Genomic DNA, 129,720 nt, shown 5'->3' with positions numbered 1-129,720 from the left:
TTTTCAGCGACGTGCATGGGTTTGTCAGTACTGCATGTATTTGCAGAGGAATGTATAGACTCTTTACAGCACCATATCGTGGGGGCTGCCATCTTTGATCACATGATCACGCTGCCATTGCGCACCTCATGGCGAAGGCTGCTGCGTCTGAAGTTTCGGTTCCAACAGGCAGTGTTTCTGCTGATATGGTTGCAAAGGAGTGGGAGGACGACACTGTAATTAGTCCAAAGCTTAGAAGGTCATTTGAAAACCCTCATTTGATCACTTTAGGCGTGAAAACATTATCGGGATTCATGTCGCGGAGAGCCGCTGAGCTCTCCGCCTGTTCGAGGCAATGGGTGGATCACCTGAATGCTTGTCTTTGCATCCACTGAAGGCTTTTCTTAATGTTTTTTATTGTTATTATCTAAAACGGCGAGGTTTAATGCTCCTGCAGCAGCACAGGGCATTGTACTAGTATTGTGTACATGCATGCAGACACTGGTCTAAAACGCTCACATGCACATCGTACACATTTGTTTACAACCTGTTAAAGGTGCTTAGGAAACCCAAAATATTTTCGACTAGTTTGGTAAACACAGGAAGGTGAAAAGTAGACACACAAATGTTACCTAATCGTGTAAGCAGTACCATGCATGAAGCAGCCTTCACAAGCTGGCATGCAATTGTTTCCAAGGATTCCACGATATAATTGTTATAACGCACGCATGGCAACACGTTCATGCTACACGAAGTATCCAGTTATGTCAGATTCACATATAAAATTGTGGTATGCTCCATGCTTGATATGTGCTCATGAAAATGCTCGTGGTCTCGTTGATTGTAAGTAATGAACCGGAGTCACTTTTAATGACTGTCTTACACGGATCGCGAGGAAGTGACAACCACTGAGCATAGCAGCCATGACCCAAATGCTTTATTCCGATTCTGGCCCAAGAAAACCGTGCTACTTGGAGCGAAGTACAGCAGGAGCACCAAGACGGCGTGTAATACACGGACTGACGGTAAGCGTTGTCCGCTCGCACGGCTATGCACTGCACAATATGCAGTAGAGGTAAGTAGGAGCATAAGTCGTCCTTTTTTTTTTCATTCCTAATTCGGCCTTGGGCGCTCCTTTTATGAATGGCCGCACACCTTAACCTTTGAGCAGTAGGGTCTCAGCACACTGCATAGCAAATGAAAGCACGAAGTGACGGTTTCAGTGGCAAAACAGCTTGTTCATGCTGTTATATGTTGTCCACTGGCAAATTTTCCAAGATCGAAGCCTTTCTTTTTATATTGGCTACCTAGCACTGGCGAACATGTTTGTTGCGTTCGCCCGTTCTGAAGGGATGGATGGCAAACGGGCACGAGCAGGGGCAGTACGGCCTTGTGCAGTTCGGTTCCGTGAAGCTCGCAAACAATCGCATCCCGCACCTTTAACTCTCTGTCGCAATTCTTGCAATCCACAAACATATTTTCGCTGCCTTTTAACATCTTCATAGGATGAACACATTCGGCAGCCACCCACGACATTTCCACTGCTGCGTCAAGACATACACGCCGGCGACTTCCGAGGCCCGTAATGGCGCCATGTTTTGAGCGCACCTGTGGCGCCATCTGGTCTCAAACCGAAGAACTGCGTGCTCTAAACAGTCTATACTTTCCAGATTTTGTGGCATTCAGTATGTTGTTTGCTATTTTTCAACATGACTATAGCATTGTTTGGTAATTTCTAGAATAAGTTTCTGCAAAAGGTTAAATGTTGCATTGGTAGAATAGAAGATCTGTAAAACCTGGTAGCCATGACAGTTTTTGTCTTGGCTCTTTCTTATTAGAGTAGCATGTGTTTTGTTAGGGTCCAACAAAAGCAGCAAGCACATATTGTGTCCTGTGTGCTATAATATACAAACAAACAAATTGGCCTCAGGGGTTGTCTTTTTAATGAGCTGATATGTAACTTGTCAATCTCAAGATGTATGTGCATGTTAGTGACATGCTGTTTTTACTTTTGTATGGAGACAGGCTCTCATCGCTTATTCTCTTGCGCAGATATGTACATGGGCGTCCGGAGGGGGGGGCAAGGGGGGGCGGCTGCACCCCCCTGGAAAATCACTCACTCGAACCGTGAGTGATGGCCGCACGCCAGGGGCGGTGGTGCGCTCAGCCAAAAGGGTAAAAGCAGCCCCGCTTCGACGCTTGGTCACATCTGCGAAATGCCGCGTCCGGGCGCGCGTCGTTCCGCCGTTTTCAAACCACGCCACCGCCAGCTCTGCTGAAGGACGACCTGTTGCAGACATGCAGCGGCACCGGCGAGCATGTGCTTCGAGCCGTCTTGAGATGGGTGTCTGTTTCTTTGATCTCTAGAGAGATAGCGACACGGAGGCAGACAGTGCACAGGGCACAGGTCGCTCGCTATAATCATGATACGTTCGTACGCCGGCCACCGACGAATTCTTGAGGGAGGAAGGACAAATCAGCCGTGTCCACCCCCGCTTTGTCGGGCTGCTCAGGGGCAAGCGGGCGACGAGTTGGCGCCGCCGCCGCGCGCTGTCTCCTCCGATCCACGGGAGAGCTCGGTGCGGTAGAAGCGCCGCTTTCAGAACCTTCGGCAAAGGGGATTAGCTGCTTTTGTTCACGGCGACGCAGTCTCCAGAGGCGCCCCCACACCAGCGTTCCTTGCGTCTTCTCCGAAAACCAGCGCCTTTGGTCAACGCAGCCCGATGGCGCCTGCCTGGCTCGCCTGTCACCTCTGGCTGGGCCTCAAATCACAACAGCGCCCATGTACTGTGCGTGTCAGTGCATGGTAAAGAGACCCAGGTGGTCGACATTATCCGAAACTCTGTACTACTCCGTCCCTCATAGCCTGAGTCGTTTTGGGGCTCTGAACCCCATAAAAGCACAAAAACAAATTTTCCGGCCGAATTAGTTGCGGGTGTCCCTTCCCCTCGGAAGTCGCGCGGCGTTCCTTACACCCCAAAAGTGCGCATTCGTGGATATTGTGGCAAGTAAGCCCTTGCACGTGTGCGCGCCTCTGTGTTTGTGCTTCGGTGTTTTTAGTGGCGGGTTGTCAACGAAGGTGAGAACAACCAAGACAGCGGACGAGAAAACGACGAGCGGCGAGCAGTGTGTGTGCGGTTGCTCGACTGTGCGGATGCGCGAGCAAGATGGAGCGAGGTGTATGAAGCTGCGAGCGTGCATTTATCTTGTAAATAAGTTTTCGTTGTATATATAGTCATCTTTTGTTTTCAACGTACTCGTTCAACCATTTTTCCAATCAATATATATGATGACTGTGCACTGAGAGCGTGTAATGAAGCACAGAAATGAATTTATCACCCGTGTAACTACGCAATTCGCCCAGAAAAATCCGAGGCGCCTACAGTTGCTGTTCAAGGAAGACTGACTGAGTGACTGTAGTTGCGTGTTTGTGAACATATTGCGCTGTGTGCTGGTCATCAATTCGGGTGAGTCGAGAACCCGTATGCAGTAAGACTGAGCACTTCGAGTATTGATAGTATCTTTTTGCATTTTTATTAATTTTAATTGTTTCTTTGTTGATAAACTCCAATGTATCTCTACAATCCGCGCTTTAATTTGCTGCTTGTAATTTTCTTTCATGTGTGTATTTTACTTATTTTTTATTTATATATAAATAAATAAATTTACTCCGCAAATAGTGCCTTTTCGCTACGAATATACCCCCCCCCCCCTCCGGCGCCAACAACCAATGGGCCCCCCCCTGCAAAAAATTCTGCGGACGCTCTTGGATATGTAGTAACGCACTGCACGGGCTTGGGCCAGGCCGGAAAATATGCTGTTTCACCTAGTCGGGGCCCGGCCCAGGCTTGAATTTGTAAGCTTGGCACGGCCTGGGCCGGGCTCAGGTCCATACATAGAGGGGCTGTATACAACTTTAGATTCATTATGTATTGCAGGGGTAATTTTAGCAGTGACACGGCTGAAATAGGGCCACGTTGTCAGCAGAGAAAAAAATTACTCTGCGCTCATTTACTTATTTTTGGTGTCTGCTATAGCTGCATTTTCCTAACGTGAGAAAAATTACAAACAATATTGTTTTTCTTTTTTAGGATGTTGCGCGGAATGTCATGGAGATAAAGGAATCTTGGTACAAAGCTCTTTCCAGTGGTTGATTAATACTACTTTTTTAGTGCGGAACTTCAAACACTCACGTCTGGCCGCATTGAACGACACAAGAGAAGCATTCAGCTAGTACATGTCGGATCTACCAGAAGACACATTGCATCTGCTCAGTTTTGTGTTGCCACTCATGGCTGGACACCTGGAGTCTTAAGAACCGCTGAAGAAAGACCTTTTTCCAAGATAGTCTCCCAAAAACTCATTGCTACGTACGCTACTAGAAATGCCATTGGAGAAGGGCATTTTGGTTTAGGACACTTAGGGTTTTCAATCATATACCAAACAGTAGAACCTGGAAAGCGCATAAAAACAACGGACAACAGAAAGAGACAGACACACGAGCGCTTACTTCCAACTGATTTTTATTTTCATGCGAGAGCAGAATATATGTACACTTCAGATCACCTGCGCATGCGAAGAAAACTCAAACAAGATAAAATATTATCTGGCTGCACATGCGAAAGAAGAAAGATATGCAATCTCTTTCTCAGACAGAAAATAAAAATCAGTTGGAAGTAAGCGCTCGTGTGTCTGTCTCTTTCTGTTGTCCGTTGTTTTTATGCGCTTTCCAGGTTTAACATGTCTAACCAACTCGCCCAAACGCAGCCATTATTACCAAACAGTAAACAGGTGCTTTTGCTTTTTTTCTCCATAGAAGCATGCCATAAATTCCACCTGTGAAATCATGCTCATAAAAAAAAAAATATTGCTGATAAGGCTTCGAGTTGAATATTTAGACATACCAGGCTGTAAGAAATGATTTATTGAAGACCTAGATGTAATGCATAGTTCATTGCGTGTGTATGCAACCCTTTTCATTTGGCTCTTGGAACTTCGGGGCTCATCTTTTCTTTTTGTATTTACGAAACCAATTTTTAAAAATGTTACTGAGCACTAATGCCGGTCCCCTCTTTACTTTAGCAAGAGATCACTTGCACACAGTAAGCAACTTGCCTCTTGAGCTGCAGCGGGAATGGGCCTGGGCCAGGCCTTGCATCAAGCTTGGCAGGCCATGCCCAGGCTCAGGAGAATGATAATGTAGCAGGCCTGGGCATGGGCCGGGCCTTGAGTTACGGGCTCAGGCCTCGGACTGTAGCCCGTGCATGCAGTGGTACCTACACTACACTGGTAACAGTTAAATTTCGTTATTTTGGCATGTGTCTGTTCGGAAGTCTATCTAATTCGGACTGCTGATGCGATCCCGGCTAAGGTCCATGCAAGTCTGTTGCTCTGTGACGCACTTGCACTCACGACCGGAGGTCGTGTCACTGTATGAGCAGCACACCATCCAATCATCCAAACATCCCACTTCAGGTTAAATATACCACTTCAGAGAGGTTCCTGTGCATCTCTGAGGCGTGGAGCGGCAGGGGTGACGACGTTCTGAGGGCAGTCACGAAAAAAAAATAAAAACGTTATTAGACATAAGCTTACAGGCTTAGCACATTAATCAGCGAAAGCTGAATGGCGTCAGCAGCCGATAGGTCTGGAGGGCAGACCCATTTTGAAGTTTCACAGGTGACTGCCCGATTGGGCGTCTCACAGGCCCATTTTGGCATCTGTACCCTGTATACTCATGTGCGTACTGGAATATTTCCACTTGTGGTCTTCAGTTTGATCGCTCTAGGGCCCGCTTGCACGATGCATACATGGACTCCAGGGGCCCCTTTGCACGAAGGAAATAGTTAAGTTCCTAGTGTTGTCTTATTCGCATTCTAAACCCTCATTTGGTCTTGAGGAAAGAGAAGGCGCATAAAGTATAGCTCCTTGAGTCAGTGGGAAAATTGGTTTACCTGTAAGGGAAGAGAGGAAGGTGGGAGTGAAAAAAGACAGAGGCGCTGAGTCAGTGGGAAAATTGGTTTTTGAAGAAAGGAAATGGTGCAATGCCTGCATCTCAGCGGACACGCCCTGTAAGGGAAGGGAGGAAGGTGGGAGTGAAAAAAGATAGAGGTGCTGTAGTGGAATAGTGGAAGGCTCTGAACAGTTTCGACCAACTGGGGATCTTTAATGTGCACTAGCATCGCACAGCACACAGGCGCCTTTTGCGTTCCGCCTCCATCCGGGTTCGAACCCGGGAACTCATTTGCGCTTTGAAGTATACGTTGCAGTGGTGTCCACATAACATGTTATTCGGCTACCATTGTACCCCCTAAACTGCTTCTACTAAATGGCTTGTATAAAGTTATTACATCTTTCGGTGTAAAACCACATGGGGATGGAAGCGAGGAATGCGTTGAAGCAGAGTCGCTGGTATGGCAAGACACCTCTGGTGACAAAATGACACCAGCGGCGCTCCAGTCAACAATGTACTCAGCTGGCTGGATGGCCGATGCTCGGCCGCGCCGCCATCACCGTGGTGAAACTCATAAAACGGAAACCGAAACTATGCAGCCCCACAACCGCCATGTGCCTCAAAGTGTGATTAAGCTATCACTGACCTAGTGAGCCAGTTATGCACCTTTCCTTTCCTCAAAACCCACAGAGTCTATACACTCTGATGGTTTTGGGAAAGGCAAAGGCACATAACTGCCTCAATTTGTATGTAGACGTCACCATCACCTCGCAGCACGATTGAGGTATCCACTGACCCAGTGAGCCAGTTATGAGCCTTTCATTTCCTCAAAACTAATAGAGTCTAAACCCTCTGGTGGTTTTAAGAAAGGGAAAAGCGCATAACTGCCTCAATTTGTAAGTGGACGTCACTGCCAGTCACCGCCACCTCAAAGCGAGATTGAGGTATCCACTGACCCAGTGAGCCAGTTATGTGTCTTTCCTTTCCTCAAAACCAGCGGAGTATTTAGACTGCGAATAAGACAACACTGGGAAATACACTGCTTGGCTTCGCGCAAGCGGGCACTGGAATCTGTGAGGTGTGCCAGGAACGCGATCAAACCGAAGATCAAAAGCGGCCGGATGAAGGCCGAGCATGGTGGTGGTAGTGGTAAACATTAAACATTTGACTATGTACAAGGAGGTATTTGGGCCCAGGCCCTATTGGTCCTCACAAATCGAGGTGAAGCTCCTATTCCGGCTGGCTGCCTGTTCAGCTTACTCATTGTCCTGGAGTACATGGTGGCCGGGAGCCCGGATGAGGTTGCAATCTGGAGGGTCGCTGGACCAACAGAAATTTTGTAGGATGCGCCAGGCGAGAGAAGGTATCCAACCCATCTTATAATTCCGACAGGCCCCCTTCAATCTAGACGGCAATAATGTGTTTCACTTGTGTGCGTGTGTGTGTGTGGGGGGGGGGGGGTTCCCGATCACGTGAACGCAAAGACGCCAAAGCGGCAGAAGTCTTACTTGCCGTCGCCTGTAAAATGTCAAAATGGGCCTGCCATTGCATACCACTCGGTCGCTATAATGCCAATCACCTTTCACTGATTAATGTGCTAATCCAGTAATTATAAGCTTAGATCTACTAATTTTTCCATTGTTTTGCGTGCACTGCAACTGCGCGCTCACCACGCGCTGTTCGTAGTTTGCGAGGTGGTTCACCGCGTTGCACCGTGATGGCTTTTGACATTTTGGAGCAGTTCTGCGTTACCATTCCCGACCGCATTAGAGCATCTGACAGAACAGAAAAATCGTCGTTGTCGCACACCTTCCATTTTAAAAACAGACAACCACCACCCAGGTTTTCACTAAGTAAATTTCCTGCGATGAAAACGGTTCCTGGCAGTATTTCGGGGCCATTCTTTAATTCAGACTACTGAATAACTTGCATATATTTCCCAGTCTTTTGAAATCCAAATAAAGAGGTTTTCCTGTATCGTGTCTTTCAAAGTATGTGTAGTACAAGAGTTGCGAGAGTCTACGCTATAAATAGTAACCATTGCTGACGCCTTGTCTCTATGTGATTGGTGTAGATGGCAGATGGACAGTGTACATTTAAAGCAGTTTTATTATGCACAAAATGGCTAGAGATGACTCAACTGTCATATGCTTTTATCTTCAGGCTTGGCAGTGGGCAATATGACTGCTTAATGTTTGCTCATCACCTCTAAACTAACAATGGGTAGCCAAATGGCATCAGGTATTCGTTTTTTCGAGTATTCGTTTTCCTCACTGTGCAGGTACACTTTAAACAATGTGTTACAACACTATGTTTTACAAGAGGCACACTAGTCGGAAAAACTGGTGTAATGCCCACTACGCATAGTGAGTGGTTATGTTGTGAGCAGTATGCACGCTGTATGAGGTTTTACATACAACATGGTGGCACCGTAACAATTGTTGTTGCTTATTTATTATGTGTTTGTAATTTCCATCGACAGGAAACTAATGGAAAATGGTTTTGTACATTGACAGCACTTCATTTGGAAGAAAAGAACATGGCATACTGACATTACAGATCAGAAATATAGCAAGAGCAAATTGAGTGTTCCCTTATATTACCTCTCATATCTGCGCCGCAAGCAAACGAAAATTACTGCATTTTGTCGGCAGCTGCGGTATTTTATGTTTGACACAAGGCTGTAGGTTCAGTTAAAGGCTGTGGCAGCTGCATCATAATTAAGGCGAAATATGGAAATTACCAAAGTTAGAGTGGAAATTTATTCCCATTTTCATGCATTTTAAAGAATTCTTAAGAGGTCAAAACAGATTGGTGATCATCTAAGGCATGAACTGCAGCCCAGCTGTAGGTTTGGCATGTAAGAGTCTGTAATTGCCTTCACACTACAGAGTTTCACAAGTGAAACATTAAAGAGAATTTTAGTAGATTTGGATCTTTGAAATAGCACACTGTGTAGAGTGGTCGTGACCACACAGGCCAGATTTACTAGGCAGCGCACCATGTGGTACCCATAAATTCAATGTAGCAGTTGAGTGCGAACCATGCTATAGTGGTAATATTTTTCTAATACAGCACCTGCAAGACCAACAGCTGCAGTGCTTTGATATCATCAGGGCCAGTGCACCGCATTGGTCTCAGGGAACGATGGGAGCTGAAGGTACCGGGAGGAAGACAGCACGCAAAAACACATGGCAACTGCAATATGCAGACAGATGTCGTCGTGTGGCAGAGAGATACGAAAAAGACGGGTTACTATAAGACAAGACTGTTCACTTGCATAGAAATTTGCACAGTGGAACTGTGATTTCAGCATGCTCATATAGTGTGGCAGACTCGTGAAGGAGGCTCGCAATGCTACTCATTTTGCATAGGTCATTTACTTCATGCTTGACAGTGTGCTCACAATGGTACATGTACTATATGGTCCAGTGACTATGCGCATCCAGCTAAAGTTGGCTACAATGGTAGCGCGACCTTACAATTCGACCCTCCCCAATTTCCTCCCTTTTGCTTCCCGCTTAACTGTACAGAAATAACACAACTATCGTTTTAAGACTGCAAGATGCAATGAAGCATGGCCTCCGAGCTCCGCAACGGAAAATCTCGGAGGCCACAAAAGGCGCAAAAAATAATAAACGGCCGCTCGGTCCGTAATCGCCAGTCCAGCCATTCAAGCCGGCTCTCGCTCATGCCGGCAACTGAGCGCAAATAAATCAGAAACGAGCACGGCTTATGTTGCTGGTTTATTTTCCTAACAGGCAAATCGGTTTTTAGAGGCAAGATTCAATGTCACCCAGAAGGCACGCTAGAGAGCACGCGGTACTAGTGAGCTGCAATGTCTTTTCTTGCCTCATGAACACATTTTGTGAATGCCTCAACGAGTTGCGAACAATTTAATGGTGCGCGCTGGTTCTTCTCGTAGCATGCCATTACTTTCTGCTGATGCTCCTCGCACACAGGTACACATTTGTGTTGGGCGTACTTTTCCTCTACCTGCGTGACAGCACCGGCGAACTTGTCGGTTGCGAGCTTGTAGAGCTCTTGGTTCTGCCGCTCCACCTCCTTCAGCCGTTCTCGCCAGACATCTTCCACTTTCTTCAGCTCATCGCGGTGAAGTTTCCGGCTCTGGAGGCTGTCTCCTGTGGCCCGCTGTTCGTACGGTGCACTGGCAGCGGTCTGCCGGGCCACTGCTGCCGCCGATATCGACTCGGTTTCTCCCTTTAACCTCTTCACTACGGAATCGGATATCTTTATGACGTCCGGGGAGTTTTCATTCACAATGGTTACTCTTCGGGTGCTTCCAGACGAGCCCATAGCTGAAATAGAAACCAGAGATTAGAAACGGTCCGTTCGCGGGACGGAAGACCACAGGTCAAGTGACCACGACTCGAACGCGGTCAAGGTGTTGGATTATGCAGAGTCAGCTAACAGACGTACCTCTCTTTAAGTCACTCGAGTTAATATATTGGAGTGAAACACATCATACATTAACGATACCTGCTGGTTCGGCTCTGCCGTGCTTGGCCCCCCTCACCGCACCTCGAGCAGAAAATAAAACGTTGCGCTGCCAGCGCTTGCACTGGAGACATCCGTAACTACGCTAAAGATCGCTAAATAACAAAAAAGAAACCAAAGTAGTTTCATCAATGTCAATTTTTTTGCACCTTTTTCGATATTTCACACCTCTTGCACTTGTGTCATGCTGTAAAAATACTCATTTAAACTTTTGTTTACTAACATTGACTGCAGGTCCCCACAAGGGAGCGCTCAGCGCGCTAGTGGTAGTTTGCGGGCTCAAGATGGCGAGCCGGGTTGTGTCGATGGACGTTTGTAAAAGTTGGGAAAGATCGGGAAAACTTGAGTTGTAAGTGTTTAAGGAACACTGCATGAGTCTCACCAATCTGTTAAGCACTGCGCATGCTGGAATTTTGATGCTGTATCTTGTAATAATTGACGTGTTGCATTTTGTTAGGCCTACCATGCATGAACGCGAGTCTAACTCGGTATAAAACGACTGATAAAAAATGTAGAGGTAACTGTTGACTGTACAGAATGCGCGCCCCTTTTTGTTTTCTTCGAGCTCGTGTGTAAGTGTTCTGAATTGTATGTTTTGAGCTTATGCGTGGCGTAGTAACAAATGCTTTGCTGCATTACGCCATCGTCTCAACTTGATTGACCGTGAGCGTGCTGATAAATTAGCGGTTGTGACTGTTTTTCTCACCAGGTACTGTCGCCGTGCGTAAGTCGCCTGACGCTTTTCATTCTCTCATTGGGTCAGCAGCTGTGGGAAATATTTGTTTCGCGTCCAGCAGCGCTGACAGTAACCATTGATTGGTTTAGTTAGCGACCATTGCCGTAGCAGCACTTGTGACCGTGCTTCGTTTTTTTTTTTTTTTTTTTTCCCCGCGTTTCCGTCATCTAGCATCAAGCAATGCCGTTCAGCAGCTGCCGGTATGCAGACGTCAAGGCTGCCTTCGGACCGAGGAGGGAAGGGTAAGTGCGCAGCTGTGACGCATTACAATATTGTATTAATGAAATTAGCGGACGGAGCTTCCTTGTGCAGTTAGTGCCGGAAATTAAAAGTACCGTACGACGTTTAGCATGACATTAAATGCAGAGAAGCTGCCCTCGTTGTGTTGCTGATATATTCTGTACATTTTGCTGTGTTTTGCCCTCTGGTAACTACAAAAAAGGCTAAGTGGCAAATACCTGTTTTGCATATGTATGCAAAACATGTATTCGCCTACATGCAAAACGTGTTGGCGAACAAAATGCTGTGAGCTCTTTCAGCAAGACCTGTCATGTGCAAGTTCGTTTTCGGAGCAAATGGCGTGAAAGCAAAAAAGGAGAAAATTTACTGAATCGTTTAAATGGACTCTCTGTACAGAGACCTACCTTTGCATCAGAACAGGACATTGTTTCCTGCTGTGTTCAGAACCAACCGTGTTCTTTTAAAATTTTCAGCGCTTATTTGCACTGGTTAAAAGCATGTGACATGCTGTGGGCAGATGTGAGTAGGCTTGTCTTGAGTGCTTGAGGATGCTAGTGATGCTCTGCGGATCAAAGAAGCCAAATTTTTATTGCAGGTATTAGGTCTCGCAAGCAAAGCTGGTGGCAGAGTGCTGCTGCAAAATTCCTAGCATTGTGTTTTTAAAGGGCAACTCGGGGGGGGCTTTTTTTGAATATTTTGAATTGATCATCACATTCCTTGGAGTCCTGTCTCTCCGCTACAAAATGTGCTACAAAATGCCGAGTAGAATTATTTTAAAACAGCAGAAACCAGGAAACCGAAACCGTGTTTCAACAGAGTTAGACGCCACGGCAGACGAACTAATGAAGTCACGGATACTGTCCCAAAACTTATCGTGCGCTTGTTGATTGGCTAAATTTGCAACTATAAGTGACAGCTTGGGTCATTATCTGAAGTGACCAAAAACAAGCACAAAATGTAGTCCTTCATCAAACGCAGAGCGAAAAGCAGCGAGCATGGAAACAGTGACATCACACTTGCAAGGTTGCCCGTGGAAATCGCGCGAACTAAGGCCACGAAATGTAAAATTTTAAGTCATTTGTGCTGTAACAAGACGCAGCCTAAGTGCGAAATTTTTCACAAAAGACCAGGAAGGTGTGAAAATTGTACTGTGAAAGTTTTGGCAAAATTAATGGAGGTTGAAAAAAGGTCAGAGTTGCCCTTTAAGAAAGTAACTGCATATGATTCCATGTTCAAAGTCGAAGCAATCTTTAATTTTGAACATACAAGTTAGTGCATAATAGGTATTGGGACTGATAGCCGCATAGCTAGTAAAACAGTCCAGTGCAAAATAAAATACACCAAGCAGCCATAATGAGCAAGAAAATAAGATAAAAACGGAACAGAACAACACTCCAGTGCTCTAAACAGTCCTGCTCATGTCTGTACATTTCTATTTATTTCCACAACTGGGAGCAAACTGAAGTATGAATAAATTTAAAAACCTGATTTGTGAATTTCTTGATTTGAAAAAGGAAATTTTTAGTTCCCCGAATACAAACAGTCGAGCATGATTTTAAAAATAAACATTTTTGGTAAGTGTAATTTATGACGGATTGAAATAAAATAGTCAACTATGAAGAAGAAAAATTTTCTTAGTGCCCGGTGCTAAAAGAAAATTGGATTTCTGAATGGTTTGACGGGCAAGGAATCCTCACCATAGTACAGTGGCAGGCAAAAGAGATTTGCACAAATGACCAAAGGCCAGCACTGCAGGAAATAAAGTAGAATAATAATAATGCTACCACGGTGGCTCAGTGGTTATGGTGCTCGGCTGCTAATCCGAAAAACGTGGGTTCGATTCCAGCCGCAGTGGTTGCATTTCGATGGAGGCGAAATGGTAGAGGCCCGTATACTGTGCGATGACAGTGCACGTTACAGAACCCCAAGTGGCCGAAATTATCCGGAGCCTTCCACCATGGTGTGCCTCATTAGCGTGAGTCGCTTTGGGACATTAAACCCCAGATAATAAATAGAACGAATATGTAAGTGTAATACCTCTGCCCCTAGTTCAAGGTAAAGGGACCCTGAAATGATTTCGACTGGCATATTGTTGTGTAACATACCTGTAGAGGTGGTCTTTATGGGTACTCGAGTTGAATTTAAAAGGTCTGTTTAGAAATAATTTAGAAACAATTTTAAAAATTGTTGTCGTAGTAGCTCGCAACCTGTTAGAGCGACACATCTCACTGTGAGTCCCCTACCCCGATGACGTCAGTGGGCAGACGGGGCGAGCTTGAAGGCTGAAGGATTAAAACATGAATGTGCGTTGATACACGCTACAATACTGATATACATAATATGCTCAAACGCCTTGCTCGCAAATGAAGTTAGTGATACTGACCTATAATTTGACTCAATATGATGACCAGATTTGGAATTGGCACAGTGCTTGCCATTCTCCAGTCATCTGGAAGGCAGGATTCATGACTTTGCACAGAGTCAACAGAATCTGTTCGTCAAGTCATCAGGACACTCAGCCTTGACAACATTCAGAACCTACAGTAAAGATCGTATGGCACTGGTGATAATGACACCATTCATAACATTCACTCTGCCTGGAAATCTAAACAGTTCGTGTCATCCCATGCCATTCCGGAGTTGAAAATAAGGCTAAAATATTCGTTAAATAATTCTGCTTTTTTGGCATCATTATCACCAAAGCTATTGCCAGACACAAGAGGTGGAGCCTTTTCCATTACGCTTTACATGCTTCCTGAATTCCTCTGAATTATCTTTCAAAACCTTGACTTCATTAGAACGTTGTATGATTGTTTCACTGCTGTCACTGCCACTTTCATTTCATCTGTTTTCTTAAAGCCTCAGACAATTTTTGCATGTCAGTTTTTGTTTAAATGTGCTATAAATTTGGCTGCTTTTGCTCGTAAAACTACATAGCTCCCAAGTAAATGAAGATTTACTTTTGCTTCTTTTCCTTAATATCCATGGTAGAACAAAGCACTGCTGCAGTTCGAACACCTTTTCCTTGAATATTGGCCATAGTTCGATCTCTGCAGTGCTCTTGGCATATGTTTCAAACTCTGTTAGATGATCGTTCCACTCCTTATTTATCTCGCTTGCATGCGATTTCTCGTAGGTATATACTCCTCTGTTTACAGTTACATATTCGTCTGATTATGGTTCCAATGCCTCTCAAATGCTCACTGCATTTCACAAAGCACATAACTATGATCACTTATTCCATGTAGCTCATGAGTAGAGCAGACAAATCCGGGTTGACTTGCAAAAAAAAAAATCTGCGAAATAGTATCATAAAATACTATTCCGACGTGCAGGCTTCAAAGCAGTTTGACGTAATGCAAGAAATTCAGCCATGTTGATCAGTTCTTGGCCGGACTGGCCCATAGCAGAAAGAAAACAAGGTTGATGACTCCAGTCAATATTAGGCGGTTTGAAATCTCTCTGCCAATCACAGTGAAGTCTGCATCGAGCTAACTGTCACTGTCAACTGCATCAGCACATCGACAGATGGATTGGGCAGGCACTAGAAAGAACATATGGCTGGAACTTTGTTATTTATTAAATGTCAGTCTGCACTGTACAGCTTGACACTGGCCGGCGTCAACATTTATTTGGTAAGAAGCAATCCGAGGATGCACAAGAATGAGTACACCTCCTCTATGCAAGTCTCTGTCCTCCCAGTAATATTTAAAGCAGCCTGAGAATACTTCACCATCAGAAACTTCATTAGCTGTCATTCGGTATCGCGAATGACTGACTGTTTAACCATGTTAGTTGGTGTTCCAAATTCATCAGCTGTGTTTTTGATGCTGCGGGAGTTAATTACAAGAAAGGAAATTACCGCTGCATTAGGCTGACTCCGTTACACGACTGGTACTAACTCATTTATATTATTATCATACACACGTTTTTTGCCGTTCATCAAGAGAGCATTACACCTGAGGTTGACCTTGTCACTGCTCTGTTTTCGCAGTTTCGTGAAATTTCGTAGGTGCTTTCTTTTTTTAGGTACCCCATCAGAAAATTCCTCCGAGATACTAAATTTTCTTCCTTTTAGTTTATTAGCACATCGAGGGCAACTCTCTGGGCTTTTTCGAAGTTGGCTGATTATAATGAAGCTAACTAGGTTTATGGCTCTATCCTGATCATTTTGACCAAGTTTGGCAGCCGTGCAAGATTTCAGTCCTGCCCACAGCAGTTTTGAAGTTTGCTGTTTTGCGCAGTATCAATTCATACGATTACTTGGGCAACACTGCGTTTGTGACATCGCAAACATTACTCGTTCGTTAATGTGCGCTCTACATTTGCTGAAACAAACTTCGACTTTTGTGTTAGGTTGTCCAAGGCATTTATCAACAGAACCATAACTTTTAGTCGGTATTTTAGCCATTGAATGTGAGTACAAGTGTTCTTTCCAGTAATGTTAGTCACATCATCACTGCATCAAGCACATCGTCCTGAGCTACAAACAGAGTTTGTTTGCTGTTTTTACTGTTTCAAAATAGTTCCATATTTTTAAAAACAGTTTGTTGGGCCGCATAGAGGGTACTCTGGTGAATGTGGTGTGTTCATCAACTGAAATTATTCTAAAAAACCTCTGGAGCTGCCCTTTAAAAACCTTCTGCATTTCAATGGAGGGAGTTAAATTTACTATCGAAGGACAGTATCTGTCGGATCTGGATTTGCCCAACTTGTGTACACTTTCTTAGGTAAGCTCTAGCTACACCCCTTCAGTACACATTCTTCCAAATGATTTATCTTATGTGGTTTTGTGCCTGTCACATTAAAAAAGAAGACCGAATTGTAACGCCACCTGTGGTTGTCCTGATGGCTGACCTTCGCCAGTATTGAACCCAGCATGCGCTGCTGCTCTTTGTATCAGTTCATACATTCTTCAGCTGCGCACTTCATTTGGTCAAGACTCTATATTCTTGATTTTAGTGGCGTAATACGACTGCGTAGATAATTTGAGGAACATTTGCTTTCAACTTGAGTCAGTTCCATTATGAATTTAGGTTGGCCTTAATCATACTGTGTCCATCTAGGAGCTTGTGCAGAGTTTCTGCATTTGACAGCACAAGGTTTAGCTCGATGTCACCACATGCAATAAGCAAAAGCAACAACGCAGTCAATCTTAGTTGTGATTGAGTTTTGAGACAGGCAAATAACACTTTGGGTGGAACCGGCCAAACAGAATCAAAGCAAGAATGATGCAAGCTTTAGTTACTGACCTGCAAAAGCAACAAGAACAATGTGAAGGGCACCACTTCTGCCATGCCGGTTCTGCACCCCTCTGGGTCACTGAGAGATCCCTGTATTTGCAGGCTGTTAAGATTATCACTGTACCAGTGATCATACACTGGCACTGAACATCTCTCAAAATCGCCCATGATGCTTGATGACAAATCATATTAATCAGTAGCTGATGTAATTGCATTCCTCATTCTGTCGACATATGGCCCAGGCCAAACGGGTGAACTCTTAGACGGTGCGCTTGTAACAGTGGCACCGAAACCCCACCCCAAGGCAGAGACACCATTTACACCAGCGTGTTCGCTACACTACCTATGCTGCCAAAAGACGAAGGAATAAAGGCGATGAGATCTTTATGTAGCTGAGGATGGCGCTTTACCAGCTTCAGCTATGGCTGTGCATCGTTTGTGTTCTGCTGTCGATTAGTAGTGGTCATAGGGGCAGATGGCAGCAATGATCTGGGTAAAGCCACATTCCATGTCCTTCGACATCAAAGGCATGACCCGTGAAGCAATCTTATACCTGTGCCATACAGGTGTTTCAAATACCGTCGAACCATGGAATGCTCAGTGTTGTGAATTTGCACATCGTGTTCTCATTACTACATGAAGCTTACATGCAAAGTTTGTTGTCAGCATGTTCTGAGTGGCCTCCGCTTTCTGGTAAAAATTAATTTTCGGTGTCACTGTTTTTAAGGTGTGCGAAGAAAAAGGGAGTATGTATGTATGACTTCCGTCTAGCATCCAGCAATTCATCTCTCACTTTCTGACAGGTGTTGCTGAAAAATAGAAAAACATTTGTTGGATTAAAAAAAAAAATTGTTTACTGGTTCAAGGCCTTCGATTTGGTTTTTCATGCAACTAGCTGATCAGAAGGCACCTATTTGCTAATTGTTGCTTAATGGTGATGTACCGATTTCTCAAATTTTAGCAGTAGGAAGAAATTTTGATATTGATTTTTGGTTGTGGGTACATTAGTTAACCTAATGTGGAGGTAATGATTTCTCTCTGATTGTTTCATAGTTTGGGTATAAACGGGTTAGAGGGACGCTGAGGACAAGTTTACGTTGGCCTGTATCGATAGATTACGGCAGTCTGATCGCAAGTGTGCTACTCCCACCTGAAACGGAGCTTATAAGCTAAAAAAAATAGCAGTACAGGTGTTGGCGCCACTGGCATTTTTTGCAAGCAAACTGCGGTGCGGTAAGACATTTTTAAAAGCAGATTCCAGAGGGTAGGCTGCACTGCCATTCACTTCCGCACAAATCAGATTCCTTTCCAGTCGTGATGTCACGAGTAGGAATTTTTTTATCCAATTTTCTCGCAATAGATATATATCTTTTGCTGACCGATGGAGCTCAGGATTGCCAAAATGAGCCACGGAATCAGCTTTTACTGATAACTAATGCTGGGTGGAGGATGTCCTCCGAGTGTCCACAGGTCCTGAACTGCGCTTTACATATGCTGGCCTTTTATATTGTCTGCTGACCCGCTTCCTTCTTTTTTACTTTGTAGACCTGCAGTTGCTGTTACATGACCTATGCTGGCACGTGCTGGACGACAGACTCAAGGTGGACCAGGGCCTGGCGGCTCTGGCCGAGATTATCGTAAGTGGCGTTTGTGGGGTGGGCGGCTGACAAGAGCCGGACAGGTTTGCTCACGCCCGCTCCTGTGCACCGGGGCTTTTGTTTGCCACAGACGCTGCACCCAGAGATCCCCTCCATGCTGGCGGACCTGGTCTTCCTGCTGGGTATGTGTCGGCCTGCCTGGCTGCTCCTTGCCTTGCTCTGCGTCACGGGTCGTCTTCTACACAGAGCAAGAGTATACACGAGAGGAAACGTCCCGTGACTGCAAAGGTATACAGACTGCCAGGTAACGTTGCGTAAGAAGTGGGGTGTCGAAGTGCAAGTACCAATACTGGCGAACTGTATGGTATCCCTACGCAGCTGTGCCGAATGGTAAAGCAAACAACTTGGTGTACGTTAAGGTGTCCATGCATGGTTGACAACACTTGCTGAGCGCCTCGCTATCAAAACTGGCACCGAAGGACTCGGCAGTTGCCTTTTCTGGCCAACTGGACACCGTCTAGCTTTGAACGGCTCGAAGCATTCGTGACAGCATCGCACCTTGCAGAGGGCGGAGTTTCCCCTCCTATATATTCTTGCTCCGTGGTCGTCTGCCTGGGCACCGTTGACACCTGTCACCTCTCCAGACTTGGAGACGCTGTCGACGGACAACCGGGACCAGAGGGACCGCTTCCACTGGCTGCTGGCTGGCTGTGCCAAGGTGAGCTGTCATGCGCCATCTCAACTGTTGCATCTGCAGTGAAACCTCGATAAATCGAAATCCCATGCAATTTCTAATGTAAATTTTGCTCGATAATTAAAACGGCCGGCCTGCACCAGCCCGGTTAATCATGAGATCTGGGGTGCTATTTGGGATGTTTGATATACGAGTGCCCAAGCCCCACTGCTTCCAACACAAAACGCAGTTCATTGTATAGGTCACGGAATGCCAAATCTCGCGCCTACGGAGAAGACGTGCATTACTGCAGCGCAGCAGAGGATGGGCGTTTCAGTTTCATATGTTCCCGGTGGTGCTTCGTAAAGGTAGCGTCCAGCGGAGGCACTGGCGACTGAGCACCTTCCACCCCTAGCAGCATCAGCGACGTCCTCGCACGTGACCATTCATGCTCCATGCCCGTGACTGGTTAACCATTTCTTGTGAGGTGCGCTGTGTTGGAGGGTTAAGTTACCAGCATCCCTGATTACTTAATTGCATAGTTCGGTGGCACATTTCTGCGACATAGTTTTTGCCTGGGTCCCCCTTTCTTTTTTCATTGTGCATGGTCAGTTAGAAAACCCGCTTAATTTGAATATTTTTGCTGTCCAGTGACTTCGAGTTAACGAGGTTTTACTGCATGATGTGGTTGACATGCATGTATAAGGCTTCTTAATAAATGCAATCCGGCTGCAAGTGCTTTTTTATTTGTCGATTTCTGCCATGCTTTTCACTCTCTACAAAAGAGTTCCTCTGCCCTGTGAACATGACTCCAACCAATAAACAGTGCATTTTTAAGCTCAGCTTGCTGTCATTAACTTGGTGCAGTAAAATATGTGTCCTCCATATATCTCTCACTTAGGCGTAACATGAATCTAGGTAGAGTCGCATCATTCAGCATATAATTCAGTTGGCATTTTGAAAACTGAACAGAAATATGGCAAATGTTTGCCAGACATTTGAAAGCAAATGCTATGGTTTATGAGTGAACTGTGCCCTTATAATATTATAACAGATTATTATCAAAGGGCATGTAGGACGTAAGTTTCGATGTTATTTTGGTAGGTTACACGGTTAAACTATTTATGCACAGTGTTGCTTGTAATTTGAGCTAGGGGCCAGATATGCCGCTTCTGTCAGAAGCATGTGGTTGGCTTCTTCAAGGGAGGGCAGATTTTTGTTTGTCTAAGGTATTATTAGCCCACCACTTATTAATTCTGAATTTAAGTGAAAAACTTAGTCTGGTGGGAGGGGTGCTATTTCTGGTTTTAGCAGGGATACCTTGTTTCACATGTTCTAGCCCTTTAGTTAGAGGGAAGTTGTACTTCATAGGCGTGCCGGCAGTTTTTGACATCACGATTGCTTCTTCATGTTTGTGCAGATTGTTCCAGACTCCCTGCTGAAAGAAAGAGTGGACATTGAATCGTTGGGGGATGCCGGGATTGTCAAGAGCAGTAAAACGATGCTTACCAAGTTTGTCAAGATCAAGACACGACTCTTGTAATTAACTTTTTTTCTTCTTTACACAACAGTCCGTACTGTTTCGAGCTTTCAGTGGCATCCCTGTTCACTAAAATTTTTTTCACATCTCAGAAGTTCTCTTGCAACTTAAGCGATGTTTTCTTACTGGAGAGCAGCTCTTAAGACATTGTCACAGTCTTTCACGGCAGCATGCTTTTATACCACAATGTCATCATTCTGCGGGAAGTACGTTGCCATGGCCAGACTGATTTTTTATTAAAACGCCTTTACTAAGTCTGTGCTCGTAGTACAGAAAAGAGTTGGGCACGAAGCTCCCCCACGTTCCCGGCACAGCCCAGAAAACCCGTTTTGCCGGTGGTCCTGAAAAGGTCTATATAAACAAAAAAAATTATCATTCATATATGAAAGGCGGAATGGGACTGCAGTTTACTTTTAGTATATGTGAGTTTTCACTAGTAAAAGCTCGTTAATCCAAACTTTATGGGGATGCTGACACAGTTCGAAGTAACAACTTAAAACTAACGAAAGTGAGCAGGATATGCGGTACATTGCAATCAATATGCAGTTGGGCAGTGAGATAACATAATTTTATTGTTCTAAAATATTCTGCCATCACCTTTTCATTTTTATCCCAGAAGGCAGTGGCCAACACCTGTTTTAAGTTAAAGCCAAACATTTTTTTTTTTGTGTGGAGATTATGTGCGGACACAAATTACGGGAGTAAATATACACACACATACATGCTGGATGAGCATCATATTAGTACAGCGTACTTACTGTCAGCATTAAGACACTGCAGTTCCGCCATGCTTTCTCTGATCTAGACAACTGCTAGTGCCACTGGCAAAAGAGACTTTGAAATGCTTTTTTTTTGCTCTGTTGTGCAGTTACAAACAGAACAAGTACAACCTGTTTCGAGAGGAGAGTGAAGGCTACGCAAAATTGGCTACAGAGCTGAGCCAGGAGATAACTGGCAAGATAAGTCCAGACTACATGATTGAGGTGATGCGGTCTCTGATAGGTGAGTACAGTTGCACTGTGAAACGTCCCTTTCTATGCAGAGAATAATTGTGGTACTGTTGAAGGGCTTATTTTTTATAGGGTAACCTCACAGAAAGTGCCGCTGAAGAACACAGAGCCATGCTGAATGCTCTGAAAGAGATTGGGAATACATTCAGGCTTGCATGAAATGTTTTAAAGTGTAGCTACTGACTGTGGCATACTCCTTGTATTATCATGTCGTATTATGATGTCACAAGCAGGGTGTGATCTGCCGCGGTGGCTCAGTGGTTATGGCACTCGGCTGCTAATCCGAAAGACACGGGTTTGATCCCAGCCGCGGCAGTCGAATTTCGATGGAGGTGAAATTCTAGAGGCCGATCTATTATGTGATGTCGGTGCACGTTAAAGAACCCCAGATGGTCGAAATTTCCGGAGCCCTTCACTACGGCGCCTCTCATAGCCTCAGTCGCTTTGGGACTGCAAACCCCTGTAAACCATAAGCAAGCAGGGCATGAACTGCTATCAGTTGGTAACCTGCTCTTATTCACCACGCACAAAAGTTCTTCTAGCATTTATGTCTGCCTATTGCTTTCTTGTGTTGGCTTTCTGAAATTCAGCTGTTCACTAGTCATACCGGCATTCGGCATGCCTACTGCCTGCCATACCTGTAATTTGCCAAAATAGCAGCTTGGACGTGTTGGTTGTTCATTTGGAAGTGAAGAGCGCAGAACGAAGGGAGATAGACAACAGACGAGTGCTGTCTCCTATCTAAAAAAACAACAGCAGAAAACTGTAGTTATTGGTGCACATTATATCTCCTGTGTCCTACTTTGTTTGGCACAGGCTGCTTCAACTTGGACCCTAACCGAGTGTTGGACGTTGTCCTGGAGGCATTCGAGTGCCGAGTTCACTTGGAGGATTTTTTCGTGCCTCTGCTCACGAAATTCCTGCAAAACCCAGCTACCATCAGCCAAGTCCTGGGATTCAAATTCACCTTCTACCAGGTGGGGTTCTTCCACTGTGTGCGACCTGCCACCCATTTTAGTGTCTCCCGGTTGGGGCGCTAACACGCCTGGTTTTTTTTATGCAGGGAGAAGCTGGGGAACCAACGCCATCATCTCTTTACCGTCTGGCTGCCGTCCTCATTCATAATGAAGTCATAGCTCTGGATGACCTCTATTCCCTTGTGAGTGCTGTGGTGATTGAGTGCCTTGCAGTTCTGCTGGTGTTTCCTTCCACCATCAAGCAGTTCAGCTGCTTTGCTAGCCTTGCATCAGTTGGAATTTCTTTTTGCAGTGCACCTGTCTTCTGTGCACCTGTCTTGTGAATGTGCAGTGAACTACCGTATTTACTCGAATCTAGGCCGGCCACGATTCTAAGCCGAGATCCGAAAGTTGAAGGCCACAGAAAAAAAAAAAAAACTTACCTCGATTGTAGGCCGGCCGAAAAAACAACTGCGAACAAGAGGTACAGCACGCAAACGACATTTATTGCCAGGAACCCGCTCAGGCTGATCCCGGGCTGGCGTTTGGGCGAGGAGACATATGCAACGCCAGCCCGGGATCAGCCGCCGAAGTCCCGCCCGGCTTGAAGATTTGACGACTGCTGTGCAGCGAGTATAACTTTCCGCTTGAAGGCGGCACTATAATGGCACCGCCTGTTTGGTGCCATGGTGTTGGTGATAAAAACCACGCACGAAAACTTCACTGCTGCGAATGTGCTCACGCCACCGCACGAGAACAGAACAAGGCCAAAATGGCAGCCAGTGCTCATGTGTGCTTTGATCAGTATCGGCTACGGATAGCAACGGCTACAGTGCTGTCTTTCGTTGGCGTTTTGTGGGGGCGCCACCTGCGTGCTACATTTATTCATATTTTACGAATACGAAACCTCCAAACGAAATCCTCGAATCTAAGCCGACATAAGAGTTCTACATCTCGTTTTTTTTTTTTAAAAAAAACTATCGGCCTAGATTCGAATAAATACGGTATGCTGATCTTTGTGGTACGTGCTGTTGGCATAAATTAGTGAAAAGGCGTGCCGCATAAAAGGCAGATTGATGGTAGAGTGGATCTAGTTGTGGTTATCATTTCAGCATGTACCAGTTGACTGAAAATTTGCATAACTATCAGTGCATGACAGCATAGTGCCAGCAGTACTGTCTTGTTCGGCAGCCTTTTTCGTATTATTTCTGTAGGCAACACATTTTTAACTGTCTTTCAGACTGGTTTGACCTGGTGTAAGAATGATTTCAGTCTGCAAAAATCTTGACGGAGTATGTAATGAGAGTGGCTGAGTTCATTAAATTCGATTGGGAACATGGCAGAAATGGCCTCAAGATCAATGTTAATAAGCAATTTTCATCTGATTATTACACTGTTCTAGCTGGTTTCTGAGTATTCCTTGGGTAGAGTGAAAATCCTTTACAGTAAAGTCACTCGAATTCGGACCAGCAGAAATCTTTACTATATCGGGTTTTTTTTTTCGTTTTTTTTTTTTTTTTACTGTATCAGTTGCTGGCGATGGCAGTAAGCCGCTCGGTACAAAATTGAGCCCATCAAAACCATTTATGATGTGCCACTGCGCCTCCACGTCTTGCTGTTCTTGCCTCAGGCCTCGCACTGCCTTGTGTTGCGAGAGTTCTTCCTTTTTTACGCTTCCCTACTCCTCAATGCTCGTTTGCCTTCCCTTTCTCAGTGGCTAACGCCCAGAACTGTTCTGCTTATTTGCAATCCTAATGAAACTACTCTATCACCTTACTCAGTTTTTTAAGCTGATTTCTAATCTGAAATTGTCCACCTGAAATCTGAAAAGCTCCCAAGGCAACTTCAGTGACTACTTTTAAGCAGTCACTGAATAGTACTTTAGTGCAAAAAGAATGGCTTAATAAAAAATAAACTTTAATCCATGGCTGCATTGACTAATGAGTTAAGAGTGCAATAATCAAAGCCCTTTTTTTTTTTTCATTTTACGCTTATCAGTAATTTTCGAGAATTTGGAATAGCAACATTCAAGGTGGTGATATCGTGCATCAATAGATTTTGTAAAATCATAAATTTTTAAAGCGCAATTGAAGAATTATACTTTGATTAACGCAAGCACTGTGCTTTCAGCTTTTCTGGGCAAATAAAATAACATCCCTGTTCATCCTAGATGCCGAGATACCAACATACTAATACAGCCAAGTGTCCAAAATTTTCATGCCATTCAATTTTCTTCTACTGCAGTTTCAGCCCACATAATGATCTAAATTTAATATTGTGGTCAAAATACTGATATCCGGAAGAAAAAAGGATTGGTTGAGTTGGAGAATATAGGTGTAGATGCCAAAAATGTTTTTAGAAAGCCTGTTTCTGAGGCATTTTTTTTTTGTCCCTAAGACCAGTGCCCCCCCCCCCCCCCCCCCCCCCCCCCCCCCCTAAGAAACCTTTCGTGATCGAAATTAGCCCTGAGCCCTCCACTCTGGCATCCGTCAAATACCATATAAACGCGTGTAAGGGCCGCACTTTTTTTTCCAGATTCGGGGGCCAATTTTCGGGGTGCAGCCCATGCACGCGACGTACGAAAAAAAAAAAATTTTTTTTAAGCAAAAGCACACCAATCAGGGAATGAGCGGCATTTATTCTACGTTCAGTTGTCACTCACGGAGTATTTCGACTCTGAGCTGGTGCTGTGCTCTGGTGCACGCTCATCCCAAAGAAGCCTCGCAGCATGTCCGCTGTCAACGTGTAGCCATTGTTCCGCATTTCCATCACATAGCAGAGCAGCTCTTCTTCCAGTTCAGGAAACTCGCACGGCTCACCTCGGAAAGCGCGCTTTTTGCAGCTTGTTTTTCTCAATGCACCCTTTTGATTGCACGATCATCGGACGCACTTCTCGGCCACGTCGAATTCCCTGTCCGCCGCACGCTTGCTGCATTCGTGAGCTAACTCCCAGCCGTGTAACTGATAAGGTGCTTGCCTATCGTGCTAAAACTGCATTACCCAGCGGCAGCACGCGAAAGCCGCAACTACGGTGAACGTGCTAACACGCCATAAAAGGCTGGAGCTGGCGATACTGATGCCGATGTAGACAACGCATGGAGGAGGGAAAGAAAGATGCCGATGTAGATAACGCATGGAAGAAGGAAAGATAACGGGAAGTCGCGGGGGAGAAAAAATTGCCGATGATGATGGCTGCGGCCTCGGGCGCCACCCATGGACGGTTTTTGGAAGCTCTTGTGCGCGTGCTTGGCCTCCGCGATCAGGCGCTCCGCGATCGAGCGCACCGTTGTCCACAACCGGAGCCGATCGCGGAGGCCACGGTGCATGTATTTAGAAGGCTATTCCCGCCTGGGTCATGGAAAGTTCGGGTGCGGCCCTTACACGGATTTATTTTTTTTTTTTTTTAAGATTTCCTTGGGGAAAACGGGGTGCGGCCCTTACACGCGTTTATACGGTAATGCACGAGCAGCTTCTGGGTGGGGATCCACACGCTAAGACTTTTTGTTTGCGATTCTCCGTGCTGACTCTTCACACCGTGCTTTGTTTGCAGCTCCTCCCAGATGATGCAGCTTTGGCCAAGCAGCACAAGAAGGAAGAGAATGCTGCACTGCAGTACGCTCGACGCACAGCCATGGTGATTATGTCCTCTGATAAAAAGGACGAGGAGAAGAAAGACGAGGACAAGGATGACGACCTCACCCTGGCAAGTCTTTTTACTTGTTGCATCCTGGTGTTTTCACTCGGCAGTTATTGCATGGTAGCTGCAGCTGGCACAGCAGTACTGTTAATCGAGGAAAATGTCTATTGCAAAAGCACAGCAGTGGTGGCTTAGTGGTCTGAGCATCCGGTGTGTCGTTCGATCCCCAGTGCTGTCCGGTACCCACTAGTGATACAAAGGGCACAAGCTTTCCCCTTAGTCTGGTGCTCGGCTTCTTTAGGGTAAAATGCTTGGGAAATGGGACTTGACCCCACCTTAACCTGAGTAGAAGAAAACACCTTGTGCCATGGCGCTGTTGGGCCACAGATGCCCTTGCATCATAAAATTCATCATCATCGTCATCATCCATTCCGAAAGCGCTTTTTCATTGTCCATGCAGCTAGAGTACATTTTGCATGGTCATATCTTTTTTTCTGGTTGTCATTGCTACATGTAGTTTTTTGAAGGTATTCTTTTTGAAACGGCCCAACTCAAACTTGAATTCCATGCTGCAGAGTCGCTTGCGTACCTCTGATGTGTGCGCAACAGTGCGACGACGGACGGAAGGCCCCGTCTCCCAAGAAAAGTCGCACCGCATAGTTTCGGTTTTGCTTTTCTGAGCTTCGTGCCAGCTCATATCAACCAGCCGACCTTGCCCAGCTGGGCGCCGTTTCGGGTGCTGATTGGCCCATCTCGCTAGTCTTTTCTACCCATTTTTCTTTTTGTCAAGCATTTTCATTCGCGTGGTTCTTGCAGTGCACCAAAAGTGCACACTTATCACATGCTGTTTGCAGTTTGTGCGGTGGAGCCACTTCACATGCGATGCTGCCGCTTCTTAAGTGTGTAACACAGTAGCGGTTGAGCTCCATAGCTAAAAATAGTCATTGTCGTTTCATTCGCATTCCAAAAGCAAGCAGTCGTTGCCTAGTCTTTCACCAAATAAATTACTACGGTGCAAGCAGTTCTTGTTAGTTTTTTCGGGATCATTCGATAATTCAAACAATTTTTCCTGTTGCTTGAAGTATGAATAACGAGTCTTTACTGTACAGAGGAAAAAATGTTCAGTTACAAATTATTTATTATATGCTGACAAATTTGGCATGGTGATCATGTACTTTTACTAGTGTTGTACCCGTCACTCCATAGCAAACTTACACTCCAGAAAATTTGGTTTCTTCGCTCCTTTAAGTCAAACCTCTGGCTTGTCCGAAATTAAGTTTCGTTCCATCAGTATTTGCTGCATTATACGGCCTCCTGTTAACTCAAACTCTGCATAATTGGTACAGGTTCTTGATCCCATCTGAGTTCAGATTATTGAGAGTAGAATGTGTCTTAGTTTGGCTGGGATCCTTCGCAGTGTACACACCCTGTTGTAAGTGCCTTGCGTCTGTGTGCTGCAGGAGGAGAACCAGAAGCTGGGCCTGTGTGAGGCCCTCCTGGAGGTGGGCGACTGGCCAAATGCCCAGAAGCTGATGCAGCTGCTCCCAGAGCACTACGCTGTGTCCCACCCACACATTGCCCGCCGGCTGTGCCTGTTGGTGCACGCCCTGGTGGAGCCGCTGTACTCAAAGTGAGCATCCCCGGCTGGTCAAATCAGTCTCTAATCCTCCTCCACAGCATGCGCTTAGCTCAGTGTAGCTTTGACATTTATAGTCTTTACTAGCATATTGAATGCACCCTAAGCTAGGTAGTTACTAGATAGTTAAGCTGGATAGGTGCTGCGTTACAGGGGCCCTCCTCATGGCGTCCCCGTAGCCCATGTGTTGCTTTGGGACATAAACCCCACATACCATAACGACCTTTCATCCCTTCCCTTGAAGTGTGGTTTAGGTGTCCACCAAGAGCAATATAGTTACTATGCTTTTCTTTTCTCCATAACCAGTTATATATTTGTTTAATGTGCCCTCAAACTTTTGCATGTTGTGTTAAGGAAAAAAAGAGTGCATACATTATGCGAGCGATTACGGTGTGCGTGCGAGAGTGTGTGTGAGAGAGAGAGAGAGCTGTTTACTAGAAGTTCTTAAGGTGTTGGGGAATTGTTGGAAGGATACGAAGGATCGCTAGGTTGCACAGGCTACGCACCAACAGCCTGCAGAGCAGTTGGTGAAGCGGTTACATGTTGTGTGACATTGTGTGACATCCCGTGTTTGTGTGAATAGGCACAGCGGCCTACCCGAGGGCTTCCGTCGGTCTTATGGTCCCCCGCCGGGAGGCCTGCGGCCGCTGCCCGTGGTGGAGACCTTTGGCGAATTCCGGACCCTCGTGCTGCCCATGCTCATGGCTCTGGGTCCCCTGATGCACATAGACCCTGTGCTCATTGTGAAGGTGGTCCGTCTGGGCCGGGCCTTCCTGCACCAGAAGGGCTCGGCCGCAGCTGACCTGCGCTTTGACCTGCTCAACTTGCTGGGCGAGACGCTGCTCCCTTCGCTGTCTCTGCTGGACTGCAACTGCTGTGTGGCTGATGAGATCTGGTCTCTGGTGAAGCTCTACCCGTACCAGCAGAGGTCAGTAGTTGTGTGCTTTGTTGCTGCGTGCACACTTCTGCGTTGCTAGATTGGATGGCTCTTCCTTCTTCACCGGATATTCCTAGCGTGCAACACTCGATGGGCAAAATGGCAAGGAAAGAGCCAAACACTACGTGAAATGAAAAGTTGCATTTTTATTGACATGTAGCCTTTGTACTTAACGGGAGCTCTTAAAACGAGAGAGATGGAAAGTAAGGTTGCTTCTTGCTGCTGTTTTCTTCTGCAAAGTGGTGTTGATTTGCATAACACATGTTGCAACTGATTCGGTAATACTTAACTCTCAATCGGTAGGCTGTCCTGCTTCCTTCTTCCTTGCTTTTTGTGTTTTCTGCCTCTTCGTGTGCACTTGCGAGGTGCAGAAAAATGAAAATGTAACCTCCGAATGCCTGTCTTCACATTATTCTTGTTTTCCTGCGTTATTTCTGTTTTCTTGTATTTTCTGTGTGTGAAATAACCGAGGCTTTCATTAATCCTTTGTTTTCCATACAAGATGGAAACGTGTGGAATTTCTTCATATTTACTGTGTAGTCAGTGCAATGCAAGTCTGTTTGTTAGGATTTGCTTTAGTGGGCCCTTTGTTAGCTTTTTGAATAAATCGGCAGGTCCCCTATTTCTTAAATGCCAAGTGAAACTTGGCATGCCTTTGCTTTTGTGCGCACAAAATTTCATTACTTTAGAGTGTCTTGAATAAAGGGTCTCACTTTTCCATAAGGTTAGTAGATGTGTGTGTTGAAATGTGTGCTGTAGCGAAGAAGCTGTTTTGCTGTTTGTCTCCGGCCCCGCTTTGTTGAGTTCAGACAATGGGAATTGTTTCAGGTACCTTCTGTATCATCATTGGAAGAATTCTGCCTACAAGAGCCATCCTCTTCTCATCAGGGTTAAGGCAGACTCACTCAAGAAGATCAAGTACATAATGAAGTATGTTTTGCTTCTTTATTTCATCTGAAATTTTAGATGTGCCCAATATCCTGTCTAGGCTATTCACTTCAGCAGTATGTAACTCTCTCCATCTTCAACATTTCTTTTTTTATACCAGAAGCAGCATGACGCGAAGGCAGGATTTCCATATTATTTGAAGCTGCCTCGGTCCTTGGCTTGAATTTCTGTGTATAGTTTACTTTTGTGAAGAAAAAAAATAATGCGATTAAAGTAATTTTATACAGCTGTTGTTCCATATTGTTAAGCAAAAGGTACTAGTTGCTGAGGTTTGCTGAGGGAACTTTGTGCCTTTCAAGGATGCCCACATTTCTGGTTTTTCTTTGGCATAAATAGCAGTTAGGATTGAATGTAGTACAATTAAACGCATTATTATGTGCTAGAACAATTTGGTAGGATTTGGGAGGGCTGGATAACATCACTGTCATTGATGATGGTTGTTCTTGAAGAAGCGTGTTTGCACACCATGTCAGCCTTGAAGTGCAAATGGTCCTGTCTTGGAAGATGAATGATTAACGAGTGGAAAGTGGAAAAGCGGAAAATTTTGCTCAGGCGGCTTCTACCTTGCTGGGCTTTGCCAGCGAAAGCCGCATTTGGTCTGTCTTCTGGTGCTCCGCAGTGCATGCTCGAAGTTGGTTGCGGTCCACACGAGACATACTGAAGTTGCTCTTTGTTCAGAGCGCCAGCAGGATGAATGCTGTCGGCTTACATCGTCCCAACAACGGGCATTTCGAGTTCGTTCCGGTCAATTCCTGGAGAGTTGCTACCGCATCGTCAAGGAGAATCTGGAGGTGGCGGGGCTCGACGGCTGGAGCCCTTTGCCACAGCCTTTCCCGTGACGTGTCTGCGCGACTTCCACCGCCAGGAATCATCGCGTCGCGGCTTCTGCACCGGGAACGACCTGCATCATCATTTGCTTCATCATCTGCGCCAGGAAGCGCCGCCAGTCACCTGAATGATTACCGTCACCTGAGCTTATAAGCCATTGTCGTCATCATTAAGGCCTGGCCTCTCTGAATGTGCTTGATGCCTGCAGTCCCTGCAATATATGCCTGCATTTTTATCAAGTGTGGCAGCAAAATCGAAAAATCGAGCTGCTTCAGATGGAAAGTCAAGTTGGTTGAAGAGTAATGCCAGCCCCTCCAGAGATTCCCTCGGTCTTCAGTCTGAAGTGGTGAAGACATCGCCTCTCATTATTGCTGCAATATTGTGCCTCAGCTCGGGAAGATTTGCCTGTTACATCAACATCAACCTGTTTCATCAACCGTGGTGTTTCCACTGTGTCTTCACTCCTTTGGGCACTTTGAGAAGCAATCGTGGCACTCGTATGTTGTACGAAGAGTCTTTTCAGGGTCTAATAGGCCGAATACCTATTCAAGTGAAAAAAGGCAGAAGAAAAAGAAAAAATACGATTTCACAACAGCTGTTCGTGCTATGTCAAGCAAGCATTCAAGGTGCTAACGAATTTGCAAGATGCAAGCAGCAGCAAGCCTTCAGCTCATTGACATAATTTTGGCTGCATGGAAGTTTTTGCAACGGGGCTGCAGTGAAGTTTGAAAACATGCTGGTGCTGGAAGAACGGAAGAATTTGACTGGAGGGCAGCTACTGCCAAAGACAAGAATAGTCTCATAGTCAACATTATGTCAGCACAACCTCTTGAAGTACAAGTTGAGTTCTCCAATCAAGCTTTGCGGTTTCTAAAGCAGTCTGCTGGTCACATTTAACCGGATGTTGAGCAGCAAGCATCTTTTGGCATCGTTGTCATTGTCATGTACATGTCCATGGAAATGCGACTGCCTTCACCTTTCATGCTTTACGTCGAGCCAAGCCCACAGTGGGGTCCGCAGAAGCAGTGGTGTTGGAAGATGGCAGGATGACAGTAGCTCACGAGAGCAAGAGGCCAATTAGGAAGATCCATGGCAGCATAGCGGCACTCTCAATCCATCACCTGTGTTCAAGCCTGATTCCTTCGCTGATGTTCCATGAGCTACGGCAGCGTCAAGAGGAAAAGCCAAGACTTCCTGGAGCTGCCCTTCACTGAAGATCAAGTGCGTCCATTGTGAATCTGTGGTGTACTGTAGTGGACAGTGCTTGTGTGGTCCCCAAGACAGTTGTGTCAGTGGTGGTGGTGTTTCCGTCATGTGCAAGAGGTGCGAGAAGAAAGTGGTGTGCTATTTCAAGACGTGAATATAGTATGAAGAAGATGATATCTGATACTAAATAATCATCTTATTTTTCTGATAAGGGGGAATGATGCAAAGTGGTACGTGGTTTTTCTGAAAAACCGGAATTTGCAATTCCTCTAAAATGGTCAATTAATCACCGCAGCTATATCTGCTGTGATGATTTTTTAGTAGCCATTTGCTTTGCAGTCTCAGCCTAGGTTAAATTCCATTTGGTATGTTTATTTGTGCATTTTTTTTCTTCAAATTTTGCAAAGGCAGTCAGTCAGTTATGTACATTGTCTCCTCGAAAAGCTGAATCTGTTAACTAAGCATTCTTCCAAGTTCAGAAGAAAGCAGGCACAGATCTGTTCAAATGAGTCGCAAGGCTAGTTTTTGTCTTTTTATTCATATTCATGAAACAAGATGGTAGAAATAATGGCTAGGACTACGAAGTGCAGAGGCCCTCAAATTTGTCCTGTGACTTGTATTCACAGTCTTGTTAGTGTGAAGGAAATGGCTGAATGTTCAGTGTGTTTACCCACATAGTGCGCTTCATGAGGCTTGCACAGTGCATCTTGTCACTGTGCCGGGGAAGGAAAAAAGAAACTTAAAAGTATATAGGAAAAGTAACAACCCTGTAACCTTCTTTAATAGGGAAAGAAGCATTATTTTTTGTACAAACAAGAATTGACGCTTTTCTTATTTAATGATTCTGACTTACGGCATTCCTTTTCAGGTTGTGTGTTGCTACCTTCGAAATTTTTTTAACTGATGGCTCTGTGGGCATTCTAATATAGAGAAATTTTTGCCAAAGGCACACTTGAGCTTTTGGTGTATGGTGGGGCAAAGTAAAGCTGATAGGGAATTTCTTTGCAGCAAGCAATGACAACTTTTTGAGGGCGTATTCTTATTTTAGCTTAGTACTAATAATGAGCAGAACCCATCAAAGGTTATGCTCTGTTAACGCAGCGGCAGTTATTTTTTGGCATATGTTTTTCAACTGTGCTGTTATCCTGGGGCTGATAAGAATACTGGTGTGGAAAGAATATGCCGGAGATAGGGAGGCGTTTCTAAGTAAGGTTCATTATTGCATGCACTTGACGTAGACCTGGGAGCCGAGTGCCACTTGAATTTTTTATTCGTGGTTTGCCTGGCTTTGTGGACATTGGCATGTGTTCCAAATGCCCATGAATTTAGTATCTTGGACACATTAGAAGAATGGCTGTGGCTTTCAGAAACCCTGTTGGTTTGCATTGTCAAACTGCTTGAGGAATTATGTCCATCTGCTTTTTTGCAGTTCGGTTGCAGTCAGTTAAAGAGCTTCTCGTATGTTTTAATGGCTTGCTGTGTGCTCTCCAAGCCTCATATAAAATCGTATATACTCTTATAATGGACGCACTCTGATGATAAAAAAGTACTGTTTTTTAAATATCCCGCCTAATGAACATGTAATGAGACTTTTTAAAAAACATTGTGCCTCCATTATGCAAGTAAATACGCTACGCATTATGGCTAGTTGCTAGAATTGAACTGTACACAATTGGAGCAGATAGTTGTCATTTGGAAAGAGTGTCATTTAGCTAGCAATTGGTTGTCCTGGCATTCTTAGCCTTTAGTGCTTGAGGCAAAGTATCTGGTGCTTTAGTCAAGTTACTGAGTTGTTTTTATACCCCTTAAAATAAGGTTTTTTTTGCTTTGTAGCCGTAATATAAATGCCTTGCCAGAGAGGGGCAGTATCTATGTGCCTTGGATAGGCAGTGGTTGGCAGCAATGAGGTTGAGGTCCTTGCAGTACACCAAATGTTGTCTGGTTGCATACTTCCATGGAGTGTTTTGCTTTCCAGCAATGCAAGCTGTATGCTCCAGTGTGTGATCAGTAACGAAGAGGCATAACCTAGGGATGATTGTTGAATTTCGTTTCTAATGTAAGGTTGCACTTAAGATAGCGAAGCTTCAATTGCTGTGGACAATGTACAGTCCCAGTCATAAGACTGCGGAGCACGCTTCAACAATCAAGCTCATCTCATGCCTAACCTAGTAAAAATTGGGTAGCACTTTATACATATGTTAGCACATGCCGCTGGCGCCCTCATGTATGTACCCTATATAGAAGCCATCGTAGCTTCACTACGCAATATGTGCAAACAATTAAAATGCTGAAGCATGTTCCATAATATTTTGGCCGCACCTTATAATTTTTAAAGCTGGTTTGCAGACTGCCATGCACTTTGCCAACTACTTAGCTTTTCATCAAATAGAATGTACCCATAGCATCTGTTCCTCTATGTCTTTAAGTGGTCCCTATCTAAGTGGTTCCACTCACGACAGTTATGCATTTGGCTTATTATCTTGGAAAGCAGCAAATTAACTGCATGTGGCAAGCCAGCTGATAAAGGCCTAATCTTGCCATTGAAAGGAGCTGCAAAGAGCGGGTCTGTACAACTTTTCCCACTCCCATGCCCCCTTTCCTCCGCTGTTCAAGTTGCTCCAGATTAAAGTGAGTCTTGGTGGATTTTGTTGGGTGTTTTGTTGAAATGACCTCACTCTGCTGTTGTTTTGTTCCTCAGGCGTCTAAGTAAAGAGAATGTGAAGCCCTCAGGTCGTCAGATAGGGAAGCTGAGCCACAGTAATCCCTGTTTCCTCTTTGACTATGTGAGTATTGGGCCATCTTCTTGGCCACAGTCCGGGATAAGGCTTGACCGGACTGTATTTTGCTTGTCAAGCCTGATTGTGAGTTTGGCCAAATCTCTCGGTGTGAGTTGCAAGCACGCTTCACTTCGCCTGGAATGCAGATCCTGTCTCAGATCCAGACGTGGGACAACCTAATTGTGCCAGTGGTGGACTCTCTCAAGTACCTCACCATGCTGTCTTACGACGTTCTTGCCTGTATCCTTGATGGCTGCCCTCAGCACTTTCTTTTACTGCTCAGCCTCTTTTGGCGTCACTGGTTGGACTCCTGTCACCTGTATAGTTTTCGCTTTCATTGAAGAGGAAACGTAAAAGTACCCTATTTACTCGATTCTAAGCACCCCCTTTTTTTCGCGATCGCGATGCCCAAAGTGAGAGGGGGTGCTTAGATTCGAAAAATCTAAACTGACCCCCCGCCCCCCCGTCCCCCCGGGCCCCTCTTTTCACGGCGAAATCTCGATGAAACGGGCGCGAGAAAAAACATTTTATTTAGGAAACATTCAAAAGAAAAATAGCTGCAGACAGTTCTGTGCTGCCATCTGTCTTGTAGTGTCGGAACGCAGCAACACAAAAAGCGCCGTGGACGCCGCTGTCCTCGCTTCAGCGGACACATTTGTTGCTGCAACGCGCGTCTTATCTTTTCTCTCTATCTTTCCTCTGATCTCTTAACTCTCCTCTATCTGCACGTGGCAGCGGTGGTGGCTTGGCTCGAGCCAGTAGGCAGGCCCGTGCACTTTCCTTTTCATCCTTCTCTCAGTCACAACAACAACAACGCGCAGGCCGCGCCTCCTCGGGACTCCGACTGCACAGGCTCAACGAAAAAGAGAGCAAGTGCACTTGGCGGCCTCAGCAACGCTCTCTTCTGTGCAAAAAAAGGGGGTGCTTAGATTCGCATGCAAAGTTTTTTTTTTCAGAAATTTTTTTCCGAAAATAGGGGGGGTGCTTAGAATTGCAAAAATACGGTATTGGCGTGACAATTTTCTTTGTTCTCTAAAAGGCAATGTGCAGCATTAGTATACTAACCCTTGGAAGAACTTCAACAGGAAAGTTTCCTGTATGCAGTCAAGCCCACTTGTAACGAAGCTGATGGCTGCATGGATTAAGTTGGTGGCTGACTGTCGGGTCAGGTTGTCAGCACCTCCTCGTTCACTCTCCGAAAGGTGGGGCAACAGTTGTCTGTTGTGTCTGGGGCGCAGTGCATTTACCCTGATACATTTTTTTTTATAGAAACATTGCCCTCATTCGTACTAGCCGAGGAGTTGTTATAACTGCGCCCATTATAAGTGGGCTCGAATGTACCATCATGCTTGGTACACATCCTGCAGTGCAAGTTTTTTCAATTTTTCAACTAAAATGCCTGGTGTGCAATCTGTTATACTAAAACTTTTGTGGCAAGTGATTGATCATACAGATAGCTTAGCCACCAAGCAGTCTCATTTTCAGATGACACATGTCGGGTTTGTATTGCCTCAGCATGCTGTATCAAGCAGATAGTAACAAGCATTTCAAAAATGAAACTTGAAACAGAGTTGTATAAGAGCTCGAAGGAAATCCAAAGCAGTATTGCTGACTGTTCCATTTCCACTGGTCAGTTTTGTCTCTCTGTGTTCTGCCCCCTTAATATTAGCTGGACATAATACTTTGCTAACGTAACTAACTACACAGTTCCAGCGGTTGTGTCAGCTGGGTTTTGTTTCATAAAATTGTGGACTCCATTTAAGACAGCTGGTTTAGCTTGTGCGTGCATTTTGAGCACATTTGATTGCAAGGAAATGACTATAGTATTTCTCTCATTTTATGCTCTTTCATTGGCTTATTTTGTTATTTTCTTTGTCTTATTTTATAGTCACTTTGTTCATTTTCTTCTGTGCTGTTCTAGCTTCAATGCAGTGTTTGGTCCCTGTAAAAATAGCACTGCGATTAACTTCAGTGTGTCATTTAGGCTCATTGCTAAGCATTATTGCTGTAAATGTCATTGCTTTCCCTGACAGTGCTTATCACAGATTGTGTTGTTGAGGCTCTTTGTTCGCCCGAAAAGGATCGGATGAAGCATGATGGAACCAGCATCTCGTTATGGCTGCAAAGTAAGTCTGCCAGGAGTGCCTACAGCTCCTACTTCATAGTAGCAGTTCTAGCCTCGTGACGAATAGGTGGCATGGTGACGAGGATCAAACTGGACCACTTCTGGGCCTCGTGTGTTGTTAAGGGGGGACATGGGTCTTAGAGCATTTTTTTTTATATGCAGACCAAATGCAATGAAACTACACATACTTATTCAGTTTGTTCTGCTGATTTCAAATATGAAATTTGTTTATTTCTAGGCCAATTAGTTCCTGAGATATTAATAATATCATGCCATTGTCTGCTCAAACAATAGAAAAAAAATGGGCCACCAGAAATTTAATTTTAATACGTGGGTAGATACTACAATGTGTGAGGAATGCAATGCTGGGAGCAGTTTTCAGTTTTTTGTCCGTGTGGACAAATGGGCGTAATAGTTAAGTTTTCAAGTGAGTTAACCGGACATACAGTGCCAGAAAACACGACACACATGAAACTAACTATTAAGCCCATTTGTCCACATGGACAAAAAACTGAAAACTGCTTCCAGCGTTGCATTCCTCACACATTGTAGTATCTACCCACATATTAAAATTAAATTTCTGGTGGCCCATTTGTTTTCTATTGTTTGAGCAGACAATGGCATGATATATATTAATATCTCAGGAACTAATTGGCCTAGAAATAAACAAATTTCATATTTGAAATCAGCAGAAAAAACTGAATAAGTATGTGTAGTTTCATTGCATTTGGTCTGCATATAAAAAAAAATGCTCTAAGACCCATGTCCCCCCTTAAGCTCCAGGCTTATTGTAAGCATGCTTTACCACTAGTTTTGAGAAACTGTTGTAGCAAATCACTTTTCGCTCTCCCAACAGCGTTCAGTTTTTCAATGTATTGTGGTTGCTATGCAAACCAACATATTAAGCATTCTTGTCACTGCAGGCTGCCTCACCTTGACCCCACTATAGCTGTGGTTGGCTGTCATATCGGTGTTAAAATATGTCGTGACAGATATTGGCGTTGCATGATAAATAAGCTTGTAGTGTTTCACAGACAAGTTCATGTTTGAGGCCCCTGTGCCAGATTTCACTCATTCGCTGACTTCTGTCTTTGCTCATTGGATTAACTGGCCCTAAAGTGAAAGTCTGATACAGTAAAACCTCGTTAATACAGTGCCCTTCAGTTCAAATAATTTGGACTTCCACCAGAGTCCCGCCAAGCACCCACGCAAGTCTATGGTGTCAGATGCTCATTTATTTGGACACCTTGGGGCTCAAATTGTTAAATTCGGACGGGCCCCTGAGGGGGTTTTGTCAAGATATGTTCTCGACAGGCAATTGTCCAGGTCTTTGTCCACAGGCTTGAACTGCATATCACATTGTATCCCGTGCCACTCTGATGTTGCGCAAAGGCGGGCGTGTTGACAGTCGGCAGGCTCCCGTCGACAGGCCGAGAGAGAGTCCTACCGTCTGGCCACATAGTTTTGTTTTCGAAACCTCACCACTAACCCACGGTGACCGTTTGCTGCGCATATCAGTGAGCCAGCCAAGTCTCACTCTGTTTGGTACGATGATTGCCTTGTTGCTGATCTTTTTTTTTGCTTGTTGTTTGAAGGCATCTTGCCGCTCCGGCGCTGATGCTTGCTTCCCTTGCTCCCGTCCACGTCGTATTTCCGTTCTTCCAGCGTGCAGCTCGTCATGTGCTGTTCGCTGTTTGTGTAGTGAAGCCTCCTCACATGCGACACACGCGGAGAAGCGCCAGCGCAACTGTTTCAGACACTGAAAGTAACTGTGGAGACCCTTACCACTGAGAAGCAGTTCTGCTTCTGCCACACCCGATAACGTGCATGAATTAAAACATTTGACGGAACTTCGAGAAACCGCTGCTGTCAAGCAGTTTTCATCTTTAAAGTAAGGAACAGTTGCCCAGGTCCCATCAAATAAATTTCGCTTGCACGCGAAAGAAAGGCTTTTGGCGGTTTTGAGGGGCCATTAGATCATTCGACGTTCTGATAATTCGGACGTTTTTCCCGAGTCCCTCGAAGTCCAAATTGACGAGGTTTCACTGTACCTCAAAAAAGCTAGAACACAGTATTTGTGGGAAAGAGCTTTGATGGCAGAGAACAGGCTTGTAGTCGTGCCAGCATTTGCTTTGTTTAGGGTGTGCAGCACATAGGTCAAATTTCTGAGAAAGTGATGCAAACCTATTTTTAACATTTGTCTCAATCAGGCCTTGCCAGCTTTTGTGGTGCAGTCTTCAAGAAGTACTCCATTGACCTGACAGGCCTGCTTCAGCTCGTTGCAAACCAGCTGAAGGCTGAAAGAAGGTGAGTCTGTTCATTCAGAGCGTTCCTTGATGTGCCATGGCATGCTCTTTAGGTGCAACCTGTACCGATTCTTTTCCCTCTTTGTCCTGAATAGCCTGGATTTACTGGTACTCAAGGAAATTGTACAGAAGATGACTGGCATTGAATCCACTGAGCAAGCCACTCAGGACCAGCTGGAAGCCATGTGTGGAGGAGAACTGCTGAAGGCTGAGGTGCCATTCTTTGATTACATCTTCAAAAAGCTGGGTGCAATTGCATGTTGAAATTACATGCTCTTAGAGTACTTAGGGACTTGTTATGGCATACATTTCAAGTAGGCCAAGATGGTGGTTTTGGGCTCGAAGGGAATAGTAGTTTTCTTCTGGTAATTTCGAAGTGAAGAGGTTGAATACCTAGGTATTTTTGAAATCACGCTGGACATACCCCGCAGCGTCAATGCATGTTCTGCGACTTGGCGATTGTTGGTGCATGCCCGTGATGGGTAGACTGCGTCAGGGGGTAAGGTTACCAGCATCTTTATTTCAAGTGGTTGAAAAATTGGTCCAACAAAGGCAGGGTATTCTTGCAACGAAACTTATTGCGTTGGTCTCATTAACTCGCTTAGTTTGAATATTTTTCACGATCTCAGTGACTTCAAATTAACGAGGTTTTACGGTAAGGGCTCTTTTTCCGTCTTACATGAGGGGCATTTGTTGTGGGATAAGCTGCCTGTTGGTGTTCCTACAGTTTTTCACAGATACCCACTTTTGCATTGATTACTGCAGCTTTGCTGTAAAATATGTTGGTCCCACATACGGACGTGTGGACCCTAGATGGGTGGATAGGATAGGATGAACTTTATTTGCTCTATTTTGCAAGTTATTACGGTCGACAGAGGTCGGCGCCCCTGGAACATTGCCAGAGTGCAGTGTAGGCATTGCAACTTTAGGTGAAAGCTGCAAATGCACTTGGAACATCTGTGTAAGTCTGCGCACTCAGATTAACTGAGTGGTTCTGTGTCATGAAAACCAACTAGTAAAATTATACTGAAAAAGATTCCCCATTCTCTGTTGCACATTTCCTAGGACCAAGGTATTATTGTTTATTTCCTTTACACTTTTTCTATTTTATAGAAAGAGTGTACCTCAGCACATCTGCCTTCCGCTTTTCAGGCTTCAGTGGTGGTTGTTGAGCCATTACACTTTGGTTTAAGGTGATAGTGCATGGGAAATACAAAGCCTTCAGACATTTTATGTGTCATTCGAAGCAAGTTACTGTTGCTTTTCAATCTTACTGGGCCTGATCAGATTTGAGACCCCCCCACTTAGGTTTTAGGTGATACAGTCAAGCCCACTTATAACAATATTCAAGTGCCATGGAAATACCATTGTTATAACCAATAATTGTTATAACAGGGTTGTGCCGAAAAAAAGAAAAGACGACAAACTTCAGAGCATTTATTGACAGTAAATAACCGGAGGGGTTTGATTGTTCTAATGCCTGTAAAAGCTCGTTAATTCAAACTTAAGGGAACCGGAACAATGTTCACCAATGACCAAAGCACCGCCATTACTGCGCCACCGGGAGCTTCACGCGCCTCCATGTCACAGGAATCAAGCCGGCTTTCCGGAAGTGATTCTTATGGGAAATTCAAGAAGCATGCAGAACTAAGGGTGCAGTGACTGCTGACGAGAAAAACCGCGCTGGCTGCATGCACACACGCTGCACCGACTGATTGGGGATACGCATGGCGTGCGTAGCCAATGAAGCAGCTCTCCTGACGCAATGACGCCTGCCTCTTTTGCTTTCGTGGCGTTGCTGCGCCAGCTTAGTCCATTGGTCGGCCCCACATGTGCGCACTTTTGTGTTGTAAGCATGGTTTTGCTGGTGTGGTTGTAGCATTTCCTTCTTTCTTTTTCTATAATAGTTGACACTCAATTACCAGATTTAATTGTTATAACCTATAATCTGCCTTGACAGCATTGCTATAAGCAGTTTATTTTACCATAGAACACATGGCAAAGCTGATGGTGCCATGACTGACCATTGTTATATCCGATATATTGTTATAACCAGTATTGTTATAAGTGGGCTTGACTGTACATGGGAAATGCAAAGCCTTCAGACATTTTATTTATATCAATGCTATGCAAGTTACTGTTGCTCTTCAGTCTTATTGGGCCTGATCCGATTTGAGACCTACCCCCCCCCACCTAATCTGTTGTAATCTTTATCATCAGATTAAGCGGGCACTGGATGAGTGATGTTTGCCGTGCATGCAGGGAGGCTATTTCCACCAGCTGCGGAACACCAAGAAATCATCGCAGCGGCTGAAGGATGCTCTCTTAGAGCAGGACTTGGCATTGCCCCTGTGCCTCCTCATGGCCCAGCAGAAGAACTGCATCCTCTACCGGGAGCAGGAGGCCTCACACCTCAAGCTGGTTGGCAAGCTCTATGACCAGGTAACAAAACATTCTCTTTAGCTGTGTGAAACTTTAGAAATCATTTTACTACACTACTATCGCACTGGTACTTCCAGTCCTGAAAGGAACAAACCTAATGCAAATCTGGCATTGCTGCAAAAGTACTTGTTGTTGGACTAGTTGGTTCATCATAAATTTTTGAATGGTGCGAAGGAACAAACACAGGAAGACATGGGGACAAAAAGAGTGCCTTTGCAAAAGCGGGCATTGCTATCCGGCCAGTTTTAGTTGTGGTCGTCATTTGGTTCTTGATGCTAAGTAGTCAAAATTATTGATCCTGAACAAGAAGCTGCTACTGATAACCCTTGTGCTGAAGAATAATTAAAGTGGAACTAATAACTGTTTGCTTGTGCATAATGTGAAAGCTGCCTCGAGGTATTCTGGTCAAAAGTACTTTTGTTCACTTTCACTGATTACAAACTCGTTTCTTAGCTATGGCGTAGTACTTGGTGCATGCAGTACCACCGGGTAAGCAGTGGGCAACTCAGTGATCATGTGGAAGTGTGTTGGAACGTTGCATGTTGAGCACGTACTAAACTGTCCTTGAATCGGACCGAGTCAGGATTGAAAGTGCTCATTTGAGAGTGGTACTATTACATTTTCGAATTGCTAAAGCCAAGAGTGTGCGTTCTGAATTTAGTGGAAGGTGACTGTCATGGCTAGGGCCGGCAGAGTGTGTTGCATCTGGCTGTTGTCTCTCCTTTTGCAGTGCCAGGACACACTGGTGCAGTTTTGCAGCTTCCTGTCGAGCAGCCTTAGCACAGAAGAGTATGCGGGGAGGCTACCTCCCGTGGACCAGCTCCTGTCAAGATTCCACGTCCAGGCGGATGTTGCTTTCTTCCTAGCCAGGCCCATGTTCGGACACCAGATCAATGTAAGGTCACCTGCGTCTGTCTTTTTCCCCTGAGCTGGCCGTTTGGTGTTTTGCGTCTGTACTAATTCCTGCGTTTTCTTTCTCTCATTTCTTCTCCAGCTCAAGTTTGATGAGGCCAAGCGGAAAGATAAGAGTTTTAAGACACTGGCAGCAGCACAAAAGGTAAATTTGAGACGAAAAAAGATATGATACAATGGGGTGCCTTGAAACAGTGGAGCATTATTTTTTTGTTGTTTTGCCCTATTTATCTTCATTTTAAATGCATTCATGACAAAGGTGCACTGAAGAGGAATCTGAACTTGTCTTTTTGCCGCGGGAACTCAATCTACACGTTCCGAGCATTCTTTGAAACTTCGATTTATTGCCCTGTGTGGCCGATTTCCCTAATTAAATCGAATTAACGTCCGGCTCCCGCCTTTTTTTTTTAATTCTTCCTCGTACGGTGGGCGGAGTCGACCAACGCGGGGAATGCCTTTCACCCAGTCCCGTGGCAGCTTGCCACTCTGCCATCGGCGGAGTAATACGTAGTAGTCCATAGAAGCAAATAGTCTGCACGTATTTTTATTTCTGCGGGCTGATTTTGCAGTTATATTATCTGCAAATGAAACTATTTATTCACGGAAACCTAAAAAACAAAATGAAGCGAAAGCAAAGCCTCCACGGAGCTGGCTGAAAGGCACTCCACGCGTTGGTCGACTCCGCCCACCGTACGAGGGAGAATTTTAAAAAAAAAGGCGGGAGCCGGACGTTAATTCAATTTGATTAGGGAAATCGGCCACACAGGGCAATAAGTCGCAGTTTCTAAGAATGCTAGGAACGTGTAGATCGAGTTCCCGCGGCAAAAAGACGAGTTAAGATTCCTCTTCAGTGCACCTTTAATTTTAAAACGATAAAGCTTGTTTTGTTTGGAATTCAAAGTTAATTCCTGTGCTAACAATGTTGTTCTGAATTTTTTTGACTAGCATGATATGACTTGTGCGAAAGAAAATGCCGTATTTACTCACGTTATGAACCCACCCTCCACTTTGTTGTTGAGGATTCACTTTATTTTTTAGCCTTGCATAAAAAATGTGCATCTAACCTTCAGGGCCACTGTTCAGCACGCTCGCTATAACTCGCTGCGATGGGCCGGCGTCGTCAACTATTACATTGTCATCTGATCACGCGGTAGTACAGCAAACACCTCTTGAAGCGAATGACTCTAAACATCGGTGATACGAATGCGGGTGATGCGGGGGAACAATTTACGACCGTATGCTTTTGTTGATGGATAGATGAATGAATGGATGGATGGACATATATTATGAAATTTCGAATTTTATAAAACCACATCATTTTTTTCCCTTGGTGATATGACCTCTCCCTCAAATTGATGTCAACATTCTCAAAAAAAAAAATTGAGTTCATTATGTGAGTAAATAGGGCGTAATGCCAGTATAATGTTAATTTACCACTCTGCACCTATTTAATGGCAGTCTGCTTCAATTCCTCAAGGCAATCGGAGGCTCACCATGCAATGTGTACGTGGCTTTCGTAAAGTAGACTTGGTTGTCTATTTTCTATCATTTGTTCAATTTGGCTTGCCATAGCTTCGTGGTCATAACCAACTGGAGTTTTTGCTTGATTCACCACGGCTAATAGAAGCTCTGTGCTGGGTCAGAAGTGTGTCTTCTGTGTCCTGATGCTAGAACCCTCACGCAGCTCCAGCGCTATGTGGATTGTGTGGACCAAGTGATGTCTCAGGTGGTTGAAAACGTCAGGCCACTGCACCCAGCGAAAACCTGGGAGGACCTGAGGTGAGAGCAGCATCCTAATCTGGAGCTTTGTAGGTCGCTATACCTGTGGTGTGTTCACTCACTTTTGCAGCCCCCAGTTCTATGTAACCTTCTGGTCGCTGTCCATGTACGACCTCCACGTACCCTCGAACAGCTACCAGCGAGAGATGCAGAAGCTCAGAGATGCATCGAATTCTGAGGAGACAAAGGACATGGTAAGGCTCAGTACGCGACATTGCTAACAGTAGCTTGGGTTGAATGGTTGCTTTGGGAGCTTTCCTGTGCAGTCGGGCTTTTTGCCGCGCTATGTCTTTGCCCAGAGACTGTATCAAGGATGCACTGCGGCTGCTAGCAGCTGTAGGAATGCTTGCGACAGTGACGTGAAGAAAGCTTGCTGTGTCTTGCTGCAGGCCCCCAGCAAGCGCAAGAAAGAGAAGGACCGCTGCGATGCCCTGGCAGACAAGTTGGGCGAGGAGGAGCGGAAGCAGCAGGAGCACTGCACCCGTGTCCTGGCTCGGCTGCGTAGCGAGAAGGATGCCTGGTTTCACTCGAGTAGGTGCCACCTCATCGGGACAGTTCGATTCCCAGTGCCGCCGGGTACCCACCGGTGATGCAATGGGTACAAGCTTTCCCCTGCCTGGTGCTCGGCTTCTTTGGGGTGATGGGTCTTTGACCCGACCTTGAGTAGAAGAAAAAAACCTTGTGCCATGGCGCTCTTTGGCCACAGAGGTACTTGTGCCATGAAATTCATCATCTTCACGTCATCTGGACAGCAGTCGAAAGCTGAGCAACCTACATTTTGTAATGTCTTAACAAACGGAGACCTAATTAGTACGAAAACTTGCTTACTGTGAACGAAGACAATATCACTGCCCTGCTGCACGTTAGAGCTGTGGTACGCAGTCTCATATAAACAAATGTTCATGTACACAAAACTCGATTACAGCGAAAACGCAGGCGCCACAAACGCAAGTACTGGGACATGCTGCAGGATGTTTGTTGTAGACGTATATGTGCGTCGATACCACTTCCGCGTTTTTCTTGGAAGACTGTGATAAGGATATGGGTTAAGCAAAAAAAAGGACGAAAAATTGACAGATCATCATACAATGCGGTGCACCAAATCTGCGTTGGCAGTATATTGGTTTTGCATTTTGCTTTTCCAGTGATTCCCTTTCCGTTACATCTTCAAATTTGATTTTGCTGTTTCTTTTTTGTTTTCTATGACATGGGATTTCGGAGGATGGATTGGTGGGTGGGTGGAGACTTTGGACTCACGGACAGTGGCATTTTCGTGGAATGGGGGCTATATTGCTCACGCAATCATCATCACAAGTCTTGTGCACGCTGTGAGGCTTACCTATTTTGGGTGCTCGACCCTGTATTTGGAGGAGGAATGGCACTCGCAAGAGTTGTCAGCACAGCTGTCGTCCCTTTCAGACGTGGAACATACTGTTTTTTAACAGATGCACATGCGAATGTAATCATATTTTTCATTCAACAGAGGTAGCTACTGGTGCCATTTTATTTGCAGTGATGCAACATAGGTTTACTTTTACAGTGCAATTGCAAGGGGTTCACTGAAAGGAACACCAACAGGGAATGCCCAGCAAATAGTATTTCAGGCCGTCCTGAGGGCCTCGGTAAAAGGTAGCCGTAGCTCCCTTGGAAACTACCGTATTTTCCGGTGTACAAGACGCACCCTTGTATAAGACGCACCCGCCATATATGCAGGCTGTCATTGAAAAAATTGGTATATAAGACGCACCCCAATTTACCCAGTTAGGCCAGTGAGGCTTAATTAAACATGCTTATGCGACCATCGCAAAATGCACCGTACGTGTGAGAAGTTCTTAAGCAACGCTAAGTGATCGAAAAAGGCAATACTCACGCCATACCAGCCCACGTTTTAGCACAAAAGAAAAAAAAAGCGAAAGAACTCTCTTTATGTCCATAACAATTTATTTTTACATAAAACCTTCAAAGTCTTCATCTTCGGATGCGCTATCGAAAAGGCAACACGTATGAAGCATTCTCTTCGCACTTCGTACTTGCAAAGGGTGACTAAAAAAAATATCGGCTTCTCTTGGCTTGTCTTGACAATGGCGAGAAGCGCGACTGTCGCCATCTTTTGGCATTTCACATTACCTTTGCTTGGGGCCTCCGAAACGGCCGCGTGTTTAAGATCCCGGAAGTGGTCAACCCCGCCGTTTCATGATAAAGTTCACCTAAAAAAGTTGCGCACGGCGGTCTCCGTATTGAAGTATTAACCATGTTACAACCGCGTTATTGGTAGTAATATTTTTGCGGTGAAAAAAGCTTCAACATGAACCTGAGTAATTTCTGAACTCGCAAAAAAAAAAAGGGAAAAATTCGCATATAAGACGCACCCTTGTATAGGACGCACCAGCAAGATTTTTGAGAAAAAACGCGTCTTATACACCGGAAAATACAGTAATGTGAGGAGAGTAGTGAGGAAAATCTGTTGATTTTGTGGAAATCTTGTGCCTCTCTTCTCTTGCGATGCAGTTCATGCCAATGTGTCCCTCTCGTCACTTTTGCGTGCAGGATCATCCAAGAATGAGACAATCATGCAGTTCCTGCAGCTGTGTGTGTTTCCACGCTGCACCTTCACAGCACTAGATGCCTTGTACTGTGCCAAATTTGTTCACTTGATTCACATCCTGAAGACACCAAACTTTTCTACCCTCATCTGCTATGACAAGGTGAGATTTGTGTCTTGGTAATGCTGATGTATAAGCAGGAAGTTGCTCTTATATTCTGTGCTGAGAATGCTGAATGCTGTTTGTATGTTTTGCAAACTTTGTTGAAGGTGTTTAGTGGTGTTAACTTGCTGTTATGGTACTACTTGCCAGTGTCTGGTGTGCACTTATAAGCTATGGTTAGTGCATCTCCCACATAAGTCGCTTGCTATTTCATCTTGAGGGCCACTCATGCAGCAGAGCCTCGTTAAACTTAAGCCCATTGAACTGTTTAAAATGTTCTAATTATGTAGATTTTCGAAAATGAAACAAGGCAAGAAAGGCAAGCCTGCATAATCGGTCGAACTTGGTCGTTCCTGAGTTACCATTGAATTCGGCCTTTCCCACATAGCACATCAGGCCTTTGAATTAACCAAAGCAATGCAAGCTGCTTGCTCAGGTTATTTGGTAGAATTTACCTTAGAAATTGTGGGCCCGCACAAATACTTCGAATTGTTGCGGATTTTGAAATATAACTGATAAATTATTGGGGTTTAATGTAGTTTACAACTCTGGGCATGCACTGCTGCTAGTACAGCATTCAATTACTGTGAGCAGGTTACATTTTAGATCAGCCTCTTAGCTGAAATAATACTGTAGAACCCCTCTATAGTAAAGTCATCCAGACCTGCAAAAATCTTTACTACGTCAGGGTATCCAATCGCCTCCTAATGTTGGCCACACGATCGTAGACTTCATGCATGCTGTGATGTCATATTCGTTTCTACAGTCGCTTTTTTGAAAAAAATCTTTACTATAACCAGAAAAAAAAATGTGCAATTGTTTATGGAAGGTGAATTGGAACTACAGTTTCGCTTTACCATATCAGAGTTTACTTTAGTTAGATTTTACTGTAATGGTTTTTCTGGAATTGGAAGTGTGCTAACAAGGGTGCCCATAACTGCATAGTCATGAGGCTAACAGTAAGGCTTTTTGAGGTAGCACAAGAGTAATTTTAAGTAACTTTTACTTAATGGCTGCTTAAAGTGCGCCCGTTACATGGATATGCAGCTTTTTGAAATTTAAGAAAATATAAAGTGGCACTGGTGTGAGAATCAAACCTGGCACTGAGTATGCAGCTGTGGTGGTCACTGTACCAACTGAAAGTAGTTCGGACGGCGCGAAAACAACAAAGACAAAGGAGACACGAACACAACAGGACGGGCGCCAACTTGCAACTGAAGTTTATTGCACCAGACCCCTACATTTTATGCATCACCCCAGCCATATCTCGCAAGCCTATCACACAACAAAACGAAATTGTCATCAAAAGTCCTAACACCGGAAGTAGGCGCAACTATTACAGACAGATATGCGTTCTGCACTATACACATGATAACATTTTCCTTATTTTATAAGTCTCAAGATTAGAAGAGCGCCCAACCCACATGAAAGCAATTCATTCTCAAAAGAAATACAAATTACAAATTCATTACAATACAAATTCAATTCAATACAATACAAATTCATTCTCAAAAGAAATTGTATTTCTTTTGAGAATGAATTGCTTTCATGTGGGTTGCACGCTCTTCTAATCTTGAGACTTATAAAATAAGGAAAATGTTATCATGTGTATAGTGCAGAACACATATCTGTCTGTAATAGTTGCGCCTACTTCCGGTGTTAGGACTTTTGATGACAATTTCGTTTTGTTGTGTGATAGGCTTGCGAGATATGGCTGGGGTGATGCATCAAATGTAGGGGTCTGGTGCAATAAACTTCAGTTGCAAGTTGGCGCCCGTCCTGTTGTGTTCGTGTCTCCTTTGTCTTTGTTGTTTTCGCGCCGTCCGAACTACTTTCAAGATATGAACCAACTAGCCCAAATCAAAGTACTTCTTGAGTACCAACTGAGCTGGCCATGTTTGCTGGCATGTGTCTGTGCGAGTCTGACATGACAAGAAGGCTTTCACAGTCAGTCATACAAGCAGCACCATAAAAAAAGCTCTGGTTCTGTTGCAGATCTTCTGTGACATCACATACACGGTAACTGCCTGCACAGAAAATGAGGCCAACCGGTATGGCCGCTTCCTTTGCTCCATGCTGGAAACTGTGATGCGTTGGCACAGTGACAAGGCCATCTTCGACAAGGTGTGTACCTGTGAACCTCCACTGATTTCTCTATTGTTTTATTGCTCTTGGCTGCTTTTTTTTAGTATTTTATTGCATTTCTAGGGAGGAGGTGGTGGGAATGACACCTTCTTGAATTAATGTTGCATCACTTTCGTCCTCATTCTGCTGCCATGGTTCATTCCTAATTAAGAGGAGTGATCATAGCTTTTGGAGCTTGGTAGAAAACCTCACTTCAAACATTCTCTTGCAGGAGTGTGCCAACTTTCCAGGGTTTATGACAAAGTTTCGTGGTGCCAGTCAGTCCTCGGACATCGCCACTGACCACGTGGACTATGAAAATTACCGGCATGTCTGTCACAAGTGGCATTTCAAGATCACTAAGGTATTGCTGGTGGTGTAGATTCTTGCACCTTTTTATACAGGCCACAGTAGATCTTTTGGTTTCAAAATTTTTGTGATCTCACTTTATGTATTGGGCTCATATCATTTTGCTTTGACTTGCATACACCTCAAAATGCATTGGCGGCCGGTCTGGTCATCAGGGGTTGATCTGAACCATTTGCCCTTCTGTCCCCTCTGACCTATACGGTCAAGCTCTCTTATAAAAATATGAATTGTACCGAGGTGTTCACAGTAGCTGGGCTAGCTATCATATAGGTGACGAGCACAAAGCGGGCTTTCGTGATGCGCTGTCTACTCGTTATCTGCGACTCACCATCAACCTAGCCAGATTTTGACTCTGGCATGTCTTTGCGACATTGCCCATTCCTACTTCGGTCAGCAAACTGTGTAAGAATTGCGTGCATCGCTATCAACAGTGTGAATGGCACTGTGTGTTTAGGCCTAGTGCATCACACGATCAAAGACTGTTTCTCGTTATAGCTCACTCATTAATCAACCAATTTCGAAATCTGCATCAGCAGGTTTGCGTGCGGTGGCAGCGGCGGCCAGTTATCAGGCACTGAAAATGTTCCGCGTCGTCCAAGTTTTAGGCTTAGCTAGACTCAGTTTTTTGGTCAAATAAAGCTTGGGGCACTTGTAGGCTTAGCACGGGCACAGTGCCAGAGAAGAGGTCATCTTGAGAGGCCCGTATATGGAGCTAACGTGCACAAGGTGCAGCCACCTTACAAGTGTACAGGTTTGACAAAGTAGGCGTTCGAGCTTTTTCAGTATGTAATATTTGATTTAGCTTCTGGGGAATTAGTGATGGGGATGCGGAGCAGGCGATAACTGGTGTGACTGATGACATGCACTGCGGCATAGGATGAGATCACATTTTTTTCCTATAGTTCTGTTCAGGCACCTTACTATCTCTTTTTATGACCCCGCCGCCGCGGTGGCTCAGCGGTTATGGTGCTCGGCTGCTGACCCGAAAGACGCGGGTTCGATCCCGGCCGCGGCGGTTGAATTTCTTTGGAGGAGAAATTCTAGAGGCTCGTGTACTGTGCGATGTCAGTGCACGTTAAAGAACCCCAGGTGGTCGAAATTTCCGGAGCCCTTCACTACGGCGTCTCTCATAGCCTTAGTCGCTTTGGGACGTTAAACCCCATAAACCAAACCAATCTTTTTATGACCCACTATAGAAAGATTGTCAGAGAAGTGGGGTCCACATTTGAAGGTATGACGGGTGCCATAGACAATCCACGAGCATGACACTTTTCTCTTGTGCCGTGCGGCCCTTTCCCAAATTGGGCAGGCCTCACAATGACCTCTAACAGCGCAGAAGCTTAGGGGATAGTGGACTTCCTTTTTTTTATTTTCGTCACATAACCTGTGTCCTTTTCATGGTCTTCATGCGAAAAGCAAATATAGTATCGATGCTCATATAGCCCACTGCGCCTTCCTTGCACATTTCTTTTTTGCAGGTCATGTTTATCATTCAGCAAAAAGCATGTTGGTATAGGTTTGGCATAGTGCAATATACTGTGAAAGCAGTCTTGACATAAAGTAAGAATTGTGTTTGTTAGCTTGAGGCGTGAGGTCAGCAGCTCTGGTCGTGGGCTTGCCTATGATTGGTGTCATGATGTGAAGGCTTTGTCTTGAGTGGCAGTAGGGTAAATGAGGTTTCCAGCTTCTTGCTCTATTGAGCCTAGCTTGTTGTTGGTACTTGTGGCAGTTCGAATTTGCCCTGACCTCTTTACTTTTTTGGCGTTATAAATCTGCAGATACTGAGTTTTACTCCAAAAGCCCGGGTATGTCTAGCGTCCAAATGGCTTCTGTGTTGTCGCCCTGCAGGCACTTGTGATCTGCCTGGAATCCGGTGACTATGTCCAGATCCGGAACAGCTTGATTGTGCTGACCAAGGTGCTGCCTCACTTTCCTGTGATGACCAACTTGGGGCAGGCACTGGAGCGGCGCATCGAGAAGATACGCCAGGAAGAGAAGGACAAAAGGCCGGACCTTTTTGTCCTTGCCACAGGGTAGGTCATGCCTCACAGTGTCCCACTGTGGCAGTTATGTGCGACGTTCTCGCTCTGTCGCCTGAATTTGTCGACCATCTTAAAAGCTTCTTCAGTGGTTCGGACTCGCTGATGATATGCAACATGTTGGTTCGCAGGTATTCTGGCCAGTTGAAGAACAAGAAACCTGACTTGATTCCAGAGCATGAATTTCACGTGAAGGACAGCAAAGAGGTCAGTGACCTTAAGCCCTTGGGTCTATGCAGTGCCTTCAGATGCATAAAAATGGGGCAAGACTGCACTCGTGTTTATTTCCAATAAAGGGAGTCGTGAAGCTGTGCTGTACTCTGAAAGATTTAACTATTGTGCAGGCGGTAATTTTTGGGTAGTGCCTTTCGGTACTGTTCGGCTATTTAGCTTGATGGTAGGTTTATTAATCGTCTGTCAGATGAAGAGCATCACCAATTCTAGAGCTAAAAGAGGGGGTATTTGCTTAAAATAGCATGCCTCATCATAGATTAAGAAACTGCTGAAGGACGGCATGAAGCAAAATCACTACTCCTAGAGATCAGAGGCATAGTGCATGCAACGTATCATGGTGTCCACTCCGTCAGTGACCAAAGGGTGCCTGCAGCTTGCAAAAGGTATACTCCTGTCCTGCTACACGCAGTCTTTCAGTAAAAATTTGCATTACAGCAGTTTTTTGCACTTCTTTATGGAACTATGACCTTCATTTGCCTTTGGGACAGCTTGGAACTCAAAAGATGTTAAGATATTTAAAGCAAAATGTGTTTGCTCATGTTTCTTTATTCACTTGTCTCGTAAATAACACCGTTTGGGTTTTGTCAGCAAGAGTTGTACACCATGTAGCGTTTGAGGGTACTGATTCTAAAATTTCAGCTTTGGCTTTTCCCTGCTTATGGTGGTCGCAGTTTCATTGCTGATGAATATGCTGTGGATATTGCTGTAGATGGAAAAGGTTAGCTCAAGTGACTGATGGCTTGTGCAAAATAATCTCCACTCGCAGCTCTGAAGTTCATGAGAACACGAGTAACGAGAAAGTCACTGCTTGCAAATAATTCCTTTTTTTTTTCCCCAACATGTTGTCGGTCACATGTGCTGTTTTTCAGCTGCAGCTCTATGTATGCATAGAATATGCTATAAAATAACGTTATCTAAGTAGTACAAAAAAAAACACCTGACGTGATGTTGCAAGAAAGTTACGTTTTTCTGCTATATTGAATGTATTCTCTTCAAGGATAGACACATGCCACTGCGGTGCTCAGTCCTGAAATACATTCAGCACATCTTTATTCCTGAATTTACATTTACTTTTAGGCACTTGGTAGGATTTGTAGACTTATCGTGTCATACACAGAAGCTTTGGATGCCCTAGGTTTAAAAGTTTGGAGATTGAAATAGCGCTGTAAAATATCCATTATAAGTTAATAACTCTATTCGTGTATTGTGCATTCTGGTTTGTAATGACTGGTTGCTTACTCTATGTAAAACGGCGAGTTGAGTGAGTTGGTACATCTTGAGAAAAAAACAGCGCAGGAACAGGGACACAAGAAAAGAAGACTTGCTCTATGTGTAGTATAAATAGAGAAAAATGCAATCAGGATTGCATTTTCGGTACCCCTGTGAAACAGCTTCATTCATTCACCCACTTATGCACAGTTTGCAAGGTGCTACAATCCATGGTGTTTAATCCTTTCTCTTTATTGCATTCCTGTATCAATTGAAGCAGTTACAGGTAGTGACTAGCCACAGCCTCCCCATGCCTGCTTCATCAAAGTGGGGCATGTACAAATGTAAATGGCTAAAGAGGAAAGTATGCAATGGTTGTAGCTTGCCAGTACTCACATGTGGGGCAGAATCGTAGAGGCTGTTGAAAAGGCTTGAAATTAAATCTCGGGACAGTGCAGCGAGCTTTGCAAAGGAAAGCGATAGAGGTAACGTTGAGAGACAGGAAGGGAGCAGAGGGAGCTAGGTAACAAATGAGAGTTAATGATGTCCTAGCCCAAGGTAACACAAGGTAACCAATGGTCCCTTAGGATAACAGGGATTCCAAGAGAAGGTAAACATGGTAGGGAGTGGCAGGGAGTCTGGTGGACAAATAAGACTGTACTATACGATGTTTGCAGGGATGGGGTGACTACATCTGGTGCAAGACTTCGCTAATTATAAGTGTTGGTGGTGGTGATGTGTGGATTTGGAAATGGTGTGTTTGCTACTGTGCTTGGGGAGGGGCATTTGTTGTCATAGGCTGAAGATGCATTGCTTATATGTTTGTACTAGGGGCGAACAACTGGCTCCACCCAGGCCAAGTCATCTGATCGTGCTCCTGTGGCTCAAGTTAGGGCTCCCACCTCCGTGCCCTCTGCTGGGAGTAAGTTTGTGTATTGTTTTCTTTTCTTTACTTCGGGCAAACTCCTCTAGTGAAGGCATTCAGGTTGGTTGTATCTGGCAACTCTAAATGCTAGCTGCTATGATACAGTGATTGTTGCCAGTTATAACAGGATTACACCACAAGAACGATCACATACACTTGTGTGCATTGTATGTCCTAAACTCTTTTAAAATCCATGTTGAGATATTATGACTGTAATCTATATATGTTATTAAATAAACCATTATATATGAATTGAAGCAGACCATAGCCAATTTTCACCCTTAATAAAGATTATGGCTGCAGGCCAGTAGCCTTCAAAGAGGAGCCTGTAGCCAACGACCAGGCATCAAAGTACAGTTGGGGACAAAAGTCTCCGGACCACGTGTTCCTCAAACGAAGCTTATAGCTCTACTATCAGACAGCGGCTGGAGACCGCACTTGGGGAGATGACAGAAATTTAACTTTTACTTCCACAAGTGTGGTCTCCAGCCGCTGTCTGATAGTAGAGCTATAAGCTTCGTTAGAGGAACACGTGGTCCGGAGACTTTTGTCCCCGACTGTACATACAATAGTTATAAATCACTAATGGTTACGTATGGTGCTAGTAATATTGGTTTAGATAGTGGCCAGCCTTGCCAGCATGACTGAGCAAAACTCTGTTGTAACAATAATATGAGGCTAAACTTATGAATAGGTTTTTCACAGTGGCATTACAAATGAACTTACAAGTCACGTTTGGGGCACAGAAAATGTAAACCACCTCATCAGAGTTGCATTGAAGGCATTTTCTGACAAAAACAATGCATTTAAATGTGCATGACACATAGTGAACACACAGAGTTTAGAGACGCTGATCGTTTTCTCGAAGCAGTTGTACATTGGAAGGAAAATCTTGCGTGAAACAGACTGTACATGGGAAAGAAAAACAGAGACAAGCACAAGGTGTTTGTTTGCACTTGCCTGTGTTTTTCTCTCGTAAGCCCCATCCGTTTCGTGCAGAATTTTTCTTGCAATGGTCATTTATCTAGCTGTCCCAACAGTCTGCATTATTTAACCTTGTATTGGTTGTCACTTCTTCGGTGGGACATAGGGTGGTGCTGGTATTTCATTGAACAAGCATTCATAAATGTTACACAGAATGCATAACACTTATGCAGCACTGAATATAGTAATAAGATGCATCTGTGGAGTTTGAGGGTGCGATGCAGGTTGTGGCCTGGTTCTTTCATATTGAGGAGCTTTTATGTGAAAGTCCTACTGGTTTTCAAGCCACCTGCTGTTGTCGCAAACTTTTCTTGTTGCTGTTCTCACTTCATTTGGTGTTTGTACTATGTTCACAGACAGTGTTCTCATTCTCTTTGCTAGGTGCAGAGAGCCAAAAGGAGAGAAAAGTGGAGTCTGTTACGAGAGCGTCACCTCAGCCCAGCGGTCCCGTGACATCCAAGTCAACCAACTCAAATTCCATTGCCTCTGGAGGCAACAACAGTGGCAGCAGCAACTCCACAGTAACCAAGATGAGCTCGTCAACAGCGCGGAGAGAATCCAGCCGGTATAAAACTATCCTTAGCCCTGAGCTTTGACTTGAGCTCTTGTGGGAAATTTTGTTGTTTCCTGTCATGCGTGATTTTTTAAAGCATTCATACACTGCAAGACTGGATACTATGTGTACTAATACTAGTACTGATAGTAAGATTTGCTATACAGTAAAAGCTCGTTAATTCGACACAGACGGGACCGCGAAAAATTGTCGAATTATCCGAATGTCGAAATAACGAATGAACAACAAAAAAGAAACAATGTTCACCGCAACAGGAGGTACCTTTATTTGGCAAAGAAATCTGTGATCATCGTCTGCTTTTTCGAGCGAATTTGAGTGACTACAATAGCTCTAACAGCTGCCAGATGCTCCGCGGCACAGCAACGTCAGGGATTTTTTCACAGAAGTCCTCCTGCACGGACAAGGCTTCTGCGGCTTCTTTCACCGTGCACTTCGGCAATTGGGACAACTGCTCACAATTGTCACCCTCCGACGAATCGTCATTGGCAGCGCCTGTCGCTTCTTCAATTATTTCATCCTCGGTCAGCTGACAGGACACAAAGGCGAGTCGCGCAGGCACTGCGCGCTACCCACTCGAAATCAGCGCAGTAAACACACTGGCAAAGCGCGCAATTACCGAAAAAGGCGCCGCCTTGAGGTTAAATAACCGCGATCATAGCTGCAAAAACACTCAGACAACGACACACGCCAAAACAAGACTTGCTGTCGACAGGGTTCAGTGGACGCCACCAACACGACTGCTGCGACACAACAAACCACAAAGAAAGACTGTAGCGCTCGAGACGAGGACACAGCGAAGACGACAACGTCTCGAGCGCTACAGTTTTTCATCATGAGCAACCAACTCGCCCAAACATCCACCCTCACAAAGAAAGACGCCAGCCACTTAGGCCGCCGCTAACTTCACTTCCCTCGCCCTCTCTCACGCTGCTGATGACGATGACAATACGGATGGCCTATCAACCATACAGTAGCGCTGCTCGTGGCAGTGTTTTTTCTTTTTGCTCTCGGCGCACCGGCCTGGCGGGCTGCGGAGTGAAGTTGAATTAACCGACGCATGGCCAAATTTGTTCGAATTAATGAGAGTTTCGCCCCATAGACTCCTATGTATAATTGTAGGGACCTCGTGTGCGCCTCGAATTATCCCGTTTTCCGAATTAACGGGGGTTGAATTAACGAGCTTTCACTGTAATAGTACTACTATTGCTTAACTCTTGCACCTGCCTGCAGTGGCCAGCTGTGCACATGGTACGCCATTCTTCAGGGCAGTTGAGTGGTTTCATGCGACCGGTATCTTTGCTGGTCTGACTGATTTGTGCATCAACATTATCCTTCCGTGCTCTTGTTGCTGCTTGACTTGAAGCATGCACTTTCAGTGATGGTCCAAAGCTTCAGTTGGGAGTGAATTGAAAGGGAAAGGCCAGGTCCACACTGAACACGCAAGTGGAAAGTTTTCCAGCTGCTCCACTTCATTATATCCCTCCCCCCCCCCCCCCCCCACCCCCCCACTTTTTTTTTCGGTGTCAGGTCAGTCAACAAGGACAGCAGCAGTGATGGCCATGACAAGGTCTCTGCAGCCTTGGCTGACCGGAAAAGCACCTCTTTGCAACACGATGACTCCAGGCTATCTAAGGATGATGTGCACAAGAGTGACCATTGGTCAGAGCCCAGTGAAGGTTAGTAGAAATGTATACTTTTTCTCTAGTACTCGCCGCAGTGGCTCAATGGCTTTGGCGTTCAGCTGCTGATCTTAAGGTCACGGGTAGGGTCCCTACCACAGCGATTGTATTTCAGTGGAAGTGAATTACGAAAATGCCCAAGCTGTGGACTCTGAGGGTGCAGACACTGCACGAAGAGGGCTTTTCGGGTGTGAGGTCTTGTCTCAGTGGTGGGTCAGAGTAGAGGATTTTTCATAATGCTGCTTTTATTTTTTATTTTTTGGAGTGCAGCTCCTAAGAGCCCATTCCTGGCTTGTGCATTGTCGTCGGCATAACGAGCAGAGCTACACCAAAGTGAAGAATACGGCGAAGGATGAAGTAGGGCTATAAAAATTGGTTTTGGGGAAATGAAATGCGCAGAAACTGTCTCGCACCTCAACCGCACCGTGAGGGAAGGTGGGAGTGAAAGAAGGAAGATAAAGATGCTGTAGTGGAGGGCTGCAGAATAATTTTGACCACCTGGGAATCTTTAACACGCGCTGATATCGCTTAGCAAACGGGCACCTTATCCATCGAAATGCAGCCACAGCAGTTACTCTGGCTCACTAGCCAAGTGCCATAACCACTGAGCCAACTTGCTGGGTGAGCAGAACAATAGCAAAGGGAATTCACAAACGAAAAGGCGCTGGAGGGGTAGCGGCGGAAAAGAGAAAGGCAGAAGCGTATGATAGAAGTTGGAGGAAGGGGTTAATGCTAGACAGGCAAGAAAAGTAGCACTCAGTTTGCACCGGCTGTTGCGTAAACGAATGCAGTGGATGTGGTAGCAGGCAGATACCCCCTCAACCCCTCCGTTACAGACTCTCAGGTAGCACACATTGAAGGGTTTGTGAAAAACAGCGCACTGCCTTGTCCATGTACGTTGATTCCTTGTGCAAGGATTGTGGGCCTCTTAATTGCAGCACAGGTTCTTGGCTGAGTAGGTTTGAATCAGTGTAAGGTCTACCACAAAACTGCTAGTTGCAACTTGAGCCAGCCATGAGCCAGTAGTCGAACTGTCAACTGGTGCATACATGAGCATCTGTAGGGGCGATTTGTGGAGTGCACGCTGTTTAACAGCAGGCTGCTCTGTATGTGGGCCATGCGCTTTGTGACCTGCTTCAAACGAAGACTCATCCTTTGCGGCTTCAGCTTTCTTCCTTGAAGCACGTTGCAATGTGTTTGTTTAGGGAGCAACAAACACGGAAGAGGAGGAGGACAACCGGGCATGGGTTGCACCGCACCACTCTACGCCACTGAGGGGAGCGTTCATTCAGTGGGATAGTTTAGAGGCCTTGTGCGAAAAAGCTGCACTCTTAAGGATAGCTCAAGTGTCGTCCAAGTTTTCTGCCTTGGTATGTCGAGAAATCAAGCTGCGCTCAAATTTCGCAGTAGGGAATACCGTAATCATCGTTAAGAGCTCGGCTCAGGTTTCCCGGTCGAAGACACTGTGGGCGTACTTTGTGTACTTGTGTTCACCTGCTTTGAATTGGTGTCGCTTCATTGGACCCCTCCTGTGCTGTGCACCCCTTCCAGAGCACAAGCGGCGTCGGCTGGACACGGTGGGGAACAGCGTGGCCTCATCGGGCAGCAGCAGCAGCGTTAGCACCAAGGTAGGAGGGGGCAGCCCACGGGGGGACAGTGCTACTAGTGGTGGCCGCTCCTCCTCCTCCTCCCAGCAGAGCCCCAAGGTGGTCGACGAGCCCTCGAGCAGGGGGGCCTCTGGTGACGACCTGCGCTCCTCGTCGTCCGAGAAGTGGGCCCACCCCAAGGACCCGCACGAGGGCGACAAGGCCAAGGTGAAGAAGGGCAGCCGCAAGCGGGACCACTCGGAGGAGAGCACCGTGGACGGCGGAAAGCGCAAGAAGGACGAGGATGGCCCCTCTGGTAGGCCTCTCTCAGTGCAAGGTGTACTGTGCAAGCATTAGACACTTACGGGCACTCCTTCTTTTTCGAAAATGGTACCAAAATGGTCACTCAGTACCTGTGCTGCTTATCTGTCAGCAAACCAAAAAGATATCCTTTGGATGAGCACTACTAGCCTCTGTTCTCTATCAGATGGTTGCAAAATCTCAAAATTGAATTTCCTGACAAAATAAAGTCTCATCCCATCTTAGGGTCTTGAAATGGTGAGACAATGTGAAAATTTGCATTTCTCAAAAATGGAACTTTCGGGTTCAATATACCGTCGTATACCTACCTACAATTTTCAAGGTCTAATTCGACCTCTTAACTACTAAAACAATTTGTTTTTAATGCCTCTGTAGCACCGAAATGGTGATTCGGAGCAAAATGCGGCAGAACTTCACGCCCTTCACTTCCTGCAACCGTGCCCCTGATGGCCACCATCTTGGTCCTTTTTTAAAGTTGGTGCTCTTCCCTACATGCTAGTATTACTTACTATTGTGAAGTCCTTTTGGAATATCCGCTTTCCGCCGTTTTCTGAGGCCTTTACAACGACCTCGAAATGGCTGGTGCATGCACTTCAATGCGATTTTCCTAATTTTGCGTTTTTTGCCAACATGACCAGCCTTGACGAAGTTTTCATTATTTTACGGTGCCATTTCATTTAATTTATGCCGAGGAATTTAGATACTGGACTAAGTTATGTAGCTATGCTATTTTTTTTTGTGTGTGTGTGGCTGAGTCTAAATATGAAATTATGTGAACATTAGTGTCGCCTAGTTATATTTCATAATTATGGTGCTTCAACACAGTTGAACATTTTTATGGGATGTACCTTAATAACAATATAAATAGTATAGCTCCGCATAGCAGATCTTTGGCTGCGTCTCCATTTCAGTTGGAGCCAATTAGTATTGACGGAGAGTGTCTTAACGACCCATAAGTGTCTAATTAGGCTTCAGTTGTTTCCCAGGGAACTGATTGATATATACTGAAACTAATTATAATTTTGAAGGAAGATAATTACAATTTTCGTTTTAAGATCTGTATCTCCCTTTAAGCCTAACACACAATGCCAGAAAAAGCACAAGCTGGACTCGTCAGGAGCCAGAAATGACTGTCTCTTTATGTTGGGCCTGGCTTATCCAAGTCCGCCTTGGTTTAAAGAGCAAACTTGACTTAGTGAAACCAGAAAGAGCCTAGCAGCGGAACCTTGTTTGTCGCAGGTCTGGCGTAATGGTGCCAAGGAAAGTTCTGTGAAATAACATCAAACTGGCTGGCTGCCTGTGGAGTAGAAACCTGTCAGATTAGTGCAGCTGAGCTGCATAATTCATGCACAGAGGTCTCGCATGACATGTAGCATTCATGTTGGACTCTGTGCGACGAAGTCTGTTACCGTAGTGCCAGGTAATGCTGTCAGCTGCAAACACTTCATCCATGCACCTACTTTCAGCAACAAGGTAGAGAGCAATCTGTGTTCCATTTAGATTCATTGCTAGTGAATGCTTGCACAGTCTAGAACATATACATCGAAGGAATGTTATGCTGTTAACAAAGGTCGCTGTCACATTCCTAAATCTCGAGAGGTGGCCTGATCTTGCCTTGTTTCCTCATTCCTGCCTGCAGCCAAGAGCTCGAGCAAGCGCAATGGGGAGGATGCTAAGGAGAAGGATCGCTACCGGAGGGTGAGGCAGTCGCAGTCTTTACAAGGGCTGCCTTGTGACCAGCCACTCTCCTCCCTCCAGGAAGAGACGTCGCCCAAGGTCCGCGGGGAACGGAGAGCTGACCGTGATGACAAGAAGCAATATCCTTGCTCTGACTGCAGTACCAACATACTGTGTGTTGTAGGTGGATGCTTGGTGGGCACTGTGGGGTCAGTCTGTGCACAGACTAGAGAATTTTACGATAGGTGGCCCTGCTACTTACTGTGAGGGGGGGGAATCAACTGTGCAAACACCAAAGTCAGCAGGGTCAATTAACATATTTACTCGCGTAATTTGTTCACTTTTTTCCCAAAATTAATGTTTCAAAAGGGGGCGTTCAAATTGCGTGGAGATTTCGCAAACCAGTTCTAAAAAACTCAAGGTCATAATGCGGAATGTGCACGGTGTAATGCCGCATGTAGTCTACCCCGCAACTCGCGCCCCTCAATGGCACAAAAACACAAAAATAAAAGTTGACTTCAAATATAAGTGGACGCATAATACCCCCCCCCCCCCCCCCCTCCCCACACACACACACACACGCGCGCGCGCGCACACACCCTCGCCCACGCGCACCCTCACCTCGGATCCACATTATTTAGTTCCCCGTGTGGTGGCATGAGGACGCGTGTGCAGCTCAAAGCAATAAACGCAGAACAATGCAGTCGCAAAGCCACCAGTCGGAAGGAAACAACGGCAAACGGCTTGGTAGTTTCGGATTCTAGTGCGGCACATGCTCCGGAGGTTACTGGAAGTTTGCAAACAGCTTGGTAGTTTCGGATTCTAGTGCGGCACATGCTCCGGAGGTTACTGGAAGTTTGCAAACGGCTTGGTAGTTTCTGATTCTAGTGCGGCACATGCTCCGGAGGTTACTGGAAGTTTGCAAACGGCTTGGTAGTTTCGGATTCTAGTGCGGCACATGCTCCGGAGGTTACTGGAAGTTTGCAAACGGCTTGGTAGTTTCGGATTCTAGCGCAGCGCACACTTTGGAGGTTACTGGAAGTTTGCTCTCGCAGCAGTTAGTGCGGCAAAGCAACCGCCGGTGCGAGCGAGCCAGGCAAATGATGTGCAATTGACTTTTTCTTACCAGGAGCAATTTACAAGCATTACCAACTTTTTTTTTGACACCACTGACTCACCTTTCGCAGCCGCACTGGCGACACGGCCGCTTCGATCTTCTCAAACCTGTCCTGCTTGCATCTGCATGCATGCTGGTGTGCTTGTGCAGCAGAGAGCGCTAAATATGCAAGTAAAAATTTTGTTTTAAAAAGTTCTGGGTAAAAATTTTCGGGGTGCGCAAATTATACATGGGTGCAAGTTACGCAAGTAAATATACGGTAATATGGTGGTGCCAGTCATTAACTTTTATCCTCTGAAGCCGACCTTTGATGAAGGGCAATCATTTTGAATGATGCTTTTAATTCTATAGTGTTAAAGGTACTGTTCGATGGAAGACCCATAGTCGGCGGCGTACTAATAGTTTTGCTACTCAGCTTATATGGTGTAAGTGGCACACACACATCACACATGTTTGTCTTCACTTAGACTCTTTAAAACTTCATTGCAAAATTCTATTCAAAATTCACTTTCTCTGTTTAAATATATTTGCTGCTGTTACATAGGTAAAAGAAAAAAAGTGGCCAGTGAAACGTTTGTTTGCAACACAAGTACTTTTTTTTTTTGCCATTTTTGTGAAATGAAGATGGTCAGCCTGCTACACATGTCTGCTAACTTTGGTCCCTTGATGTGTATGCAGTTTAAACAGGCTACCATTGGCAGCTAAATTGGGTTTATCTGTGTGTAGGCTACCCAGGATCATTTGTGCATTTGGAAAGACTCTGAGCATTCTTATGCAGGAATGTGGTGCAGTAAAGTTTCGGGGCAGTTTTGCGTACAAGTCATTTGTTTTCTGCTATAATGCATAATAGAAGTTATCTAACATGGGTCAGCATATGTTGTTGGTATATCTTTGCTGCAGCATGCTATGAACGCTTTATTGAAGTAGTCTTTGAATGTAGAGATTTTTTTCTTCCTTAACATGTCTTACTCATCGTTCCGGTAGCAGCAGCTCCACATCTGCTAAGAAGAGGTCATCATTCTAGCTGCCCTGTCCCAGCTGAAGACTGAATTTGCTTCATCACTGGTTGCCGTGTTGCACTCTCAAGCTGCCGATCGGCCACCCGTCCTCATCATGTCCAAGAGTGCCTGTACAGATAAACACAAATCATAACAAAAGTCATGTCATTGTGTTAGCCTTGTGCAGCTCTTCATGTTGACTGTTTCATCCGTCATCTCCTGGCCTGTTACTGTACAATAAAATCATTATTGTGCCAGGAAAGAGAATTTTGTTAGTGGACTGACATTTGGCATGTCTTGTGTGTGCCTGTTCCTGTTGTTGGCACACAGGAAGGAACTGTCCTCTTAGACCTGTTGTGCACTCTGTGTACGGTGGGGCCTTGGGAGCACATTGTCAATAAAACTGCCCTAGTAAGCTCTAAAATCAGTCAAATTGATTGGTGCATACTTAGATTCTTCTTTTTAGGGTTTTGTATTTGTTCAGAAATTAAGAATGTTTTTTGTATGTGATAATTGGATGCTAATTGGGTGCCCCTTGAAACCATGCAGTTGGTGCTGTTCTTCTATTGAAGTTGAATCTTTAAGCACTCATTTTTGCATTACTTATGGCTCTCCTGAAAGGCATTGCATGCATTGCAGGTCCGGCCAACCACTGCTGTATGGCACTGCTAATTTAAGCGGCAGTAACCTTCTGGTTGGGGCTAGATCAAGTTTCCTTAATATTGGAGAAGTATGAACAGGGAGGTATTTGTGTAGCATGCAGGTGTAGTGGACGAAACATTAAACTTTTACTACTGGTATACTGTAAAGCTATATATCCAGATCTTAAGGAGTATGTGGTTAGCATTCTAGCAGCTTTAGATTTTAGGGATTGAAAGCAAAATTATCTCGGCTGTAGAGACTGCTAGAAAATGTGCTGGTGGCACTGAAGCAATGGCAAAATTGTAGAAACCACTGTAGTAGTAGCGCTTCTGAAGATTGGCTTTTAATGGGTAAATGTGGAAAAGTACAAAATAGATAAAATGAACACTTTTATTTACGTGGATTACAATTTTATTTCTTGCGTTATCAACAATCCTGGGTACCAGAGCTAAAGGTAAGACTGCCTGAAGGGGCTCTGGGCACCATATAAAGGTACAAATTACCAGGATATGTTCACAGCAACACTGTGGCCTGATGTTTACAAAAGTATAAATGTATGTATACTAAACATGAACCAGTGTGTCTCGCCAATCGGAATCATTGAGACGAATGTAAAGTGCCAACAGTCGAAAGAAAATGAAGTAACAACACTTTTAAATGTACAAACACTTTTGAAATCCTGAAGTACGGAGTTCATTGATATTAACCGGAACAACATAGGAGGTCATCTGAATACTATAGTTCTTGCGTGAGGAGTGACAGTGTGTGTCTGAGGTATTGTGCATCAGGTTTTATGAATTTTGCATTAAAAGAAATCAAGTTTGTTTTTATTTTCTTGTAAACAAACACAGCAGAACTGAGGTGAAATCGTGTCTTCTAAACGAAGTATGTCTTGCGCAAATAAGGTAGTGTACCATCGTGAATCCGTAGACAATAAATGGTGGCACAACTAGAAGTGTGGGTACTCTCCGCCATCCTGATTCAAGGGGGATGCCAGCAGTTCTTTGGAGTTGGTTGGTAACAACTTTATTCATAGTCCTGCAGAGCTTTCGCCGACGGGGCCTTAGGTCTCCCACGTGGGGACGTCGAGGCGCTGCCTCGCCGTCGCCTCGCGGGCCTGCTGGACGGCCCAGAGTTGGTCCCCGAGGCTGGGGCTGCGCAAGGCAGTGACTGCATAGTTTTTGACTAACTTTTTAATAAGATCCGGGATATATATTTGTTCAGAAATTTGAAATGCTGTGTAAGAATGGTTCTTGCTTTGCGGTGCAGTAAATTGGAAGTGTTTGTTAGTTTGGGTTCGAGAAGCGTGCAGCTTTGTCTCAGTAGAGCACATTTTTTCTACTGGTATTGTAGCTGCAGAATGATGACAGAAGAACGCAGTTGCTGTTATGGCTAACTTTTTGCTTGGTTTAAAACCTTCAAAATTCCAGTATATAGAGGAGGAAGCATACTTCAGTCAGTTTTCCTTCATTTCATCACATACGGGAAGCACCAAGGAAGTAGTGGGGTTGATAAGTTTATGGGGTTTCATGTCCCAAAGCGATTCGGGCTATGAGGGACGCCGTAGCGGACGGCTGCTGATCATTTCGACCACCTATGGTTCTTTAACATGCATTGACATAGCGCAGTAGATGGACCTTTAGGATTTCGCCTCCATCGAAATGAAACCTCCGCGGCCGGGATCGCACTCGTGTCATTCGGGTCAGCAGCCGTGCACCATAACCACCGAGCTACTGCAGCACGGCTTCCGAGGAAATGTATTTCGAATTGTTTCGATTTTTTGGAATGTTTCTTAGCGTACATAGCGTTCTTTAGTTGCAGCACTTTCGTGATCAAGGCGGCCTGCGCACGTGCAATGCGACAGCCATCGCGTGCGTTAGAGCACCACTGTGTATACCTGTTTAGCTCTGAGGGTGCTAGGCACCGAGCCGATACCATTGTTCAACGGCTATTAACTCTATGTTCAACGGTCTTGCTTCTAGGCTCCGGTAAATACTGTGCTAGCCCATTTCGCATGTGCCCTTCAAAGAGTCCCACTCCTAATCAATATGGCACGAAGATTTGTTGGAGTTTCTTTCCTGGTGATCTGAGACAGCTGCTAAGAGGTAGTGTACGAAAGCTGCTGTTAGCAACAAATTCAAACTCTGGCTACGTTGTCGAAACAACTTTTCGAATATAAATCGGGTTCGAATGGAATTTTCAAGCAGTTGATTCATCTCGAATCGTAGTTGTGCAGGAAAGAGGATGAGCCTAGATTAGATGCACGAGGGCAGTAAATATGGCGTAAAGTCATCTCGGAAACACTGCTTTCGATGAGCGGTTGGTTGCAGTCTACTTGAACTAGTTTTATTTCGGCGAGGCAAACTAGTTAAAACGACAGGCTTGGCCACTCCGCTTGAGTGCTACCACAGCGCTACTGTGGTGCAGTAAGCTGTGGCCATAGAGTTAATACAACCAACTGGCTGTGGCAATGCGTTTTGTCAGAAACGAAACCATCTTAATTTCTAGTCAACAAATCTTCACAGTAAAGTTACTGTAATGTTTCTGTGAATTGTATATTTATAAAAATTGTTTTGCTAACAAAATTTACTTTACTTTGTGGACTTTTATAAAGGGAAGTTCAGATGACTAAAGTTGTCATTTTCTTTTTAGCCAACACAAGCCGAGTCGTGGTGTGCACATGAATGGTGTCGAAAGTTAGTTTTGATGAGTGCCGTCCGGTCTTCTTACTTGTAGACCGCAGATATCTCTTGTTTAATGTCCAACTGTATGATTCTCGCGGCTTAAGCGACCTTTATCGATATTATTTTTTCTATTTATTCTTACTTTTCGTGCCGCCAGCGCAGTAAACATGAATCAACGTGCAGTATCGGTAAGCACGTCGTCCCGGCTGAAACTTTTCCTGCCCTTCTAATTTTCGTCTCCCACTTTCTAGACTTTGCTGAAGTTGACAAAGAGGGCATCAAACATTCAAGTTTCCAGTGCGCGATCAATTATGAAGTACCATGAGCCGGAATATCTCCAGGTAAAGATCTTTGCTGTAATTAAAAAGATCGATCTCTGAAACCACTCCTGCTTTTCTCGTCTTGTGCAGTACTTGAAGCCCCCTCTGCCAGTGTATGAAGGCTTTGTTAATGTCCAGCTTAAAGGATACGACTTCACCGTCCTCGAGAACAACGCCAAGAAAGTGGCTAAAATAGCTTCAATGTTGGGCATTAAGGTCTCTGAATGGTAAGGTGCCATTTTGACCTTTGGCTGTTTAGTGGAGTGGGTTGTTATAAGTGCGAACTACCACATTTTTGGCGTTTGAAATTTGTTACTATTCTCTTACAGTTGGGCCACACCCTTGGAATCGATGGCAATATCGACGTACAAACCACAGAGCACTATAGTAGAAGACACATACAAGTTGAATGTTTACGAGCGAAATATCCAGGTAACCGTTTCTAAGCTCTACTTTGTATCCAAGAAACGTCAAAGGTCATTTTGAATACTCTGAAATGCTAAGAATTTTCTGTCATTAGTCTCATAAACGCGTGCATTCATGGGTGTGGACTGGGTAGTGGTTTTGCGGGAATATGTGAACTGTGGCGTTTTGGCTATGGGAAAACATGGTTCGCAGCACCGTCATGGTGTCATTTTTGTTCACTCCTTTAATTTTGTAATGTTTCCCAAATTAGATAATATTTACACAATACGCGGATGCTGGCTAAGCAGCACCCGCATATTTCTCCCGTTTTAGTGAAGTGTCGTTCTTGCTCAGTACAAAGCATTATGCCAAAGTGCAACAGGCCAGAGACGTGACAACGGTAACAGTACACTCCCTCACTAGAACACCCACCCTCAAGCCCACTCGATTCACGCCCACAGATTGCACGTTTTTCAGGGCACCTGATTCCTTTGCCCACATGCGAATGGTATGCGTTTCCCAGAGCGCTTCATGCGTTGATTCCTTCGACCTGGTCCTCACTCATTCATTTTCCCCGAAACGTTCGCATCTGTTTCCTCCACTATTATCTGTCTCGCGCGGATCTCCCCTCCCTTCTTTCCTTCTGTACCCTGCCCCACTGAAGGAAAATGAATAAGTGGAGATCCTCAGTTCAACATGTGATCATGTCATTCGCCACACCGAATATACCAGTAGGCCTGTCTGAATCGCTTGAAGCATGTACAGTGAGTCTGGGGGCCATCTGTTTGACAGCGCCTTGGGCCAAGCCCGGCGGCCAGAAGGGGAGCGACTTCAACAGAGGTCGGGAAAGGGTGGTCGTGCTCGTTCTCCCCTCCTTGCATGCACAAGTCCCGCAATATTCTAAAATGGCTGTTCGGGCTTGTTGGTCAGTGATCATGGTTAAAGAATGCAGCGCGAAAAGGGCAAACGAAGAAGTGGACAGGACTGGCGCTGACTACTACCAACACATTTATTCAAAGAAACGAGCAGCTTTTATGATGCCATCCAAGACCCAGATAAAGCAGCAGGCGTGGGAAATCTATCTAACAGTGATACACAGCATTGCACACAACATGGAAGAAACAGCACATCGAGGCGACGCAACGTCACCCCGGTACCTAAAAACTGCATGACTAAATGACCAGGAAGAGCCAAAAATAAACGAGTAACAAAAAAAAAAAATGAATGATCGTCTATTGCTGTCCACTCATCGTGAAGCAATTGGCAGAAACAAAGAACAGAAGCCAAAATAAAACAATACCGCAAAACTGTAAAAGTCGAAGCAAAGCAGAGTCAAAGAGACGCCTGCTGCTTTATCTGGTCACGTGGGTCTTGGATGACATTATAAAAGCTGCTCGTTTCTTTGAATAAATGTGTTGGTAGTAGTCAGCGCCAGTCCTGTCCACTTCTTCGTTTGTCCTTGTCTTTTCGCGCTGCATTCTTTAACCGCAATATTCGAAGGACCCGGTAGTGGTGAACAATTAGCGTGAAGTTCCACTCTGGGCTGACCGTAGTACGTGCTCTGGCTGCGCGGCGGCAGGTGTCGGAGCTCTCCGGAGTGATGGCGCCCATCTTCGTGGAGGCCGCCCAGGCGGTCCTGGCTGAGGGCGTCCGGATGAGTGTGCACAGGCACCTGCCCGAGCACGAGGAGATCCGCTACGTGCCCGACCTGGAGCTGGAGGAGCTGCAGCGGCAGCTGGAAGAGATCGTCAACCCGCCCGCGTCGCAGCACGGAAAGAAAGCTTTCTGACGTGCGCCGCCCCTTCAGTGTTGTAAATAAACCGTAGATGTTCACTGTTCGAGGCGGTGATTTTCAGTAATTGGTCAACGCCGTCTCTGATGTGCTTAGGCCGGTCCGCGGAAACTGTACTGGGCTTTTTCTTTACATATGCTACACGAAGGTGAAGAGTGGGGGCGTGCTGTTCATGTTGCACGCCTTTTCCACGAGAACACGCGTCTACCATGTGCTTTGCAGGCACCGTTTTGCGATGCTCAGTGTGTGGATTCGGCGGCGTGGCATTGTTTCTTCGTACGTGCGTGCGTACCTCTGTGTGTGCGGTAATCTGTAATCTGTTTTTGCTGTACATCATGGCAGTGCGCTTGCGAGCGTATACATGCGCCGTGTAGACGTAATATACAGGGCGTCCCAGCTAACGTGAGCTAGGGCGGGGTGACAGTCATATTTATTAATAAAATTTTAAAGGCGTAGGCTAAACGCCGCAATTAAACACCTGTATATCGTAAAAGAAAGTCCCAAATGACGCATTTTCTGAAAGACCTTTTTTGTCCAGTAGTTTCCTGCCGCGCTGTGGAAAAAAACGCGCGAAACACCAGAGGGGAAGAATAGAGGCATTTTAGCATAGCGCGTACCGCTACCGCATGCCGATGTTTGGTGCAGACGAGCGCGCAGCTAGCAGGCAGCTGGCGCTGCCGACCTGCGCATGCGCAGTGGCGGCGCGCGGTAAGCGGTAGGAAGGCATGCAGTTGTATGGAGGCTCCATAGGTAGTGGTACGTGCTGTACTGAATGTCTCTAATGTTGCCAGAACTAGAGCGCCGACTTGTGGCCGACTTGCGCCACAGCTGCGCATACGGAGCTGTGGCGAGGCGAGAGTCACGTGATTCGTTAGCTGAGTCACGTGATTAGCTGCACGCCACGCGCGCAGCTGTGGCGAGGCGTGGCGGAATACGTGAATGACGTCAGAGCCAAGTCTCCGCTCCTCCTAATTTGAAGGTCAAATTTCATAGGCACCTGACCTTCAGCTTTGCATGGGAGGAGTAGAGCTTTCGCTCTAAAAGAATAAAATATGGATGCCTTTTAGAGTCCACCTTTGCGTGCAGACACTCGGTCTAGCAGAAGGAGCGTTTTCTTGCGCGGCTTCGGGGACATGGGCGAAGCACCGTGCTGGAGTGAGCCGGAAGCGACGAAAACGAATCGGCGCTCATGCTGCGCTCACCAAATGGGAAACATTAAATAGCTTGGTGAGCGCGGAGGCTGAGATTTTTTTTTTTTTCGCACACTTGGCATAAAGGCATAATTTGGGTTCGTTATATAGTAAAGGAAATCATGTAAGGTATTTTCATGCAGGAACGGGAGAAGGCTCCTGATTTTATTTTTTCGGTCAGCCACTTGGAGAAATCCTCCCTTGTCGTCGTTAGTCCCACTTCCTGTGAAATCCGTGTCCTTGAAGCATTTGTTCCTGAACAAGTCCACAGCAGTTGGCGAGCATCCACCTCTGCAGCCTGTGTGGAACACCTCGTGCAAGTGGTGTGTCCTGCGTCCTTTGATGAGGCAGTCTGTGCTGCTTGCGCTATCAACGAGCTGGTGACGTGATTATGAAAAACTGAGAAGGGCGAACTTTTTACGGTTTCTGTTGGGATAGAGGTCTCTTTCCAAAGACCCGGCCATGCTGGCCTAGCTAAAGGCACGGCCGTTTCACAAAATGAGCAACAGCACGAAATAACATGTGATCTGTTATTACGTCACATGAGTAGTAACACAAGGTCCAGATACTACATTTTTTTTTTTTCACTTCAGCGTTTCATAGGCTAATAACACCTCTAGAGTCGTAAGGTTTCTTAAAGGGACAGCAGACTGTGTAAAGAAAATTAGATCAGTTGCCTTTAGCTTCATACACTTAAACCGCCGAAGTTTTAATGCGCTAGCAACAGATGGATCACTAGCGAAAAAGTCGTTGCGTGCGCTGGTGAAGCTCGGAGTAATCGGGATATTAACTCTATGAACTCAGATAAGCTCGATGCAAAGTCGCACCAGCTGTAGCCAATCGGGGAAGCGTTGTGCCAGCTGTAGCCTTTGGTTGGTTGGCTCATGGAGTTTAACGTCCCAAAGCGACTCAGGCTATATTTCCACCACTTGGGGTTATTTAACGTGCACTGACATCGCACAGTACAGGGGCCTCTGGAATTTCTCCTCCAAAGAAATTCGACCGCCGCGGCCGGGATCGAACCCGCGTCTTTCGGGTCAGCAGCCGAGCACCATAACTACTCGGCCACCGCGGCGGCCCAGCTGTAGCCGAGTGGAGAGAGGTTGTGAAGATGAAGAATGAGAAACGCGGTTGCGGGCACAAGCAGATGCCAGAAAGAAGATGCGAATGATGAAGTAACGTGCAGTAGAGAAGAAAGTACAAATGGCTTTACAGACTGCCGAAGAGAAGGAACGACGAATCGAATCGCTAACTGGAAATCGATGCAAAATTCTGACCTCCTTCGCCTACACCTATTCGGTTGGACAAAATTTACTGAAGCGTAAAGAATAAACTTCAGCTTTTAATCTTTGTTTTAAGTTTGAGTCCGCGTTCTTTAATACTAATTGACTGGTACATTAAAATGTCACAGCAGCGGAATCTGCCGACAAGCAAACATCTGGGCAAGGAAGGTGGAGCTGTCTGCTGCTGTATGCATTGCCACCACTGTCACAGTCACCATGGCTTTGTGCAAGCGTGTCAAAGTCTCTAGTTAGCTTTGAACACTCCTCAAAATGACAGCTGAAAGTGGTTTGTTTTGATTTATGTAGCTTTAGAATAAAACCGTCATGCTTCTAAGCTTGCAAGTACAGTACGCTGACTGGGAGTGTACTAGAAAACTATGGTGCGTTCAGTATCTACACAATTGCTCCCGGTGTGCGCTTTCCAAGTTTGTTCGCACCCTGAATGCAGTTGAACAGTTTTCTGTCCCTGTTCACTATGTGGGCATTCACAAGTTGATCCAAAATCTATCGTCATCATCATCACCAAGGCACATGCTTATACTTCCAACCCAAATAAGTCATTGTGCTTTCGTTACGAGCTTTAACGAAACCGGCAAATAAAAGCCTGCATGCAAGTTCGTACGGAGTGACTTGTACATATTACTACTAGCTTAACTTTGGATTTTCTCAGCCGCTTTGGAACCTGTGCGAAGCGGCAATTATGAGCGGTGCGTTGGCTGTGAAAGCATCGGTGGCATAGCAAACCATAATAAAGTTGTTTGCATAACTGATGCGAAAGCGAAATAAAGGAGAGATATTTTATTGCCCTAGACGTGTAATCATTACTGCCGGTAGCGACTAGAGTTTATTCGGCTGGTTAGCGTCGTACCCGACATTCGCCGGAAACACGCATCGTTAGTTAAAAAAGAAAGGCGGTGGGGGGGGGGGGGGGGGGGGGGGGTGCACAGCCATGGCTGAAGTAAGTCCGTGAAAGTAAGTTCGTTTTTCGACAGGTTCACAGTCGATAAGTTTTAAAACTATACGCAAGAGTTCTCCAGGCTCGCACGTGGACGGACTCACAAATACGTGTTCCCATTGGCATTTCTTCGAAGGCGGCCTGTGGCCTATTTGCACAAGTGCTGCTTTATATAGTATGGGTTATTGAACAACGGGCTTGACCAAAGGCTCATGCGGATTGTGTCTAGATTATTTAAAGCCACCAGTGTCTGCTCACTGCAGCTGCAACTTCGGAGTTAACGAATTACGTACAATGGGTTCGTGAATTTGTATATTTGTACTCTTGCGTATACGAAAGCTGATTTAAATCCAGAAGGGGTGCAAGCCGCGCGCCTACCATTTTGGAAACGCGACACCCTCGTTTCGTTCGCCATGACGTCCTGAGTAGTACTTTTTCGAAATATGTTTCGAAGGTCCTCCGACACCGGCGCCTCGAATTGGGGCCACGTTTTCGCTCCGGCGAGCGAAGGCGCCATCGTCGTTCCATTCTTCGGGCTGCGGCGCTGGCGCCGGCGTCGTGGGGTCGGGCGACGACTGATCAGAGTGCGGCGAGACGGCGACCGACGACGGCGCTGGGCGAGTTGCGGACGTCGACCGCTCGGTCCTTGCGGTCGTAGTTGCGGACGTCTTTTCAGTCTTGTCGCTGGCTGCCTGTTCGTGTCTGCGCACATGCCTGCACGGGTCCTGGTTCAACGTGACGCCTTGCAGTCCGTCTCCGGTGATTATCACAGCTGCCTTCGTGGACTGGTTGTAGACGGCCCACTCTTCCCCTTTCAGGGTCTTGGGTAGGGGCCTGCAGAGACGTAATAGGGCAGCCAGTTGGAATAGGAGCGGAGTTATGGATGGCTTTCATCGACGTCACTGTATAGTCGCCATGTTTGAGACCAGAAGCAGGGCTACAGCCTGCGCGTTTTTCTAATACGCTTATCGGCACTTGCTCCGTCCTGTACTGTGGAGGTTGTTTTCGGAGCACCGTCATGGCGACCGGCCATGATGTCTCATGCAATACAACGCTCAAGCTTTCGGGCGGAGAGCAAACTCTACAGTGATCCTTCGTTGTAGAGGTTGAGTTGTGAATGCTTCTTGCAACGCGCACCAGAAGTCACTGATCGAGCCCATGCACAATGTTGAGTCAATTCATGGACAGCAGTGCTCATGCTCTATATTTTTTGTTTGCACTTAGCGGCAAACTGAATGGTATGAACGATATTGCGATTAGTTATTCAGGGTATGAGTGAGCCAACGTCCTGCGAGACAACTCTCGCGTTATATATATTCCTGATGGTCAGTCATTGTTTGCTGGCTTCTTTTGCTTCTTTATCCTGCTGAAGTAGTGTGTTCCAAATATTGATAACCGTTGAAAGAAAACTGATTGTCTCTTTGCTATGTCCCGATGCCATTCAAATGGTTGGAATTATAGGGCAAATTTAACTTCAAAAAGGCATGCTGGTAATATATTTCCTCCACTTATGCGATACACGATATGCGAAACGTGACACGTGCTAAATTTACTGTCGTGAAACACTTGAGAACAGAGCGTGATCTTGTTCCCTTTGATGTCCATTGCTCTTGTTGGAAGACAACGCTTTCATCGAGGTGTCAAACACGAGAGTTGTTGGAAGGGGTTTTGTGTTGTGACACCGCCTAATAATGGTAAACCATGAAGGAAAGAAATACCGGGAGGAACCACTCCTCGCAAGCAAACATCCGTCCAAGAGGTTCCCACAGCTGTTTTATTTGTCTCATGCCGCAAAGCTCCGAATAAGACGTGGACCGGTCGGCCTACTTTTACGCATACTCGTCATGGATAGAGCTACCGATTAGAGCTAAAATCGAACCCCTATATATCGAACTCGAAGGGTACCGCGAAATAGTTCTTTATATTTCGCTATGTTTCGATATAGTTTTCTATATGTTTCGACATATTTCATGCCCTTGGGCACCTGCTGCCAGCGCCGCCAGCAGGTGCCCAATGCCGCGCACTTGACCCGTCTCCGCTCACGAAAAGTGATCGAAGCGCGCCATTAGAAGTGCGCCACCTGCAGGTGTACGGCGTGCTGTTCGATACATCGAATCTTCCGACAGGAGCGAGTTCGATAAAGCGAACAATAGTGCTACATTTTGCATGGGATTTTCAAGGGGACCGTGAATGTTCGATAATTCGATATATCCGGGTTCGACAGTGCACGCACGCTAGCTTACTCTGATGCTCAGAGCTGTGACATGCATGGTCACAAGCTGGGCTTCAACACTGACAGACGAAAACTCCCCTCTGGTTTTTCGTTCCTCCGTAAGACCTTGGCATACCATATGAACAAGAGCGACACGTTCTTGGTCTGACCGCAGCGGTGGACTAGTGGTTTGAGCATCCGCCTCGCATGCACGAGGTGCGGGGTTCGATCCCAGCGTCCTCCGGGTATACCCACCGGTGATACAACGGGTACAAGTTTTCCCCTGCCCTGCTGCTCGGCTTATCTAGGGTTCAATACTTCGGAAATGGGTATTTGACCGCGCTTTGTTTAGACGAAAAAACACTTTGTGCCGTAACGCTCTTTGACCAAAGTTGCAATTGCGCCCTAAAAACTAATCATTATCATATATTTGCAGGTTTAGTTGGTGCATAGTCGTTGTGTTGTTCTTGGCGCAACATTAATATACAAAAAAAAAAGACCGGATAAGACAAGCGCTTGTCCTAACTTCATGTCGCTCTTAACGGCAACTTGCCCCGCGTTGAGGAACGAGTTGAGCAAGTCGACGAGGCGGTCCCGTGCCGCGACGTCCGCTTTGGTGGTGCGCACTCTGCTCAGGTCGGTGAGCGAGAGGCGGACGGCGGCGTAGTGGTCCGCCTCGCCGCCCAGGCCGGGCTTCTCGAACGAGGGCCGCGCGTCGAAGATGAAGCGGTACACAGCCACGCCACTGCTCGCCATCCGCTCGGCGAAGCGGCGCATGGGGCAGCGGTACCTAACGTCCGCGTACGCTGCGTTCCACACGAGCGTTGAGTTGATCGCCCCCAGCTCGCGCTGCGTGAATAAACATTTTTCTTCCTATACAGAGGAAATTAAGGCATAACTCTTGTGGAGCTATGCTAGCAGGCCCTGACTGCAGTTTGCAGGTTGCCTACAGTTCACTACAACTGACCAATGAGCACAGCTGACGTAAGCTAACCTAACACGTACAGTCGGGGACAAAAGTCTCTGGACCACGTGTTCCTCAAACGAAGACGATAGCTCTATTATTAGCCGGCGGCTGGAGACCCCGCTTGTGGAGATGAAAGAACAAAATTTTGATTTTCACCTCCACAACTGTTGTCCCCAGCTGACAGATAATAACACAGCTATCGGCTTCGTTTGAGGAACGCGTGGTCCAGAGACTTTCGTCCCCGTCTGTAAACTACAGAGAAGGCTTAGCAAGACAGATTACTGGGCGTGTTCGTATAGGATTGCACCTCGGCACATAGCGCGACTCGCATCACAAGGCGGAACACCAGAAAAACAGCGCTCGTCCTGTTTCGCTGGTGTTCGGCTTTATCATGTGAGTCGAGCTCTGTGCTCTGATGCAGAGAAAGTGTGCGGTCATCCGTAAGCTGTGTTTGGTCCGGGTGTGACATACGCAAAGCGTACTAATAGCTACTTGGCTGGAAGAGAGTTTTCTTCGGAATAAACTTAGTCAAAAGCACAGCGCGGCTTATAATCTGTTCTAAGACTTGCATGCGTTGCTGCTGTCTTTTTCGTTAACTGTTGGCGAACTTATATAGTTACTGAAAACCAAACTTGGTCTCAACGTTTTTCAGCTCTGCCTGCAGCTTTTGCCGAAAAATGCCCTATCTCTTTAGTTGTTTACGCGACGTCGACAACTGCACTGACGAGCAACCTTTCACCCAGACATTCCTCTGGCAGCAGACGTGGGAAAGTACACTGGCCTGGTAATCGTGCAGAAAAGCCGACGCATCGTTTATGCCCTGAGACGTGAGCCACCGCAGCATCCACTCGCTGGGCACGTTGTCCAGGCTGGCCATGCGGCTGACGAAGTGGAACCCTTCGTCGGGCACGGTGCCTAGTAGCAGGGCTCGGCCCAGCGGCTTCTTGTGGGGCTCTGCGAAGACGTCGTCCATGCTCCTGGAAGGATCGATGACGCGTCCGTTCAGGCCCGTCAACCGGGGCACGAGCAACGCCGACGGAAGCTTCCTCAGGCACGTGAGGGCCTCGTCGGTGGACGTGACCTCGTCGTAGCTTTCGCACTGTACACGGCGGGCAAGGATGCGTATGTTGGTCGTGATCACGTCCGTATCCTTGATGTACCTGCGTCCGTCGGCAGTAGCGAGGTGAGGGCGTGTGGAGCACAGCCATGCGTGGTACGGGGATAGCAGTGCTCATTGCTTTTAATTTACAACGGAGGTTAAAAAATTGGCAGTGGTTTAGCTCTGGTTAAACCTAGAGTATTGCGAAAGCAACGAGGAGAGCGAGGCGATGGAGAGCGCGCGGCAGCGGCGGCGGCCCCGGCACGCTAGCTATGCGCCGCTACTGCGCATGCGCAACTGGCGAGCCCGGCGGCACCTCTTGAGTCACCCGCGCAGCGACGGCGGCGGCGCGCAAGCTGTGCGCCGTGTGACGTCACTGCTCCCCGCGTATGCACAGTATGGCCTTTCCTCAGCTCCGCGAAATGGCTCGGAGACTCGCGTAGTGTTGCTTTCGCAACAAAACTCTTTCCTTACCGTGGGAAATGACCGTTCTTTGTAGGTTTCAGTTGCTTTTTAGAGCGCAGCTCTTTGGCGTCCGTTCCTGGGTTTCGCGTCGTCGTCGGCGTCGGCGTCGGCCTCGTAACCAGCTCCGCCCCCAATGTCACGCTTTTCAATTGGTCGAAATGCTCGTGACGTCACAGTGCGCGAATTTCAAATGGGGCCAATTGTACTTTGGCTAGTAACCATGCAACCAATCAAAGGGATCGTATAGTGATGCTGCAACTAAGTTGGACTGAGTTTAGTTAATTGCTTAATTAATCAATTAGCCTAATTAATATAGAGGAGAATGAAGAGGTCAGAAGAAAAGAAAAGAAAGACGCGCGCCGCAGCGACAACAGCGTCAGCGGAAGGAGACGCTGCTGAAAAAAACATAAGTACGAAGCCGCGTTCCCTCCACCACCACGCACTTCCCCACTCAGTAAGACGTTGCTCGTTTCATATACGTTGTGTCGAACATCCTAGACAGTTCCAACAATTGACAGGTTAATGACAGAACACGATGGATAGAAATGCAATAATGTAAATATGAAATAGCCTAATTAACCTTTCTAGTTAGACCGCATAAATCTATAACACCGAGAACGAAATTGGTCGAGTTGGGGAATCGAACCAGGGTCTCCGGAGTGCGATACGAGCACGCTAGCCACTCCGTAATGCCAGCTGAATGGTTTGGAATGAACAAAGGCGCGTCTAGCTAATACGGCGTCTTCGTTCACTCCCATCTTCCCCCTTTCCCTTACGGCGAGGTGCAGGTGTCCACCCAGATATGCGAGAGAGATACATTTCCTTTCCTCAAAAAATAAATTTACCGCCCAGCAAGGCGTACAGCCGAATTGGCGATGGCGTTCTGTGGACTCTCTGGCAGCGTTGCAAGACGCTGTCGCATTCCACTCTTACAGGCGAAGCTTAACATGTTAACCACACATCAGTAACACACGCAGACAGCCAATGGACGCGTCATTCGCTGGCAGCACTTGATTCATCATTCACAACTACATTCTTAACGTACGCTCCCTTGCCGCACATGCCAAGGACGTACACCACGATCACATTCTGCGCCATTCCTCTGTACTTTGCTTTGCTGAAACCTGGATGGATCCCGAAGAGCCTCTCGAAATCATAGATTTCCTATACTGCTGTGGTGCTCGCAGAGACCACAACAGAGCGGCGGGAGTCGCTATCTACTTGCGCATAGGTCTCTCTGCAATACCAGTCGAAATGTTTGGCACGTCACATGAAGTTGGCGAACTGTGCGCCGCAAAGTTGCCCAACGGCTTGCTGGTAGTAGCTGCCTACTTCGCCCCTACCGCACTCACGAAAGACGTCGTGCACTTCCTGCAACTCGCATTAACCGTCCATCGATCCACACCGATGTTAGTAGTGGGGGACTTTAATGTTGACATAAAGACAAACAGCAATTTCCTAACACTTATGCGGGAGAACATCCCGTTCCTCTCGCTCGTAACGCGTCCCACGGCTGTGACAACCTCGCGAGGCACTTGTATAGATCTCGTCTTTGAGAATCAAGCATTGGTGTACCAAGTCGAACATATATCAGTCTATTTCTCCGACCACAAAGCTTCCTTCATGACTGTCAAGAACTGTTAGTGGAATCTTTGTTAAAGGAATACGTGTGAAAAGTAAAAAAAAAAAAAACTCTGTGATAGCGCATACATGTGTTGCTCGATTTCTTTGCCTCAACCTATCGAAAAGGTGAAACAGCTTTTTGCTGCGCTCAAATTTCGCATTAGGAAGTAACGTAATCGTCGGTAATTTTTTTCCTCAAAAACCATTGCATTTAAATATTTAATGCGACGTACGAAAACAATGCTAAATAAATGTGCTTTTTAGGCATATATATATGAACAACGATTTGCGCGTTGCAGCTGAAAATTTTAACCGCCAAAAACAAGATTTTAGGTAAAAATTGAACAAATATTTTAAAGACGCGCTCGTATCTAAAATGAAGAAAGCGTTAGGAATTATCTGAAATATTCAAAATGTTTGGCACTGTATTGGCCTCTGTATGTGAAAAAATCAAACTTTTTTATCTTGAATGGTATTCTACAAAATAACTGGAAACTCAATAGTTGGGCACCGAAGCGCGGCCCCTGTGTTCCAGGCTGGTTTCCGTCGTCGCCGATGTCAGAACCGAATCTCATCGATAAAATCATCGATAAAATCAAAAGCGAAGTCTCAAGATTCGCGACGTTTTAGAGCGCGCTCTGCGCATGCGGAGGCTGCCAAGCGACTTTTTTGACGCTACTGCGCCTCCTGAGTGCGTTAAAAAAATGCCGCCTTGCGGGGAAAAAAAACTATATCGAAAACGACATTTTATTTGTGATATTACAGGCAAGATGGCGTAGCGTGCTCGTAAGAAACGCGGAACGCTCCGAAGTCTAACGGCGAAGTCATCGTTAGCGGGCAATCAGCGCGGTACCGCTTGTGTCTGTCTTCACAGCGCGTTAAAAAAATTCGCTCTCAGGATCGCAATGCGTCAATCGCAGCGATTGAAACAGGCGATCGCAGCGTTTGCTGCTGTCTGATCACCTCTTCTGCTTTCGGTTTTTCTCCTCTGTATTTCCCGGTGATAACAAAATGGCGGTGTTCCGCGGCAAGCCTCGGAATTTGCGATGCGCCGGTATCATCAGAAGCGCATCTCGCTCACAATTTTCGACCACACATAAAAAATAAACACTATTTTACAGGTTTATACTGCATATTTCGCGATAACTTTTCGTCAAGAAGCAGATGAGAGAGTTATGATGGAGTTTTGTTCTTTTTTCCTATTGACTGCGCGCTTTCGATGCCACAGTCCGCCTGTTTCGCGCAAAGCCCCGGCGGAGAACTCGCAAAACTCTATTGAATAAAGCTATAGCATAGCGCGAGCCGCGGTCCTCGACCGTGATTCACTTCCGCGAGGCGCCACTGCGCGTGCGCAGAGCGCCTTGAGGGCGCCAGACACGTGTTCGTCAACTACACCGTCAGGGCCAATCCTACGGAGTGGTGCCCCGCGGAAGCGGGATACGGTAGTGGATCGTGCTATGCTATAACTCTCTAATAACAGAGAATTATAGCATAGCGCGATCAGCGATCCGTCACAGTGATTCGCTTCCGCGAGGCGCCACTGCGCAGGCGTAGAACTCCCTGAGGGCGCCAGATGGCGCCACGTGCGCGTCAGCTGCGTGCGCACATGGTTGCTCACCTGGTGTAAGGGCTCCCGCTGATCATGACGAAGCGCTCCACGTCGGCGACGTCCCGGTGCGTACTGAGCATCCAGTGGCCGACGGACGCGGCCCCGGCGCCGTGGCCGGCGAGCGTCAGCCGAGACGCGTTGCCGCCGAACAGGCCCACGTTCTCCTTCAGCCAGCGGACGGCGGTGATCTGGTCGCCGAGGCCCAGCTCCACGGACTCCGACTCGTTCACGATGGAGGAACCCAGCAGACCCAGCCGGTAGTTCGGGATGGCCACCACGGCGTTCGCCTTGGACGCGAGCAGGCCGCCGTCGTACGCCCTGTGCCACCACGCGAGCGCAGAAGAATAAAAAAAAATATTCATGAAAACAAAACAAACGAAGACTCCGCTAGTGTTGTGCAGCTTCAGATGCCGAGATACAGCTCACTTTCCCAGCTTTCCAGATATCAAGGAGGCACAGAACACAAGTACTCATAACCCTGCCGGAGTTCTTTCCCTATCCGAAATGGAGTGCTTGTTTTCATTCGGACTGCTTACCCGATGTGGCGGTCTTATTAAACCGCCACATTAAGAGTTTCAGGGGGCAAATGTTTTCCTTTATTAGAAAACTGGAAAGTGCCGTAAAACCGAAGGTTAAGTCACAGGGGCAGAATTTCTCGAAGTGTCACGTGGCAGCTGCTGCGAAGTCTTTTTGTAGAACGCGTGCTGTAAAAACGTAAGATTGCGATGACTTGCTATGCGGTTTTCTCGTTCATGCACTACATGTGTAATGAACCGGCCAAACTTCACGGCGCGGCAGCTATTTCGGAGTGCATTGATGGAGGCAATGAGATGAGAATTCTGACCCCTTCCCGCATTTTTGATGGATATTTTGTATGATTTTTTAACACCCATCGCAAAGCAGCCGCTGCACGCCGTCGGACACAGCGCTATACGCATATGATATTAAATCCATGGGTGATTCTGCAACCTATAAAATATAACCAATACAAAAACATCAGAGTGATGCTGATGCTTCAGTAAAATTTATAGTACTATACAGTAACACAAAGTGAACAAAGGAGGTAAAAAACTGTAAACCTGCCTCAACCACCCTGAGGTTGAGGGCAAGTACACTAAGGTTTTCCCTCCCTTGTTCATTTTGTGATTATCAAGAACCATATGACCAACCTCTCTCTACCATAAACTCTTCAGTAACACCTAAGATCGTGTTAGCAAGGACAGGAGGCTGTACTGAACATTGCTAAGATGCATGTCCGGGGTTTCTTTGTAGTTCGTTGTCCACGAAACTGCGCGGACATAGGATGACACAGATACTGTATCGTTGTCCTTTCTGCGCTATTTCGTCGACTACTGAACACGTGAAACTTCGTGCTCAGAAGCATGCCGCGTCCGACAGCAGCCTACTTGTTTCCGGTGTGGCGGAGGTCCCCGCCGTGAAAGAACACGATGACTGCGCGGGTACCGCACTCCTGGCCGTTGAACAGGCACTCCTTGTCCGGCGTCCACAGGTTCATGTAGAGGCAGTCCTCGGACGTCTCCCTCGTGCTCGCGGAGAGCCAGCTCGGCACGAGGGCCCCGTCCTGCGGGCACGGCCGGTCTCGGTCGATGTAGTTGATCCTCCGCTTGGAAGAGGTGTTGTCCGGCCTCCCTGAAATTCGCAGTTAAGGGGCGTTGTGTCCTTTTCTACACAGAGTTCACACGTGTCAACCTAGGGCTACACACCGTGACGAGAAATGGACACTGGCGTCAACGTTGTCCGTTCCTCGTCACTCACTGCACTCTGTCTTTAGCATACCCAACAATTCTGGACAAAAGCTTTTTTTTCAAAGGGAAGCAGTTTACGAACCAAATTTTTCGTAAATTGTACGATTTCACTGTAACAAATAATATATCCACAGATCTCCCGTAGTCAGGTTTGCATTTTTTTTTTGCGATTGACGTTTATGCTATCCACAGAAACGTTCCCCATTTGTTTTATGTGGGAGTCTTACTGCTTGATGTGAGCGAGGGAAATACTTTATAAGAAATATTTTGCTCCTCATAGGAAGAATGGACCATTATCTTCAATATTTCCATAACACTACCTTACATTATTCCAATATTCAAAATTTTTGTCCACGAATGTTGGACATGCGCCATTAACTAACCCTTATGTAGACGTTACTATGTCTGATTTCTACTTCCAGGGGCTCTATATTTTCGTTTCTTCCACAGTGCCAGCGTTGGCCAATTCTCTTCGCTAGGTCTGCTCTTGACACGTAGTTGGTTCGCTTAAAGTACCCTCCGCACACTTGAACGTTGCTCGCGGAGATCTACTCGCAGCTTTTCCACTCGCTCACCCAGCGGCTCTGCAGTCTGCGAAGGGTAGAAGCGGTGCTTGTCTACTGGCGACACGGCGAACGGGACGCCGATGTAGCGGATGACCGGCTGACCACCGGGCACCAGCACTAGGTATCCGTCGACGCGGCCGAACTTGCACGTCAGGGAGAACATGTAGCTGCCACGACGCCTGCGCATGAGCTGCGCTATGATGCCGGAGAACAGCAGCAGAACGCCGATGAAGGCCAACAGACGGCAGGCTTGCCATTTCTTGCTAAAGAAGTGAAACGGAAAGGAAAGGAGAAAAAAAATGCAGACACACGCGCGAAACTTATGATGGGTTTGCTGGAGAAATGCCTCCCCACAGGTTTTCCCATAAAAGTCCCTCTATTCTATCCAGACTACTTTCTTCGTCTGCTACTTCTTCCTATTCATCTTCCATTCTCACATGGATAAAATCCTACTGCTTAAGCGACCTGATAGACAGTTCATCTGCCTCTAAAGTCATGGGTGCCCTTTCTTATCGAGGCAATCTCTGCATGCAATGCTTTCGCGCGGACAAAAAACTAGCCGTGAAGTGCGGAAGCAAACATTACCAGGAATTCGGGACAGCGTCCAGCCAGTGCCGCTATGCCTAGCAGCCTGTAGCACTTCAATGACATCCACTCGGTCATTCTCTTTCTTAGATTACGGATTATGTCAGCGTGCTATTATAGTGTGAATCACACTACTTCACCAGCAAAGCTAGAAAACCCCCAGGGGTATGTGCGAAGACTCAACCTTTGAACTTTGGCCTTGACCTTTCACCTTGAACTTTGACCTTGATCTTGCATGCGGTTGCCTCTGAGGTGGTGTTGCCTGAAGTGCCTTCGCACGTCCTACTCGGTTTAACTGTTTGAATGTTTAAAGTCTTGTGCGACGTGAGGGTAGCCAAGGGAACTAGAAGCGCTTGTTTCGAATTCCGGGTAATGATTTTCTCCGCGAAAGTCTGGCGTGCAAAGTCCTGCAATGCATTTCTGTATTCATATATGAAGCCTATTTCACCCTTGAGCATAACTATATACTGGCACACGATACTCTTGAACTGCTATCGTGAACTGCTATCCCTTCTCTCCGTTCTAGAAGTTCACGGCGGGCTTTCCGGAGTTGACAAAACCATGCAACCTCACCCAACTGCGTAAGCATACGGTAACGCACCACATCGTCAGATGTTTGCTTGTCCGAAGCCTCCTCCTCTTTGACCCCACCATGGCAGATGGCAGGTCAGTTAATGATTAGCCGCGAGAGGTTGCTCGGGAAGAGCAACCCGCGTCTCACAAGCCCCACCGGTGGCAGCACCTACCATCACTGGGCAGAGGCCATCGCTTAACTAGAAATAAAGACGGCGCCGGACTGTGGCACGTCACGCCACAGCACGACAGTTCTGTTCTGGTCTTGATAAGCCTGCTCAGGGATTTTGGAGAGACCTTTGTCCTGCAGCGGACGCAGTAGAATTGGTTACGATGACGACTGATTATTCATATGTTATTGCATCAACAGCCATTCGAGCCTTGCCATCCATGTGGTAAAATTTACGCGGTCGGCACACTTCCATGTTACCTTCAACGATTCCTGTCCTCTCTGCCTCCATCCTGTACGCTAAGTACACACAGCTGATCTCATACTGACCTGTCCATTCTTCCCAGCCCTTCGCTCAGTGATTTCCTTACACATCCCCTTGTCTTTCTGAAGGCGCCCCCTTGATTCATAACGAATTTATTCTTTTTTTTTTTACACACGACGGGCAACTTTTGTTCTCTCTGCCATGAGTGATGGAATCATAAACGTTGTTAGTTCTATGCGACACATGAACACGAATAAAAAAATGAAAATTACTACCACCGCTCCTCTACCTCAACACCCCTTCCCCCCCCCCCCCCCCCCCCCCCCTAGAGATTTGGACACCTTCCTAATTCCGATTCGTGCAGAAACTCCTGCCTCCGTTCAAGGTATACCGCCTTTGCCAAAAGTAACAAGGCAGCGGTGTCCGCTTTTCCGCTGCTATACTTTTTGGCAAAGACAGTACTTGCATCGGTGTGAACCGCTCCCCGTAGCTGGACGGTTGGCTCTAGAGTTCCCATTCATCGGAGGTTCCTCGGCTTCTTCCGGTAATCCGGCATCGAATTATCTTTAGAACCTTTCTTTATGCCGGAAAGTACGTGGTCCCAATAAAAAGGACTTCTCGTCCACATCGCCAGAGTGTGAGTTGGCGGAATCACGCCACAAGGAACTGGCGTACAGAACGTACATGTAGAGGGTTGGTCAAAAGTTCCCAGGCCACATAGTCTGCTTTTCATCGTTATATCCTGGCATTTAAGATTCCGATAAACTTATCAAGGTTCTCATATGGTAGAACGATCCTTCTTCTATTCTCTACAGATATTTTGAGCTTCGAGGGTATCTCAACTGCCGGGCTATGCTGCTCAAAAGCAAACCCTGTGGCCTTGGAACTTTTGACTGACCCTGTACCTTGCAGGTAGAGAGCTGGTGGGCGACGCCTTCGATCCCTTGTTCTCCGGCTGGGTGCAGCTGCACTCGAAGTCGAACGACAGGCAGCTGCTGTCGCCGATGAGCGGCTTCCGCGTTGTCGCTTCGGGGACGGGCACCAGGGACGAGGCGCTGGGCAGGGGCGACGAGCTGTCCACGCCCACCGCCGAGCAAGACAGGCTGTCAAGGGGCGGAGGAAACGACACGCTGCCGCCCGAGCAAGAAATGGCGCTCGGCGCGGCGCCCACCGCGCTGCTGGGCTCCGGGCTGTCCGCCGCGTTCTGTTGATCCGACGCAGGCGATGCCGGAGGCGCGCAGTGCGCGTTGGCCGGGTCTGTCTGCATGCCGTGCTCAGGAACTTCAGGGAGGAACGCAGCTGAGATGGAGGCAGTTCTTCTTCTTCTTCTTCTCCCCATGAAAATGGCACATACCCACGCGAGGGGATTGGCCAAGGTACGGTGGTGAATTCCAAGGAGGTATATGTGCGAAGGAAAAAAAACTAAGTAGAATAGTAGAATGATTGAAATCATAAAATATATAGGAATTGTTAAAATTTTTCAATAAATAAACAAATTAGATATACCAGGAATAAAATAAAATACGCTTTTTGGACATGCGGTGGAACTTTATATGGAGTTAACAGGGTAAGCGACCAGTTGCAATGATGTAATCATGAAGGTAGCCGCAAATACGTGCTTGACGAGAATCCCGTGGCGCTCGCACCAAACGAGAGCAGAACTGGTAGAGACAAAGGGAGTCCTAACCTCGAAAGAGGGACCTCGAAAAGCTGTTTTCTCTGAATGCGAACCGCAGGCAAGAGAGGAGAAAATGGTCAATTGCTTCAACTTCTCCGCATGTGTTACAAATGTTTGTCGTAGCGAACCCGCATCTGCATAAGTACAAGTTGAGGTGGGGGATTCTGCATCGCAAAAGCGTCATGGACACTTCACACAGCCTTGACTTACACGATTGGACATTCCATGGGAACTTTAAATGTTGAAAATCCACGGTATTCAGCAACGGATCACCCAAGCTGGCTGATATATGTTGGAACCGCTGGAAACGGGAGGTCTCCTACAGAATGAGGTGAGGTACGGGATAGATTACAGGATCAGTGAGAGCTGACCTTGCCAATAAATCAGCGACCTCGTTGAAATAGATACCCGAATGACCAGGTACCCAGACAAAGCGGACCTCCCTTACTGTGCGCCGAACAAAAAACCTAAGGGAACGCATCAATATAGAGGTGCCGGAAGTTTGGAACTGAAAGGCAGTCTGCAAGGATAAGTACCCGTGCTACATGCCTCGGAATTTTAAGAAGAGCCAAACCAAGAGCCAAAAACTCTGCAAAGAATATAGGAGTGTAATCAGGGATACGAACGGAATAGCTGAAAGCCAGATCCTGTGAATAGACCCAATCGCCGCCTTCTCACAGCTCCCGGAAGCATCAGTGGAGAGAACAGCATGATGAGGAAAATGGTGTAAGTGTTCAGCAAGAAGACCATTTAGGATATTTGCGGGCATATGTTTTGCATGGAACGGAAAGATGTGGTCGTAATAGAAGGCGGGATCAGCCTGCGTGTCAGCGACTCGTTGCAAGGAGGACAGTTCGACCTGAAGCGGGGCCAACAGGTTCCGCGTGAACCTGAACCTGCGTGAACCTGCGTGAACGTGGCCAATGAGTAGAGGAAAACAGGTGTGGGTGGGATAGAAAAATGGGAGTATTAACAACGGGGGCCGGGTCAAAGGACCTGAAAAAAGTACGCACCGTGAGTAGTTGGAAGCGGGAATATAGATCGGGAATACGGGCTTCCAGATAAAGGAGATCATTTGAAGCTGATTTTGGGAGCCCGAGGCATAGCCGTATAGGGCACGCCTTTCCAGTAAGGCTAAGGGCTGCAGCTTGTAGTTATAGCGCTACCAGAGAACAAGACGCAACCGAATTCCAGAATTGGTCCCATATAAGCCTTATAGCGAAACAGTGTCGCGACGCATGCCAAAATTTTTATTGCCTACCCGTGTCAGCCGGCCTAGAGCACGTTCGCCTTTAATAAAATTATTCTTAATATGCTGGCGCCAGTCCAAACTTGGGTCGTAAGTAACACCTAGGTATTTAACCGACTCCACCTGCGGAATTGGGGTGGAGACTAGCGAGATGTACAAAGGGGTGTCTGGAGGAAATACCAGCACGCCACACTTGCTGACATCAAGTGATAAATTAATTTGGTACAACCAATCTTCAAGAGCAGTCAGGTATGCCTGCAAAGACTGGTAAAGAGCACGAATATTTTTTTTCTGAGGCGAAAAAAGCTATATCATCTGCGTATACAAAAACTGTAATGTTGGGATGAATGGGGATGTCCCGAACCAATATGTTAAAAAGCAGCGGTGACAGAACAGATCCTTGCGGCACACCTTTGGATTGGACATAGGTATCAGAACAGAAAGATCCGTCTGTAGAGAAGAACAATCTGTCTTTTAAAAATCCCCAAATCCAGGCATAAATGTAGTGCGGTGGCTGTAGCTGCTCAAGTTTGTTAAGAAGGACCGTGTGTTCCACGCTGTCATAAGCGTTAGCAACATCAAGTGTCACCAAGGCCGAAACTTCCCTCTTGCGCATTGAAAGTCTGATTAGGCTTTCGAGATCCACATGCGCGCAACAACCGTGACGAAAGCCAATCTGCGCAGAGCTGAGGCCGAATTAACTGCATTACCATGCTTTGTGAGGCGACTGTGTACTACTCTTTCGATCAACTTGACTAAATTTGAGGTTAAAGCAATTGGCCGTATATTGTATAATTAAAAATCCATTCTCTGCATCCTTCAAAAGCAAAATTATTTTCGCAATCTTCCAACTCTGAGGAATCCACGTTTTTTCCAATGACGCGTTAACGATATCTAGAAGGTGAGTGGTGAAGTCTTGCGCTAAAATCTTCAACATACCGACAGTAACCCCATCAGATCCCGGGGCGGCAGACTGCATTGAAGAAACAATTGGCAGGAGCTCCGACACATCAACCTAAGTATAGTCCGAGCTTGGGGCGAGTGTGTGAGCGTGTGTGGGGCCAACTCGATGCGAAAAAAGGGAGGAGAGCTGGAGATTGAAATACGTTTGCCACCTTAAGAGTGGAATGCGTTGCAACCTCTGTGTGTGTTTGCGTCAGTTTCTTTGCAGTTGTCGTTCCATCAACTCCTAATTCGGACTGCTATACGCAGTAGCATCATCATCAGCCTGAATGCGTCTACTTCAGGGCAAAGGCCTCTCCCATGTCTCTCCAATTAACCCTGTCTTTTGGCAGCTGCGGCCTCCGTATTCCCGCAAGCTTCTTAATCTCATCCGCCCACCTAACTTTCTGCCGCCCCTGCTACGTTTGCCTTCTCTTGGAATCCACTCCGTTACCCTAAGGACCACCGGTAAAATTGCCTTCGCATTACATGCCCTGCCCAAGCCCATTCCTTCCTCTTGATTTCAACTAGGATATCATCAAACCACGTTTGCTCCCTCACCCACTCTGCCCTCTTCCGGTTTTTTAGCGTTACACCTATAATTTTCCTTTTCATAGCTCGCTGCGTTCTCCTTAAGTTGAATCCTTTCCTTATCCTCCACGTTTCTGCCCCATAGGTGAGTACCGGTGAGATAGAGCTGTTCCGCCATGCTTTGACGGTGCCGACATTTGCATATATCACCCTTTTTTCCTCATGTTTGATTTAGATTTTCTACCTAGGTTGCTGTCTCGAAGATAGGTTGCTCACAATCCGGTGGACAGTTTGTGATGACACCACAAGGTCACGTGACCTCTCTCGACCAATAATTAACTGCCACCTGCAACGGTGGGCAGGTTGCTGACAGTCTGATTGGCAGGTTGCAATACGCCACACATGAATGAGTAGGGAATGAGGTTTCTACACAAGAATGCGGAAGGTATGGCGAGCGGAATGGAATGCGTAACCTGGTGGTGATGGCCAGCGGAACCATTTGGAGGGTGGTTACCGTGAAAGGAGGACGGTACGACGAATGAAAAAGAATGCGTATCCGGAGGGCGGACTTTTATCCACGGAACATGTGTGCATGTATATGCAAAGAGCACGTGACACAGAACATCCAGTAACCGACTAAACATTCATATAGACTCGTCAGAAAAGAATCCAATGAACCAAAACTCACGATATTATAACAGTTACCATCGGAACTATTCGGATGGTGGTTACCGTAGAAGGCAGAGGGTATGGCGATTTCAAGAAATGCGAACCGGAGGGTGACTACCGAGGGAACCACCGTCAGTGTGGTAACCGTTGAAGGAGGTTCTCACCGTTACAGATGTCCGTCCGGCGCTTTACGCATCTTCTTCCTTTCATTTGTGAGTCTGATGATGGAGTTTCCTTGATGAGACAAGAAACGTTTGCTTGTCGCTTGCCTCACCTCAGCCGTGAACCTTCATTCAGCTGCCTCGGACGCGATCTAAAGCTCGGATTCTAACAACGACTGCCCTATGTCGGGCTCCGGCTGCCATAGCTCAATTGGTAGATCACCGTTGGCGACATTCTGAAATTGTGGGTTAGGTTACTGTGCACCGGCAGCTGGTGGTTATCTTTTCTTGTACTTTTTTTTTGTCTGTCAGGGGCTTTTTTTAAATTAATGTCCTTCTTTTATCAAAAAAGCGAGAGAAATAGTAACATTTCTGTATGCTTTCCTCGGTTGAAAAGGCCTACCAGCTTCTTTTGTATATATGACCTAAACAACCTCGCATTCCTTCCTCTTGTCCGCTGGTTTCAAGAAGAAATTCCTATTCCATTAAAGAAAGCCGGTCGGCCTATTCTTTTCTCGAACGCCAACTACCGCCTAGCGAGGTTTTACAATTATCTCTTTGTAGGAAAGCCGAGTAAAACAAAATTATCAGTCCGCGAAACAAAGTTAGGAAAGAGCCATGCGATATTTATCATCACAAACCTTTCTTCCACTCCGTTTGTGAAATGCTACCGACACAAATGATTAGTGCATGGACTGCACATCGCGCGACCGCGCCTGTGTCGACACTGATCTCAGCCTTGAATCCGGTGCAGATAACGGGCGCAATGAAGGATTTGCCGTGAGGTTTCCCGCTCGTGGCTACTCGAAACTAAAGCACAATGGCAGCACAAGCCATCGTCACAGGGACTCACTCACGTATACGATTTCGTACTGCACATATCTTTGATGCTGCGCAGTCTTGTATGCACGCGCGCGCGTTTTTGCACATGCGGTGTTTGTGCACGCTCACTTGTGTGTTTTGCTTATGCTTACGTGTTTGTGTGCTAGCTCGCGCAAGTGTTTTTGTGTGAATGTGTTTGTGCGTGCGTGCTTATCTGCGTGTGCTTTCGCGTGTGTAGGCGCATGCAAGCATGCATGAAAGCATCCACGATGCGGAGAAATATGCTCTCTCACGTGCTCTTCCGACCTATACGAAAACCGAGTAGCGTCATTCTAACGAAAAGTACACATAGAAAATTATCCCCAAACATTTATTAAAATACAAGCTTGTGCTGCCACCGGCAACGTTCCCGCCTGTTTTTATATCTGACGAAATGTCTGTAGTGATTCTCGTCGAGGTTGGGAAATCAGCTTTCACCTCCGCCCGCTTTCTGTGAGCCGAACCGCATAACGAAGTATAGTAGTAGAGCAACCAGCAACGCATTATGGAGTGACGTTGCGATATTCAGCTCTGTGTGAAAAAGAGAACGACGAGGGAGAAAAACAATAGTTTAATTTCTTCAAGGCCCCTTCTTTAGTAAAAGCGCGCTAGTCTATTCACCGTCTACACTCGTGTAAGGTCAACATCTCCCAACTTGGCAGACGATAATTTGGGAGGAAAAAACTAGCTGAAGTTTAGCGCTTTTAAAACGTAGTGATACGAACGAAAGCTCTGTTAAGCATAGTTACGCATGGTTTGGCTCCGGAGTCGGTCCGATGCGCGCCTCATTCATGGCGAGACTGAGCCACCGAACGCCAGCAAGGCAGTTGTCACGCGGTACAGCAGCATCAAGGCTCCGAGCGAGCACAGTTGCGGCGCCTCTCCATAACGAGTCACGCGGTATGACGTCACTTGCCACACCTCCGCTCCGCCGGCTCAAGGTCAAACGCGCACCAAACTTGACCTTGGGAGTTGTAGTGCAAAGAGTAGAGCTTTCGTTCCAAAAGTAATCAAATAGCAATTATGTTTCGCGTATGCATAATTTTCCTCGAGGGCTAGAAATGCTGTGCAGGAAGCTACCGGAGAGTGCCAGCTGCATGCCTGCGCCTCGCGGCCCAACTATATGCCGATGACGTGTAGTTCCGTTCATTGCACCCCGCCTAGAACTGGTGGGCTTACAATTACGCAGCAATGCCTTCTCGTGGGTCGTCGTATAATCAAGGATTTCTATGCATTATCTCAGGCCCGCACTAATCTGTATATAGTAAAATACAGGTCGTCGCAGAAATGGGGACGCATTATCGGTGTTCAACTGTAGCGGGAATAATTGTTCGGAAGAATGCCGCTTTTGTGTAAGGGCTGCAATCCGTCAAAATCTCAAAGAAAAAAAATTAAATGCGGCACTTAAACGATTGCATATGACAACCCATCGCAATTCCTGCTCTAACGCAGACACCTGTCGCTGTTGCTTACGAATCGGTCACATCATCATCAGCCTGACTACGCCCACTGCAGAGCAAAGGCCTCTCCCATGTTTCTCCAATTAACCCTGTCCCTTGCCGCACCCTGCGCTTGCTTTCTCTTGGAATCCACATATATCATTCTAAACACGAATACGCCCATAGGGCAGTAAAAAGGTGTAAGCTGTCTTCTAGCGCGCCCCCTTTTATGAAAAAGAGTGCGCCAAGGGACTTCACTCCCTTTTTACTCCAATACAGGCGTATTAGTGTTTAGAGTGATGTACGTTTACGGATGATCATTGCGTCAGCGTCGCGCAGCGTCGCCTCGGACCCCATGCGCCGTGCGCATTTTCCGACCGCTCCCGCTCTTTTGCGGTTTCACTTAGCAACGCAAGCGGCTTTAGAGAGACTCCGGTGCGAGCTTTCTTCGGCAAAGATATTGTCGCTATCACTTTCGAAAGCCGAGGCGCAGGGAAAAAACGCAACTGTGGCTTTGCCTTGTCGAACAAAACGCCCAAAAGAGCTGGCGCAGCTGATATTTTTTTTTTTCTTCGGCGACACCAGCGACGAGGCGGGTACGAATGTTTCCATCCCTGGAAAACTGTGTTGTCGGGAGGCCTAAATGCTGAAGACCAAACATGATGGCCAGACAATATAACTTCGTTGTCATACGCGGTGTGCCGTTCCTTTATTCGAATGTCACATTATGCATGTGCTGGCATTGTGCAAGAATTCTGCTAACACATCGTGTACGAGGGATACGGCAATCCGACTATACCGGCGTTCCATGAACGCAACATCAGTGAGGAAATCGAGATATCCTGTTGCGGTTGCTGACACTCCCGATCTCAATGAACCCAACGCAGATAACAAGACAAAGAAACGCCGCAGGCTTTTGTCTTTATCGAGCCTCCAGCCATCGATGAGCGCAATGTGAGTGACACAATGGGCGAATTCCGCGGAGTGTTTTCTCTCCGCCCTCGTGGACGTTGCAATAGACCCTCGCTTAGTGTAAGCGGCCTTGACGCTGCGGCTGCTGTAGACCGGGCGCCGGAATGCTCAACTTCGCACGTCTCGTATGACGCACTGAAGTGCGTGTAACACAGCTGCATCATTCCTGTCGCAAGTGGCGCCATGGGATGGCCTCTACGTGACAAGCTGTGTGCTACTGGCTACCGGATGTTCAACGAACCAAACATGCCCACAAGTCAGACGCAGATATGAGTACTGGGCCAGACAAGGCTATATACGCTCCGGTACGAACGAAGCCAGCAGCCCGCTTGGGGATAACTGGTGCGCGCGTGCGTGCGTGTGCGTGCGTGCGTGCTTGCTTGCGCACACGTGTGTGTGTGTTAGAGAGAGACATATATGTCTGGCTGCGGAAATCTAGGCGTGTGTGCGATGACGGGGACAATTGAGCGGATGTTAGCCGAGGCCTCCTGTTGTTGCGGTAGGCGAAATGCAGGGTACATGGGGTGTTCGATGTTTCAGGGTTAGGGTCTTCCTGGGTCCGCCTTTTTCTCTCGCCCAGAACCTGTCGCAGAAGGTCCCGCTTCAACGTTTGTACACACTTATCCGTACTTCCATTTGATGCAGGGTACTTTTTTCGGTGGCGTCCTGGTATGTCGTACGGTATTCATGCGCAGAAATTCTGAGAATTTCTTGGAACAAAACTAGGGCTATTCTCAGTCCTGTGGTAGTCTAAACGGGTAGTAGGCTAAGTGCTAGTCCGAGTAACTTTGGATGAGCACGCCTGGCCGCGTTGGAAGATACAAGAGAAATTAGAAAGAAAAGTTGCACTGCAGCGGCGTTCTTGGTGGAGAGTCTTAAATCCTGACCCATGGCTCATTTGCGCGAGTGCATTCGCGTAATAAAATGCAAAGCACCTCTGGCTTGCGCTGTTTCAGCTATCAGCGAGCACACGCCGTCGGATCTACCAGAAGGCGCTGCACATCTCAGTTTTGTGGTGTCTAGACATTTGAGTTCTCATTTGAGTGCTCGACGGGAAGCGGTGTGTTCCAAGGTAATATTTAATTGTCTGCCTTTGCCTCCAAAAAATACATTTCTATGCTACGAGATCTACGCAATCTACACAATCTACGCAATAAAGAGGCGCAATTTATTTTCGTCTCAGAGCCATCCGCCCTTTGCTATAAAATCTTTATTTATTTCATTCCAGAGAAGAGCGGCCGCTGCGGCCGTGAATTAAACCCGGCAAATCTCGCTCATAAAAAAAATTGTAATAAATGCAATAATCCTAAGGATTCGGGGATGTTTTTATATTTAGGTCCGTAAAAAATGACTGATTAAAAATCCAGATGTAATACAGTGTTTATTGCGCGTGTATGTAACCCTGTTCATTGGCTCTAAGAATTACGGGGCTACTCACAGACAAGATCCGTGTTCAAAAAGTCGAGCGCTCGATCAGCTTTATCTTGTTTTCTTTCTGTGTTTACCAAACCATTTCTTTTTTTTTTTTCAAATGTTATTGCGATATGAGCGCCTTTGCTGGCTACTTCTTGTGTAGCAAGAGACTGGTTGTACACAATTTATCTCTTGAGCTGCTGCGGAAACGGGCCCGGGCTAGATCTAAGCCGCAAGCCTGGGCCGGGCTCGGGCCTCAGAACGCGGCCCGTGCAGTGCTGTGGTCAGCAGTACGCTAGATATGCCTTGCTTACCAAGAATACTGACCTTTTTCGGCTAAAGCCAAACTTAGAAAAACTGATTTCGGCATATTTTTATTGACTTTTTTTTGTTCGATTTAAACCAACAAGTTCGACCCCTAACTATAAACGAGTGCTGTAGTTGATTGACAGGTGTTTCCAGGCGGCATGCAGGGAATGGAGCAACTGTGAGAGTTTCTGCTGCCTTGCGAAAATCGTGCCGCATAGAGGGAACTCGCTTCGAGAGAAGACGTGCCTTCTTACCGACCAATTGTCCGCTCGCTCAACGGGCAATCCGAACCTCTCCCGCAAGCCACATCAGACAACTAATCCATCTGGCCTTTTGCTCGTGCATTTGTTGTCTGTCTAGCCGCCGCGATAGCATCGGGCAATGAGGCCCGTCGCATTCAGCATGCATTAACCCCATTCTCACGCTCTCGAGTCGCCTCGATAAGGAAGTTGGCACACCGCGCCAACCTCTTGAAAGCATTACGCAACGCTGCAGCTCAAGGGCATACGCGTAACAAAGCTCGGGCGCAGAGCATATATGCACAGACAGCCGCCGCCGCGGTGGCTCAGTGGCTATGGTGCTCGGCTGCTGACCCGAAATACACGGGTTCGATCCCGGCTGCGGTCAACTGTGGTCAAGACCCTTTTACCGAGCATCTCACCCTAGAAGAGCCCAGCACCAGGCCAGGGGAAATCTTGTACCCATTAAAGAAACCGGTGGGTACCCGGCGGCACTGGGGATCGAACCCAGCACCTCCCGAATGCGAGGCGAAATGCTAGAGGTCCCGTCTACTATGCGATGCCAGTGCACGTTAATGAACCGCAGGTGCTGGTCGAAATTATCCGGAGCCCTCCAACACGTAGTCCCTCACAGCCTGAGTAGTTTTGGGACGTTAAACACCATAAAAAAAAAAAAACACCTATGTACAGACATCGATCGCTGCTATTTGTGACAATACGCGAGGGCTGCACAGGTTTCCAGCCTAGAAGCGGATTTTATTTTTTCCCTAACTTTGTGACTGGTAATATATGCGCCACTACCATCATTGTCATCGAAGTTGTCATCATCATCATTACAATTATTAGTAAGGTTAAGTCCATCGGTGGACGACAGCCTCTGCGATTGCTCTGGTTACCACCTTCGCCCGCCAGCTGTGGATTACCCATCCGAGCAAATTTCCTGCTTTCATCTCTCCACATGACATCCCAACAGACCATCGTTTACCGGTTATTAGACTCCCGGAGCGCTTTGCGCATAATGTTTAGATGCAGTTTGTTTCACCTGTACGTAATCTGCGGTGTGCTTCGCCTGCCCGACACAAACAAAATAAAGGCACTAGCATGCTGCTCTCAAGGCCCGGTTACCTCTGCTTTTACTTTTTCGATAAGCGGTATACCGGGTGTTTCAGACTTGGTGACAGCCGTCGTCGTCGCTTCGGCGGACGCAGTTTTGCGACGCGCGTCTGATCTTTCACTCTTTCCTCTCATATCTTTCCACTCTCCTCTATCTGCACGTTGCAGTGGTTGTGGCTCAGCTCGAGCCAGTAGGCAGGCCAGTGCAATTTCCTTTTCATCCTTCTTTCAGTCGCAACAACAACAACAACGACAACAACAACATCTGAGACTTTGCACAATTGTTGTTTTAGTACCTATTTATTGGTAATAAGAAAATAAAAAAAATGAAGCAACGGATGTTTCTAGCCGCGGCATTTGCCATCGAAGCTTGAAACACCTGAGCTGCGGCTAGCGGGAATGAAATGACATGGAGAGGACAGGGAGAAGGAAAGAAAGGGGAAAGAAATGGAAAGAAAGGGGGGAGCGATAGAAGAAAGGATAGGGGTAGGGCGGCAATATACACTATGTACAAGTACCAGGTATTGAAATAATTACGCAATTAAAAAAAAATAGGCTTTTTGAGTCAGAAGACCGCTATTTTCGGCATGGCATTGTCAGCGGTGTAGTAAATCAGAATACAGCTAAGACGTGCTAACTAGCAGGCTGGTTAACTAATAATGAATAGTTAACTTTTTAACTATTACTGTTAAGCTCATTAATTACTGAGAGGCGTGTAGCCGGCCGTAAGTAATATACATATCAGTTTTCAGAATTTCGAAAACGCAGTTACCCTCGGCATTGTGGCCGAACAAATTTTGCCTACATCGCGCCAAAATACATGCGGTTTCGAGAATCCTGCAGGCAAAGCAACCTGTCCAGTGCCCGTAATTCGTCCAAATAGCCAAAACTTGTTGGCCCACGGCCACAGCGCCGGGGGTGCCGCGTTTTCGAAATTCTAAAACTGATATGGATATTAATTGCGGTGTGATAGACGCCTCTCAGTAATTTAGGAGCCTAACAGTAATTATTAAAAGTTAACTATTCATTAATAGTTAACCAGCCTGCTAGTTAGCACGTATAAGCTGTATTCTTAAGTACCACACCGCTGCCAATGCTGTGTCGAAGAAAGCACTTTTCTAACTCAAAAAGCCTATTTTTAAAAATCGTGAAAAGTCTTAGGTGAAACACGCTGTGTATATGCATACATGAGTGAATATGAAATCCGCCGTTGTAATTCGATTCCCACGTGTCCCGTACATATAGAAGTCGAGTGTCTTGACATGTCCGCGTGCGACGGTGACGACGATCTTGTTCATCATGCGCTAAGTCGAGATTCCCCCACCCCGCCCCTCGATTTCCTCTAGTGGCGTTCGCCTCTAGATCTTGCGCTGGCATCGAGGCACCCTAGATCTTGAAATTTTCGATAGGTTTTCCGCAGTTTTTTTTGCGTGAAGGTTTTTTTTATCGATTTAATAGCGCGGTGTAACAGATATTACTAATGCCAGTGCTGAAGGGTTCTAAATGGGTGTAGGTGACTCCTTTATTTTCTGAAACAACGTGAAGGCAAAGAAACCGAAAACAAGGGTCAGCGCAAAATGTGAGGCAGGGGAGTAGGCAGGGGAGTAGGCAGGGGAGTAGGCAGGGGAGTAGGCAGGGGAGTAGGCATGGGGAGTAGGCATGGGGAGTAGGCATGGGGAGTAGGCATGGGGAGTAGGCATGGGGAGTAGGGAAGGGGAGGGGTGGTGAAAATATTTGTCAGTAACTCTCTTCCCTCAGAGTAAGAACGAGGCCCCGGGAGCTGTTTCTTTATTAGTATCGGTAAAGTGGCAGGAGTAGTGATCATCAGTAGACCATTTTCTGCGTGCAGGTTGTACACCCGGCTCTTGCTGAATGAGTACTAAGTGTCTAGAAATAAAAAGAAATAATTTCTTCAACCAAAATTTTCTCCTATGGACTGCTTTCCGAATATTACGGTCACTCTCAGCAAAAAGTGCTGCCCGGCAATATGATGGTTTGGTTTGCAGGGGTTTAACATCCCAAAGCAACTCGGGCTTTGAGGGACGCCGTAGTGAGGGGTTCTGGAAATTTCGACCACCTGCGGCTCTTTAACGTGCACTGACATCGCACAGTACACGGGCCTCTAGAATTTCGCCTCCATTGAAATTCAACCACCGCGGCCGGGATCGAACCCGCGTCTTTCGGGTCAGCAGCTGAGGGACATAACCACTGAGCCACCGCGACGGCATCCGGCGATATGGTTCTGCATGTTTCGAACAACTTAGCTCTTAGAAGAACTAAGCCCAGCGATATGATTGTACATGTTTAGATCAGCTTAACTCTATAAAAAACAGGCCGAATGAATATTATACCAACCAGTATTCATTCCAGGCAATCAGTCTTCTTTTTGTCTTTCGATGTAAAGCTGATGTAAAGCTTAGCAAGCGCTGATGACCCAAATATACAGAGCGAAGTCTGGAGTGAAGGCAGCCGAATGTCACTGAAGATAACTGCTGCTTTCGTAACTTTCATAAAGCGAACTTTTATTGAACCTTATCAACCCAATAATTGGGCTCGGCAGAGTGCCTTAGATAGCTAGTCGCTGGGTCTGGTGAAACCTTGTTTGTGTGACCGAAGATCGAAGAAGCCAGATCTATTGTTCTTCATGATTCTAGGATCGGTACCTGCACCGCACAGATAAGCGGAAAGATAATGGAGGAACGCCGATTTTTTTTAGCCGTCGCCCACACAGCAATGCGTAAGAACGAAGGCATTCCTAACGTAGGAGCGTAGATTCTCGGGTTCAGTGGAACATCGCTGCTTACACACTTAACACAAATACGCCTACATGGGAGCAAAATAGGGAGTAAGCCGTCTTCCAGAGTACGCCCTTCTATAAAAGGGAATGCGATAGAGGGCAGTTTACTCCTTTCTGATTGGAGTGTAGCAAGGCTGAAGGCAGCCATAGTTTTACACACGAAACATTATCTTTCACTGGTCCAGCTGTTTCGAATACCGCTTGGGGAGCAAGAAAGGCAAAGACGCTCTTTTTCAGTTTCAATTTCCTTTAGACACACACCACCCTGCTAGTTACGAAGACCTTGACCTGCAATCATACATGCTTATAACGAAAGCAAGACAGGATATGTAGTGCCTTCCGTCTGAGAACATACGCTTCTAATGCAAGACACGTCGGCATGGTCTGTCATGCCTTTGTTTGTTGTCCTGTTCAGCTAGGTTTAGTTTCCTCAGTCAACGCGATGTTCTGTGTTGTGTGACAGACAGCAGCAGGCACCTCGTATATTCGTCCGGACAAGTTGCTGCAACACGTCCTCCAGCCCGCGTAACATGATGCGTGGGTTAAGGACGACCGAAGGCGAATGGCACAAGCGCGCGCGAGCGGGGCGCGGCAGCAGTCTAGGAGCACGCTAGACTACGCTAGACGGCCCTGAAGGCCGCGCCTGCGTCGGCTCCATTCTGCAGCGGCGACGTGACTCCTCTCCCTTTGTCTCCTCTCCCTCAGATATCTGTTCCCCTCTCAGTGCATCAGTCGCTCCGTTTAGCGCGTTTCCTCCCTCTCTATCGCGCACTCTCGCGCACACTTCCTTGAGCCTGCAGTGGCGCTCGCTCGCTTCGGATCCACTCTTCCTGCCAGAGACACGCGAGACCTGATTCGGGGCGCTATCGCAACTATACGGGCGGCGACCATGGCAACTCCGAAGCCCGAGATCTTGAGGAAGTACCTGGAACTTGAGCAGCCGGACGACATGGTCTTCTGCACTTACGTATTCATCGACGGGACATTGGAGAACGTGCGTGCTAAGACCAGGACCTTTGACTTCGAGCCGAAAGTACCCGAAGGTAAGGTCGAACTTGAGGTCATGCTCTCGGTACGAAAGGAAACGTTCTGCTCCGCAGCGCTCACTTCACTGGCAGTATCAGAGTTGCGTCTTCCCCCCCCCCCCCCCCCCCCCCCTACCTTTATTTTATTCGGTTTTGCTGGCGTGGCGGCTGGTCAAACGCGAGCAAAAGAGTTTGAATAATTTATAAAGAGCTTCTAGCGGAAATGAGCAAGTTCGACCCGTGGTTACTAGGCCAACGAGAAAACCGGAGCAGAAACACGCACGGTTCTTACCAGAGCGGCTATACTAACTTTTTTTGACAGGCTTTTTTTGAACGAGAGGTATATAAAATCTGCAGTGAAATTTCTCCTGTACCAATCGCAGCGCCGTAATCCACAATCTATAGCGAAAGCCTGGAATCAGTTTTCAGTAGCGCACGAAACGCTTTCGCATCACTGCCTCTCACCGCTTATTCCTATAAGCACGCGCTTTCGGGCACACGTTGCGTGCGTCAGCTAACTGGGTCACTTTGACGAAGAACGCCACCAGACAGGCGCGCGCCTTTCATCGTTTGTAATGTGGTCTGGCATTTGTCTCAACCCGAGGGGCTGTCAGCAACAGTTTTCATTAGCGTAGTGGAACAAGTGCAGCACCGCCCGAGCGCTGCGGATTGCCTATAACGTATTTTCCCATTTAGTGAAGCTTGAAAAGTGCATCCAACGCTTTTAATAGCATGACGGAGACCTATTAGCTAACGCATGTTTGCGCAGCAAGCACAGTAGAAGTTGCGCATCCCACCTTGCAACACGCCGTACAAATGCGGGTGCGCAGCATCATACGTTAATCTGGTATACGTCTAGGTTGATACGTCTCCACTGTGATAAAACTCTGCTGTAGTAGATGGCAATAGCAGTTCTGTCCAGCCGTTTTGAAAGCAGCTATGCGGGCCCCGGAGTGAGCGAGATAACCAAAATTAGGAAGAAAATTATGAGGAAGTGCCAAAATTATTCCTTTAATATATTATTTAATTATATCAACATACAATTTCTTCGACTGATGGCACAAGCAGTAGAGAGGACATAGTAGTAGCGCTAAAAAACAGGGACGACAGGGTAGAAGAAGACAACACAGGCGCTAGACATCAACTGACTTTATTCCCGAAAAATACCACGAATTTATAGGTGACAATCAGGGGAAAAAAAATCAACAATCAAATCGCATGCGTGACGGCGCTTCCCGATACAGGAACTTCAGTTCTTTAGTAGAAAGATAAACATTTCGTTTGCTCACACACGACTGCCCAAATTTTTTATCGCTTTTAGAATTTTATCTCTCTAGTACCTTTGTTAATTTTGAGGGCGGGGAATTTGTTCAGCGCGAGGGCGTCTGCATAGGCTCGTGCATCGCCCCGTTGCTTAGTGAATTGTTTTTAGCGAGTTTGGACAAACGCATTGAAGCGCGCCTCAATGACAAGATTTTAAGGATTTTTAGATATGTAGACGATTTTCTTGTTCAACTTAAAACAGTGCGCAGGGACAGGACACAGTCGCGAAACACACAGACACAGCAAAACGTGAAGACCACATAAATGAGGATCTAATCCACCATACTCTAGATATTTTGAAGTACTGTGTCCGAGTTCTGAATTTCACCCACGAACATGAAGATAAGAGTAGCCTACAGTTTCTTGACGGTCTTTTTTTCTTTGGTGAATCACATGTTTGCCACATGTACCAGCCAAGGTCCAAAAAAAAAGGAATTTTGATTCGGCCCACTCCAAACTGGTTAAAAGAGGCACTGCTAAGACATTCCTTCTTGCAGCTCTAGAAAAGTCTTGCTCGCACAAAATGCTTGAGGGCGTACAAAAGCAGGCGGGTCGCTTGACTAAGGCAGGTTTTCCCATGGAACTGGGGGCATCGGTCGTCGAGAGCCTGATATACAAGATAAAAGCTGGGGACCATAAGTCGACGACTGGGCGACAAGCTCACGAACGGGCTAGATGCGTGGCACTGCCCTATGTTCACCAACTTACGCACCGCCTTAAGAAGGTGGCCATGAAAGGTATGCAATATCAGGGTAGTGCTTACTGCACCCAACAAACTCGGGAAACTTTGCAGAGTTGTTAATGATGACTGCAACGGAAAATTACCATGCCCCATCAAGCATGGGAAGCCGTTTTTGGCCTGCAGGACCAATGTAGTCTACCGGATTCCGCTGTCTTGCGGAGAATGATACATCGGCGAAACTGACCGCTGTATCAACGTTCGCCTCATGGAGCACAAGAATCTGGCAGCTGCTATATCAGGCCTTGTACACTTGGCGGCGCACTGCAAACGATGTAAACATAATGAAAAAACTTGTACCCCCTTTTTTTGAGGAGACACTTGTGATATATGTAAATGCAGACCAGAAAGAGCGGGGGATATTGGAAGCCTTTCTCATTCACATGGAAAGGATATCGTGTGTGAGCAACCAGATGCTTATCTTTCTACTGGAGAATTGAAGTTCCTGTATCGGGAAGTGCCGTCACGCATGCGATTTGATTGTTGATTCTTTTTGCACCTGATTGTCACCCATAAAATTCGTGGTGTTTCTCGGGAATAAAGTCAGTTGATGTCTAGCGCCTGTGTCTGCCTTATTCGCAGTAGTCTCTGCGCATGCTCGTTCGTCTGGGGTGAGCACGGAACGAGAGTGTGCCACCGTGGAGACCCATGACAGAGCGCAGAGCGATCCCATCATGCAACGCGCGCGAGCAGACGATGCAGCGGAATATCGCTCTGCCATATGACTGAAGCCAAGCTTCGACAACAAACTGGCGTATTTAGCCCTTTGACACGTTATGTACACAACTGTTTACGAAGCAAACTCTCAGCTTCTTCTGGGTGAGCTGAACGTAGCAGTAATTTCTTTCTTTCAGGTGAATTTCGTGTTCTCCATATCGCAAATAAGCCGGGTTTTTATTCCGTGGTAGTGAATGCGTCGAATAATTCGCGAAATAGTGAGCAATGTAGCACGCCATCAGATATTTTTGTTCTTACAATTTTCGCCAGCAGTAGTAATACGATTTTTTTTTTAGTAGCAATGTAAAGCGTAATGTGCACCTTCGAAATATCCTTCGGATGTTTACTTGAAAAATCTAGGCATTTCGATGTTGCTATTTTCATCAATTACGACACTTTGTACCAAAATTTGGACATCACTGCAAAAAGTCGACCGCTAGTGTTTTGCGCGGGAAAACTAACAATTTTCTTTCTGAGGCTCTGAATATACTATTTAGGAGGAACTACTAGGAGGGATATACTATTTAGGCGGAAACAAAGAAATGGCGTGTCAAAGGGTCAAAGCTACTCTGACTATAACGTCATTTGTGATTAGTTTATCTATGCCGAACCCGCGCACTCATCGGTCGACGATCCGAAGTCGATTGCATATGCACTGCGACCCATTTGCCTTGATAAAGAGGGCTGATGAAACTGTGCCAATATTTGTCGTCCAACTTGAGCTCAAGCTGCGTGCGCATAAGAGGCGTCTGGCACGTGTCCTATACTCAAGCATGCTGTTTATCACGAAAGTGCTTCGGGCTGATTCTAGCTATAGATGAGACGCATTTTTCCCTTTAGCCATTGAACTATGGAATAGCTTGCCTCACGAAATTTTTCTGAAAAATGTAGTCATTTTTTTTAAATAACAAAATGTCCAAAAAGTTGCTACGATGCCTTCAATTATGCCGCGTTAATTTTTTTTAATGCCTATCGATTAACACGCGTTCACTTCGTTGTGCCACTTCATGGTTTTCCTTCCCAGTCTTTGATGCGACGAATGAAATGTGTCGCAGTGCTCATGTCCGTTGACAACTGCGCAGTTGTGGTGACATGTTGGTGACAATTGCATATCCGGTGGCAGTGCGCACGTTCTCCGTTCTTGTATGTTAAACCAGACATGCTATTCTTTGTAGAAACTTTCCTCTTAGTTTCCGCCATCGTAGGAGCCTAATTAGGGCTTACAGCATACTTAAATAAAAAGAATCACACCGAGCTTTCTGGCAACGCGTACGTCACCTCCTGCACACCGGCGCAGAGGCAGTGCGCCCACCCGAAGATACCAATATTGTTTCATATGTACCAATATGGTCCTGTAACAGTCCGAGATGGGACGAACAGTTTACGATAGGCAGTGAGGTTTTGGTAGTTGCAAGGGAATGCATCTGTCTGTAGGCCAAGAAGTGGCCGAAGACTGGGACCATGAGGAGGAAATAGCCAGGACATTGTCTGACTGCTTAATAGCTTAAAGACGACCTCGGTTCTGGCAGTGTTGATGCCATACACATGTATAGCATAAGAGGGGTTCTCGCGCAGGTTCCGCCCTCTTCGTTCACTGTACCATCAAACATAAGGAAGTCTATAAAGCGTCCCTTGTCGGCAAGCTGTAGTGCACACAATTCCACGATCATGTGGAAAGTTCTACGTTGACCAAACCGACAGTGTAAAAACGTGCGCCGAAAGGAAGGCAAGAACAAAGTGCGCAGTGTATAGACTTAGTACAGACGGCATCGGCGGCACACTGCAAGACATGTGACTGGTTTGGTTTAGTTTTGTTTGGTTTATAGGGTTTAACGTCCCAAAGAGACTCAGGCTATGAGGGACGCCTTAGTGAAGGGCTCCGGAAATTTCGACCACTTCTGGTTCTTCAACGAGCACCGACATCGCACAATACACGGACCTCTAGAATTTCACCTCCATCTAAATTCGACCGCCACGGCCGAGATCGAACCCGCTTCTTTCGGGTCAGCAACCGAGCGCCGTAACCACTGAGCCACCGCGGCGGCTGTAAGCCACCTTGCAATCAACTTTATACCAGGACAGTGATTCTGTACAATCACAGCGACCAGCTAAAGAGAGAAACCGTGGAAGAGTCTGAGATTGCGAGGACGGTACTGAGCGCGTCAGTGGAGCGTCTGTAGCGTTATCAAAATAAATAAATGGGATTCCTGGCACAGAGTCCAAGTGCTAGCATCATTATCTGCGTATGTCTATGGCGTTTTATTTTCCTTTTCATTATTTTACATGCAATAAACCGTCGGTTGAAAGTTGGCGCTTTGCCCTTCATCTATCGTCTCTAAGTCCCTTCTTCGTTTTAGCAATACGTGTCTACATCTCTAATAAGGGGTATATAATAGTTGTATCCGGCCACTACTCGGACACTGAACCGAAATTTGCGGAATAAAGCTTGCAGTTAAACTACAGACAGCGCAGAGAGCAATGGAGCGAAACACGGTAAGGGGTAACACTGAGACACGAAAAGTGGGCAGCGCATATTAGACTGCGAACTCAAAGTATATTGGTCTACTAGCCGAAACCAAAACAAAGGAATCGGAGTGTAATGAGAAGAACGAATAATCGATGCCACATTATAGAGGGTACCGGAGTGGATTTCAAGGAAAGTAAAACATGACCTGCGCTAACATAAGACTTACTACAAAGTCTGAGTTGGCGTCAGTCCTGTGTTTTGTGTGCCTTCTGTGTCCCCGTTTCTTGCGCCATACCAGTTTTTATTACATCATAACAGGCGCCTTCTACATCTCAACTATCATCTCATTACTTATCTTTGTACAAACTAAAAATTAGCAAGCGAATAAATTTAACCGAAGGCGGCAAAGTCAAGTTTGTCGAATGGTATATTAGTGAATGTAAGCGTTATAAGACTCCATTAGGAAACACCTGCGCACAAAGCCGCCGTGGTGGCTCAGTGGTTATGGCGCTCGGCTGCTGACCCGAGAGACGCGAGTTCGATTCCGGCCGCGGCAGTCGCAATTCGGTGGAGGCGAAATGCTACAGGCTCGTGTACTGTGCGATGTCAGTGCACGTTAAAGAACCCCAGGCGGTCGAAATTAACTAGAGTCCTCCTCTACGACGTCCCTCATAGCACGAGTCGCTCTGGAACGTTAAACGCCATATACAAACCAAGCAACCCGTACCTGCGCACAAGCTGTGATGCAACTAGATGATGAACGCAATGCCGTTGGAACAGCAGCGCGCATATGGCGTGCGGGATATAAAGAGCGCAAGATTGCGGATCTGACAAGTGGAGGATCGGAGTGATGGCAGCTGTCTCTCTTCATTGCGTCTGAATGCGGAATGACTTTGTCAGTAATTTTCCTGCTTTTGATTGACGACATTTAAACTGCTGTTTTCCGGCGCATGCACGCACACGTACGCACATACACACAAAACAAAAGCTTGCCTGGGTTTTCGTGAAAAATACAGAAAGCTGTATAGCTTTCCTTTGCAGCCGTAGAGCTGCACTTGGGTGGATGTCAATGAGTAATTACTCCCGTATTACAAATCTACTCCACCTTGGGGGATTCCCCTAAACATTTGACTAAGACGAAATGTTCGTCTCAGAAAACGCCGAGCAGTATTTGTTTGATAGGGTGTGCGCTAAAAAGACGTACACAGGAAAAAGATAGAGACGACAGGAAAGAAGCGCAAATGGATAGTTTTTTAGAATCGGCACTCCAAGAAAAACACCATATATGACAGAAATGACTAAAGTGATTCTTACTAGAGGCTCAATATCTTACCATCAAATCTACAAAACACATGCTTTTTTGTCATATTTGTGGGAAGTGCATATTTCGTTAAGTGTGCAAAATTTCTTTGAGCTGCACTTTGTAGTTCTGTAGGTTCTCTTTGTTCACAGTTAACCGTAATCGCGAAAACGCTACCCACGAAGGTCTGGCGAGGCGTTACCACAACGGAAAGGAGGGGTACAGGAAGGTCAGCGGTGATTAGCTCAGTAGAAGTGATGTCCTACGTGTTCGTGGCTGCTGGTTACGTGATGTAAAGTCCTCCCCGCTGTTCACTGCAGACTGCCCCCGTTGGACTTTCTGCGCCCTCGGCACGTACCAATGGACGGACGCCGGCGCCAAGTCTGAGATGTACATGGAACCCGTCGCCTTGTTCCGTGACCCGTTTCTGAAGGGAAGGAACAAGCTGGTCCTCTGCCAGATATTGCAGCATGACGGGACGCCTCACGGTAAGCGAAGGCTAGATGCCTCCGGGGTTTGCAAACAGTAAAGGAGTAGTAACTATCTATTCCATCTCCGACGTGTCTGCCGACCTGTAGCCGCCTACAAGGCGTGTCTGAATAGTTTAGTTTCGTGGTAGCTGCCCTGTTCGTTCAGGAGAAATAGTTCGGAACTGCGACTTTATGTGCGCTTACTGAAACCTTGGTGGACAGAGGACATGTCCGGTTTCTTGAAAACACAAAGTGAACAAGGAAGGTGGGCGCCTCAGGGAGCTTGGCAACGTTTCTACAAGAGGACATGTGATTAATGACGTTAAACGACAATTTGTCTTTTAATGAGAAAGGCAGTACTGTAGCCAAAACGCAGTCAAAAATTTTGTTCTGTGTAGTACAAAGTTCCATTCTTAAACGAAAGGCTGCAGGAAGAGAGAACGTCGGCAGTCAGATGCGTTGGACGTTAAACCCTCACAGTGCTATGGCTACACATAATGACGATCATCAAGAGAAATGAACAAATTTTTAGCACTGTTGTTTTTTTATTAATGAAACCTTTTTTACTTTGTCCACTGCAGCACTTGTTAATTAGTGCCTTTAATGCTCTTTGCTTCCTTTCCTTTTTGTCGCCATTGTTGGCCAGTTTCGCATTGCAGGATAAGGCATAAACTTCGTCGGCAATTCGAGGTGGATTTTACCACGTCACTCACCTCTGCAGGTATTTCCCGTACCATTACACTGCATGTAACTTAGCTTAGACGGCCACCAACGTGCAGGTTTTTGTAAACATTAACAAAGCGTTCACCCTTTCTGTGTACACAGCTTCAGCAGCAGGCTTGCCAGAAAACACCTACCACTCGCAGCCAGTGCATGCAACTCTTGCTACTGTTCGGCTTTTCAACATGAAAACATTAGCCTTTTCCGCAAAGCAAATAGAACGGACGAGCTAGGGCCGCATCCGCTTTCCAGCGCACTCTGGGAGCACGTGGACACATTGCGCAGCCGCGTGTGCTCAGAAGGCTTTGCAATCAGCCTCGGCAAGGACGTTGAGGCACGCGAAAAATATATGAAAGTACAGTCTCTAAATGGCGTTGCGGCTGTGTGCGAGTGTTTTTTTTTTTTTTTCCTGCATAAGCAATGAAGGCCTCCGCGTATGCGTCGGCTGCTCGGGCACGCAAGCTGCTGCTCTATCAGAGGCCGCGGACGGCGAAGGGTTGCGTCACTCGACTTCTGGAAAGATCAACTCGCTTCGGAAGACTGGTGCCGCCCATCGAATGGCGTTGCTCGTCTCCGGGTCAGCAGAGCAGGAGCGCTGTGTAGTTGCATTTCCTCGAGCTACTGCGGGAGAATAAATTGCGCGGAATATTTTGGTCCCGGTTCATTCACTCGCAGACACAGCGTCTGACGCCGGTCAGAAAATAGTGAGTGCAGATTTGATCATAATGTGACACGCCTCGTTAACATCGCGATGTTTTTAAGCCCTTGAGAGGGACCGGTGGTCCATTGTAGTTTTGTGCCTTCACGTTCATATGCTAGTTTACTTTTCCGGCTGTGACGTTAAACTCGTTTAACCCGCCTCCTTTAGCCACTCGGCAGACTGCAAAGACCAAGCGGGACGAAAACGGTACGATGCTTACCGTATGAAACAGTGCAGTGACAGCGAGGGAAGTATGCATTGAAGCCTGTCGTGAAATTAGTCCATAAAATTACTTGTCTCAAGGGTGCCACAGGGAACGTGTGCAGTAGAAGACCTCGCTATTGGACATACTAACACACCGTAACGTAACGCGCTGTGGCAGATGCGCGGCCAGCAACTGCGCGCACCTACTATACGTGCGCAGCAGGCACCCGCTGATCCGCTGTACATCTGTGTTATTTAACAAGAGCTGTTGTCGGGCTAGTTGGTGATCGCCTACGTAAGCCATGTTATATTGTGCCAAAACAGCATTTAGGAGATAAGGATAGCAGGACAAATTTGTCTGAGTATTGCAGAGATTGCAAATGTCTAGCATGTCTCCATGAGACAGGTTCTTGGCAGAGGAAGTAGTGTCACTGCACGCGAAATTTTGAAAGCGTTTCTGATAAAGAACGATAGCAGTTGTGTAAGTGATGCGTCAGTAGGCTTGTACAATAAGGAATTGGCATTTTTGAGCTCTGTCTTTTAGGGTATGATGAGTGTACACGTGTTTCATGGCATGTCGTGAATGTATCTTGCGCACATGCGCGGGTTTTTTCTATATTTAGGGGCTCGACCCCTGAATAAATCAGTCGATAGTTAGCGCTCGTCCTGTGCTTGTGTTCTTCTCTTACGTGCCGTTGTTTTAGTGCAATATAACATGACCTATGTATATCTATGTTATTACGTCATCGCCGTGCTAAAGCTGTTTGCTACGCCTACCGTTTTTCGCATCCGGAGATATCAGTGGTCTAATGTTTTCGCGTTAGGTGCGCCTCGATATGTGGCCTCTGACGCCACCGCCGAACCCACGTCGTTACGGAATCGAACTCGAACCCTTCGAGTAGCGGTTTCCCGCCACTCGAAGGGCGGGAAACGAGCACAGCGGGTACACCCTCCTCCGGCCAATTGAAAGTTTTGTAGGCCACTACGGCGGCTCTTGAGCTACTGCTCCTCAGGACCACCCTGTTTTTGTAGTTAGTGCAGTGGCTATTCACTCCCGTGACTCGAGTAAGGATTATCGCCTACGCGCGAAATGAGTGTGCTCCTGCAAGTGACATGAATAAAACGCCCTATGTCCAGCAACACAGCTAGATGATGATATCTTGCAGTGTTTTCAGTCTTCTCTTGGCTATAAATATCAGGTAGAAACTTTCGTGAGCGGTTGCTGACGTTATGCTTAACGACTTGTCGATTCGACTGACATGCGAAATGAGAGCAGCTTGTTGCCATGACTGCACGATGCTTGCGTTTCAAGAGTTCTTAAATGCGCAACACATTTTCCAATCTTTTTCTCTTCTTTTTCTTTATTTTTCTTTGTTTCCGTTATGATTACGAACATGTGCTTCGGCCTGCGGGTGTCATTTAGCAGCACTACTTGCGCTCTGATAAAAAAAAAAAGAAGAAAAACCGTTGGCTTGTATAAAGTGCATTGACGTTAATTTGTTTTGTCGATGTCCGGAGCGCTTTCCAGAGTAGACGACTGTTTGCTCGTACCGTCGCCCAACCGCCAGCTATGATTACTCATTGCAGAAACGAACACTCGGCACTCTTGCGTTGAGGTGATGAGGAAGGCTAAGGGCCAGGAACCGTGGTTCGGAATCGAGCAGGAGTACGTGCTCCGGGACAAGGATGGACTGCCTCTCGGATGGCCCAAGGATGGGCACACCATCAGGCCACTGGGTACGTAATACGTGTACCGAGAAAGCGTACTTACAACACGTGAAGGTCCCTCCAGTATGAAAAGAAACCAAATTTGGGCATCCGAGTGCACTTAGTGATTAATCCATAATTATGTCTGCCAAGCGCATTTTTGTTTCCTAACCGCTTTCCTGTTGATGTATAATAACCAAAAGTCATTTTCAACTAATTAGTAGAGAAATGAGCTAAAACATTGTCTTCTCCCGCAAGCTGGTTGTTTCCTTTGCATATTGCAGGGACCTTACAGCGACGACGTTCAGTAATATTTCGAGATGCAGTTTTGGATAGTAACGGCGTCACAGCAGACGTCAAAAGCAGGTGAAGCAGGATAATTAGTAAGCTGGCTGAATAATAGTCATTTGTACCTGGATACATTAGTAATAGCAATATCGATTTTTAGATTTTCAGAAACGCGATTCTGCGCAGCGTTCCCAATATTCGTGGATTTCTGGCTCTTGCGATGTATAAACCGAAACTGAGCGACCAAAGAGTGCATGCAGCCACATCCACGAACACTTGTCGTATGGTTTCGGTTTAAGACTCCGCGAGAGCCGCAATCCGCCCTTTTCACACGGCCGCTTTGCGCATGCGCGCCTCTTCTCCTCCAGCTCCACTGGTTGAAAACAAAACCATAAGCTCCTACTGTGCATGCGCAGTTCTTGTTAGTGACATACACATGCGACAGGGGGCGGCAGCTGTCAAGCACACACTTGCTACTTCGCAGGCGCAGCTGGCTTCTCGAGGAACCGGATCGCACCTGCGTCTCCCACGTTCGTTTTCAACCAGTAGCAGAAGAATTTTCGGCGCTCCCCAGAGGGCGCCACGTTTCTAAAAAGGCGGATTCTTTGAGGAGCAGATCCGAGGAAAAATGCGTTTTTGAAAAATCTAAAAACTTGTAGGGCTGTTGCTAATGACCAGCTAGACAACTCTGGTTACAATTAGGCGCGTTACTATGAAAATTTAACTGTTAGAGTTTAGGTAACGAGTTTACTAATTAGCACGTCTCACCTGCTTTCTGACACCAGCCACTGATAGCAATACTATGGCGAAGAAGCTGTTTCTTTTTAACTTTAAAAGTGTACTTTAAAATGCTACCGAAAGTCTCCGTGGGAACACCCGTGGTACGCAGCCAGGGTGATATATTAACGATAAAGACAATAACAATAGAAATAGACGCTGCGCGCTCAATTTTTAAACAGCCGAAACATTGGGCCATCGGCGCTTCAGGTTATCAAGCCAAGTTCAGCTTTATGAATATAACAGTTACGACAGCCTGGGTGCATTTCTTCGGTTTATTATAAAGTTTGAAATTGCGAAATTTTTGTTCTGTGGGCAAGAAATTTCAAGGATGTATTCTTGAGCACTCTGTCGCTTTGTACTGGAATATGATTGTCAGAAGTTAGCCACCGCTGCCAGTGCCCAACAATGCAGAGCGGCCCAGTGTTTTTCTTTTCTGTATTAGACGGAGCAGCTTGTTCTGTAATGCTTAGCTAACCGCCATTTCCTGTGGCTTCTTTGACAGCCGATCCGTGCCCGTCGTTAAAGCGAATTGCATCTGCTTGTCGTTCTGGCCCGAGAAATTCTTCCTTGTGATCCTGTCCTCCCACAGTTGCTTTACCTCGTGAACTTAGCAACGGCTTGTAGTGGAATGGGCAGACAAACAGCTGACCCTCGTCTTACTTGCAGGGCCCTATTACAATGGCGTGGGCACAGAGAACGTCGTTGGCAGGCAAATCTCGGACGCGCACCTCAAGGCTTGCGCCTACGCGGGGGTCAAAATCAGCGGCACCAACTCGGAAGTCGTACTGTCCCAGGTGAGGCGAATTGGAACATCGCGTTTTTCTAAGCACACATCGCGCTCTACTCTTCCTTTGTAGCCTCTTGATGAGCTGCTGAATATTTCTAATACCTAGCTTAAAATGTTTACTGTAGAGCTGTCTCTATCACTGCTTTGCCTTGGAAGGGGACGTGAGATCTGGGTCGTTTTATTAAACTGCAACAGCAGCGAAGATAAATCCGGCGAGGCTTTCGCGCTCATTAACTCTGAGGAAGCAACTTCCGCAGTAAGTTTCGCTATGAGCCCTCGTGACTTTTCGTGAACGAGTTTTCATTCCAAAGAGCGATGGTGAAGAAAACTCCCATCTGCGCACCACTACACACCTATTGCGCCCTCCAAGGTAGGCAATATTTTTGCACAACTTTTATAGCATCGGCTGCAGTTTGCGTTGTCTGGTGCAATGGGACCTAGCCAGATGTGTGGCTTGAGGGGCCGATCAATACAATCTAATCTTCACATCGACCTTGCAAAGGCACTTTACCATGTGTGCCATTCATTTCTTTACTCTTTGTTAGAGAATGTGTACGTGGGCCCAGCTGTCCCCAATGAAATAAGTCTTTGTTATAATAACTGTTCCGCACCCTTGATTGTTTGCGGTTGTCTTTCGCAAACCTGTGTCTATTCTGTTCCCTCTAAAGCAAAGTTGCTCTTTATACCCGCCGTGTTTTGCCCAAGCCCTCAAGAAATGGGCTTCGGCAGGACATATGTAATGCGAAGGCAAAATAATCGGTGGTCCTTAAGGGTGACGGAGTGGATTCCAAGAGAAGCCAAGCGTAGCAGGGGGCGTCAGAAAGTTAGGTGGACGGATGAGATTAACAAGTTTACGGGCATACGGTGGTCGCAACTGGCAAAGGAGAAGGTTAATTGGAGGGACATGGGAGAGGCCTTTGCCCTGCAGTGGGCGTAGTCAGGCTGATAGATAGATAGATAGATAGATAGATCTTTATTTAGACAACAAGGTCTCGGATGCAGGGGCAAAAGGCAGACGCACTCTGCCTGACGGGGCCCAAGCACCCGACACAATGCTCACGACAAGCGGCAAAAGAAGCAAGAACTTCATACACTCTCATTAGAAAAAACAACACATAATTATACAAGGTAAAAGTAGGAGGAAGGTGCATACTTTTGCAATGACATAATTAAAGTAAATATTTACAAGACACATCACAACAAGAAAAACACGAGAATTCAAAGAGTTGACGGAAAAACAGGGACATCAAGAATTTTAATCATTCGGGCGAGAAAGGAGGTAAGCTTTAGCATTTCTATTGAATGACTTTTGGGAAACAGATTTCTGAATAGTTTCTATGGCCTGTGTATGTTTATTTAGAAGACTGGGAATTAAATATGAAAGCATTTCGGTTCCATAGTTAGTCCTTACAAATGGTACTCTGTAACTGACGTGCCTTAATTTATAAGGCGCGTCACTACTAGAGTTTAATTGAACATATTTAGTGGGATGATGTTTGAAATCGTTAAACACATAAGAAAGCAGTTTCAACTCAAATAATTCATTGATTTTTAGAATAGAATGCTTAGTGAAGTACAAACCTGTATGATCATTGTATGCAAGGTTTTCGACATATCGTATTGCTTTTTTCTGTAATGTTATCAGCCTCGTGAGGTTAGTTTTCGTTGTAGATCCCCAAACAAGTAAACAATAATGAAGATGTGATTGAATTAGGGTATAATATAACTGCCACTTCAGCCATTTCGGAACAAGGTCTCGAAGTTTATATAATACACATAATGACCTTGATATGCTGGCATGAATCTTATTAATATGCAGGGTCCAACTCAAGTGTTCTTCAAAGATTATGCCTAAAAATTTGTAGGAAGAAACACGCTCAATTACGCTATTTTTGAATGTAAGATTAATTTCACTGTTATCAGGCTTGTTACGTGCCTTAAATACAATAAGCTTTGTTTTATTAACATTTAACTCTAGTTTATTTATATTCAACCATAAAGACAATTCTTGTAACCATGCATTTGCCTCAGCCTGAATATTACTAAGATGCATGCCAGAAAAAAATACACTGGTATCATCTGCATATAAAATTATTGTGGGAGTTCGAGGGATGGCTATTATATCGTTGATATAAAGAATGAAAAATACTGAACCCAAAATAGACCCTTGTGGGACACCGTATATTAATTGACCAGGTTGTGATTGATGACCATTCAAACATGTATATTGAACGCGACCGGAAAGATAAGTACGGATCCGATTTAAGGCAACTCCTCGAATGCCGTAAAAAGGTAGCTTATAAAATAAAATATCATGTTTAACTGAATCAAATGCCTTCCTGAAATCTAAAAAAAGTCCAACTGTAAATTGTTTGTCATCCATATTAGAAAATATTTTTTCCTTTATACTAAGCAATGCCATTTCTGTTGACTTCTTCTCACGAAATCCGAACTGTTCGTTAACAAAAATTTGTCTGTCGTCAAAGAACTTACACAGTCTGATTTTGATCAAATATTCCAGCAGTTTAGAAAACAAAGGGAGTACAGATATAGGTCTGTAGTTGTTTATATTGTCATAAGGGCCACCTTTGTGTAAAACAACCACTCTGGCAATTTTCATACCATCTGGAAAAATACCTTGAACTAACGCGTTGTTACATATATGCTGCAAGGGCAAGCTAATTAGATCGGCAACAGCAATAATAGGCTCGGCCTTAATTTCATCTGCGCCTGCCGCAGTGGATTTGTCTAGGCTTCTAAGAAATGTGAATACTTCATGTTCGCTGCAAGGATTCAAGAATATGGAACTACCAATTGGAGAGGCAATATACTGAGCAATTTCATGATTTCTATCCTGCTTCTGAGATGATTCGCCAGAGGATAGGAAATGAGCATTAAACTTGTCTGCCAAAGCAGCGCCACTGTATTCAACACCATTGAATGTTAATGTGCTGGGAATATGGGTTGTCGCCCTTCCCATGAGGTCGCTCAAACAATCCCATATTTTCTTAGGGCAATTGGAGACTGCTGAAAATTTATTCTGATAATACTGTTTCTTAGCTTTTTTAATATCAGAGCCTAACTTATTTCTAAGTTTTTTGTATTCCTTAAGTATGACTGGATCTTTTGATTGGATGAATTTGTCAAAAAGCCTGTCACGGGTTTGAATTCGTCGATATAACTCTCTCGTAACCCACGGATTTCGAGACTTTTTGTGAGTTTTTCCCACTGTCAAAGGAAATGCGGTATCATATTTGCTTTTTACTAACTGAAGAAAGATATTGTACGCTATACTAGGATTTAACTCATTGTAAACTTCGCTCCAGGCAGTGCTTTCCATCATGGATCTAAACCTAGCTAAGTTTTCTTGTTTGAAACTGCGATATACTATCTGGGGAGTTGGTACTTGCTTCCTTTTTTTTTATCGCCCGAGGAAAAAAACAGAATATAGGCAGATGGTCGCTCAAATCAAATGTAAGCACACCTGATAGCACTCTTGATAACTCATGATTTGTAACACATAAATCTAATAATGAGTCCCTCTCTAAGGTTATTCTTGTTGGTGACTGAATAACATTGGTGCAGAGAAATGCATCAATGGTTTCACAAAAAAGACGTCGCGGGGAGCTGTTTGTCAAAAGATCAATGTTAAAGTCTCCAACCAAAACAACAGGGATATTTACGATACAAGCATATTCAAGAAGATCACGCACAAACTTGATAAATTCGGTACTTTCACTAGATGGGGGCCGATAAATGCAAGCGATCAGTGTTCCATGACATTTTATAGCAACCGATTCGTAGTGGGTATCGACAAGAGAAAAATCTGATAAAACTTCATAGTCAAGGTTTTCTTTAACATACAATGCGACGCCACCTCCTCTACGGTTTTCTCTGAACACGCCTTCAAACTTGTAGCCACGAAAGAAGATAACATCATTTTGATTTGTGAACCATGTTTCGGTGTACGCTAGTATATCAAATCTGTGATTCAGGGAATCCAAAGCTGATTGCATTTCAAAGTGCTTATTTTTTAGACTTCTAATATTCACATGAAAGACTGACATCCTGTCATTTTCGTGAACAAGACAACTGCGCACCGCAGAGTTAAAAGATAAAGCATTGTAGTAAAGAGGCTGTGTTTGTGATGCCATCAAAAAAAAAAAAATAATGAAAAAAACTGATCAGTAAGGCGAAGTAGAGGCGGTGCCTGCTCAGATGATATTTTCCAGGTCAGCAACACACGCGATCCGTATTGCCGTTTCACCCTGGCACTTGCGTACAAAAAGCTTTCCATTACTGTGCCAAGCATATTCGTACTGCTTTTCTGTGGCCCTTGTCCTCATCATCCACATGAGCTTTTTGTTCTGCGCTGTTAAATTGTCAAGAAAGTACACTGTGGATTCAGCTTCCCGCATACTTTGCTTCTTTGCCATCCATTGGTCCTTCATTACACGTGAGGAAACGCGAACCAGAACTGCCGGGGTTTTGCCACGTTTAGCGGGCAGTCTATGAAGGCCTTCAACGTCGTGCTCAGTCAACTGAGGAAGCTCTAGGTCCTGGGCTATAGCATTGATTTTTTGGAACAAGTTTTCATTTTTGGTTTGCGCAAGTCCATGTACTTCCAAGTTATTCCGCCTGCTGTACTGTTCCAGACTGTTTATTTGCTGTCGTAGTTCGCAGACTTCGGTGTTAGTGTTCTCTGACTGAATCTGTGCCTCAATCTTTTCAACCCTTTTCGATAAAGTGACAATCTCAGTGGACTGAAGCTGCATTTTGGCCAGCACTTCATCATACTGATCTGAAAGATGCTGAACAGACTTTTCCATACTTTCCACTGTCTCTTTTACCTGGAAAAGGATATCTAACTTCTGTTTGATTTCCGGTAGTTCACAGAGCTTTTTGTTGATTTCCATTAGCATCCTTTCTGTCAGAGACTGCTCCTTCTGTACCTTTGTTACAATGTTTGAGCCTCGAGCAGCTGAAACTACACATGTTTGACACTTCCAACTTTTTTTATCGATATCTGTCATTGCTTTGTAGGCAGCTTTCGTCGTATTAGAACAAGCGCCTAAGTGGTAACCGTATCGGCATTCTGAGCAGGTAAGGGACGAGCCCTCTGCTGGAAGTGGCTGATTACAAACCAGGCATATATCACAAACAGGATCACCAATAGCACTCGCGATGGAAAAGCATGCGGCACAGTAGAAAACAACTACAGCAACAGCACAGACTCAAGCGGCGGCGGCGTTTGGCAGAAGGTTTCTTATGACTTCAATAAGTGAAAGCACACCAACCTGCAAAGTGAAGGATTTGCAGTTACTCTGTGCCGCTGTTGCTTCCGCCACCGCCGCTGAGCAAGTGTGATGATGTGTTTTGCCCTCTGTATGAAATGATGGTTTGGTTTGGTTTGGTTTATGGGGTTTAACGTCCCAAAGCGACTCAGGCTATGAGAGACGCCGTAGTGAAAGGCTCCGGAAATTTCGACCACCTGGGGTTCTTTAACGTGCACTTACATCGCACAGTACACGGGCCTCTAGAATTTCTCCTCCAAAGAAATTCCACCGCCGCGGCCGGGATCGAACCCGCGTCTTTCGGGTCAGCAGCCGAGCGCCGTAACCACTGAGCCACCGCGGCGGCTGTATGAAATGATAGTCGTGCCGTTTGTGGTCTTCGCATTTTCGAAAACAAAATTAAGGTATTAGCTTATGCAGATGATCTCGCATTTTTGCGCGCTAACAAGCCAACCATCGATGACTTTATTCATTTAAAGGAGGAGTTTGGTTCATTTTTAAGAGCCCGGGTCAATCATTCTAACAGTAGTAGACTGCGGTTAGGGATCTGCACCTCCAGAATATGCTGGTGTTGCATGGACTCGTGCACCACCAAAACATTTCGGTGTGTCATTAAGAGCCCGTAAGTATAGTGCGTATTACTGGAAAGACCGCATGCCGATTCTATAGCAGTACGCGCAGACTTTTGTCCCCTATGGATTCCAGATTTTTGGCAGAGCGACGGCCCGTAACATGTTCCTGGCCAGAAAAAAATTGTTATATATACAGCGCTTTCACAGTGTTTGCAACTTTTCTGTTAAATTATGAGACGTAATTACGTTTACGATCATGTCAACGTAGGTGTTCCTTGGTTTAATTCTTCTTTATGTCCGATAGATTCTTTCGCATTTCATGTTCTTCCGAGACACATCAAACCCAATAAATTGGTAAATTGGTTGGTCTGCCTGAGCATAACGTGCTTTCAAGGGCACATAAAATGCCTCTTCCACCATGCACAAAGACTTTCTTCTATAAGCTACAAACCTAGACTTTGCCTGTGGACTGGATTCAGAAAAAAGAGCATTTTTGTGTCATCGGTAAATTGCAGTTTCTGTGATATTCCTGAAACAATTTAGCATTGCTACCTTAGTTTTAAAGACGTAATACTGCTTTGGGGTGTCCTGCAGCGAACGTTAAGTAGTCGAATAAATTTCACCCCTCAAACTGTACGTGAACCTGTTGTTACGCAATGTGTCAATGTACCCCTAGACATGTTCCTTGCTCCTGGACTACTCAGCCTATGGAAAACTCGCATGAGAGACTGGCATTGTGAATCTGTTGTTTCGGCAAAATCCCATTTCAGCCAATAATTATTTATCTTAAGGATGTGTATGACCAAGCAGAATTTAACCTGGAGTGGCACTTTCTCTTGGCGCCAGGACAATCAGCCTTCCCTGACTTCTAGCGTCATGTGGTCTATTGCTCGGGCGTGTTTTGTTTCAAGATGACTTTGATGCTGTTTTCTTACGAAATGTAAAAGGTTCATGTGCATAGAACATTATTTGACTGTACTAAATACCAAGTTTAAAAGGAACAAAACAGAATTAAATACCATGCTTAAAAGAAAAAAGATAGACGCCTGGATTGTATATATCATTATACCTAAACAATTGTTCATGTTCCAAAAGAAAGCCAAGCTCACGGCCTAAAGGATAAGGCATTGACCTCCTAAACCGGGGACTCCGCGAGTTCGAGTACCGCCGAAGGTACGCTTTTTTTTTAAACTATGCATAAAGTGGCTCACTTCTTGTGGAAGGAAGTTAAGGCTTCCGAAGTGCCATGCTGCAGAGGCGTAATTGCGATCTCTCAACGGTAGAGTACGCAAATGTGAGGTTTCGCTTCCCGGCTCCTCTGGCAGTTTTTTAAACGAAGCTTTCCAGTCAAAACCATCCCGAAATGCAATCTAGAACGTAAGACGCACCAGTAAATGTTTTGCGTGCTGTGCTAAAAAAAAAAAAAAAGGTGAGAGAAATCTAAGACTGGAATGCAATAGAATCAGATTTCACGTTTGTCGCAGCTTCTGTTGCAACTTCTGTGTGTGTTTGCGTCAGTTTATTCGCAACTGTCGGTCCATCAACCGCCAGTCCATCAATCGCCATTTTAGGACTGCTAGCTGCAGTAGCAGGTATCTGATATGCTGGGACAGTTCCGATATTTGCATATATCAGACCCGCCGCGGTGGCTCAGTGGTTATGGTGCTCGGCTGCTGACCCGAAAGACGCGGGTTCGATCCCGGCGGCGGCGGTCCAGTTTCGATGGAGGCGAAATTCTAGAGGCCCCTGTACTGTGCGATGTCAGTGCACGTTAAGGAACCCCGGGTGGTCGAAATTTCCGCAGCCCTTCACTACGGCGTCTCTCATAGCCTGAGTCGCTTTGGGACATTCAACCCCAATAAGTCAAATAAATCAAATTTGCATATATCACTTTTTTTTCTAATTTTTGACTTCGAACTTCTATCTAGGTTGCTGTCTAGAAACTAGGTTCTCCCCCAACACGTGCACGAACATTTTGGGGGGTACACACTTGCATCAGGATGGGGCACAGCCAGTCACAGGAGCTTCTTCCTGCACAGCATATACTCCCCGCATCAAAGTGCGTTGCTCTCGGAGCACAGAATCACAAAGCGACTGCAATTAGTTCTCTTAATTGTGGTCTTACCCGTCTCCATAAAATTCCTCTCAATTTACGCCACGATGTGCTGCTTAATCGGAAGCTGTGAGCTGTGCCTTTGAGAGAACGGAATCATGCTCTGCCGACACTGCAACACTTGTTGCAAAGTTCGCAGTTGCTCGTCAAGGCGCGCATTCTTGCGTTTCGAAGCAGCTATGGTAAGTTCTAGTGAGACTGATTTATGTGCGGCCTGCCTGTGCTCCGTCATACCATCGATTGCTAAGGCGTCTGCGCCAGATAGACAACAGCTTTGCTCCTCTGACGCAGCTGCTCTGCGCGAATCAATAAAATGCCATTCGTTTTAAAGCGGGAGGTGTCTGAGAAATTTACGGCGCTGCTATTACTCAGACTTAATACAATGACTCTCTATGAAAGCAGGAAACGCATAAGGGTCGACATATTGCCACCACCTAAAACGCGCGCAATACCTGGTGATAGAAAGCAGAGTTCCATGCCTGCGAATCTACATCGTTTCAGAGCTGCCATACCCACTCTTTATTTTCTTTATGGAATAGAAGTAAAAAAAAAAAACAACTAATGCGGCATCCCCCCCCCCCCCCCCCTCCCCCCGCTACCGGACTAAGTACGGCTATGAAACTCAGTCCTTGGCCCTTGGACAATAGTGCTGGATGTACCGCATACAGCGCTGTCTCCTATACTTCGGCGTGGTCACGTGCTAGAAAAGAATGGTGTGTGGGCTGGCGGCGAAATCTGAGGGCTTCCTGCCGACCTTGTGCGATCTCGTTCATCACTTAACGCAGAGTTGAATTCATTGCATTTGAATGCACGCTACCCGGTTTTAAACGAGGAAGTATAGTACTATACTGCTGCACCTTTGCCTCGCAGTGGGAATACCAGGTGGGACCGCTGGAGGGCGTGGACGCGGGTGACCACCTGTGGATCTCCCGCTACATCCTGCAGCGCGTGGCTGAGGAGTTCGACGTGGTCGTCACGTTCGACCCGAAGCCCTTCGAAAGCGACGCGCTCTGCGGCTCCGGCGGGCACATCAACTTCAGCACCAGGGACATGCGCAAGCATGGTGGACTCCAGTGAGCGACAGTTCCACTTTGCTTTTTTTTTTCTTTCATTTTTCTATCATTTTCGGAACGAGGCTCCTGCGCATTGTGTGCATTGCGCAGCGGATGTCGCATGTTTGGATGATAGCGCCGGCTACAGCCGTGGCTTGTGTTGTTCCATGCGTTTTCCTTTACCTGGGCAGTTCATTAACGGCACGATATGAATAGCAATGAGGGACGACGGTGTAAGTGATCATGACAGTTGCAACTTACCACTACTGCACCCGGTTCCCTCCTTCTCTCTGCCTCTCAGATTTTCACACTGTTAGCAAACTTACCAAAATGCCACACGAAAATAGAATATGGTCCAGCTAAAAGGATGGTGCAGATGTTTACGAGGAAGCAAATCCAGCGTTGACTAGAACTACGGTTCATTATTGAGAATCAGGAGGTCGGTCGTCAATGTACCTTCTGTTGCTATCTTTGCCGTCTTTACACGTTGAACACGGAATAACGTTACGGCCTCAACTACTCGCTTCGATGTGCAAAGCTGCTCAACAACGCAATCTACGCAATGTGCCTTGGCCTTTCTGCGACCAAGGAGGCGACTGTTGATGGTTAATAGATCGATCCTCAGAGGACAATGCACAACCGCATATTGCGAGACACGCCCTGAGGATTGGAGCCACCTGATGATTGGTTTCGTCAACCTTATGTTCTACAGCAGAATTTCAGCACACGGCGATTTTTGCAATTTGCCCCTATCGAAATGCGGTGGCCGCAGCTGGTTTCCAACTCGCAAACTCGGGCTCAGCCCCCGAAAGCCCCAGCCATACACTGAGCCACCGCGGCATCGTCACAGCAGACTGTCGCTAGAAATGACCTTCTCCTCGCAGGCACATCAAGGCTGCGCTGAAGAAGCTCGAGGCGAACGCGGACGAGCACATGAAGGTCTACGACCCGCGCAAAGGCGGCGCTGCCAACCGGCGTCGCCTGATGGCCAACATGCTGGCGACGCCCACCGAGGGCTTCCTCGTCACCGACACCTGCTCGCGAGAGGCCAGTGTGCGCATCCCGCGTCTCGTGGGGGACTCCTGTGGCGGGTACCTCGAGGACCGGAGACCCGGAGCCAACGTCGAGCCGTACCAGGCCACAGAGGCCATCGTCAAGACCGTCTGCCTCGGCTAGTTGAAACGTGACGCACGATCACGTGGACGATTCTGGTTCACTGCCGGACAGCTACGCTATGCTTCACTCTGAGACTTGTGGCGGCGTTGCGAATGGACTGGAGCCGGCGTCAGCTGATCAGGACCGGAATGGACCGAGCCATGTTCACACATCTTTAAACGACGCAGGAGTGATCGCGCGCTTGCAAGCCAACGAAACCATAGCCATCAGGGGTTTCCCCAGCAATTTAAATTAGGGAGGATGTGTAAATGCCTGGGGGGGGGGGGGGGGGGGGGGTTGAGGGTAAGGAAGAAGGGGTAGCCATTTTTAATTTTTTTTATATCATGGTTTTTACACCACAAGACAGCTATGAACAATTGTTTCCCTTCGCGTACGTCCCCTTCCGGCACGAACAAATTTCCCCTTCGTGTGTGACGAAAAAAAAGTAGTTACGAATTAAGGGTATGCCTTCAGAAAAACAAGGTGGTGTGTAGGAAAATCGCTGATGACCATAAAGCGAGCCGCCGCGGTGGCTCAGTGGCTATGGTGCTCGGCTGCTGTCCCGAAAGACGCGGGTGCGATCCCGGCCGCGGCGGCTGAATTTCTTTGGAGGAGAAATTCGAGGCCCGTGTACTGTGCGATATCAGTGCACGTTAAAGAACCCCAGGTGGTCGAAATTTCCGGAGCCCTTCACTACGGCGTCTCTCATAGCCTTAGTAGCTTTGGGACGATAAACCCCATAAACCAAACCAAACCATAAAGCCGGAAAATAGCTCGCATTCAGTCGTCTACTAATTGCGTGACGCTAGCAATTCAGCTTTCGCAGTACGCTGCACAGTTTAGCTTTTTGTTGTTGTTGTCGCTAGACGAAGAACAAGTTCGCAGACAGCCGTTGATTCTGAGCTTAGCAGTCAGTGGTCACACCAGGCAAGAAAACTACAGGAAAGCAGCGACGATGGTGGTTCGAAAAATTGGAGTAAAAGTCGAAGTTCAAAGGCGTTTTCGATCTGTTTGTAGATTTTTCTCACTAGGTGCTCCTGCTCAAGACTCCGGGTGACTCTCGTGAACGTCGCCAAGATGAGCTCAGTCTCTTGCCTCGTTTCATTGCCTTGTTTAGTGAGCGCCTCCAAATGTAGAGTATATATGAAAATGTCCCACTTCCAAGGACTGACGTATTACGAACTGTTCTTCGAAAATCCTACCCCGAGATTACCGGTGCGCGCAACTTTCTTTCTGAACAGTTTCATCTAAATCTGCGGGGAGCACCTGCGTATCTTATTGGCGAAGGGGGGGGGGGGGGGGCTAGGCTTGGAAACACCGTGATCAGGCGGATGTGAGCGTCACCAAGAGGGAACTCCCCAGATTGTATGCATGCACCATTTGTCTAACGAAAGTGAGGTTGCAAAGACGACAGTGTCGCACAGTTACGCCTGGTAACGAGGCGGAGGTGTGCCTGTACAGATATCGTGACACAATGAGGCTAGATGCGCTGGCACTCTATCGCGATCTGCAAAACTCTATAGCCGCATGTTACGAGGTTGCAAAGACGACAGTGTCGCACAGTTACGCCTGGTAACGAGGCGGAGGTGTGCCTGTACAGATATCGTGACACAATGAGGCTAGATGCGCTGGCACTCTATCGCGATCTGCAAAACTCTATAGCCGCATGTTACGACTCTCTCTCTCTCTCTCTCTCTATATATATATATATATATATATATATATATATATATATATCTCTTTAAGCCTTTTTTTCGGATTTTCGGCGGCGATAAGCGATGTTACTGCGAAGGCTCATCGATCGTCATCAGTCATGATTTTGCCGAAGAACTTGGTACTCGTAAATAAACGTGAATGGCTGAAGCCACTCTGAAGGACTTGTAGCACAGCGCTGTGTCAAGGAATGGTGATGGCGCAGTACTTTGAATGTGCGGCCAAGTTCGGTCTCGGCAATAATAATGGCTATGCGTATTCGACAACAAGGTAAGGAAAGGCCCTGCTCTGGGCTACTGGAGTCTGGACGCTTCGGCACGAATTTCACCTTGCGCACTTCCAATCAGATAAGGAAGCAATCCCAAACACGTGCGTCAGATTAACCCTAAGAAAGTTACGCACTTAAGCTGAAATTATTTACAGCCACAGTTGAAGTGGTGCATGACGGGACTTCCACATGGACGTACACGAGCGGAGTAAAAAGAAAACTGAACGCTGTGCTGGTGGTCTGACTGCACTGAAGCGCGGCATAATGTATATAGTAGGAATAATGCAGTATGAAGGTGAAGGGTAGATCTAAAGCTCTCAACCACGTGCAAAGTATGACTAAATGCAAAAAAAAAGAAGGTGATGGGGAACTTACTTCGATCTCGGAATCATGTACTGTTGACTTCTCACGCTCCTTTCACTTTTTTCAAAGAATGCAAATACCCATGCACGTGTTACATCTGCTTGTCGGGGAATATAGGCTGCTACCGTTTGCATTCACAGTAGGCCGTGTGGTAACAGCATGACTGCTAGACGAAAATAACAGCCCATTGTGTCGGGATTGCGGCGAAGACTTCTGGAGTACCGCGATCAGCAAAAGTCATACAGGAGAATGGAGTCGAATAATCGAGCTCTCGCTTCCTAAGAAGGCTTTCTGCAAGACGCTAAACACAGCAAAATTTTGCGGCACTTGCCGAACCAACAAATGAGCTAATCAAGTTTGCTAAATAGCTCACTGGTAACGCAAGAACTCCGCTAATAATGTAGGAAGCCGCGTGAAAATTGTACAGCGAAAGGTACAATGCATACAATTTTTTCTGCGATTGTCTCGCGGTTTCCTAATGAAGGAAAAAGTTTGTGCTAGCGTGGCGTCCTTTACCTGACCGGATGAAAGAGGCACGAGTCGTGAGAGTACTGCAAGCCAACATCAGTTCTCCTCCGCTTGGCCATGTCATGGTCGTCCTGACGCCAGGGTAACTCGCATGCTCTTTACGACGAGGAGAATTAGAAACACATTAGAACCAACGAGACTTGATTTCGTTCGAGTGGTCGAGTGGGTGGCTTCCTCATTCCAACACTGCACTGGCCATGGTTGCTCGACGAACTTGCTGGACGAGCGCTTCTTGTCCCGTCAGGGTACCGCCGGACAGCTGTGCCTCCCACCGCCCAAGTGATGTTTGCATCCGTACACCCCCCCCCCCCCCCCCCCCCCCCTTCCCCGAGATGTGGAAGAGTATGGGACGTGCGTCGGCGCACCAGAGGCAGACGCCGCGATATGTTAGTGGGCACATCTTGCTGTATCTGGGTAGGTTTGGGAATGTGTTTGGGGATGTGTTCTCACGAATGATGCGTGAGAAGATAGGCGCGCACGTGCACAAGTGCACATGCACAACTCCATGCACCCGCCGAAAACTACAACAAAATAATGCGTGCAGGCAGTCCGGCCCGCGTGTCTCGTGCTCTCTGCCCGCGCAGCTGCCGTCCTAGTTTACTCTGATCGCTCTAATGATTCAGCGCTCTGGGCATCGCTACGATAGAGCGGCGCCGGTGCTCTTTCAAAGCAAGTGTCGGTTGCTCCGTCGGTACTGTTGTCTTCCTCCGCTTAAAAGCTTTGGCCTTGTCTTTATCGACAAAATAAAAGTGAGAACTAAAGGTTTTCACCAATTTTTCAAACAAGGGCGAAGTAAACAAATGAGCCCCTGCAAGAACTGCAGATACTGACAAGCTGTCGCTCAGGGTCTGCTCAGAGAGAAGAAGACGAAGTGTGTTCTCTACCCGAGGCTTGAGAGAGTCAGTGCGCCCCTACGCTTTTTTCGGACTGCCTGGGAAAAGCCGGCCTCGCAGCGAGCAATGCAAGCCGAGGACCCGCCCCAGTTCCCATCTGACCCGTAAGCATCCCTTCGCGCCGCCTTGTACATCCCTTACAGAAACATTGTCGCCGACCTAGTGTTCCGTGCTCTCTTTCAGGTCGCGCATCGTACGCACAGAGCGGGGGCGCAGCGCCCTGAAGACAACGCGGAGGGCGACTTGGAATACGTACATATCTCGACTGGACAAGGACCAATACTCGGTGTTCTCCTGCTGGCTTTTGCTGGCGACCTCCGTGGGCCTGTTCATCGTCCTGCTGCTGATCTTTGGCAAGCAGTTCTGCATGGTCGTGTTTCTGTTTATAGGCGCCCTGGTCGCACTCTTCGTGCTGTTCGTGCAGCCACCGGAAGGCGTGCATAGGCGACAGGTCGTGAGAGAAATGCTGATGGGGAGCGCACCTGCCATCCCCGCTGCGGCTCAGACCGTATCAGTGCACAGCGCAGAACGTGTCGCCTCGCCGGCTGAACCTACCTCCACCGGGGGCCTACAGCCGCACCACAAGAGGGACAAGTCTGTGACGGGTCTCAAGATGAAAGACCCACCGACTCAGTTGGGACAGCCCGTCTACCAGCTCCGCAAGGCCAGCATGATGTTCGAGAAATACGACGCCGCCACTCACGTGGCCCTTCCGCCGTCTAACGCTACGGAGGCCCCCAAGGACACGAAGCGCGGCTTCTTTCGCTCGCTCTTCGCGAGGATAAGGAAGGGACACCTTCAGGCGAACCCTTACTACACGACACTCACGGACGACGCGGCGAGCAACGAAGAAGAGGTGACTACGCAGAGGACCATAACGCAGCGCAGTGCCGACCCCACGGGCAGCCCGAAAAGGGAAGTGTCGGAGAGCTCCAAGAAGCGCATCGGCTTCCAGGAAGAACCAATGCCGGTGGAGTCGAGCGAGCAGCAAACGGGCGCGGTCACGCCACCCGGCCCGAGCCCGACGAAGCGCCAGCGAAGGAGTCAGTCCATACGACCCCTGGGAGAGATGGATTTCAGCAGCCGCGGCAGGGTCGACCGCAGCACTTCGGTGTTCGCCACCGTCGCGCCCGGCTCCAGCGCGCCGGGCCTGAGGATGCTGAAGAGCGGAGTCAAGGACACCGCGACGCCCAAGCTCGGGGCTCCTCTGCGGAGGAAGAGTTCCGCCAACACGTCGCGGCGCACGGTCAACTTCTCGGGAGTCATGTCGCCGCCGACCAAAAGGTCGTCCCCGCAACGGTACCACAAGGCGGAAGACTGGCGCAAGGTTGCCGGCTCGTCCGTATCCACGGGCCACGAAGGGGCCGACCCCAGCCTTCTGGCCGCCGCCTCTTCCACGTCGTCAGAGTCGCGCGCGCCGACGCCCAGGGAGGCCGCGTCACGCAAGCGGTCGCGCACCACTCGCGCCGACTCGTCTTCGCCGGACTTTAGGATGGGCACGAGCAAAACGTACGTTATGCGCGACTCGACCAACGGCTTCCGCAAGGTCCACCACGTGTGGAGCCAGTGAGCGAGCGTGTTGCGTCGACCGGGAGCTTGCGAGCACATCGCGACCACGCGCTGCCGTTGCAATACGGACACCGCGCATAGGCGCACGAGAGACAATATATCATTAGCGAGCGCCGATGGGGGTGGCACCCACCACTCCCTGCTTTTTCGTTTGACTTGGGTGACTTGGGATTGGGTGAGGGCGTCTCCGTGACGAGACGCGCTTGACATATTTCCGATTAGCAATGCCGGGCGCCCAGTAAGGCCGTCCCCAATTCTTTTATATCAGGTGCGGGAAGATTAATGGTTCCGGGAGAATAAACGCAAGAATTCACTCGAATTACGGCTGTGGGTCAAAGGCTGTGGAAACCTTGGATACTTTCCTGCAATGAATACAAGACGGTTCGTGACGGTAGAACATCTAATTATCTGTGTTCCTGCGTATGTGCATGTTTATGTGTCAAATACATATAAATATTTAAGACGACAACGAAATTTGAAAGGATAATGAGAAATAAAGACTGAATAAAATAGTTCTTATATATCGCGTACTGTCGCATGTAGCACGAGGAAAGTACAATGTTTTATCCTGAGTTGGCACGTCAGCTATCTAGCGACTGTTTTTTTAATATTGTCACGCGCTACGCATGGGCCCTGAGGAACAACGAAGAAGAAGTGCTCACGCAGAAAAGGAGGAAGTTCGGTATCTTGCTGCTGACGCGCCAGGCTCAGGTCGACCTGCCTATGTGAATAGCCTTTGTAAATAGAACCTGTAACAATATGAGAGTAAGTTTTTTATTCCTGACGTGATTTTACTGACACTGTGTTCTTCGCCGCGGTGTTATGTCTCGGTTACTGTTGTGCATGCTCTTCGGAATTATCCGTCGTGCCGGGGAAGCGCAACGAAGGATCTATAACAGGTATACTCGGATGGACGGGACGGGACGGGACGGGATGGGAGATGGGATGGGAGATGGGATGGGAGATGGGATGGGAGATGAGATGAGAGATGGGACGGGAGATGGGATGGGAGATGGGATGGGAGATGGGATGGGAGATGGGATGGGAGATTGGATGGGATGGGAGATGAGATGAGAGATGGGATGGGAGATGGGATGGGAGATGGGATGGGAGATGGGATGGGAGATGGGATGGGAGATGGGATGGGATGGACGGACGGACCCGCTACGTAACCCACGTCACGGAAAACTGCACCGACTCCCAAGCTGCGTATACCGTCAACATCAGCAAAGCATTATCACGCCAACCGCCCGACGCATTTTAGCATCAGGACGCACGCTTACCCAAGATATATATCGTCATTGGATTGGGAGCTGATGGGGATAAAAGTTAAGACACCTCTAGCATACCGCGTACCGCGTTACCGTTACCGGAGTACCGGAAGCCCGCCCACCGCCGGTGAGAACACGCTGACTGGCCCCGATGCTGCAGGCGTGAGCGCAGCAGCCGGGTACCTGGCGCTATCTGACGCCGTCAAGGCGATTTGCGCATGCGCATTGGCTGGGCGCGGGCTCCCTGTACTCCGGTACCAGTAACGGCAGCACGTCATGCTAAATGTGTCTAATACCTTTAGGATACCATGTACCTTGTTGCTTTTACCGTTGCCTGAGTACCAGAATCCCGCCCAACGCCGGTCGGAAGGCGCTGATTGATCCCGATGCTGCAGACTCGCGCTCAATTGCCGGGTACCTGGCGCCATCTGGCGTCGTCAAGTAGATTTGCGCATGCGCATTGGCTACGCGCGGACACCCGGTACTTCGGTACCGGTAACATGGTACACAGTATGCTAAAGGTGCCTAATGTAATCGCCAATTTGCTGATGACATTTCTTGCTAAGTAACTCGCGGGACGAACTGCATGCCATGATTGAAGAACTAGAAAGGCAACGCAGAACGGTGGTTTTAAAAGTTCATATGTGAAGTCATCTTCGAATGTCTGGGAAGGGAGGGTCGAGGACGAGGAGGAACACTTTTATTGATTCCGTGAAAACGGAATGGGAAACCCGGACTTTAGGTGGTCAGAAGTCCGTTCTTCTCGACGACCTCTTGGGCTCGCTAAGTGACCCGATGCTGAAGGGCCAAGCGAGTGAGTGAAAACCTTTATTGTCCAACAGAATGAGACTACCTCATCCAGACCTCCCCTGTCCTATACCCTCAGTTGAGGGAGGAGGATCAGGAGAGATCCGGACGCATAGGGTAGTCGCGTCAGATGCTGGCCAGGATCTCTCTTATCCCGGCGGCCTCTTCAGCCAGACGGACGGCGGTGAGCTGGAGCTCAGGGTCCGAGCTCCGGAGCAAGGTCTCCCAGGCGTCTCTACTATTGATGTTGTTTGCCCTGCCTGGGGATTGGCTACTCCCATATTGTGTGGTCGAGGGACCCTCTCGCTCCGCACTTCTTGCATATATCGTCCTCTATTTCTGGAATGATGTTTGCCTAGAATTGGGTGTGGGTAGACATCTGTTTGTAGGCGCCTCCACGCCATCGCCTGTTGATTGTTGACTGTTATGCTAGGCGGGGAAAAGTACCTGCGATGTTGTCTGTAATATTCTGTAACTTCCTGACAGGAGATTAGTCGCCCTTCTCTCCCGTGATCTGCGAGCGGTGGCCCGTCTTGTGCAGCTCGGTGGTAGAGTTCGAGCTGAGAAGCTCCCACTGTTATGGAGTACTGAGTTGCAAGTCTAGGTAAGGATCTTCCCAGTCCTAGCCAAGTGCCGCAAATTCTGGACCGAAAAATAGAGACAACACTTGCACTGCATGCAGAGAAGTCTCCGACATCATTCATATGATATGGAACTGCAGAGAACAATTAGAGAAATATTGCGGAGGCAAAATGCGAAGGCAAGATAACCGATGGTCCTTAAGGGTAACAGACCGGATTCCAGGGGAAGGGAAGCGTAGCGAAGGGCCACC

At 46.7% G+C, this 129,720-nt stretch overlaps 6 protein-coding genes across 11 annotated transcripts; 4 read left to right on the top strand and 2 right to left on the bottom strand.

Annotated features, from left to right (window-relative positions):
• Nucleotides 1-9,663: 9,663 nt before the first annotated feature.
• On the bottom strand, nucleotides 9,664-10,561 carry Chchd3 (Coiled-coil-helix-coiled-coil-helix domain containing 3). Of its 3 annotated transcripts, none has more exons than XM_089566767.1 (2): nucleotides 10,433-10,561; nucleotides 9,664-10,251 (listed from the first exon to the last, which is right to left on the bottom strand). In XM_089566767.1, the coding sequence occupies exon 2, from the start codon at nucleotides 10,247-10,249 to the stop codon at nucleotides 9,758-9,760; it is 492 nt and encodes a 163-aa protein (XP_089422893.1). In that variant the 5' UTR covers nucleotides 10,250-10,251; nucleotides 10,433-10,561; the 3' UTR covers nucleotides 9,664-9,757. The 3 variants fall into 3 exon arrangements, with proteins under 3 accessions (XP_089422893.1, XP_089422892.1, XP_089422894.1); XM_089566766.1 differs by having other exon boundaries at nucleotides 10,373-10,522; XM_089566768.1 differs by having other exon boundaries at nucleotides 10,422-10,518.
• Nucleotides 10,562-10,700: 139 nt separating this feature from the next.
• Nucleotides 10,701-62,787, top strand: tho2 (THO complex subunit 2-like protein). 4 transcript variants are annotated; one of them, XM_089566765.1, is made up of 36 exons: nucleotides 10,701-10,799; nucleotides 11,358-11,428; nucleotides 18,215-18,306; nucleotides 18,398-18,449; nucleotides 18,912-18,985; nucleotides 20,361-20,479; nucleotides 21,349-21,482; nucleotides 22,307-22,467; nucleotides 22,554-22,649; nucleotides 25,997-26,149; nucleotides 27,544-27,713; nucleotides 28,303-28,647; nucleotides 29,485-29,586; nucleotides 34,337-34,421; nucleotides 34,562-34,655; nucleotides 36,461-36,541; nucleotides 38,751-38,847; nucleotides 38,942-39,059; nucleotides 41,109-41,288; nucleotides 42,019-42,183; nucleotides 42,283-42,345; nucleotides 43,885-43,979; nucleotides 44,050-44,173; nucleotides 44,369-44,510; nucleotides 46,527-46,684; nucleotides 48,680-48,808; nucleotides 49,041-49,172; nucleotides 51,026-51,210; nucleotides 51,348-51,423; nucleotides 53,491-53,581; nucleotides 54,950-55,133; nucleotides 56,670-56,818; nucleotides 58,373-58,449; nucleotides 58,519-58,723; nucleotides 60,368-60,545; nucleotides 62,492-62,787. In XM_089566765.1, exons 1-36 carry the CDS (start codon nucleotides 10,735-10,737, stop codon nucleotides 62,544-62,546), a joined length of 4,497 nt encoding a protein of 1,498 aa, XP_089422891.1. In that variant the 5' UTR covers nucleotides 10,701-10,734; the 3' UTR covers nucleotides 62,547-62,787. The 4 variants fall into 4 exon arrangements, with proteins under 4 accessions (XP_089422891.1, XP_089422890.1, XP_089422889.1 ...); XM_089566764.1 differs by having other exon boundaries at nucleotides 58,516-58,723; XM_089566763.1 differs by having other exon boundaries at nucleotides 58,373-58,723; nucleotides 60,368-60,426; nucleotides 60,487-60,545.
• A 3,034-nt stretch (nucleotides 62,788-65,821) lies between these two features.
• mRpL48 (mitochondrial ribosomal protein L48) lies at nucleotides 65,822-68,409 on the top strand. The gene is made up of 5 exons (XM_089566761.1): nucleotides 65,822-66,034; nucleotides 66,098-66,187; nucleotides 66,257-66,393; nucleotides 66,496-66,598; nucleotides 68,151-68,409. Exons 1-5 carry the CDS (start codon nucleotides 66,014-66,016, stop codon nucleotides 68,358-68,360), a joined length of 561 nt encoding a protein of 186 aa, XP_089422887.1. The 5' UTR covers nucleotides 65,822-66,013; the 3' UTR covers nucleotides 68,361-68,409.
• Nucleotides 68,410-71,793: 3,384 nt separating this feature from the next.
• Nucleotides 71,794-85,664, bottom strand: LOC149372309 (acetylcholinesterase-like). Its single transcript, XM_089581955.1, has 7 exons — nucleotides 84,596-85,664; nucleotides 82,108-82,361; nucleotides 81,173-81,416; nucleotides 79,776-80,084; nucleotides 75,752-76,130; nucleotides 74,553-74,852; nucleotides 71,794-72,678 (listed from the first exon to the last, which is right to left on the bottom strand). The coding sequence occupies exons 1-7, from the start codon at nucleotides 85,141-85,143 to the stop codon at nucleotides 72,166-72,168; spliced, it is 2,547 nt and encodes an 848-aa protein (XP_089438081.1). The 5' UTR covers nucleotides 85,144-85,664; the 3' UTR covers nucleotides 71,794-72,165.
• Nucleotides 85,665-98,430: 12,766 nt separating this feature from the next.
• On the top strand, nucleotides 98,431-121,744 carry LOC149372308 (glutamine synthetase-like). The gene is made up of 6 exons (XM_089566760.1): nucleotides 98,431-99,106; nucleotides 105,955-106,122; nucleotides 109,316-109,465; nucleotides 111,170-111,297; nucleotides 120,140-120,342; nucleotides 121,206-121,744. Exons 1-6 carry the CDS (start codon nucleotides 98,953-98,955, stop codon nucleotides 121,495-121,497), a joined length of 1,095 nt encoding a protein of 364 aa, XP_089422886.1. The 5' UTR covers nucleotides 98,431-98,952; the 3' UTR covers nucleotides 121,498-121,744.
• Nucleotides 121,745-125,529: 3,785 nt separating this feature from the next.
• Nucleotides 125,530-126,868, top strand: LOC149372307 (uncharacterized). The gene has a single exon (XM_089586076.1). The coding sequence runs from the start codon at nucleotides 125,609-125,611 to the stop codon at nucleotides 126,809-126,811; it is 1,203 nt and encodes a 400-aa protein (XP_089442202.1). The 5' UTR covers nucleotides 125,530-125,608; the 3' UTR covers nucleotides 126,812-126,868.
• The last annotated feature ends 2,852 nt before the right edge of the window (nucleotides 126,869-129,720 follow it).

The sequence above is a fragment of the Amblyomma mixtum genome, chromosome 1, assembly GCF_055824585.1.
Source record: "Amblyomma mixtum isolate Tamu chromosome 1, ASM5582458v1, whole genome shotgun sequence".
In the NCBI taxonomy this organism is placed as follows: Eukaryota; Metazoa; Arthropoda; class Arachnida; order Ixodida; family Ixodidae; genus Amblyomma; species Amblyomma mixtum.
Note: the sequence above shows the minus strand (reverse complement) of the source record. Positions and strands in the feature narration are given on the sequence as shown.

What these genes read in the sequence shown, in the direction of transcription:
- tho2 (XM_089566762.1), top strand. Translation starts at nt 10,735, where the DNA reads ATGGCGAGCCGGGTTGTGTCGATGGACGTTTGTAAAAGTTGGGAAAGA. An exon ending in TGCTGGCTGGCTGTGCCAAG is followed by an intron (nt 18,986 to 20,360) that starts GTGAGCTGTCAT and finishes ATGTTTGTGCAG; the next exon opens with ATTGTTCCAGACTCCCTGCT. An exon ending in CCCTCATCTGCTATGACAAG is followed by an intron (nt 46,685 to 48,679) that starts GTGAGATTTGTG and finishes GTTCTGTTGCAG; the next exon opens with ATCTTCTGTGACATCACATA.
- LOC149372308 (XM_089566760.1), top strand. Translation starts at nt 98,953, where the DNA reads ATGGCAACTCCGAAGCCCGAGATCTTGAGGAAGTACCTGGAACTTGAG. An exon ending in GCATGACGGGACGCCTCACG is followed by an intron (nt 106,123 to 109,315) that starts GTAAGCGAAGGC and finishes TACTCATTGCAG; the next exon opens with AAACGAACACTCGGCACTCT. An exon ending in CGGAAGTCGTACTGTCCCAG is followed by an intron (nt 111,298 to 120,139) that starts GTGAGGCGAATT and finishes TTTGCCTCGCAG; the next exon opens with TGGGAATACCAGGTGGGACC.
- LOC149372307 (XM_089586076.1), top strand. Translation starts at nt 125,609, where the DNA reads ATGGTCGTGTTTCTGTTTATAGGCGCCCTGGTCGCACTCTTCGTGCTG.
- mRpL48 (XM_089566761.1), top strand. Translation starts at nt 66,014, where the DNA reads ATGAATCAACGTGCAGTATCG. An exon ending in TGAATCAACGTGCAGTATCG is followed by an intron (nt 66,035 to 66,097) that starts GTAAGCACGTCG and finishes CCCACTTTCTAG; the next exon opens with ACTTTGCTGAAGTTGACAAA. An exon ending in TTTACGAGCGAAATATCCAG is followed by an intron (nt 66,599 to 68,150) that starts GTAACCGTTTCT and finishes GCGCGGCGGCAG; the next exon opens with GTGTCGGAGCTCTCCGGAGT.
- Chchd3 (XM_089566767.1), bottom strand. Translation starts at nt 10,249, where the DNA reads ATGGGCTCGTCTGGAAGCACCCGAAGAGTAACCATTGTGAATGAAAAC.
- LOC149372309 (XM_089581955.1), bottom strand. Translation starts at nt 85,143, where the DNA reads ATGATTTCAATCATTCTACTATTCTACTTAGTTTTTTTTCCTTCGCAC. An exon ending in AGCGGGAGCCCTTACACCAG is followed by an intron (nt 76,131 to 79,775) that starts GTGAGCAACCAT and finishes CGACGGACGCAG; the next exon opens with GTACATCAAGGATACGGACG. An exon ending in CTTTTCTGCACGATTACCAG is followed by an intron (nt 74,853 to 75,751) that starts GCCAGTGTACTT and finishes TTATTCACGCAG; the next exon opens with CGCGAGCTGGGGGCGATCAA.